The sequence below is a fragment of the Megalobrama amblycephala genome, linkage group LG4, assembly GCF_018812025.1.
Source record: "Megalobrama amblycephala isolate DHTTF-2021 linkage group LG4, ASM1881202v1, whole genome shotgun sequence".
Classification (NCBI taxonomy): Eukaryota; Metazoa; Chordata; class Actinopteri; order Cypriniformes; family Xenocyprididae; genus Megalobrama; species Megalobrama amblycephala.
The window spans coordinates 1,643,310-1,787,488 of record NC_063047.1 but is presented as its reverse complement, the minus strand read 5'-3'; the positions used below and the strand labels follow the sequence as shown (position 1 = coordinate 1,787,488).

The window sequence follows — 144,179 nt, the reverse complement described above, 5'->3', positions numbered from 1 at the left end:
GTGGCCGTCCTATGATGAAGTTTTTTCTGAAGGCCCGCCTTCTGGCTTGATAGTGAAAAGGTTCGGTAGGCTTACAGAACCAGGGATATCGTTCTTCCCCTTTGGTAAGTAATGAAGACGGAATCTTTGGTCTGCGAGCCATGGGAAGGTAAGACAGGGTCTGATTTAAAATTATTAAAATTTTGACCTTGTTTTTATTCCTGTATCATTTCCTGAATGTGTAACAATAAATGCAATAGGGGTTCTTTGGGCAGAACTGGAGTGTTGAGACTGACTGAGCGAGCCACAAAATGGCTGCTGTTCAGTTTTTCTCTGTATGTTCAGCCGTTCGGCTATCTTCAGTATAGTTTGAGCTGGCACTCATCACTTCAGTTTATTTGTCTGCGGCGGCCCTAACAGGCTGCCCGACATTTTAGCTTGATCTTTGCTATTTTTCTCTTCTGAAAATAGGAGGTAGAGATCAGGCTTGTTATAGCGCCTGTTGTTATGATAGGCCTGTAATCTGCTGGCCAGGCTAGGACTAAGTTTGCGTATGGTGTATGTGAAGTTAAAATGAAGCCATGTTTAACCACAGATGCCTCTCCGTGGCCACCATAGCCGCCGATCTGCTTGGTGGCCCGGAGAGCGAGATCTGTGGTCTGGCGCAACTCAGCCACCGCTTCAGGGGACAAACCTTGCCCCTGATCCAGGTCCTTCAGCAGGTCAGCCTGGTACGCTTGTAACACCGCCATAGTGTGTAAAGCAGCACCAGCCTGGCCTGCAGCAGCATATGCTCTGCCGTTCAGACGAGATGTCATCTTAAGGGGTCTGGACGCCAGAACTGGAGCTTTAAGTGTCGGTGCGCTACCCGTGGCGAGATAGTTCGCGAACGTCTCGTCAATGGGAGGCATCGACACATACCCATACTGGCCCAATCCCTCCACATAAGCAAAATTCCCCCGCTGATGCAGATGAATTCTGGCTGAGTATGGGTTCTTCCATTCCTTCTTAACCTCAGTATGCAGGTCTGGAAGGAATGGAAGGCTCACAGGAATTACGGGGTTGTGATCAGAAAGAAACCGTTCGTCCAGCTAGCTAGTCACGAACGGCCTCTTTCCTCACACGCTCCCACGATAGCTGCAGCTTGCCGGCGGCACGCTCCACAACCTCCAGTAATTCAGCATATGCTGGACAGGGAGGCTTGGAAGAAAAAGAAGCAACCTCGGCCCCTTCTTCCTCTTCCATAGCCACCTCCTGCTCTTGTGGGCTCTCAGCCAGAAGAGCACTCGCTCCCAGATCTGATGATGTCATCCAGGAGCTCATCCCCGCCAGCCGCAGCCTGAGGTTGAGAGACCGTAACCCCTCTCTCAAACTTAGCGGCAAGCTCCACCTGTGAGCCCCATGAATGCAGTCGCCGCTCGGCCTCAGCGCGAGCGGGACCAGACCCACCGGGCACAGGTGTTGACGTCTCTCCCCTCGAGAAGAGAGCCAGGTGGGAACGGAGCGTTTTCATAGGAAAACACTCACAACACTCACAGCCAGCGTCCTCAAACGCTGCCTGTGCATGCTCTTCTCCCAGACAGATTACACATAGGGTGTGAGGATCCTCCGGAGTCAAAAACCTTGGGCAAGGATCTGCACACTTCCTAAAACGTTTGACTTTGTCCTCAGACATAGCTTTTTCAGGGAATACTCACTTGGAGAAATACAGACAGTGCAGTGACACAAACAGTCCCGAAAGACGAAAAGATGGAGACTATCTCTCCAGGCGCCCCCTTTATACTTCCGGGTCGCACCATATGACGTCATAGGCTATCGCCGGCCAATAGGAATTGGAGTTGTTGGATAGTGCTTTCGACACCTGAGTCATGTGACGTTCCCCAATGCGTTCTGGCAAACGCAGAGTGGAGTTCCCTGTTCTCAGGGAACCGTGGTTACATACGTAACCTGGGACGTTCTCAACCAGGAGACTCAAGATGACTCAAAAATCAAGATGTAAACTGACATTGTATTTCTTATTTTAATTGGTTCTCTAAACAACTGTTATTTATTTAAGCTTGGAGCACCTGAATATATGAGAGAATAGAAAAAGTGTGATTTATAAAGCCGGAAAAGTCAATTTAATAAATTAATAAAAACAAATTAATAAAATTTAAAAAAGTAATGGAAATTTCTATAGTTAATATAATTTTTACTTGTGCTGAAAAAAGCATCTGTGAGTAACTTTGCCTCAGATTTTTGACACAATATGACAAATTTCAGTGCATTCAGGAATAAAACTGTATTTGACCAAACAGTATTTTTTTCTCAATATTATTTTTATTAGTTTTATAACAACAACAACAAACAAACAAACAGCAACAAATACCACTAACACTCCCCCCCCCCCCCCTCGAAATTAGAAATGTCTAATCTGACATAAATGTCTAGATAAAGTACAGAGAATAAATATAACTCATACAATTGGAGGGATAGAAATCAGCACAAAAAAAACATAGTATAACAGTTGTATTACTACAAACCCGATTCCAAAAAAGTTGGGACACTGTACAAATTGTGAATAAAAACAGAATGCAATGATGTGTAAGTTTCAAATTTCAATATTTTATTCAGAATACAACATAGATGACATATCAAATGTTTAAACTGAGAAAACGTCTCGGTTATGAAATATTTCAGAACTAGAAATACCGCCATCACCTCCAGGCATTTTAATGTACCACGAAAGATGATGGTCCTGCCACCGACCTCGAGTCGAACGACCACTTATGATCTAAGGCCGAAAAGGCCGAAAAGGCCGAAAAGAAGAACCCGATATTGGAATACTTCGTCCCAGAAAGCAAACCTTAGGGACTTCCTGTGTTGCGGAAGGATTGATACATGGGAGTATGCATCTTTTAGATCTATCATAACAAACCAGTCCTCGGACCTGATTTGTGACACAATATATATTATTGTCAGCATTGCTAACTTGTGTCTATAGCTGATGCAGATCTAAAATCGGACACAACTCCCACATCTTTCCTTGGCACAATGAGATAACGGCTGTAAAAACCCCTGACTCCCTGCCAGGAGGAGGATCCCTTCTATAGCCTCCTTTTGCAGAAGAGTCACTACCTCTTGTGCCATCACCAGAGCCTGCTCGGGACCACCAATGTGCAGGACCCATTGTAGATATAAATGAAATCTACTGAGGGTACCAGCCTCTCGAGGCTGGCCTCTGGTAACATATATGCAGCCAGCACAGTGCCCTGAAGCGGAACCCAGGCAGGGAACAACAGGCTTAGCTGCAGTAGAGGGCGTGCGCCACCCTCGGGTGACACGCAGGTATATAGAACCACTGCGTCCCGGCATTGCGGCGGGATTGGCAGAGCGCCCCCCTGAGGGCACCGAAGACAGACGGGCACCGTTAAGAGAGGTGAACGCCATTTGTCTCCAGAGGGGACCACCTTCAGGCATTTTTTTTTTTTTTTTTTTTAGGGAACCAGCCTCTCAAGACTGGGTCCTGATATGTTTTGGGCAGCCAGCGCAATGCCCTGAATCGGTGCACCGGCAGGGAACAACTGACTGGGCCTCCACGAAGAGCACGAGCCACCCTTGGGTGACTCGCGGGGAACTACTGCGCCCCGGCGTTGCGGCGGGGTTAGCAGAGCGCCCCTTGAGGGCACCAAAAAGGCAGATGGGCACCATATAATGAGGTGAGCGCCGTCTGACTGTTTGGAGAGAAAAAACTACTCAGGGAACCAGCCTCTCAAGGCTGGGCCCTAATGTGTTTTGTGCAGCCAGCACAATGCCCTGAATCGGCACACCGGCAGGGAACAACTGGCTTGGCTGCCACAGAGAGCGCGAGCCACCCTTGAGTGCCGGCGTTGCGGCGGGGTTGGCAGAGCACCCCCCTGAGGGCACCAAAGGCAGACGGGTACCATATAAAGAGGTAAGCGCTGTCTAGCTTTGGAGGGAAAAAAATACTCAGGGAACCAGCCTCTCGAGGTTGGGCCCTGGTGAGTTTTGTGCAACCAGCACAATGCCCTGTGGGGGCACCAAAAGGCAGACAGGCACCGTATGAAGAGGTGAACACTTTGGTTCCGGCGAAGCTCTTAGCAGCAATGACGGTCCTCAGATCCGTCTTGCCTTTCGAGGACTTTGCCTGCAAGCGTTGCACCGCCTCCCAACTCCTTGGAGGGGGAGTATGGGTAGGAATGCTCTGTCTGGTGTTGTCTGTGTGAGAAGTTCGTAACCGGCCTCGGCTGCCCGCCCAGCAGCCACCATAACCGTGCTTTCTCATACCCACACATCACCTGATGTAAAATATATGGTATGAGAAAAGGCTTATTCCACGACCCCGACACCTCAATGTGGAGGTCGGGAAAAACGGTAAGCCGCGGTTGAGCTTACATAGATGGAAAGCTTTCATCTAATTTGCTTTGACTTGCAGCTCTTGGTTCTCCGTTGATTTCGATATTAAAATCAAGCACGAGTGAACACCTCCACGAACTCCCCACTAACAAGAAAACTGAAGTGGCGAGTCTTCAGCTTAACTTGTTTCCACACTAATAACATCCAACTCCTCAGAACTGGATGTCATCAGTGCAGCTGTCTCAAATGGAGTGGAAGAAACCGCAGTGTGTGCTTCCTAACTCCGAAAGAGACATTAAATCCAACAGGTGAGGGCTGAGATAAGGCAGTGCCCGACTCAAAAACCCTATGTTAGATTAATTTTGCAAACCCCACGACATCAGGTGCTGGTCTGCCTCGGCAGAAGCGGAATCCAAGCCGTGAGCAATGCGAGCCGAGCCACCCTCCTCAAAGAGGGCTCAGCGGGAGTGCAGCCTCATGAAGAAAATCACAATGCTCACAAGTAGCTTCCTCAAAAGCTGCCTGGGCATGCTGCGCTTCCAAACAAACAACACATCTGGTGTGTATCTATTCCCAAAAAGCATGGAAAAACACACTTACTGAAATGCTGTTTGCTCGCCATAATATAATGCTGGTAGACAGACAACAATAAATAGGTCAAATGATTTCACATGTAAGGCACAGAAGCTGAATGAGAGTGTTTTCAGGTAGGCTTTATAGTTCCTGGTCAGTGACGTCACCTGCCTATGACGTTCCGTCACCCCATTGGTCTGATTTCATTAGTGCTTCATGACGCAATCACGCAGAGGCGTTCCCATAGCAACTACACAGCGCGAGTTCCCTTGAAAGGGAATGTATAATTTTAAGGGAAAAATAAGTTGATTTTAAATTTCATGGCATCAACACATTTCAAAAAAGTTGGGACAAAGCCATGTTTACCACTGTGTGGCATCCCCTCTTGTTTTTATAACAGTCTGCAGACATCTGGGGACTGAGGAGACAAGTTGCTCAAGTTTAGGAATAGGAATGTTGTCCTTGTCTAATACAAGCTTCTAGTTGCTCAACTGTCTTAGGTCTTCTTTGTTGCATCTTCCTCTTTATGATGCACCAAATGTTTTCTATGGGTGAAAGATCTGGACTCCAGGCATTTCTGTACCCGGATCCTTCTTCTACGCAGTTATGATGTTGTAATTGATGCAGTATGTGGTCTGGCATTGTCATGTTGGAAAATGCAAGGTCTTCCCTGAAAGAGACGATGTCTGGATGGGAGCATATGTTGTTCTAGAATTTGGATATACCTTTCAGCATTGATGGTGCCTTTCCAGATGTGTAAGCTGCCCATGCCACATGCACTCATGCAACCCCATACCATCAGAGATGCAGGCTTCTGAACTGAGCTCTGATAACAACTTGGGTTGTCCTTGTCCTCTTTAGTCCGGATGACATGGCATCCCATTTTTCCAAAAAGAACTTCAAATTTTGATTCGTCTGACCACAGAACAGTTAAATGAGCCTTGGCCCAGAGAAAACACCTGCACTTCTGGATCATGTTTAGATATGGCTTCTTTTTTGACCTATAGAGTTTTAGCCGGCAACGGCAAATGGCACGGTGGATTGTGTTCACCGACAATGTTTTATGGAAGTATTCCTGAGCCCATGTTGTGATTTCCATTTCTAAGGGCCCGAAGATCACAGGCATCCAGTATGGTTTTCCGGCCTTGACCCTTACGCACAGCGATTGTTCCAGATTCTATGAATCTTTGGATGATATTATGCACTATAGATGATGATAACTTCAAACTCTTTGCAATTTCTCTCTGAGAAACTCCTTTCTGATATTGCTCCACTATTTTTCACCGTAGCATTGGGGGAATTGGTGATCCTCTGCCCATCTTGACTTCTGAGAGACACTGCCACTCTTAGAGGCTCTTTTTATACGCAATCATGTTGCCAATTGATCTAATAAGTTGCAAATTGGTCCTCCAGCTGTTCCTTATATGTACATTTAACTTTTCCGGCCTCTTATTGCTACCTGTCCCAACTTTTTTGGAATGTGTAGCTCTCATGAAATCCAAAATGAGCCAATATTTGGCAGGACATTTCAAAATGTCTCACTTTCAACATTTGATATGTTATCTATATTCTATTGTAAATAAAATATAAGTTTATGAGATTTGTAAATTATTGCATTCCTTTTTTTATTCATAATTTGTACTTTTTTGGAATCAGGTTTGTACTTTTCTTATCATGCTGAAAAAAGCATCTGTGAGTAACTTTGCCTTTAAAAAATTATTAGGAAAATTACTACCAAGAGGAACAAAAATGCTTTTCTTCCAGTTAATTGAATACCCAGAAAAAGAAACAAAATGACTTATCAAATCCATTAAGGGGGGTAAAGAATCAACAGCATCATTTAAAAATAAAAGTAAATCATCTGCATATAAAGAGAGACTGGTCTCTACAGACCTGATTGTAATGCTAGTAATAGAAGAATGGTGCTGAATGCTTATAGCCAGTGGCTCTAGTGCCAGATTGAATAATAAGGGACTAAGGCAACACCCTTGCCTTGTTCCACGATAAAGAGGAACATTGTCCGATTTGTCCACATTGGTAAGTATTGCGGATTTTGGGTTTGCATAAAGTATCTCAATGTATGTACAATTTTTTTTTTACCAAACCCAAACTTATCTAGCACTGAATATAGACATCACCACTCGATCCGATGAAAGGCCTTCTCGGCATCAAGTGAAATAATGGCTGCCTTAGACCTCTGAGAGCCTACACTATACATAACATTTAACAGATGCCGAACATTTGAAAAAGAGAATCTACCCAAAATAAAACCAGTCCGATCAGAATTAATTAATGAGGCAATGTGTTCACTCAGACGGCTGGCCAACACTTTTGCAACAATCTTCTTAATAATAAACAAATGTTTGCCTCATAGAGAGAATTAGGGAACAGTTTATTTTTAAAAGAATGATTTATCATTCAAAGTAATAATGGGGCAATTATATCTGCATGAGCTTTACAGATTTCAATACAGAACCCGTCAGACCCAGAGGCCTTACCGTTTGGAAAGGACTTGATGGCCTTCAAAATTTCATTCAAAGTGAACTTTCTTTATCCTGCTGCCAGAGAGCTTCTGAACGTCCATAGTATCAAGAAAGTCAGTAATATCTGAATCAGGCATGTTACATTTTGAAGTAAAAAAGATGCTTATAAAATTCAAGAAAACAAGCATTTATTTCCTTTGGCTTAGTTAACAGCACACTAGAGCCTGACTTAATTTGAAAAATAGCTCTTTTGGCCTGCATGCCTCTTAGTTGCAGAGAGAGTAACATATCAGGTTTGTCACCCATCTCAAACTGTTTACGTTTTATTTTAAGAAGCATATTACTGACCTGCTCACTCAAAATATTATTATATTCATATTTCATTTTTAACATGTTATTAAGATCAGACTGGGATTTGGATAGTCTATATGCCTGCTCCATGGGTGGAAGCAGGGCTTCAATTTCAGCAAGACGTTTGTGTTTCTCTTTATTTCTTCTCGATTCATAGGCAATTACATTACCCTGCAATAAAGGTCTCCCACAGAATGGAATCAGACACATTGCCTTTATCGTTGAATTCAAGAAACTGCTTAATGTGAGAAGAAATGTATGTATGAGATTGCTCTCGTAGTAATAAACCAGGGTTTAAACACCAACAGTACTTAGACTGAGATAGAGAAAGCTTAAAACACCATGATAAGCGGGCTATGTTCAGAAATGATTATATTATTAAACTTGGTCTGTGTAACATGTGGAATAAGTTTAGAGTCAACATGAAAATAATCAATTCTATAGTATAGGAATTGTGTACAGGTGAAAAGAATGAGTAGTCTCTAACAGATGGGTGTTGCAATCTCCAAATGTCATCTAAGTTCAAAGATTTACATAGATGATTTAATGTGCTAACTGAGTGTAAAATATGAGGGACCTGTGTGGAGGAACGATCCAAATAGGCATCAAGATAACAATTAAAATCGCCACCAATTATTATGTTTGTTCAACTGGGGTCAGGAAGCAAATCAAAAACCTTTCTGAAAAAATTAGGATCATCAAAATTTGGACCATATATATTTAAACAAGTAACTGGAAAGGAATTTATATGACCAGATACTAAAATATCTACCGGCAGGATCAGCAATAACAGTTGACAAACAATATGGGATGGATTTGTGGAATAAAATGGCAACACCCCTAGCCTTTGAGGAAAAAGAGGACTGATATACTTGTGAGATCCAATTAGATCTAAGGCGTCTCTGTTCAGTCTGATTAATGGTAGTCTCTTGAAGGGAAATAATATCAGCAGAAAGGGACTTAAGCTGTGCAAATACTTTGCCTCTTTTAATCTGGTGTCCCAAACCTCTAACATTCCAAAACACAAATGTAACATTTGTCCCTCCAACAGAACTAAATGCATCAACCATTGTCAATGAAGTTGAGTAACATTGGTAATGGATAAAAGCAGGCAATAAACACTGAAATACAAATAGTCTGGCCAACCCCTTCACAACTTACCACCCACTGAAACGGCAAAACTTACAGATCATCTGGAAGGTAACGGAGCACAGGGAGAGAAAACAAGGAAACTAACTCCAAAAACAGTGGGAAAAAAACAAGTCTCGATCATGCTCCTACTGCTAACAAAATTCAAAACATAGTCTGTCAATAACTTAACTGTAGCCTTTGCAGTCTGCCCTGATCAGACCAATGCAGCAGCCTAGTAATATAGAGTTGCTAAAGAAAAGACATTAGGCAGAAATTTTCGTGCTTCATCTGGCGAGTCGAACATAGAGATGGAGTCCTTGTGCTTAACTCCCTGAGGTCTGAAAACGCGCTGGCGCGTTTTGCAGGATTTTTTTCACATTGCAGCAAAACAGACTTAAAATACTCCGTCATTTCTTGTCATAGAGACATAAGTAATATATCAATTGAAACTATAGAATATCTTCTTTTATTTGTGTACACTCAGAGTAAAAACACAATGTTGTGCTTTTTGTAAAATAAAGAAAACTAACATGATGCGTGATCTCTCCTCTCCCTCTGAACAAAGTCCAATCTGATAGTTCTCAGAAAATGAACTGTAACTTATGAATACTAATGACAAAAAAAAAATGACACTTACGTCTAAAGAAACGTTGAAATGTCAGGTTTTAAATCGTGCAAGTCAAATCGAAAACAAACATTCGGTGTTTATGTAATCTGTATGAAAAGAGAGCCATGTCAGAAGTCTGTGATTCAGCTCATTATCCGCTAATGCAGCCAATACAGTGAATACAGTGTAATGACACTTTTGTCATTTATATGTTTATGAACAACTGAAAAAAGCACAAATGTCAGGGCATGTCAAAACTTCTCCAAGCCCCAAATCAGCCTCAGACTCCAGAGGGTTAACTCGCAATCTTGCAGGAAAAAGAAGAGAGCAGGATACTCCCGCTTCCCTCAGAACTTTCAGCACTGATCTGAATGCACGTCATTTCGAGGCCACCTCCACTGTGTAATCCGGAAGGATATGCACTGGTTTCCCCATGTAATGTAACGGAGCGTTCTCACGGCTCAGACGGAGGATCAGTTCTTTATCGCAATCATGATGAAGCTTTGATCGGACGCGGCCTCTCATCATCTGAAGGATTCGGTCGCAAGGACCTGTGAGTGCGATCCACTTTGATCAGTTCAGGAAATTTGTCTTGGCCAAACAGCAATCAGCTCAGTAATAAACATAGTAGGATGACCCTGCTCCGCTCCTTCTTTTATCCCCACAAATTTCAAATTGAGCCTGCGAGAGCTGCCTTCCACGTCATTCACCTTAGCACAGAGAGATTTGTTGTTAGAATGCAATTCCTCACAGATTCTCTCTACATCTTCGAAGCACGAATCACAACCCGTCACGGCTAATTCCAGCTCCTCTACCCTTTTTTTTATCACAAATTGTTCAGGCTGTACATTCGCCAGCACGGCATCCAGTGCATCAAGGTGATTGTTGATGGACAACTTAGTATCCTCAATCAGCCTCTTCAGATCGCTGCCTTGTGTCTCAATAGCAGCAGTATAGTGCTGGCGGTTGCTGAGGGGAGGGAATCACCCGTGGCGTCGCCATCTTTAATCTGCTGCGCAGCCTTCGAGAGCTTCTTGGAAGTCATTTAAATGTCCAAAAATAAAAACTTTTCTGCTGCAATTTCCAACAAATTAATAATGAACAGTGTAATCACACTTATGAACTGATATATTGACGGGTAAATTAAACACAAACAAGAAACAGACTCAAAAAGTGTGTCTACTCCCTTCACCCCACCAAACAGTATTTTTTTTAAATATATGTTCACATCATACAGATCTTTTATGATATATTATATATCAGAAACATATTTCTTTACCTGTGAGAAGAGAGCAGAGAATGATCAGTCCCAGCAGACACAGATCACACTTATCAGACATTTTCTCTCTCTGTCAGTCTTCCTCTTCATTATACGTTCACAACTCTTTGGTTAAGGTCAAGGTCTGTGGTTAACAAAGCCTCTAAATATTTTCAAGTTTTGATCTATGACATAAAACACGCCAGTTATAACCCCCTTGTGATTTTTTTAAACCTTTATTGTGTCTAAAAAACGACGGTTGCTAACAAATTGCTAAAATGGACTACTTCCTTTGGCGGGGACTTTAGACGTCATCATGACAAACAGGACATTTAGACAGCATTTCTCATGGGAAAAAAGTGGATAAGTATTCATACACAGCGCAGATCAGAATCAGCCAGCATTTTTTTTAAATAAAGTTGTTTTTTAAATGAAGTGTGAGGAAGCGTGGTGGTGACGACACTGATCCGCGACCATGGTGTGCTGTAGTCCGTTTATAGCCTACTGTTAGCTTTTTATATCTGACGACTTTATTTAGTCTTCAAAATGTATAAATGTTGTGTTAACTTGTAAAGATTATCTTGATAGACAAAACGTGTAAGTGTCATAACCTTTTGTTAAACACAGAGCTTATTTTTTGCGATTTTCCAAAAGTCTATGGGAAAAAGTCATAGGCTTTCAAACGAGGGAACCCGTGCGCCGCTAACTTCCGGGTTGGCCTACAAAAACGCGTCATCCCTGAGGTACTCTATGGAGTGTGTTTGGTGGGGTGAAAGAAGGTCAGACATCACCTTTTCTTTGGGGAGTGAATTGAAGTGTTTTTTATTTCAATTGCTCAACTGAAATCCCAATGCACATTTGATGTATTCTTGACAAATGTTTATTTTATATTGTTTAGAAGCTCAAAGAAGACTGTTATTGTACTCTAAAGGACAGTTTGTGCAAATACCTACTGCAATATTACCTGGTTTGGATTACGCCAGTGGGATTTAGTTATGTTTTCAGGACTTTATAGTTTCATCGACTGCTGAGACATTTTCTGTTTGCACATCTACAGCATTCAGATAAGACCTTTTGCATTATGAACTATATTTCCATTACTGCTGTTGCTTTCTAAAACTCTTTGATATTCCTTTCATACTTTATTCATTTTTGTTTTGTCTATTTGTGATGTAGTGTTTTGGTGGTTATTTCATTACCTTGGGTATTTCATTCAATCAAACAAACTATAATTTATGTTGCAATACTTTAGTTTTTTGGATTTGAATTTGATTTATTGGTTTGTTCTAATCATTGAGTTTGGTGTTGATTACTGTTGTTTTTGGGTTCATCGATGTGTTAATTGTTACCATCCAGTGTTTCAATATTGTCACGGACACACAGACGAGATGTACAAATCCAAGTGCAGCATTTATTGTAGGGTAATCCAAAGTCGTATATCCACAAAACAGGCAAGGGTCAAACTCCACGTAAACAGTCCACAAAAAACAGAAAGCCAGAGGTACAAAAGTGAACGTAACATAAAATGTAACAAACCACAAACAAGGACAGAAACAACTGAGACTAAATAGACAGAACTAATGAGCAAACACAAAACAGCTGGGTGCAATGACATGGGATAACGAGTCCAGGAGGTGAGTATGGGAAATGAAGTCCAAAACAGACCCGAGGGTCTGGAGTCCTGACTGATTGCCAGGGCGGCGCTGGAGGAACGGACCAGGCGGGTTCCAGCGGTTCAGACGGCCGGGGCAGTGGCAGCAGGGCAGAAAACCTGGGCAACGACGGCAGGGCAGAAGGCTTGGATGGCGGCGGCAGGACAGACGACTTGGGTGACAGCGGCAGGGCTGGCAGCTTGGGCGGCGGCGGCAGGGCAGACGACCTGGGCGGTGGCAACAGGGTTGGCCAAGGGTGCTCCGTGGCCATATCAGGGAGAGCGGGCAGCTCGGTGACGGCCTCCGTGGCCGAATCAGGGAGAGCGGGCAGCTCGGTGATGGCAGCGGGCTCAGGCTGGGGTTGCTCTGGGACGACAGCGGGCTCAGGCTGGGGTTGCTCTGGGACGACAGCAGGCTGCTCGGGCTGCTCTGGGACGACAGCAGCCTGCTCTGCTCGGGCTGCTCTGGGACGACAGCAGCCTGCTCTGCTCGGGCTGCTCTGGGACGACAGCAGCCTGCTCTGCTCGGGCTGCTCTGGGACGACAGCAGCCTGCTCTGCTCGGGCTGCTCTGGGACGACAGCAGCCTGCTCTGCTCGGGCTGCTCTGGACGACAGCAGCCTGCTCTGCTCGGGCTGCTCTGGGACGACAGCAGCCTGCTCTGCTCGGGCTGCTCTGGGACGACAGCAGCCTGCTCTGCTCGGGCTGCTCTGGGACGACAGCAGCCTGCTCTGCTCGGGCTGCTCTGGGACGACAGCAGCCTGCTCTGCTCGGGCTGCTCTGGGACGACAGCAGCCTGCTCTGCTCGGGCTGCTCTGGGACGACAGCAGCCTGCTCTGCTCGGGCTGCTCTGGGACGACAGCAGCCTGCTCTGCTCGGGCTGCTCTGGGACGACAGCAGCCTGCTCTGCTCGGGCTGCTCTGGGACGACAGCAGCCTGCTCTGCTCGGGCTGCTCTGGGACGACAGCAGCCTGCTCTGCTCGGGCTGCTCTGGGACGACAGCAGCCTCGGGCTGGCAGACTGCTCCAAAGTCCATAGAGCTCGAGTTCATCCTCAGCGCACGCAGGACAGCCAAAACATAAAAAGTGAGCACAGCCCTCTGGGCCAAGACAGGACTGACCAGGAGAGCAGGCTGCGCTGGAGCGGACTCACTGGCTGGAGCGGACTCACTGGCTGGAGCGGACTCACTGGCTGGAGCGGACTCCAGGTCTTGAGGGATGGAAGCCTTCCTCCTCCTCTTCCTCTTCTTACGTGTGGGAAGCGGAGACTCAGTACCCACCTCCTCTGTGGCCTCTGGCGCGCTGGAGCGGGCTCTGGAATGGACTCACTGGCTGGAGCAGGCTCTGAAGTGGACTCACTGGCTGGAGAGGATCCACAGACTTGAGCGGACTGATGGACTGGAGCAGGCTCTGCAGTGGAATGATGGGCTGGAGCGGGTGTTGGAGGTAATCGAATCTGCCCATTCTTACGCAGATACAGGTAATTGGCAAAATTCCAAAAATTTAACCTCCCCACCAGCTCCATCTCCCACTGCGGCAGAGGGTCATCCAAACTATTATTGAACATATCCTTAAGGACCACATCAGGGAGATTTAGCCTCTCTGCCTGAGACCAAAATCTTTGGGTGAAGGCCCTCACCTCTATACCCCTCTGGCAAAGTGTAGTCAGACCCTGGGGACCACTCTGACTTCCCCTGTCTGGCCGGACTCTCCTGCTGCTGGATCTGATCATGGTGGTTTGTTCTGTCACGGACACACAGACGAGATGTACAAATCCAAGTGCAGCATTTATTGTAGGGTAATCCAAAGTCGTATATCCACAAAACAGGCAAGGGTCAAACTCCACGTAAACAGTCCACAAAAAACAGAAAGCCAGAGGTACAAAAGTGAACGTAACATAAATGTAACAAACCACAAACAAGGACAGAAACAACTGAGACTAAATAGACAGAACTAATGAGCAAACACAAAACAGCTGGGTGCAATGACATGGGATAACGAGTCCAGGAGGTGAGTATGGGAAATGAAGTCCAAAACAGTGAATTAAGAGTCCATGTTGGAGTGCCCTCTGGTGGCTAAATGGGGCACTCCAACTCATGATCATGACAAATATATACAGTTTTTTACTCTTATATTAAGACTCCTTCAGTTTCCGTAACTAAAATTGTGCATTAATTATAGCATTTGTAATGTTTTCAGAGCTGTGAGCTCACTGTTGATATATATATATATATATTCACACACACATACATATACATATACATATAAATACATGCATACATACATATACAAATATTTGGTTGAACCACCTGACAAAAAAAAAAGAAAAAAAGAATTTAAACACTGAAATGTAACAACTAAAACTTGTTTAAACACATTGTTCATGACTCATAAATATGAATTACATCTGTTTTTAAAAGCTTTTTTTTTTTTACTTTATCTGCTCAATGGCCCATATAACAACATCTGTTAGAAAAACATTAAATAAACGTGTATTTTTGTTAGTGTATTTGTACATCTACAGCTGAAAGTGTTCTAAAATCATTGGAGAATACACTTACAGTTTTGATGTTAGTATTTATTTTTAATAAATGCATTACTAGAAAAAAAAAATACAGTGCATTATTTTGCAGTAAAGTTGAACTGTTTGGCTAAGATAAGAGTGTGTTTAGATCACTGTGTTAACTGTTTTGAGAGCAGTTACATTACTTTGAAGAAATGTGACAAATCGATTGAGAAAACTGTAATAATGGCATAAGTTCAGCCATTTTCACTGCCAAAGGATGAGGCTGTGAAGAATCAGAGGTTAAAGATGGGACAGTACCTGCTTTATTTGGACCAACTTGCTCCTCAGAATCACAACCTGTGAGTGTGATTAATTATTGATGTTATTTTATACAGAGTATTCAAAATACATAGTTTTTTGTTTTAACTATATTGTGTATGTCTCTGGCTAACTCACGTTATTACTGTCTTTCTGAAATACTTCTGCTAATCAGCTGTGGGCCACTATTACCTAAAATTGTGTTCATTAATGCAGATTGTCGTTCTTACTACTTTGAGTAATAATAAAGGATGAAGCAAGATTTGTTTTACAAACTTTAATGTTTCATCAGTCATTGACGTCAGAGCTCGGCTAATGCATGTGCTGTTATTGATACTGTTAATAATACAGTTCCCACATGTGCACTGCAATACATTAGAAATATACACATCAGTTTGTTGATGGACATATATGTAACAAATATCTCAGGAAAGGAGACATTAGACACAATTGCAGAGGTTTTATTAAGATTCAAAATTTTAAAATAAAATGCTAAAAACAGCAATGAACAGACAAGATAAGAGAATCACCAAATCAGCTCCATCAGAGAGGATTATACAAACAGTCTGAGTTTGTCCATTACTGTAATTATTATAATTAAAGCAGTTTATATATGAAAAAAAACTAGAAAATTACATTGAACACTGCAGGCAAATATCCATAAAATCCATATAAATGAGAAAAAAGAAAAAAGAAAAGTAAACTTGATGATATGACTATTTCCTGAGAAGAATAACTTTGAAAAATCCTCTATAAGTTTTTGCTATTTTAGATATTATTGCAGATTCACTCAAAACTCAGCAGTATTTTATTGTAATCTTGTAGGCATCTCTATTTCCTCTAGGTGCTGCGAGTTCTTCCTCCCTGCAATATAAATGCATTCATTGATCTCTCATATGTGTTTTTATCATGACTGCAGATTGTTCCAGATCAGATGAGTGTGAATCATCAGATTGTGTGAAGCTCAAACTCACCAGCTCTTCTTGCACAGATGATCTGAAGAAGAATCACAGTAGGAGCAGCAAACACTGCGATCTCAACAATCATCACAATCACTGCAGGAAACACGTGTGGACAGATGAGAGAGAGGAAGAAGAGACTGAATCTCTGAAACTGTACATGACTGAAGTCAAGGGTATCAAACAATGAATGACTATTGACAAGCATTTACAGACTGACTGATAGTTTCAGTGTTATAAAGCTGTCGTCATAAATGAACTGCAAACAAAGACGTGTCGTACCTCTGAATAATAATCCAGCAGTCCTACTGACTTCAGTTGATGCTGTGACAGCTGGATCTGTGGATCACATCTGTTAGTTCAGTTCAAACACATAATGTAACATATAAACATCATCATCATCATCATCATCTTCATCACATTATACTTGAGCTTCACAGAAATGATGAATATGTGACCCTGTGTGAACTTCACTGTTCCTCAAGTCTATCCAAGACATTTCTTTTACAATCTGCTGTAGTCCAGAGCAGCTCTATATCAGTGTGACTCAGTTATGGTGCTGAAAGCTGCTCACACTAACATGGGCTGACTATGTTTAATAAATTCTCACTATGATTATAATCATTTAAGCTCAAAACATGTGAAGGCCAAGTGTGGTAACTCATAGTCAGAATTTGTCCTCTGCATTTAACCCATCCAAGTTAGTGTGTACACATTAGGAGTAGTGAGTAGTGAACACACACACACACACACACACACACACACCTGGAGCATTGGGCAGCCGCTGGTATCAAGAATCAATCCAGCAACCTTCAGATTACCAGTCTGACTCTCTAACCATTAGGCCACTGTATCATAGGATGTCATGAATTACACCAGTTGTCTTTAACATTATGGTCATGACTCATGTATATCAAAATGTCATAGACTCACTGACAAACCTATTTAAAGAGATAGTTTTTTAAAAATTTTTGTGATGATAAACCAGTCTGTGAGAGCCAGTGCAAACCACTGAAGAGAGAGACTGATGATGTGTGACAGTGATCATGTGATCATGAACCTTGTGTAGGAGCTGCTGCTGTAATTTGGCTCGATTTATTCTCGATTTTTGAGCTGCTGACTGAAATCAGTGTTGTTGAATGGACTGGAGCTGCAGAAGATGAATGTTTAGACACATCTTTAGGACATTAACATCATATTTTCATACTTGATCATAACATGCAGTTTGTGCTCCTTCATCACTGTTCACAGTGGCAGTAATTGAGAAGACCACAAAACCAGTTATAAGTCACATGGATATATTTGTACCAATAGCCAACAATACATTGTACGGGTGTAAATTATGAATTTTTCTTTTATGCCAAAAATCATTAGGATATTAAGTAAAGATCATGTTCCATGAAGATATTTTGTAAATTTCCTAAAGTAAATATGTAAAATATTTATTTTTGTAAGTAATATGCATTTCTAAGGACTTCATTTGGACATCTTTAAAAGAGATTTTCTTAATATTTTGATTTTTTGCACCCTTATTTTCAAATAGTTGTATCACTGCCAAATCATACATCAGTGGAAAGCTTATTTATTCATCTTTCCGTAAAAATGGTTTTGTGGTCCAGGGTCACATATTATTTATGCCTTCTTTATATGAGAGTGAAACACACTGAGCTGCTGTCCATAAACCTTCAGTTTGTCCTGAATTAATGACATTATTAAGCCTTGAAATTCCTAAAACTGACCTCCTCCACGGCTCATACAAGACTCAAATAGATTTGTGAAATATTTCTTGTATGATCCATATAGGAGGTCAAATTTATGAATTTTAATGCATTTTATGGCTCTAATGGCAATTTCACAATGCCAAAATGTAAACATACAGGATATGAATCATGTCTGCGGTGAATGAAAACAGACAAAAAATGGGATATGGTCAAAAGATCTGTCCATTAAGCCATGCAATATAAACACAGAGTCTTCTGAAACTGAGTTAAGAAAGTTAGTGTCTCACCTGAATACTTGACAGTGTATCTGACTGAGGTCTTGACTTGATTTCTGTGAGTAAGCCGACATCTCCACTCTCTGTTGTCATCTTCCTTCAGGAGTGTTGTAGTCAGATTGATGATACAGAGTCCTGAAGCTGATATCTGATATCTGGAGTCTGTCGTCAGATTAACACCAGCCTGATTCACCCACAACAGATGAATTTCCTCAGAATGAGCCCAAAGATCACAGGAGAATCCATCATATGAATACAACTGACAGGAGAGAGTCACAGAGCGACCTGGACTGATCTCAGTCTGTGAGGATGATGATGATGAAACTGAACACAAGACACAAATCACATTACAGACTTTAGTCTTTTAAAGAGTTTAAAGAGAGGATTGGGACCTTTTTAAATTAACCACATAATCATAAAATTACCATGAAGAACATGCAGATAAACATGTGCTTCAGTTCCTTGTTGTTTGTCATTCACATATTGTCGGCAGGTGTAAAATCCATGATCTTCTTTTGTGACGTTCTTGATGTTCAGAGAGCAGTCAGACCCCAGACTCAGTCTCTCATGTCTCTCTGTGTTTTTCCTCTTTTTCCCTCCAGTAATCAGTTCAACTGTCCCTGAATGTCTGAAACTGCTATAGATCCATGTAGTTGATGTGCAGTCAGAAAGAGCATTATTACAGGGCAGACGGACATCTTCACCAGAACTGATGAACACATGAGCATCATTCACTCCACTGGTACCTGAAACACAAGTACATTTGAGTGATCATTATGTTATATATTAATAAATGAAAATATAAACCATATCAGCATAAAAAGCAGAAGATTCATACAGTCTTTTCCTCACTTAATGCAAACACACTCTCCAGAATAAACTGTTTTTCTTCATCAGAGAGCTGTTCAGATCACTCACACACTCTTAATATGAAGATAATGTTGATCATCAGATGTTTGAGTGTGACTCTATGTCCAGTATCAGGAATAATACACTGTATGTATCAATACACAACTCTGAGATCACAACTTGAATAAACTGATCATGTTCAAATGAACTCTTTCCAGACTAACTCCACTAAATGTCTTTAGAGAAAGTACAGATTTCTTTACCTGTGAGAAGTGAGCAGAGAATGATCAGTCCCAGCAGACACAGATCACACTTATCAGACATTTTCTGTTTCTGTCAGTCTTCCTCTTCATTATACGCTCACAACTCTTTCTCTAAACATCATCAGCTCCTCCTGTGTTTGTTAACTTCCTCTGATCTGAGCGAATGAGTGTTTCAATCCGGCTACAGTTGATATATAGTGACGCTGTGCCAGTGCATGATGGAGAAGTGTTGCTTCACAGCTCTCTTATTAATATCCACTCTAATTCTTTTGTGTTGATTTACAGTACACTTTTACTGTAATAGGAACTGTCCCTCAAGAGCATCTTATGGTGACGTGTTCAATAAGAAGAGCTCAGGCAGTTTTAACCTACAATCATTCTGTAAACACCTCAACAGGTTAAATCTTCCCTCTAGAGAGCGAGTGCTGACTGTTACCACCATAACCACTAACCTAAGAGGAACAGATTTGACACGACACTGGTAGAGAAACATGTTCTTCAGCGTGAGAAGTGCTACTGTAAACCACACTGTCACCCACATTTGGTCTGAACACAACTTATAGGCTATACATTTGCACACAAGAGCATTACTTATAGACTCAATTATTTCTTTTAGCAGTTTCCTGTATGCCATTAAAATCTAGAAATAAATTCATTACATTATTAGTTTTTTACTGAAAAGGGTATCCACTATCCATGACTCATGAATTCTCAAACAGTTTTTAAAGTATTTCAAAGTAAAGTGCGTGTGTGTGTGTGTGTTTGTGCGTGCGTGTGTGTGTGTGTGTGTGTGTGTGTGTGTGTGTGTGTTTGAGTGGTCAAACCAGCTGACTAGTTACAAATCACTGGTTGAGCTGGTCTAGGTGGTTTTTCCAGCATAGTCATTGTCAAAGTCATTCATGTTTAAATAAAAACAAAAAGAGTGCAGACAGACACAAAAACACTTTCAGTTTGAATGGCCCTGTATTCACATGACACAACACTGGTGGAAGTTTCTGAAAGTAAACCCTCTCAAAAAGTAGCCTTTCGATTCATCTCGATTGATTGTAGGTAATGGCGTCTGGGAAGAGACGGGTTCAGTTCACTTCGTTTTGTGAAGTCGTGGCCTCGATGTTGAGGGATCGACATCCTGTACGTTGTGGCCACAAGTGTTTTTTTTTTGTTTGTTTGTTTTTTTGAGGGAAACAACTTCTCTTTACAGGAATTTAACAAGAGGGCACCAAAGTCCAAACATCTCAGCTTGGATGCCACTGAGATAAACTGTGCTTTTTACTCAATTGCTACACTATAAATGATTCATTCTCAAAATAAAGACACATTTCTCAAAACTATAAACACGTGTTTTCACACACATTCCAATTTACTTAATGATTTCTGCAAAACTCTGCACAAAAATGCCCTTATTTTACAGTGATTTAACCATGTTCTCACATACAGTAGTATAGTTAACTCAAGTGTCACTATGTAAACTCAAACAGCACACATTTAATATAAACAGGAGCACAAGTGATTGTGCTTTAGAAAATGCATCCTAGAATCATCGACAGGGTTTTATACTATACAGTATAATTACAGTACAAAGTAACAGTACTTTATATCAGAGAACTTTTACTATTCTGTGTCCAGTAAACTGTAGAACATGTACGCTCAAATTCAAAGCTGGATTTTTACATATATATTATTATTAAATTCATTTGGAGAAATGTGTCAAATTGATTGAGAAAAAGTGCAATAATCTAATCCCAATAATTAGTATGTGTTCAGTGACATAAAGGGATGGTTGATTATGATTTCACTTTTTTAACTTGAGTTAGTGTGTAATGTTGCTGTTTGATCATAAACAACATCTGCAAAGTTTCGATGCTCAAAGTTCAATGCAAAGGAAATATTTTCTTTTTCAGAATTGTCTTTTTAAGGACTACAACAAACGGCTAGTAGGGACTACAACGAGCTTGTTCCCATGTTTTGTGACATCACTAACCCTAAAATTTACATAAACCCCGCCCCCGAGAACACACAACAAAGGGGGTGTGGCCATGTTGGGCTGCTTTAGAGAAGAGGAAGAGTTGTTGTAGTCGAGTGTTGTTGACATGCCGTCATTTTACGCTGGACTGCTTCACAAACGAGGGTCAATTCAACACAAAAGATGAACATGACGGCACATGCTAGTGGATGAGTTGAATCAACTCCACAGCAACTACATCAATTTATCCACTAACCATTCAGAAACATCCTAAAAGTTGTAACTTCTTCCTGAGTCTCTCCATCAGTGTCGACTCCGGTTTGAACAATGTAAGGCTGAACACCGTTACTGACAATCCTCATTTTGGCTGCGTGAGATTCTCCAGCTTTGTTGTTGTTGAGCTGTTAAAGCTCCGCCCTCTTCTGAGCAGCAGCTCATTTGCATTTAAAAGGACACACACAGAAACGGCGTGTTTTTGCTCACACCCAAATAGGGGCAAATTTGACAAGCTATAATAAATGATCTGTGGGGGATTTTGAGCTGAAACTTCACAGACACATTCTGGAGACACCAGAGACTTATTTTACATCTTGTGAAAGGGGCATTATAGCTCCCTTATATTTTTGTGTCTTGGTGGAAAGAGCCACAAAGGCTCTTTCAGTAGCTGTGGTCTAAAAGCCTCAAAGATGTGGGTCTTTAGGAAGTTTTATTCGTCCACAGACATCTTCCCATTCTTTTCTTTTCTCCTCTTCTTATCGCTATTAAAGCAGTGAAGACTTACATCGCTTCTCTTGTTACAACCAAAAGCTGCACAATGTGGCATCGTATATTATATTCCAAGTTGTGTTGTGTAGCAATATTACAGTGTCATTAGCTCACCAAGTGCAACAATTTGACGTCATCGATGTACAATGCACTGTGCACCTAAATAAAATGGCGCCCCCAATGTCCAAATATGTAATGGATTTTTTAAATAACGTAAATCTTTCATGGGTTTTCATATTTCAGTAAGAGACGTCATTTACGTTATATTAAGCCATACAAGTCTTAATACCCAGGGTTCACTTTAATACTCAACTGCATGTTAATATCTGAACTTTAACCTTAAACATGTTGGGCTGCATTAAAACGTCATTGCGTTTAACAGCAATAGCCTTTGTGTTTATAGTAGCACATAAATAACAGTATTCATAAACCGGTCCCACTTTATATTAAGTGGCCTTTACTACTTTGTACTTACATTTAAATGAATCATTTGATACAATGCACTTATTGTGTACATACATGTTTTTACATTGTACTTATATTTTAAAAACACCTGTATGTAATTACATCTGTAATTAATTTCTGTAATTGACCCCATCCCTTACACCTTAACCCACCCTTCAACCTATCCATACCACCAAACCCACCTCAATAGCAGCAAAAGTGTTTTCCAATTCAACATGAACCCAATAAGTACATTGTACTTATTTTTTGATGTAAGTAGTTAAGGCCACCTAATATAAAGTGGGACCCATAAACCCTTACAAATCTTTAACTTATACTTCATTTAATTATTTACAAAAATCAAAAAGCCGAGGTAATAAATAGTCAATGAGTCTTGTGTGAGAGTTCAGAGGAAATTGATTTAATTGCTGATTTATATGATTTGAAAGTAGAAAGACTTTCACCACTGTAATCGAAATCAAAATAGGGATGTAAAATAAGCACTGCCTGTTTAAACTATTTACAGTTTTTTTTCAACTGCTTACACACATTTTTAAAACTTTGCCTCTTTTTTTTCAAAACTTTACACACAAATCCAAGAATTGCACACAAAAAATGCAAAATGCCTCACATCTCTTGCAAAATGAAACACTGCATTCAAAATATCACAAACACATCTCAAAAGCAAACATTTGCCTTACTTTGCAAACACCTTTGCCATAATATTCTATTTTTGGATATATCATATACACACAGTTATTCAAAACCTAAAGCTCTTCTTTCATGTGCTCCTATGTACATTTCTGTACAAGACTGAAAGTAATTGGCAGAGAGATGTTGAAAAATTCATGGTAAGCATGAAAGCAAGATTGAAACCAAACTTTTTTTTTTTTTTACTGTAAGCATTTGTGGTTGTGAATACAGTATTGCACAGTACAAAAAAATACATCAACTATGTGTAGTTAGACAAAAAAAAAAAAAAAAAACTAGCATAATTTTGTGTATGTGTGTCCTGGCAGGGGACCAAATGTCCCCACAAGTAATACCAGTGCATTTTGACTTTGTGTTTATGTTTATGTTCTTTGTGGTTAGTGTTATGGCATAGGGACAACGATCATCACCATGTGGATATGGAAGCAAGTAGACAACAGAAAATGTCACGGAATGGCACAGAGACAAAAGGTAAGATCCATGTGCAGCTTTAATGGGTAATCCAAAACGTAATCAGACAGGCAGGGGTCAAAAATCCATAGAGCAGTCAACAGAAAACAAACAGTGAAATCAGTGAGCGTAAATGAAACCAACCTAACAAAAGCAGAAACAAACCAGGTATAAATAGACAGACACTAATGAACAAACACAAAACAGCTGGGTGCGATGAATGGGATAATGAGTCCGGGAAGTGGGTTATGGGGAAAGCAGTCCAAAAGTGTGGTGAGGAACAGTCCGGGTTGGAGTGCCCTCTAGTGACCAACCAGGGCACTCCAACTGGTGATCATGACAGAAAAGTTGTTCAAAACCTATAACTTGACCTTTTGGCCTATTTATAGGCCTATTCTAAAGCCTTGATTGGTTGGTGTTAAGTAAAGCAATGCACGTTTGTACATGTGAGGAGTTAGGCACTGATGAATTAGTGTGGCATTTTGATTGTTTGTGTTTGAAAAATGAAATGAAGATACTTCCTGATAGATTTTTATGTGTTACATAGAGAATTGTGTGTTGTGTTTTGAAAAAAGTGTTTTATGAAATTGAAAAATGAGTCAAAGGCCAAGAATTAGTGTATGGTTTTGCAGATTTGGTGTGTGGTTCTGGTGTTTGAGTGTCAGGTTTCAGAAATTGTGTGACAAGTAAGGATTCTGTGTGTCAGCAGTTGAAAAAAACTGTAAGAGAACTAAAAGTGATCATGAACTGCATGATTACTTTAATTGTGTTATGTACTCCAGTTATTATCATCGCCATGTGTGGCACAATAATCATTAGATAGTTGAGAATAACAGGAAGCATCCGGTACCACTATCAATCACTATAACCATAGCTGAAATATAAAGAGTGACTTATCAATCCAATAAAAAATAAAAAAGCAAGTTGACATGTTGACAACTACCGGCCCTTCTGAGCAGATGCATTAGATATGACGTAATTCTAGACTACTACATTTTTCAAAACTGTTATGTCCTAGGACATGTATAGAAGTGGAAATGTTTTTTGTTGTTGTTGTTTGTGCTCTGCTTTCTCTGCTTTCTCTCAAACTCTAAAGACTATCAGGTGGGGTTCAGTCAAATGGTGATCTTGTTGATGACCGCTGTAGGGGAATTACAGTTAGACCCCATAATGAGATCAATATGCTCAGTGAAGACCAGGAGTCAAAGCTGAAGTTCAATCATTTGAAAGAAAGGTTACTAAAAACAAGTTCTCCACTCTTAAACTTAGGATCCAGAAACACTAGTACGGATAATCATTTGACATCTTTTCTACAGGTTCTGATAGACTAACAGCACAGATAACTTTAGCAACATCCAACCATGGTATTCTGTTTTTTACACAAATGAGGTCATTTAAAGAGATCTTTGACACTCTTTGTTCTCTATATGTTATAAAACTTTGGTAAGGGTTAGAGGTTACTCATAAACTCCAGAAGGACTCATCTCATCTGGGCCGTTGTTGAACTCTCCTGGAGATTATTCTTTTGGCATGGTCACGACAGTCTCATAATAATAAACAACCCATGCAAGCACAATTAGATAAAGCTTTTTTGTCAGGACTTCACTGGAACAGAACATTAAAACTATATCATGCACTGATACAAACTTCTACACTGTCATAGTTTAACATACAGTGACCAACGGTGCCATAAATACTAAAAAGAATTACACATACTAAGTATGCATATGCATGCACATGGCACTGGTCAAAGTTTTGTAGCACAGGCCACACAATTTTAGCATAAGTATAAAACATCTGTTACCATCTCTGAAAACAACTACAAGTAGTGCAGTTCATCACTTAAACGGGCATGTGACTGACAGAGGATTAATGTTCCATACAGGGCACCCAAAATACAAATCGTAACAATAAATATTTTCACACAAACATGTCTTTTTATTTGCCAAAAATGCCAGACTTCAGGAACATAACACCTCTTGCTTAATATTAGGTCAATTTTGCTCATACTGTATATACCAATATCACTAATCACAATCCACATGACATCCATCCGTTTTGGTTGAGCACTTGAAAATATTATGGTGCCATAAATACTAAAAAGAATTACACATAAGGTCTAAAGTTTTAATATCAAGCATTACATTATTATGAAAAAAAATCTGTGAGTCTAATTTCTTAACTTGTCTTATGCATCCACTGGAGAAAAACGTATGGGTTTGCATATGTTTACTTCAAATTTCTTTAGAGAGAAGTATTATTTTTCCTATTTTTACCCAAAAAATAGTTTCTGTTTCATTCATACTCGTAGCCGGAGGGCGCACTTGTGCAGAAAGTCCACAAGTGAGACTCAAAGAAGTCATAAACCTTATGACATTCCAGGAAATCCCTTATATGGACAAAAGCATCCATCTATCGCTGTAGCAGAATAAAACACAGATAGAGACATTTTGACTGATGAAACATGAAGACAGAAACATATAATTGTGACAATATATGGTTTATCTGTGTTCTTCTAGACATCTTGTCTTGTGTATTCTCATAAGAATAAATTATAGTTATAATGCAATGCTAATCAACAATGCCTTTATCACTGTATAGAATAGCCTACTGTAAAACAATATCATTTCTGCCTCATTCTATTATATGAAGCCACGTCAGATCACAAAACAAAGTTATTTTAAACATTATGAAGTGAGTTTGTAGTAAAAACATGTCATTAAATGTTCTCTTTTGTTGGGCAACAAGTTTGTAAACACTTCTTCTCATTAGAAGTTTGGAAAGATGTCTGGCACGAGTTAATTGTCAAATGCACATTATAACTGAATCAGATTCACAACGCTTCCATAGATGAAGCAGCATTTACTGCAAACCGATCGATCCACTCTGATCTCAGTGAATTTTGCGATTTTGGTTAATCGTGCCGCACTAGATTAATCTCGCACACAACAAACACACGACACACAAAAAACAGCTCTGTCTTACATACATTCAAACCTGTATCGCACGCGTGCTACTGTGGTAAATTAATTCAAAAGTTTGGAAACATTTCTATTTTTGATGTTTTTGAAAGAAGTCTCTTATGCTCATCAAGCCTGTGTTTATTTGATCAAAAATACAGTAAGACAGTAATATTGTGAAATATTATTACAATTGAAAATAATGTTATTCTATTTTAATATGATTTATAAAATATCATTTATTTCTGTGATGCAAAGCTGAATTTTCAAATCAGCATATTAGAATGATTTCTGAAGGATCATGTGACACTGAAGACTGGATTAATGATGCTGAAAATTCAGCTTTGATCAGAAATAAATTAGATTTTAAAGTATATTAACATAGAAAATTTTAAATTGTAATAATATTTCACTATATTACTGTTTTTTCTGTATTTTTTGATCAAATAAATTGAGCCTTCATGAGCATAAGAGTCTTCTTTCAAAAACTGATGTAAAATCTGAGATAGTTATTTTTAATTAGAACACAATAATCTGCCTTTGTGAGATTGCACAATCCCTTAATTTGTAAAAGTGAAAATGCAGTGCAGAAGTGTATAAAAGGCTAATTCTAACTCGTCTTCCTGTTTTGTAGGAGGAAAGAGCAAAGCTGGCAGTGGAGCAGAGAGAATAAGTGCAATCATGGCAGTAAGTCAATACTTGGTAACAGAAAAATTTACTAGAAAAATTCAGTTAAAATATAGCTGTGATTTCTTTTCTTCAAATGTGACGTGAATGTATTTTCTTGGTTTGAAATATATGAAGTTCAAAAATATATATTTTTAAATGCTTTTGAAAAATATATTTACATTTTGAAAATATATTTTTAAAAATACACAAAAAATGTTGGTAGAAAATATATTTATTTATTTTATTAATATATATATATTTTTTACCATATACATTTGTAGAGGTTTATTTCAGGTATAGCGGCGGTATATGATACGCTTAAAATCCATGAATGTTTATTGGCGATGTCAAATACTAAGTATTTCAAGTATTCACTAATATTTTCAGTTCCACTCGTTTGCCTGTTGTCTCAAGGACACGCCAATTTATTTATTACAGATAGACACATAAAAATCTATCTGTACCAGGAAATTACATGGAAAACTTTTACTGTTCTCTGGAGTTCAGGTTTATCACCTCCTACGTTGAAGTCTAGACTTTCAGAGTCCTATAAAAGAGCCTCTTCTGTCCGATCTGAGAGTCGACGGCTGCTGAGTTGCTATTGGTGAAGTCTCAAGATTTTACAAGACTACACAAGAACAGTGAGTATATGCTTTAAAGCTTTTACAACAGGGCAAATTAACAGGCTTAATGTCATTATAACAGTATGACAACAGTATATGAATGATTTTTTCAATAAAGAACTTTAATTCATAATCAAAACTTCACCAAAATCAATGGTGCAAACTAGTAAACACTATAACTTGCACTGTTAGCGGCTTACATTAAAAAACAAAAGCAGTGGCTTAATAATTGACATTCGAAGTATAATTATTTTTTTTATCAAAAGAACTATAAAGTTGATCAAAAGTTGTTCCCTATTAGTTTTTGAATTGTAGACTTTAACTTTAATGTCAACTCTATTGTTTTATAGATGAGTGCATCCAAACCCCAGGAAAGGTAATTCTGCTCAGATTTCTATGATGGAATCTGTGCAATCCATTATATCACCTATAAGTTCTGAACTGCATTACTTACACAATTAACATCTATTACAAACTGGATAATTCTGCAAACAACTGTTCAAAATGCACTTAAGATTTCTTTAAATCTAAAATAAAAATAGCAGTATGTGATGTTAAATTCAGTCTGTCTCTGCAGTGTTGAGGTGAGAATCGAACCCTCTCTGAATGAGAAGGAGAAGGAGTTTGTTGGCAAAAGAGGAAAAGCTGTTCTACAAAGCCTGCAGAAGCTTCAGATACACTGCAGTCAGGTAAAACCTTATTTATAGGCTACTTCATACCTGCCTGGCTATTCCTTTTCTCTTACAAATGGTGTTGTATCTGATGAACATCAAATGTTTTGCTAAATCAATCTGTGTTTCAGAATGAGGTGCCAAATATTGCATTACTGGGTTCTGGAGGAGGACAACGAGCCATGGTGGGATTGCTGGGATCCCTGGTTCAGCTCCAGAAAACAGGTCTTCTGGACTGTGTCCTTTATCTGAGCGGAGTCTCTGGATCCACCTGGTATGAACACTGAGAAACACACACACACACACACATACACACACACAGATGTGGTGAATAAAAATGAGAGTATGTTGTTCCTCTGAAGGTGTATGGCCTCCTTATATCAGGAACCAGACTGGTCCACCAAACTAGAGACTGTGAAAGACAAGATCATCCAGAGACTCAATGGTCCTGGAGTCAGCTGGACAGATGCATTAGACAAACTGAAGAAATATTACTATGAGAAAGACCACTTCAGTCTGACTGACGTCTGGGCAACGATATTCGTCACGGGTTTTGTGAAAGAGGTCTGTAACTATTTATAATAATACCCTCAATGATGTATGATCTTAATGAGGTGCTCACATTCAGTCTTTAAAATAGGGGTGTCATCGATATAGATCATATAGTCATCGGTCATATAGATCGACACATGTCTAATGATATGTATTGATGCAACACGTAAAAGATCGATACCTGTGGGTAGGCATGGGCCGGTTACCGGTTTCAAGGTAAACCGCAGTTTGAAAATGTCACTGTTTCAAAACCACCACATTTTTCCGTGATATCGTTCCTGCGGTATGAGCTGTTTTTTTATGTCGTGGAAAGTGCAGGAATCCTGTGTGTAGGATGGCAGAAGGATGAAAATCTGATGGCTCAGTGAGGCCTCCATTGACAGCAAAATAATTAACACTTTCAAAGCTACTAAAGACATACTTAAAACAGTTCATGTGACTACACTGGTTCAACCTTAATATTAGGGCTGCACAACGATTAATCATGATTAAAAGTCTGTGTTTACATAATATATGTGTGTGTTCTGTGTATAAAATATATGTATATATAAATACACACACATACATGTACAAATTTAAGAAATATATGCATGTATAAATAAATAAAGTTTTTCTTAAATATATATATATGTGTGTGTGTATTTATATATACATAATTATTATACACAGAACACAAACATATATTGTTAACACAGACTTTTATTTTGCAGTCGCGATTAATTATTGTGTAGCCCTACTTAATATATAATGAAGCGACGAGAATACTTTTTGTGCACCAAAAATTGTTTTTTTGTAAAAAATAACGACTTTATGACAATATCTATTGATGGGCGATTTCAAAACACTGCTTCATGAAGATTTACAAATCTTTTGTTTCGAATCAGGGATTCGGAGGGCCAAAGTCACATGATTTCAGTAAACGAGGCTTCGTTAAGTCATAAGTGTTTCGAAATTTCAATAATTCACCACTGGGGGGCGTGACTTTGGCAGTTTGATACACGCTCCGAACCACTGATTCGAAACAAAAGATTCGTAAAGCTCATCACTAGATATTGTTGAATAAAATTGTTATTTTGTTTTTTTGGCACACAAAAAGTATTCTCGTCTCTTCATAACATTAAGGTTGAACCACTGTTGTCACATGAACTGTTTTAAATATGTTTTTAGTAACTTTCTGGGTATTGAAAGTGTTAATTATCTTGCTGCCAATGCAGGCCTCACTGAGCCATCGGATTTCATCAAAAATATCTTAATTTGTGTTCTGAAGATGAATGAAGGTCATACGGGTGTAGAAGCGCATCATTCTGCACACAGGATGTGCATAAGTGCTTTGTGCTGCTCTGTTTTGGAGCCTTTATAATACTTTTGCACAATGAAAGAATATTAATAGCCTATTTTGCTCTCTCCTACCTATAATATGTTGTTGCTTCATTTAAAAGAAAAATAAATCCCTTGTTTATCAGTTTTTTGACATTACACATTTTAGCACAGAATCCTAAAATACTTTCTTGACTGTTATGTCATAAGCTGTGTGAATATTTTATTTGTGGATGTCCCAATTATGGTTCAGGATGTGAAATTTTTAAATAAATGTTTATGTTATATATTTTGGTTGTGAGTTAATAAAAATTTAACTGGTTGTGTAAAATAGGCACATAATATCATAATATCGAAAAATTGATCGATATATCCCTGAATTGAATCGTATCCTAATTGTATCGCAGAACTTTTTGAGGTATCGGAAAATATCGTATCGCTGGCTTTGAGAATCGATATTGAATCGAATCATGATGAATCATCCAATTTCCCTACTTAAAAGTGCTATATTTTTCGTAGGCTATTGATATGTACACCACATTTGATTAAAAATATGATTTTGTAAGTCATAATAATGAGAAACTTTCTTGTGTAAGACTTATTTTCTCATAATAATAAGGAACTTTCTCGTAATTATGGGAAACGTTCTCATAATAACGAGAAACTTTCTTGTAATTAATAGCAGCGCAAACCAAAATGGCATGCAATCATCATCCACTGGTCAAAGTGAGTAAATGCATGTAAATGCAAGAACACGTGATCTATGTATAAACAATTAAATGATTAATATAATTAAAGTAAACAATTGGACACAAAATATTGATTTGAAATATTTTATTAGCTTATTAAACGCAAAGTTTCCACAAATAAAAAAAGGTCTTAGCAGGAGGTTTTCACTTGAGCTTGTTTGTGACTGAAGAAATTGTCCCATGTCTCTCCTACACCAACTTGATTAACAGCTGTAAATATATTTTTTTTCTCTTCAGATAGACGAGCAAAAACTCACAGATCAGTGGAATCACCAGAGTAAAGACCCGTTTCCCATCTACACAGTGGTTGACAAGCACTGCAAACAGCACAAAGATGGAGGTTTGTGTTTGTGTGTGTGAGAAAGACAGACAGAGTTAATGTGTTAACATATATGTGTTATATGAACGTGTTTCTGTCTGCAGACCCCTGGTTTGAGATCACTCCACATGAAGCAGGTTATTCTCTCACTGGAGCGTTTGTGAAAACCTCCAGCTTTGGCAGTCAGTTTGACAATGGCTCTAAGATCAAGCACCAGCCTGAAATTGACATGCTGTACCTGCAAGGTAACAAACTCTGTTTTAAAAGAGATTTTATTAATAATTTTTAGGCTAAATTTCAAGCTCGGAGCCCGCGATCAATCCCCAAATACGCTAAATACCCTTCAAGTCACCTTTATTTATATAGCACTTTTTACAATGCAGATTGTGTCAAAGCAGCTTTACAAGTGATAATTGTGGCTGCACAGTGTCATTGTCCAGCTTAAGTAAGTTCAGTATTGATTCATTCCTTTGTAAAAATCAATATTTATTAATTTAGTTCATTCATCTATACATCGGCTCTGGAGAAAACAGTGGCGTCATCATCAGTTTGCATACAATGGTGTCAATGCAGGCAGATCAAAAAACATTGTGGAATATCAAGTGTCCCCAACTAAGCAAGCCAAAAGGCGAAAGCGACAAGGAACCCAAACTCCAACAGGTGACAAAATGGAGAAATGGAAGAAACCAGGCTCAGTCGGGGGGCCAACAGTTTGTGATTATGATTCAGGCAGCATAAAAGCTCATAAGTCCAATTGAGATTGCAACAGTCAAAGTATTTATTCAGTTCCATCTAGTTGAGGATCATATTCATCATGCCGGTATGGAAACGCTTTGTTGAGGATCAGTGCCACTGGCTGTCATGTCGGTGACGCCTTCAAAGGGGATGATCTAGTTGACACAATCTCTGCTGACACTTCAGGGATGCGTTGTGGTCGTGTCTAGACGCAGATCCTCCATCTGATCTGGATACGGCCCGGATCCGGCTCACTACAGTAGACCTCGGGAAAAACAGACTTATTATTTTTATTATTATTATTTGTCTTATTATTAACTTCTTTTTTTTTTACTCTATTTGATCAAATGTAAGTGTGAACTTGTGAAAACAACTGCCACAGGTAATTGGACAGTATTTATTTATTTAAGATTTATTTTTGGCATAGATTCAAATCAATAAATCAAAATATGTATTGCATTTATGAAGAAAGGTGGGGTGCAAGGGGGGGGCAGATCCCCCCCATATTTTCCCCAATGTGAGCCTCAGCTTCATTACAATTTGGAGCAGTTAAGGCCCGGGTAAACTTCATTTCCCACATTCCGCTCTGTCTCGTGCACAGTTGAATGTGCAAGCCTTTCAAAGATACTCCTTTGCCCATGAGTGCGGAAAGACGCGTTCGGCACCTGCACACCATCTAGTGGACTTTTCAAGTGCTCAAGTGTGCTGTTGTACGCGCAACAGTCTAGTAAACGTTGACAACCTCTTTAAATTATTCTTGGCTGTGCCAATGAACACTGCATGAAAAAAAAAAAAAAAAATTCTTGGTTGCGCCATAGTTTGGACTCTGTTGTCAGCAAGGAGCTGCAGAGTCCAGTGGACTAGCCCCAACAACGGCATGTCCAGTGGGGGTAACCTATGAAAAAATCTGTGTGACTAAGACTAATGAAGAGGTATTTTTCTGCGGCTGGTCCCCAGAGGAACTACAAGAGGCTCAAAAGACTGTCCCAGACATCGCGCCTATCAGGGCGTGGATGGAGGCTAGTGGAGAGCGGCCAACACGGGCTACTATTGCCCCTTACAGTCCAGCCACAAAAACATATTGGAGCCAGTGGAGACGGCTGTACATCAGAGAATGCGTTTTGGTCAGGCGGTTCTATTGCCTGGATGATGTCCAGTTTTACCCAAAATAGTGTTACCTCATGTTTACCAGCCTGCAGTCATGAAGCAGATGCATGACGGACCCATCGGTGGACATTTTGGAGTCGAGCACACAGTGGCACAGCTCCAGACTCAATACTACTGGTACTGGATGAGAGAGGATGTCGCCCTCTGGTGTCAGACCTGTTTAAGCTGTGCATCCAAGGCTAAGCCCCATAAGACCCCACAGGCCTTATGGGAAGCGTCAGAGTAGGAGCCCCTATGGAGTGTGTTGCATTGGACATTATGGGGCCACTGAATGAGACAGAGCGATGGAAGTCTTATGTACTGGTGATACAGGACTACTTCACGAAATGGGTGGAAGCCTTTCCCCTGACTAATGAAAAGGTGAAACTGTGGCTGAAGTGCTTACTTCAGAGTGGGTTTGTGTTTATAGGGCTGCACAATTATTGCACAGAGACCAAGGGCAAAATTTTGAGTCTTAAGTGTTTCAGAAAATGTGTTCGCTGTTTGGCATTGAAAAGACACACACCACACCGTTTTGGCCACAGTCTGATGGCCAGGTGGAATGATTCAATTCCACTCTAAAACAGATCTTGGCCACAACAGCTGGGATTGGGATTGGGATCTTATGATTCCTTATGCAGTCATGCCCTACAGAGCAACCAGACACAGTGCTACTCACCTCACCCCTAATTGTATGATGTTCGGACGGGAGGTGAGCGAACCAGTGGACCTGGTAGCCGGTTTACCTCCTGACTCTGATGCAGCTTCTACTGCCCCTTAGTATGTCCTACACCTCCAACAACGGCTTGAGCTGTCACATCAGGTTGCCAGAGATGTTCTCGGCAAGTCAGTGGAAAGTGCAAAGAGACAGTATGACAAGAGTTGCTGCCACACAGTGTTTGAAGTTGGAGATGCCGTGTGGTACCTCATTAAGGACACACGGAGAGCCAAGAACAAAATCAGGAAATTCCGTCCATCATATGAGGAGGCATTCTTTATCCTGGCACAGCTGGATGACCTTGTGTATTGCATACAAAAGGGGCCAAAGACCAAAGCAAAGGTGGTTCATCATGATCAATTGAAACCCTATCGTAGTCACGAACCACTGGACAACACTTGGGCCATGGAGCTGGCTGGGACCTGGGCACCAGCGGAGCTGCCACCCCTGGTCATTGACATAGATTATGCAAACCTGGAGCTGTCTGGCCCATTTTCCAGCGCAGGAGGGGAAAGACCATCCAGCAATGCTCTAGATCCAGCAGGGAGCACTACTGTCAACGAAACCTTGCTTCCCCTCAACGCTCTTGACATGGATTCTTCTTCCACCAAAGAAGCTCAGGACAGTGGGGCTGGTGCAACAGAACCTCTTCCCCAACGGCATCATAGGCCGAGACGCAGACCGAGACCTCCAGACAGGTTTGGTGAATGGGTAGCTTACTGAGTTGATTAGTTTTATGGACCGTTCCAGAGATAGGTAATCTAAAGCACTATGTTAGGCGGGAGATAAAGGTTGTCAGGCAATGCTTTATAGAACATTGTTTATTTTAGTAATTAAGGTTAAAGAGTTATTTTATATGACCAAAAAAAAAAGTTGTTTCATAACAATTTTGTATTTGGATAGGAAACTGCTTCCTGTAGACTGGGATATTTTGTTTTGAATTGTTCTTATATGCTCCGGTCACCTAGGTGTTGTAAATGTGAACTAATGACTTGGATTATATAAGTGGTTGGTGACACTCTAACTTATGTGCACATTACAAAAAATAATAACATGCTGGAGTGGCATTAAGTTAAGTAATTGCCAGAAAGAGAAAGGTTACTTAGAAAGCTACTTCGGCCCTGGAGCAGTGAAAAGTCTCCCCTGTCATCTCCGACCACGGTCAGGGACAGAGCAGGAACAGTTAACACAGGATTTCCCTGTCTGCCTGTGTGCTTCTGCTTTGTTTGTTTTGACTGCCTTCTTTCGGGTCATAAATCCACAGGAAGGCAGTGGGGTGGAGTACCCTTCGGTGGCTATTAAGGGCACTCCAGCGGGTCATCATGACACTCATTACACAGTGATTTAAAGGAAAGTTCATTTTTGCTTAACAATAAGAGCTTAAATGACAACTTTATGCATCAGACTGTATTACACATTTTATTTAAAAAATGTGTTTTAAAAACTTAAATGTGTTTTCTGCAGCTCTGTGTGGCAGCGCTATAGCTGATGGAGACGAGGATAAGAAAGAGTTCTTGGAAAAAATAAAAGGTGCAACTTCATTTTTCTCAAGTTTCAGTTCTGCCTAAAGCTGAAAGTCATTTCATTATCATGTTATCTTTAATTCCATTTAATCCATTTGATCCCCCCAGAGATCTTTAATAAAACAGAAACAGTGATGTTTGCCAAAATGAGGAAAGGTAAAGCATTTATTATTTTTATTTGGTGACAAGTTGATCTATCTTTTGTGTCTAATGATCTGTTTATGCTACCTGATGATAAATAAAAAGTCTAAATAAACTCTTTAATGATGAAAAATAAAAGTGAGCTATAATGATAATTATCACCTGAAAACACCTGGGGCCGTATTTACGAAACATCTCAAGGCTAGAAGTAGCTCCTAACTTGCCGATATTAAAAATAATGGGCGTGTCAGTCCTAAAGTATTTCACAAAGCATTTTAGCGCTAAAACTACCTCCTAAATCTGTGAAACGTTAGGAGTAATCAAGAGGACTCCTAAGTCACTAAGACCAAATCACAAACAGTCCTAATGGCTGTTGCTGCCAGTCCGCTTCAGCAATCCACCCAAAGACACTGAACAACATTGAGGCGAATAGCGATAGAGCTTTGGGTGCTGAACATTTTCTTCATAAATGCAATACACATTTTGATTTATAGACTTGAATCTACGACAAAACACCAAAAATAAATCTTTAAGAAAAAAAGATTTATGAACTGTTTGAACACGCTTCTCCCAAACTTTATTTATAAAACATAATTTTTCACCTGAATTCTGCAATCTCTCGAGGCGCAGACATGTAAGAAGCTGACAATTAGCTGAACATATACTGGTTTAATTAGTGACACTTAGCCTACATTTTAAAACCTTTATTTAAATATGGCAACATTTTTATTTTAAAACCTTTATGTGAATATGGTAACATGTTTGTTTTAAAATCTTTATTTGAATATGGCAATATTTGTATTTTAAAACATTTATTTGAATATGGAAACATGATACCTCATTCTACAATATTTCTATGATTAAATCGAGTCACCTCAGTCCTATAGGAGAACTCTTAGTGGTAAGATAAAATGTTTTGTGAATACGGCCTCTGATATCTGAATGTCAGTAAATTTGGGGATGGAAAGCACTTGCATTCAAGACATTTTGCACTGTGTTCATGTTTGTTCAATGTGTTTTTTCTTCAGAAGATCCAAAGTCTCCTCCTATACACAAATGTTACCAGGTGCTCATGGATCTGGTGGACATGAATCTCTCTGTTTTGAAAGGCGAAGATCCGTCTGATCTTGATGAATCCATCAGAACAAAGCTGAGCAGTAAGATGTTCCTAAAGTGTGCTAAAAATGTAAACAGTATAACATGAAAAAAAACTAAAATAACATGCAAAAACATGTTTAACAATATACCAGGGCTTAAAAATGAAATTAAAAAAAAAAAAAAAAAGTTCACTCTGAACTTGTTCATGTGTTCCTTCTTTAACATTATCATTCTGAAAACAGTTTGATTAGAAAAAAAAAAAAAAATACTGGTTAATAACGTTATTTTATTTATTTTGCTTGCCTAACAGAGCTTGAATTGAACTTTATACTAAGAGCTTGTGACTAAACCTTGTAACTTGAGTGGATCCTCAAACTGTCGGCAAACCTCATAGAGAAGCTCCACCCGCTTCAATCGTGAATAAAGTCCTGCACGCATTTTAGAGACCGTTTCTGCTTGTTTGCAGTGCAAGGGTAGATAAAACAAAACTGGTTCTTTGAATAAGTACAGCATTTTCTTGTGTTTGCAAAGGCTAATTATGTATTTGAGTGTCTTAGTCTGGTATTTACAGCCTGTGTGTAACACTTAGTATTTTATAACACAAAATTTTGGCCAAATATATTAAACGACAGTAAACACTGAGCACCCACATATAGCTTCGTAACCTGTAAGTTGATGAAAATGTAACGTGATGCACTTACTGCCTCAGATGCAACCATTAATGACTGACAAAACACAAATCGCCGACATTCACTGGTGACACACCTCGTGACTCAATTTGAGCTTGATTTTAGTAAAATGCTAATAATATAATGACCCATGCAAGTGTACGACCAAGTCATATTTGAATTGAATTGATTGGTTGACTGCCAAATTTAAAATCTTAAACAGAACACTAAAATAACGTTATTTACCGGTTAATGATAATTTCAAAGCGTTTCTGTTTAGAATGATTGAACTTGATTTTGTTTTCATTTTTCTTTATTTTCCAGTTAAAATGTCTTTTGTTTTCATTCCTTGAACCGGTTCAGAGCCCTGCAAGATACACAAACTAGAATTATACCTCGTCAGATGACAAGAACTCAATCATATACGTGTTCCCTTCTTTTTACAGAGCTCAATGGCAAACGTCAGCTGATTTTTCAAACGAAAAAACTGAATCTCACTGCGGATCAGTATATGAAACAATACACTGTGGATGTGTGTAATTATTTGCATCACTTTTTACGCCCCCTGCAAGATGAAAGTAGGTTGAACTGTCTTTACAATGCATTGATTTGTATAATATACTTAATTTTTGATTTTCAAGCCATATTAATGCATAAACCAAAATGTGCTTTAAGATTCCATAAAGTTTCCAACAAAAAAACGTTTTATCAGACTGATGCCACAGAAGAATCTTTAGACATCCAATAATGTACTTTAAAGCTGAAGAAACTATAATGAAACATTAATAACTTTTTCTCCAAAGAACCATAGAGTCAACTAAAAACATACAGAATATAAAACAATATCAAAGCCCTTTACTGAATTAGAACTACTGTGTATTTGTTTTACAGTTATTTTGATGAGAATATTAAAGTGCATTGCTAAGTGGAAATGGGGCAGGAAGTATGACTTTCTCCACAACATGAAAGGTGAGAACAGAAACTCAAGTGGACAGGTGCTGACTGGAAATTCATTGTGAATAATATAATAATGCTGTGATTCTCAGATAAATCAGTGCCCTCCACTCTACTGAAAACTGAGACAAGAGACTTTGAGGACGCTGGACTGTTGCTGAACTCACCCTACTTCTCAGTGCTGAGAAAAGAGAGAAACATCGACCTCATCATTTCACTGGACTTCAGTGAGGGTGATCCTTTCACGGTATTATACGCATGAAGAATACACTCATAAAAGTTCATTTAAAGGAATACATTTATTTAAATTTAAAATAAACTCCCCTAGAAATCATAATTTACTCCCTCTCATGTCATTCCAAACCCGTGACATGTTTCTTCTGAAGAACACAAAATTAGATTTTTTTTTTTTAAATAATCTTACTGTTTTTTTCCTCATGACATTCATAGTGACCACCAGAGTTCAAACTAATCTAAAATGTACAGGTTTTCTCTGCTCATTTTCTTGTCTTAGTTTTAATTTGGATGATGTTTATATTTTCCTGTATTCACCTGCATGCCCTGAGCTTTATTATTAAAGACTTATTATAGTATTTCCTGATCATGCAATTCCCTACAACAAAGACACCTAAAAATATAGCTGCAAGCAGCAATTACGGGGCCAAGCACAAAAACGGCACAAGAAGCCAGCCAACATGACTGGGAGCATCAGACTAACTGCAACAGTGAGCAATTAAAGACCTATTAAGATCATTTTAGGTAAAAGAGCTGAAAAATGATCAAAAATGAGGAGTTACTAGTTCATCACTTTCGACCAATAGGTGGCACTGTGTCCAAATTGTTGTGGTATGGTCAGAGTGAGATGACAATGACACTTGCAAAGTTTAGTGTCAATATGTCAAAGCATTGCAGAGATACAGCTTCAAGACTGGGTTTTGCATCATGCCTCAAATTCATTGCTCCGGTATACGAAAACGGTTTGACATATTGACTTGAAATCCATAAATTTTTGTCGGCATGGTTTGATGATGATACGGTTCGATATTGGTGAAAATCGGAGCAACGGTCTAGGAGGAGTTTGAAAAAGTAGGTTTTTAAAGAAAAACAATATGGCGGACAGGAAGTTCAGCTAACTATGGCAAATTTGATATCTGTGTTCTCGGCATGACCCAAGGAATCAACTGAGACAAGTTTCATTACAATGAGTTAAAAAAGTCAAAAGTTATTAGCATTTTTGTAAATTTTGTTATAACTTTTGACCACAAGGTGGTGCTGGTCTGAAACTTCTCAGGCTCCTTCAGGGCATTGTGCTGAAGACCCATACAGAGTTTCGTAAAGATATGCTAATGCCTTCGTAAAATACAGCATTTTAGCACAAAATTCAAAATGGCCGACGGCCAAAATGTCCAATATGGGTTATCATTCGACTCGGCATGATGCCCCGAATCCAGCGAGATCAAATTTATGATTTTTGGACAACCCCATCAGAAGTTCTAAGCAAAAACATCCATTTTTCATATTTCCGCACCAGTTGGTGGCCCTGCGCCGAAACACTGCATGATGCCTCAGGTCATGCTTGTGATGACATGTACCATGTTTGGTCTGAATACAATAAAGTGTTGCGGAGATACAGCCTTATGTCTATTTTTGCAAGCACTACGTTCATTTCGTTTGCGTGTTTTACGAAAACTGTTTGAGGAATCGACTTGAATTCCATAACTGTCGGCATGGTCTGAAGATTGTCTGGTTCAATTTTCGTGAAAATCGGAGTAACGGCCTAGGAGGAGTTCGAAAAAGTACGTTTTTCAGAAAATTCTAAATGGCGTAAAAATTTTCATGACGGAAAATGATGTCATAGGGTGCATTCGAATCGGCTTGACCCAAGGAATCAGATGAAAAAGAATTTTGTTTCTAGCCCTTACAGTTAAAACGTTATTAGCATTAACATAAGTGCAACATTGGACAGCTGGTGGCGCAAGAGGGATTGAGTTAGAGACTCCAAATTTGATATGGACAAAGGACAGACTGTCCTCTAACTGTGTGCCAAATTTCACAACTTTCCCGCAAGCGGTTCTATGGGCTGCCATAGACTTCAAGAGCAGAAGAAGAAGAAGAAGAAGAAGACTAAAAGTACGGAACGCCAACAGATACAATAGGTGCTAGAAAACCATTGAAAAACTAGAGCATGAATTTTCATGTAACCATATTATGATACCTAAAGAGTGCTTTACGTAAACATTCTCATTTATCTCATCCTGACGATTTCGGTGAATACCTACTTTTAAAACAGTCTAAGCCTTTTAATCAAACAATATTGTGATGCTTTTCCACTGCAGACAGTGAAGAAAGCTGCTGAGATGTCCAAGGAACTAAAGATCCCTTTCCCTGAGGTCAACATTCCCAGTGAGGACTCCGAGAAACCGAAGGACTTCTACGTGTTCAAAGGCAAAAACACTCCAACCGTGATCCACATCCCTCTCTTTAATGTGGTCAACTGTGGAGGCAAGTTAAAGTCTTACAATGTCCTGAATAAAACTGAAATATCAACTGTGTTCTGATTTAAGTGTGTTCATGTTTCTTCAGATGATATTGAGACCTGGAGGAACAAATATAAGACCTTTAAATTTCCTTACAGCGGTGAGAAGATCACTGATCTCATGGAGGTCGCTGGAAAAAACATCACAAACAACAAAGACAAGCTGCTGGAGCAGATCCGCCTCACCACAGGGCCAAAAATACACTAATGAATAATAAATATCAGTGGTGTGCAGCGTTCTGAAATGAGGTGGCACTGTTTGTTTTATTGTTTTTTCAAATGTATATTCATGTTTCATTTAGAGTTAATGCTGACACATTTTTGACCAAAGCAACAGGCCAATCAGATCTTATTCACAGCAGCTCCATCTTTGATTTTTAACAGGAATGAAATTGAGACTGTGAGGGAAAGACATACATTTCTTCAGTGGGTTGTATTGTTATTTAATGTGTTTTTGGATTGTTCTGCAGATGAAAAACTGCAACATCTTTCCAAGAAATGTCATTAGTCAAAAAACTTTATTGCTCATGTTTCATTGAAAACAAAAGTCTATCCCTCAAAGCCTCACTTTCATACCTGTCATGGCACTGCTCTGAATAAGATGTACAGGTCAGTCATTATATTACTTTTCTGTTTAATATGTTAAACATGTTTCTGCATGTTTCAGTCTGTTCATTATAAGCATAAATTGCAGACTGAATTACAATTATGATTGCGGATTAAAAAAATGTTTTACTTTGTTTCTGTTCCAATGAATGAATAAACTGTTCTGTTGCTGACTGTTACCAGTGTTGTGTTGAATGATTCACTGTCTAACCACCATAACCACTAACCTTAGAGGAACAGATTTGACTGTGGTTTCTAGAGCCGGAAAAGTCATTAAAATGAATAAAATCTTAAAAAGTAATAGAAATTTCTATAGTTAATATCAATTTTTACTCATCATGTTTAAAAAAAAAAAAAAAAAGCATCTGTGAGTAACTTTGCCTCAGATTTTTGACACATTATGACGAATCTCAGTGCAGTTAGGAATAAAACGGTATTAACCAAACAGTACGACATGAATTTCAGCAAGATAAAACTCAGTAGCCTGCGTTTAAACTCTTTACTAAACACTGTCAGGATAATATAAAGAATTGATCTGTTTTTTGAATATATGTTTACATCATGCAGATCATTGTGATATATTATAGATCATAAACCTATTTCTTTACCTGTGAGAAGTGAACATAGAATAAGCACTAATCGCACTATTATGTACTTAATAAGCACATAAGCACTAATTAAGTAGTTGTGTTCTTATTTTTAGATAATCTAGTGTGACAACTTACCTGCCGATGAGGCAAATTGTCACAAGTGCACATTCTCTATTCAACAGTCTACAACTCCGTAATGAGATAAAATATGAAAATGTAATGAATACAACATATGTGCCCAAGACTTCCTTCTTTCATTTGGTATGAAATTTATACCATTGTGATGTATGGTGCTCAGTAAATGTTAGACGGTGTGAAAAGTGTGACAACTGTGACAACTTACCCCACTCTCCCCTACTGGGTACAACATGATTTGCAATCGTGCAAACCTCTCTGGGTGCAAATAGAGGCTTTATGTTGTTCTAGAGCTTAAGTGTCTTTCTTCAGTTGCACCCATTGCCAGTAATATTTCCTTTCCACCCTCACTTTTTTATGGAGCTTTCAATATTTGGAAGTCACAAGGTCTTGTTACGATTGACCAACTATTTATTGTTAAGAATTTTGCTTTGTTTGACCAACTTAAAAAAACATTTTCCTTGCCTAATTCACAGTTATTCTGGTATTTTCAAGCTCAGAGCTTTGCCTGTAAACATTTTCCGGATTTCCCCTCCACTCCTCCTAGTGGTGTCTTGGAGACCAGCATAGATGTATAAGGGGGGCTATTTCAAAGATTTATAGTATAATAATAAATAACAAACAAACCCCATCTAGTAGGTCATTAAAATCTCTTTGGGAGAACAACCAAGACAATGACCCAATCAGAAAACAGAACAAAGAAACCACATGACTTAAACAAACAATGATAACATGACACATTCACAAGGGGAGAACATGACAAGATTACATGAGGAGCAAGGGAATCATAAGACAACAGGAAGCACTTGGAAACATAACAAACAAAGCAATAAAACATAGCTGTCATGGTGTGTGACCATAGGAGGAAGAAGGTAGGGGAAGCAGGTTTTCAAAATAACTCAAAGTTTTAATAATAACTCAAAAAAGGCAAGTGGAGTGAGTGCAGGTGAGGGCCAGGGAGGATGATGGGAGATAGAGTCCAAGACAGACAAAGGCTGTGACAGTACCACCCCCCCCCCCCCTCCCGGTAGGTGCGTCCTCGAGCCGTGGATGGAACAACTGGGGAGGGATGGTGGGCGCCCTGGAGACCTTACAGACAGGTGATGAGGGAGGTGCAGACAGATGAGAGGTCTCCAGGGCGGGTCGGGAGGCTCAGGAAGCCATGGCGGGTTGGGAGCCTCAGGACGCCATGGCGGCGAGGCCTCAATGGCTTAGGCCACTAACGACCACGGGTATATGCCCCCCCCTCCCAAATTTTTTTGGGAGGATCCGCGCATCTGTGGGCTGGAGCGGACTCTGGAGCGGGCTCGTGCAATAGAGTGGGCTTGTGGAATGGAGCGGGCCCTGGTGCTGAGTCTGGAGCTGACTCGGGGACTGGAGCGGAGTCTGGAGCTGACTCGGGGACTGAAGCGGAGTCTGGAGCTGACTCGGGGACTGAAGCGGAGTCTGGAGCTGACTCGGGGACTGGAGCGGAGTCTGGAGCTGGCTCGGGGACTGGAGCGGAGTCTGGAAATGATTCGGGGACAGGAGCGGAGTCTGGAGCTGACTTGGGGACTGGAGCGGAGTCTGGAGCTGACTCAGGGACTGGAGCGGAGTCTGGAGCTGACTCGGGAACTGGAGCGGAGTCTGGAGCTGACTCGGGAACTGGAGTGGAGTCTGGAGCTGACTCAGGGACTGGAGCGGAGTCTGGAGCTGACTCAGGGACTGGAGCGGAGTCTGGAGCTGATTCGGGGACAGGAGCGGAGTCTGGAGCTGACTTGGGACTGGAGCGGACACTGGTTGTGCCCAGAAATTAATTAGCCATTGGTCCTCTTCATATTCTGAGCTGTGTCCCAATTCAGGGGCTACACACTTCGAAGTGCATGAAAGGGGTGGGGTTTTGGAGAGGAGGGTTGCCAGGTCTGCGCAACAAAACCATCCCAAAAGTAGTGTAATCACAGCACAAGTGTAAAAGTATCCCAATCCCAGACGTGGCAACAATGAGCCGAGCGTCGTTACATGGCTAGCGGCTGTGTGACAGACAGCTGACAGTTGACGTTTGTGTGTACATTTTAAAGTTTTATGACTTTCTATTGGGTTTTGACACGCTTCATGACGGGACACTGGACCAAAATATGTATGGTTAAACTAATGTTAGTTTTATATCATCTGCAACTAGTTAACCTTTTTTGTTTTTTTATGTTAAATGAAACGTTAACTGTGAAAATACATTAATATTTATACATTTACTCTGTATTTAAGCTGTATTTAAGTCTAAATTTAAAGTATAGTTCTTTAGGATTTTATTCAACTGCACTCCATCTCAGAGACAAATATTGTATTTATGAAAAACTGACGTTTTGGACATCACGGATATTACAGTTTGATTTAGATACTGGTGAACACGGGGCATATCTTACATTTATGTGAATTCACACCTGAACTTCTGTCGTCACCAGCGCGCAATGAACTGTGGGATAGTGTAGACCGCGAAGTGTCTTGAGATGGGAGCTTCACTCCACTGGGAAACGGAGAGGGTGCACTTGAAGTCGCTCTCAAATTACGTCAGCCCTCCTCGCGCCACGGTGAATCGCACTTCAAAGTCTGCTTTCCCCCCACTTTTCTCAAGAACAGAATAGTGCGTAAAATTGGGTAGGCTGCATTAAAATGTGATATAAATATTATTTAAATGTCACTTTGCCAATGAAACAGCCTAATTTACAGCTTATTTTTGTGATGTAAGTTGAAAATGAAATGCACTGTACATTATATTTGTAATGTAATTTATTTGTAAATGAGCAGGAGTAATTTCTGTTACTATAATTTCTGTTCTACAATTTTTTTACGCATGTTCACGTGTGTAAATAAAAGAATTGTTCTGTTCATTTTATTTCTTTTATGCAACTTATAATTTTACATGAAACATTAAACATATACAATCATTTTTTCATCATGTAAATTAAATGTTTTTACATTAAAATACATTGTTCTATAGCTACTTAAAGTACCTTTTACAACTATTTACAACAGAACTAAGGTTTAACATAAAAAAAAAAAAAAAACAACATAACATTTTCAATTAACAGTACATAAAACAGAACAAAGCATATTTGTGTACATGTTCATTCAGCTGAGCAGGGAGACGCTGGTGGAGCTGCTGGACCTGGATGGGCTTCAGAGATTGCAGGGCTGATTCAAATCGACAGCTGCCATAATATTTGAACATACAAAACAGATCTATGGGCCCATTCAGATTTTGTCTTGATAGCTTTAAAATTCTTGTCTGTTACAAATAGTCATGCATAGCAGGTAAATTTTAAGATATGTCAGTGTAAGTTTCTTTTAGTTAAAACAACTGAAACATGAATTTTACTCTGGGACTTCTTTCATAAAGTGTTATATAGTGTATTTTCACCAATATGTAATATCTAAATAAAACTGTAATATCCATGATGTCCAAAGACCAAATCGTCAGTTTTTCATAAATACAATATTTGTCTCTGAGATGGAGTGCAGTTAAATAAAATCCTAAAGTACTGTACTTTAAATTTAGACTTAAATACAGAGTAAATGTATAAATATGAATCTATTTATTTTCACAGTTAACATTTCATTTAACATAAAAAGCAAACAAGGTTAACTTGCTAACGATATAAAACTAACATTACATAGTTTAACCATACATATTTTGGTCCAGTGTCCAAAAATAGCATGTCAAAACCCAATAGAAAGTCATAAAACTTTAAAATGCACACACAAACGTCAACTGTCAGCTGTCTGTCACACAGCCGCTAGCCATGTAACAACGCTCGGCTCATTGTTGCCAAGTCTGAGTTTGGGATACTTTTACACTTGTGCTGTGATTACGCTACTTTTGGGATGGTTTTGTTGCGCAGACCTGGCAACCCTCCACTCCAAAACCCCACCCCTTTCATGCACTTCGAAGTGCGTAGCCACTGAATTGGGACACAGCTCTGGTGAGGGCTCAGGCGTGGTGGCGGCCATCTTGACTGAGGGCTCATGCATGGTGACGGCCATCTTGACTGAGGTCTCATGCATGGCCTCATGCAAATTAATAGACTCGACTAGAGAGAAATAACACATATGTTCGCTATAACGAATAGTATCCTTATCCAGCCCCATCCAAAAACACACACAGAGAGAGGCATCATCCAACCTCACCTGATTATAGAGCTCAAGAAATTCCTCCACATACCTCTCCAATGGGCGGACATTCTGCCTAAAACCCCACAGGCGGTCCTCAGCCAGGATAGTGGTGTTTTGTTGAGGTCCAGTCATCTGTCACGATGTGTGACCATAGGAGGAAGGCGGGAGAAGCAGGTTTTCAAAATAACTCAAAGGTTTAATAATAACTCAAAAAAGGCAGGTAACACATCCAAAATATAATAGTAGGCAAACATCCAAAACAACAGTGACTGAACAACTGAGGGAGGTGAGTGGTGTGCTTAAAAGTCCTGTGTGATGAGGTGCTGACAGGGAACAGGTGTGTGTGATCAGCTGATGGTGGAGTGAGTGAGAGGGAGGATCCACGCATCCCTGGGCTGGAGCGGATTCTGGAGCAGGCTCGTGGAATGGAGCGGGCTCTGGTACCAAGTCTGGAGCTGACTCGGGGACTGGAGCCGAGTCTGGAGCTGACTCGGGGACTGGAGCCGAGTCTGGAGCTGACTCGGGGACTGGAGCCGAGTCTGGAGCTGACTCGGGGACTGGAGCCGAGTCTGGAGCTGACTCGGGGACTGGAGCCGAGTCTGGAGCTGACTCGGGGACTGGAGCCGAGTCTGGAGCTGACTCGGGGGCTGGAGCCGAGTCTGGAGCTGACTCGGGGGCTGGAGCCGAGTCTGGAGCTGACTCGGGGACTGGAGCCGAGTCTGGAGCTGACTCGGGGGCTGGAGCCGAGTCTGGAGCTGACTCGGGGGCTGGAGAGAAGTCTGGAGCTGACTCGGGGACAGGAGCGGAGTCTGGAGCTGACTCGGGAACTGGAGGGGAGTCTAGAGCTGACTCGGGGACAGGAGCAGAGTCTGGGGCTGATTCGGGGACAGGAGCGGTGTCTGGAGCTGACTCGGGGACAGGTACAGAGTCTGGAGTTGACTCGGGACTGGAGCGGACACTGGTTCTGCCCAGAAATTAATTAGCCATTGGTCCTCTTCATATTCTGGTGAGTCCAGGACAGACAGAGACTGTGACAATAGCATGAAACATGAACATAACACCAAACAAGACATTACAGAATCCCCCACTCTAAGGGCGGCTCCTGACACCCAACATAAACCAAAACAAGACATAGTCCTGGAGGGTGGTGGAGTGGAAGTGGTCTTGACGGAGGGATGGTGGGCCAGGGTCATGGAGCATAGGCGGACCTGGGCCATAGAGCATGGGTGGTCTAGGACAGTGGAGCATGGGCAGACCTGGGTCATGAAGCTTGGACGGACCCATCCTTGGAGCATGGGCAGACTTGGACCTTGGAGCATTGGTGGACCAGGGTCGTGGAACAGAAGGTCCTGGAGCACTGGCGGACCTGGGCCGTGGAGCAGAGGGCCCTGGTACAATGGTGGACCTGGCTGGGCCATGGAGAGGAGGGTTCTGGTGAACTGGGGGACCTAGGCCATGGAGCAGAGGGTCCTGGTGCACTGGAGGTACTTAAAAAAAAAAAAAAAAAAGATCTCCAAGGGGAAACTTGGGCAGACATGATGTGAGGGGGCTCTGGTGAGGCAACCATAATGGCTGGAGACTCTGGCGTGGCAGCCATAATGTGAAGAGGCTCTGGCATGGCAGCCATGACGTGGAGAGGCTCTGGCATGGAGGTCATGACGTGGAGAGGCTCTGGCGTGGCGGCCATGACGTGGAGAGGCTCAGGTGTGGTGGCCATGATGTGGAGAGGCTCAGGCGTGGCGGCCATCTTGGCTGAGGGCTCAGGCATGGTGGCCATCTTGGCTGAGAGCTGAGGCGTGGCAGCCATCTTGGCTGAGAGCTGAGGCATGGCAGCCATCTTGGCTGAGAGCTGAGGCATGGCAGCCATCTTGTAGAGAGACTCAGACGTGGCAGGCATGACGTGAACAGTCTCTGGCTGGGCAGGCATGACGTGAACAGGCCTTGGCGTGGCAGTGGATAACTCCAGACATGACAGTCAGGACGTGGAAACACTCTGGCGTGGCGGGTACTGTAAGATTGCGGCTCTCATCATCCACAATTCCTACAGTAAATGAGGATCCACTTAAGAGAAGGATGTGGTCTATGTACTGGGCCAGGGAAAAATGGATTTTTCCCCCTGGCATTTGTGATCTAACGGGTTCATTAAGTCTGTGGCGAAAAATGTCCTTCAAAGCCACATCATTAAAATCCACATGATAGCGCACTTCACAAAAATCCTGAACATATTCCTCTATGGATTGATTACCTTGACGGAAGTTAAGTAGAGTGACAGCTGGGTTCATGGTGATCGGTCAAGTATTCTGTAACAACAGTCCACTGAGGTGAGTTGTAGTTGAGAACCCATGTGCAGTTTATTTAAATAACATAATCCAAAGTAAACAAAACAATAACTTGACTAGACTTGACTTGAATTAACTTAACTAAATAAACAAAACATGAACATAACAAAGTCACAAACAGTAGGTTAGAAAGACAATACTTGACAAGGAACAATGAAACATGAGGGCTACTTATATACAAGGACTAATGACAAACAAGGGACACCTGTGAACAATCAAGACAATGACCCAATCAGAAAACAGAACAAAGAAAACACATGATTAAAACAAACAATCACAACATGGCACATTCACAAGGGGAGCAAATGGCAAGATCACATGAGGAGCAAGGGAATCACATGATAACAGGAAGCACTTGGCAAACATAACAAACAAAGTGACGAAACATAGCATGAAACATGAACATAACACCAAACAAGACATTACACAAATTAAAAATCTTTTATCTATTGCTCTGCCATTTCTTTTGAAAATCAGTCATCAAATACAAAAACTAGAGTCTGAAAGCTTTCAAATGCTATATAGTTTGTCAAGATTACTTTAAGTTTAGACTAAGATATTATAGTTATAAATGTGTAATCGCACAGTCCCACAGGAGGGGGAGGGGCAGTCTTAAAAATAGTGGTTAAAAACATTTTTATAAATCATAAATTCAGATATTTATTCTTTGTAATGTGTGAAAAGTGTTTATAGTGTTTAATTAGCCGTTAATATCTGATTGTATGATTTTTTGTCTGTTTTTTTGTTTGTTTGTTTAGGGTTTTTTTCATAGTGTGATTTTTGGGGAATTGTATTGAATCCAATTAGGATCAGTTTGACCCAGACTATACAGGCAGTAATCAGAAATTAATTTTATGTAGACCTTAATCTCTTTAAATATCACAAAACAGCCATGTCAGTCACTTCCTCAATAAACACAAGATGAGATGTTTTTTTTTTATTGCGATTGTGTTTCAGTGGAAACAGACTAAACTGAATGGAAATCAGTTACATTCCTCAAATTTAATAGTGATTCGGGAATATGAATGATTACCCGATTAAGTGATAATCAGGGAACGGGGGTAAGGCACAGGATAGCATCAAGTCCCAGGTCAGGTGATTATACTGTCGACAACAACTCAATGTATAATCAGTGTCAGCATTATCAATAGGGTGCTTTTTTTAATTGTCCATCTTCATCTGCCTTCACTCCTACTAAAGCATGGATGGATGCAAGACATGGACTCTGAGTGAAGTGTGACATTTTTGCTCACTATCATGTCTCTTGCATTTCAAGAAATCTGTTAAACGATGATAGAGCTTCATTCAGGAAATTCCTTATAAACATTACTAAAGCAAGATTCATTTTTAAGAATGTAGAAAAATGGATGCTTTATTAAAGCACTTTAAAAACATTTTAATGTATACAATTACAGACAGTAACACAAGTCTAATGCAAATAACAAGCATGCAAAAAAAGGAACCGAGAAATAATAAAGTAGATGCACCATTATTTGAAACTGTATTTGAAACAGTATTAAGAATCAAGGGTGTTAACTTTTGAACTGGGTCATCTTTATCAATTCAGCTATTTTTATGTGATTTTGTGATTTTGTTTTCATCCATTCTTTAACATTGTTTACATTATTATCTACAGCCACATTGATGTCTCAGTGTTATTTTGATTTAAACAAAACGGGGCCAAGGTAATGAGTTTAATTTCCAGGGAATGCCTGAACTGATCAAATGTATACCTTGAATGCAATATAAGATACTTTGGATAAATGCATATAATGTAAAAGTAAATGTAAAGTTGGTGTACTTGTTTACCAAGGAGACGTCAGTGCAGTGAAGAGCTTGAGATGTGAAGAAAACAGAAAAATATCGCTTGTGAACAAAATTTGTGTGCATCATTTCCAGTCATTTTGCAAAAAGTGGTTCAAAAAGGATGCAAAATGTGTGAAAGTGTATTTATAGGACATAAAATTCTTACAGAAGACCTAATATATGCTTGAACTATTGATAATGTGCAAAACACAAACCCATACAAATCAAATCAGAAACAGATGAAATAAAATGCAATCTTTTTGGCTCTTTTTGAGCTGGTTACAAAATTTAGTTTTTCTTTGACTTTGGCCATCACAAGCATCTTATTACATAAATGTATTAAATATCATTTCTACCACAGAATGCTGTTAAAAACAATTCATGATTCAAGATGCGACTTTCAGAAAAATGATGACAGAGTTCTCCTAAATGTTAACATACTGTTGAACAAATAAAATTAGTGAGTAAGAAATGTTTTAAGAGAGTTTATTAAGTTCACAGGGTTAACTGTGCCCATAGTTAAAGATACACTGGTATATACTAATTCACATATCCACATTTAATGTATAGCCTACTCTTGTGATTTTGCTTTGATTTTGTTTTATTCTATTGTACAACTGTGATGCTGTGCTGCAATCATTCACTTCTTTTTTCGTTTTGTTTCGTTTTGACAGCGTATTTCATAATATCTTACACAATTCAAAACAGGGAACTTCTGTGAGTATTAAAGTTCGGTATAAATGTTTACATGTTACATCAAACTACACTCAATTCAAGTTTTGGACTGGATTCTTGGTTCTCGGGACAAATTCTGTTACTGGAAGGTCAGTGTCTCAAATTTAACCAATGATTACACTATATAACTTGTATAAATGTGCAGAAGAGTTGGCTAGCAAATCCGAGGATGTTTTTGTGACAGTTTCATTTGTAGATGTTCTTTGCCTGCATCAATGCAGCTGTGTACATCTACAAAAACATACTGAAATATCTATTCTAATATAAGTGCTGCTATGATAATGCTCAAATGTCAAATTATTATCACTCAGTAAGAACAGCGTATCATAGATATCTGGTAGTAGCTGGAAAAAATATTGAAAAAATCCAAAGCTGCTTCAAAAGTAGAGGCTAAACATTTGGAGGAAGATCTGATGGCCAGGGCAGGGAAATTGGGTCAGTGTTTATGTCAAATAAAATTATGAATTTGTAAGTTATATAAGCTAAGTAGCATAATTGTATATATCACTGCTGCCAGTAAGTGATTTATATTTATATAAATTGTAGCTATGTTTTTAATTAAGAGCTTTATAAATGAATAAAAGAGTTTTGAACTTGATTCAGTAACTAACTGGCAACCAGTGCAAAGAGAATAAAATAGGTGTAATATGGTCACATTTGCGGGTTCCCGTGAGAAGACGAGAAGAGAAGGCGAGAAATTGAGGAAAGAGGTAATCCAATGTACATTGAATTACAAGAATCTAAGTGTGTAGAGATAAAAGTGTGAATGAAGGTTTCAAAGCTTCGCCTGCTTAAAAACAATTTAACTTTGGCTAACCGGCGAAGATGGTAAAAACTAGCACTAAATACAGCATTAATTTGTATAAACAATAGTCTTAAATTAAATAATTAATTTAAGACTACTGTCAAGGTAAAATCCTAGGTCTTTAATGTCCAAGGTGAGGTAAGGCATAAGGTGCCAAGGTCAATAAGATTGCCGTCCGAGTGCGCTTTTGGTCCAAATTGGATGATTTAGGATTATCATGGTTTGGAAGCATAAAGTTGCTCGTGAGCCACAATTTGAGTTTGTGGAGACAGGCTTCCAACCTCTTATATGCCAGCTTATCTTTACGTTTTATGGTTATATAGAGTTGTGTGTCGTCCACATAACAGTGATTAGACACTCCAGATTTACTCATAATAGAGCCCAAGGGTAGTATGTATAGTGTGAACAGCAGTGGTCCCAAAATAGATCCCAGGGGTACACCACACGTGATGGGAGTCACCGAGGATGAATGAACACCTAAGCTAACAAAAAAACTTCTGTCTGACAGGAAAGATTGGAACCATTGGAGTACCGTACCTGTGATATCAATGGAACGTTCCAGTTGAGATAGAAGGATCCTGTGGTCCACAATGTCAAAGTCTAGGAGCACTAAAGCCATCGTGTCGCCAGCGTCTGTGGTTATTAAAATATCATTAAATACTTTTAAAAAAGCAGAATCTGTGCTGTGAAGAGTTTTGAAGCCAGAAATACTTAGAGTTAGTGTGTAGATAATTCTGCAAATGAATAGAAACCACTTTTTCGAGAATTTTAGAATGAAACGGCAGGTTAGAGACAGGTCTGTAATTTGCATATACTGAAGGATCCAGAGAGGAATTTTTAAGGATGGGAGTCACCGTGGCTGATTTAAAACAGGCTGGGACAGTCCCAGTTATTAGACAATTATTAATGATATGCAGAATATCTGGGCCGGTGATGCCAAAGATTTGTTTTATAAAACCGAAGGGAAGAGGATCATAGGGAGAAAAAGTATGTTTTAGCTTTAAAGTAATTTCTGTACAAGTAAAGACTGAAGAGAAACTGATTCAAAAAAGTAGGATCAAATACAGGTTGAGTTGTGGTGAAAACTTGTGGCCGGGTGCTGATTTTATCAGAAAAGTATTTAGGGAAATTCTCACACTCAGAAGGAGAGATTGCAGAAGAGGTCGAAATAGGAGGATTTAAAATTGAAAAGAGTGTTCTAGAACAATTTGAATTATTTGCAATGATGTCAGATAATAATGTATTCTTAGCAACCCTGACAGCCTTTTGGAAATTCTGTAGGGAGACGTGCAGCATTTCAAAAGATACTTGGAGCTTATCTTTCTTCCATTTCGTTCATGTTGTCGGCAGTGCTGACGTAATAATCGGATATCACCATTCATCCAAGGCTGACACTTGTTTCTGGAAAAAACAAGCTTTCGAGGTGCTACAGAGTCTAAGATGTTAGAGCATTTGTTGTTAAATATTTGTCTCTACTTATCAACTTCTAAATAGGATGTGAAAGTGTGGAGAGAGATTGCCAGCCTCTAAGTACAATTCAACAAAGACTACATGAGAATTCTGAGTTAAAATGCGAGACCAACATGCTTGAGCTGGTAAAGTTTTAGATACAGCTGGAAGAGCAGATGAAAAAAACACTGGTCTATGATTAGAGAGTGTGGGATCACAAATATCAATATCAGCTACAGACAACATTAGGTCAAGTGTGTGACCGTGGCAATGGGTGGGGCCATTCACCTGCTGAGCGATATTCAAAGAACACAGTAAGTTTAAAAATTCCTAAGCTAACGTATATATATATATATATATATATATATATATATATATATATATATATATATATATATATATATATATATATATATATATATCAAATTAAAACAGTTTAAATATAGATTTATTATACATATAGATATATATAGATATAGATAATATAGATAAAAATATTATTTATAATAAATTTATTATCAGTATTTACATGTTCCAATCGAATGTTTAGTGATTATCTGTGCCATGAATTTTTAATTTAATAATCTAATATTTGTATTTAATAATCTAATGCCAATAATTTGTATTTGACCTAAATTTTTGGGTGATGATGAAAACAGCCACAAGAACATTAATGTTGACTTCATTGTTTTATAGATGAGTGCATCCAAACCCCAGGAAAGGTAATTCTGCTCAGATTTCTAAGATGTGCACTGCACTATTTACGCAATTACACTCTATTACAAACTGGATGATTCTCAGAATAAGACTTATTCTGTATTTATTAAGACTTAACAAAATAGCAGTATGTGATGCTAAATTCAGTCTGTCTCTGCAGTGTTGAGGTGAGAATCGAACACTCTCTGAATGAGAAGGAGAAGGAGTTTGTAGCAAAACGGAGAAAAGCTGTTCTAGAAAGCCTGCAGAAGCTTCAGATACACTGCAGTCAGGTAAAACCTTATTCATAGGCTACTTCATATATCTGCCTGGCTATTCCTTATTCTTACAAATTATTTCATAACTGATAAACATCAAATGTTTGCAAAGTCAAACTGTTTGTGTTTTAGACTGAAGTGCCAAACATTGCATTACTGGGTTCTGGAGGAGGACAAAGAGCCATGGTGGGATTGCTGGGATCCCTGGTTCAGCTCCAGAAAACAGGTCTTCTGGACTCCATCCTTTATCTGAGCGGAGTCTCTGGATCCACCTGGTATGAACAACAACACTCACACACACACACACACACACACACACACACACACACACACAGATGTGGTGAATGTCAAAACTGAGAGCATATGTTGTTCCTCTGAAGGTGTATGGCCTCCTTATATCAGGAACCAGACTGGTCCACCAAACTAGAGACTGTGAAAGACAAGATCATCCAGAGACTCAGCGGTCCTGGAGTCAGCTGGACAGATGCATTTGACAAATTGAAGAAATATTATGGGAAAGACATATTCAGTATGACTGACGTCTGGGCCGCGATGTTCGTCACGAATTTTGTGAAAGAGGTCTGTACCACATCCCACAACCCTCAATGATGTATACAATCTTAATGAAGTGCTATATATTTAGTAGGATATTGATATGTATGACACACATGATTAAAAATATGATTTTGTTAGTCATAAATGAGAAACTTTCTCATAATTATGACTTAATATCTGATTAATTGAGAAACTTGTAATAATGACATATGTCATAATAATGAGAAAAATTTTATAATAGACATTCTTATAATAATGGTAAACGTTCTTGTCATTATTAGCAGCGCAAACGTCTCGGGTTACGACTGTAAAGGTCATTGCACACTGAGTCCGAAATTCGCATTCGAAACTTTCGCACGTTAAAAAATTAATTCGACCTCATGTTATGTCAATCGCGTTTGCACACTGCCTCCAAAACTTTCGTCCGTCAAAAAAATATTTGGATCAGGTTCGATTTTCTGCGTTTTTCGTATCCGTGGCACAATGCCTACACCCTGGAGCAGCTGGACTGCTGTTCTGCCCACGAAGCCCCTGCATCCAACATCCACTATTAATATAATTAAAGTAAACAACTGGACACAAAATATTGATGTGAAATATTATATTAGCTCATTAAACACAAAGTTTCCACAACGAAAAAAGTTTCTAGCAGGAGGTTTTTACTTGAGCTTGTTTGTGACTAAAGAAATTGTCTCAGGTCTCCCCTAAACTGACTTGATAAATTACAGCTGCAAATTTTTTTCTCTTCAGATAGACGAACACACACTCACAGACCATTGGGACCAGCAGAGTAAAGACCCGTTTCCCATCTATGCAGTGATCGACAAACACTGCAAACAGCACAAAGATGGAGGTGTGTGTGTGTGTGTGTGTGTGTGAGAGAGAGAAAGACATTCAGAGAAAATGTGTTTGTTTCAGCTGTTATATGAACATGTTTCTGTCTGCAGACCCCTGGTTTGAGATCACTCCTCATGAAGCAGGTTATTCTCTCACTGGAGCGTTTGTGGACGCCTCCAGCTTTGGCAGCAAGTTTGAAAATGGCTGTAAGATCAAGGATCAGCCTGAAATTGACATGCTGTACCTGCAAGGTATATAACAATCTGTGTTTTAAAGGAGAGTTTATTAATATAATTTCAATTTACATTCTACAGATTCTCCATTGTAAACTGTACATTAGAGAATACAGTAAAATAGATCAGTATTCTCTGGGATGTATATTGATCTGGAGATCAGGTCTGTCAAAACTGAAATATAAATATTACAATTAGAAATGTTGAAAAATAATTTAAAAAGCAATTTCACCAATACATTGAAGTGCTGCTTTTCAACATAAATCTTCTCATTACACAGTGATTTACAGGAAAGATCATTTTGGCTTCAGAATAAGAGATTAAATGTTAACTGATGCAAAGAATGATGCATTTTTGTTTATTGTATACACTTTTAAAGTTGAATGTGTTTTCTGCAGCTCTGTGTGGCAGCGTTTTATCTGATGGAGTCGAGATCCTTAAATTCCTCTGGGAACGAATAAAAGGTGCAACTTCATTTGTTCTCAAGATTCATTTCTGTATAAAGCTGACAGTCATTTCATTATCATGTGAACTTCATTTGATCCTCCTTCCCTCCCCCACCTCACCCCTCCACTCCAGAGTTCCTTCATTTCCTGCTTAAAAGAGAAACAGGGATGTTTGGGGAAAAAAGTAAAGGTAAAGCTTTTCTTACTGCTTTTGTTTATTGACAAGTTGATCTACCTTTTGTGCTGTTCATGAATACCTGCCAAAAAGTAAAACTTTTTAAAGTCCCCATGAAATCACTTCAATGTGACTTTAATAATGAAAAATAAAAGTGATCTATAATGATGATTATCAACTGAAAACTCCTGATATCTGAATGTCATAAATTTGGGGATGGAAAGACATTTTGCATATGTTTGTTTAATGTGTGTTTTCTTCAGAAGATGAATGTTATCAGGTGCTCATGGATCTGGTGGACATGAATCTCTCTGTTTTGAATGACAAAGATCCGTCTGATCTCGATGTATCCATCAGAACAAAGCTGAACGGTAAGATTTTAGTAAGTTGTGCTACAAAATGTATCATTAATGGCTTTTCTGGATACATTAACATGCCAAAACATCTGTTTTGGCAAATAAATAAACAACACAAGATACACAAACTAGAATTATACAGATAACAAGAACTCAATCTGCACATTCTCCTCTTTTTACAGAGCTCACCGGAGGCAAACATCAGCTGATTTATCAAGACAAAAAACTGAATCTCACTGATAAAGAAGCTGCAAAACAGTATATGAAACAATACACTGAGGATGTGTGTAATGATTTGAGCCATTGCTTCTGTTTCCGGCCTTTTGGTAAATTGAACTGTCTTTACAATGTTAATTTGTTTACAATGTTAAAGCTGAAGAAAAACTTTTCTCCAAAGAACCATATAGTCAACTATAAACATATAAAGAATATAAAACAATATCAGAACCATTTACTGAATTAGAACCACTGTGTATTTGTTTTACAGATATTTTGATGAGAATATTAATATGCATGGCTCTGTGGATCTGGGGCAGGAATTATAACTTCCTCCACAACATGAAAGGTGAGAACAGAAACTCAAATGGACAGGTGCTGGCTGTAAATTCATTGTGAATAATACTGTATTATAATGCTGTGATTCTCAGATGAAGCAGTGCCCTCCACTCTTCTGGAAAGTGAGACGAGAGACTATGAAGACGCTGGACTGTTGCTGAACTCACCCTACTTCTCAGTGCTGAGAAAAGAGAGAGACATCAACCTCATCATTTCACTGGACTTCAGTGACGATCTTGATCCTTTCACGGTATTATACACACAGAGAATTCACTTATTTAAAAGAATAAATCCCCTAGAAATCATCATTTACTCCCTCTCATGACATTCCAAATCTGTGACTTGTTTATTCTGTAGAACAGAACATGAGACTTTTTTTAAAATAATCTTGCTGCTTTTTTCTTTATTGTAATGTTTGAGACTCGTAATGACAGAAATTATAAGGAGAGGATGACTGGTTTCACAACATTGCCAACACTAGTTTATTCTCCTTTTTTTTCATTCCTTCTCAACCAGAACATTGACTCTTGCAGCCTCTAGTGGGCTGGCCCAGTATTGCAGTCTGTGAACATTAACACTTATGACATTCATAACGACCACCAGAGTTCACACTAACCTAAAATGTACAAGATTTTAAACACATTAACTGATAATTACAAATGCTGTATTTCTGGAATTGTCTCGCTCTGTTTTAGTTCAGTTTTGCCTGAGTTTTCTGAGATTGTTAGTTTCCATGGTTATTCATTAGTTCCTCATCTGTTCATTGTTCCTTTGTTTATTCTGTCTGTGTATTTAAACCCTCAGTTTTCTCTGTTCATTTTCTTGTTGTCTTAGTTTTAACTTGTTTATATTTTCCTGTGCTCTCCTGCATGCTCTGAGCATTATTATTAAAGACTTCTTATAGTCTGTGTGATTCACAACAACTAAGACACCTGAAAATCTTTTAAAAAGATAAAAGGAAACCATTTTAAAATAAGTGCATGAGTTTTCATTTATGATACCTAGAGAGTGCTATCTGTTAGCATTCTCATTTATCTCAGAGGGTGGTTCTCATCCTGATGATTTCAGTGAATAACTACTTAAAGTTAAACGGTCTAACCCTTTTAATCAAACAATATTGTGATGCTTTTCCACTGCAGACAGTGAAGGAAGCTGCTAAGATGTGCAAGGAACTAAACATCCCTTTCCCTGAAGTCAACATTCCCAGTGAAGATGTAAAGAAACCGAAGGACTTCTATGTGTTCACAGGCCAAAACACTCCAACCGTGATCCACATCCCTCTCTTTAATGTGGTCAACTGTGGAGGCAAGTTAAAGTCTTACAATGTCCTGAATAAAACTGAAATATCAACTGTGTTCTGATTTAAGTGTTTAATGTTTCTTCAGATGATATTGAGGCCTGGAGGAACAAATATGCCACATTTCAACATCCTTACAGCACTGAGATGATCACTGATCTCATGGAGGTCGCTGGAAAAAACATCATAAACAACAAAGACAAGCTGCTAGAGCAGATCCGCCTCGCCATAGGGCCAAAAATACACTAATAATGAGTAATAAATATCAGTGGTGTGCAGCGTTCTGAAATGAGGCAGCAAAGTCCTCACTGTTTGTTTTGTTTTTTTGTTTTGAAATTCATGTTTCAGTTAGACTTAATGCTGACACATTTTTGACAAACGTGGAATGCAAATGAAAATGAAAGGCGGGATTTATTGTGTGACCAAAGCAGCAGGCCAATCAGATCTTATTCACAGCAGCTCCATCTTTAACAGGAATGAAATCGAGACTGTGAGGGAAAGACATACATTTCTTCAGTGGGTTGTATTGTTATTTAATGTGTTTTTGGATTGTTCTGCAGATGAAAAACTGCAACATATCTTTCCAAGAAATTTCATTAGTCAAAAACTCCAGACAACATAAGCTGCATAAAATTATAAGTGATCTAGGAGCTTTATTGCTCATGTTTCAGTCTGTTCATTATAAGCAATAAATTGCTAATCATTATTAATTAATTCAACAATAACACAGACTGAATTACAGTTATGATTTCTGATTAAAGAAATGTTTTACTTTGTTTCTGTTCCAATGAATGAGTAAACTGTTCTCTAAAAAGTACATTTGTTCGGTATCTCACTATGGGAACGTCTCAGGCGTGACCGATCGTGGAAGCACCAATAACACCATGCCTGCCAATCATGGCAGGCCAATTGCGGCAGTGATCAGGGAGTCCCGCCTCCCTGTATATAAACCACAGCTACCTGCCGTTTCATCATTCTCTCTCTCTTCCCTGTGGAAGATTTTTGGAAGCTGTCCTCAGCATATTTTTTTATGAAGTATTGCTTAACAGTTTTTAGATGGAGCCGTATGGTAATGTCCCAAATGCAATTTCCTTACATTTGTTGAGTGACTGTCACTTAGAGTGAGATAACTAACTAAGTGGAACTTTGCTGCCGTAGCATGGGTGCAGCAGGCGCAATGACATTATGCAGCGCCTGTGACCCCCTGCTTGCACAGGGAGCGTGCCTTGCAACCATGGAGATGTTTGTGAGAGGCGCTGCGTAATATCGTTGTGCCTGCTGCACCCATGGTATGGCAGCAAAGTTCCTTGATTATTACGCCGGAATGAGAGTATAGTTCCTAGCCATATCGGCCTAGAAAATTGTAGCTTTTCATTTTCCGTAGGTCTTAGTACATGATGTAACTACAGAAGTGTCAAGTTTTAAATAGGAAAAATATTGAAACTCTTTGGTCAAGTTTTTGAGCGAGATGCTAACGGTCTAATCAGATTCCATGAACTATGCTAAGCTATTCTAAAAGTGGTACCGCCAGACCCGGAGATCGGCTGAATGGATTCGAAAACAGTAAACCTCAACTGTTTAACTCTAGGGAAGTTGGAAAATGAGCCTATTTTCAAAAAAAGTGGAGTGTTCCTTTAAATCCGGCTACAGTTGACATATAGTGACGCTGTGCCAGTGCATGATGGAGAAGTGTTGCTTCACAGCTCTCTTATTAACGCTCTGAGGTCTGAGGTATCGCCGGCAATACCACCGTGTTTTTTTTCTTACCAGTGTGAAAGAGACTCAAAATACTCAGTCAATGTTGCACATACAATTAAGAGTTATACACCAGTGTTTCTCAACTCCAGTCCTCAGGACCCACTGCTCTGCACATTTTGTATGTATCCCTTATTTAACACACCTGATTTAGATCATCAGCTCATTAGGAGAGTCTGCATGAACTGAATTGAGTGTGTCAGATAAGAGAGACATACAAAATGTGCAGAGCAGTGGGTCCCGAGGACTGGAGTTGAGAACCACTGTTATACACCATTTTAATCTGTTGAATATTTTCTTTTATTTGTGTACACTCAGAGTAAAATCAAAATGTTGTGCTTTTTGCAAAATAAAGAAAACTAACATGATGCGTGATCTGTCATCTCCCTCTGAACGAACTCCAATCTGATAGTTCTCAGAAAATTAACTGTAACTTAGTGAATACTAATGACACAAAAATGAGACTTGTGTCTAAAAAAAATTTGAAATGTCAGGTTTTAAATCGTGTAAGTCAAATCGAAAACAAATATTCTCTGTTTATATAATCTGTATGAAAAGTGAGCCATGTCAGTCCGTGATTCAGCTCATTACCCGCTAATGCGGCCACGCCCACGGAATGAGCGATATTCAGACGCAAGTTGATTGAGGCAATACATGAATACGTTGTCTCAATCGTGCATTTATTGTCTTGAAAAGTGTTTTGAATAGCCATAGTTAGCGATCTCTGGAAGCCTCTGTTAGTTCAGTTCCTGGAGAGTCACATGGTTGTTCTTCTTTAGATTAATTTGTGGACTAAAGGTGCACAGAGCGCCCTCCGGCTGCAAGAATGAATTGAAAACAGTATCCAGCGCTCATAGTGATGACAATAAATGTTGAATAAATATTACTCCTCTGTATGGAAAATTGACATAAACATATGAGAGTCCATCAATATTTCTCCAAATGTGCATGCTTTTAAGCTAAAAGCCTATATGAAATGCCATAGAGGTCAAGTCAAGTCAAGTCACCTTTATTTATATAGCGCTTTTTACAATGCAGATTGTGTCAAAGCAGCTTTACATTGATAACTGGTACATAATTTTGGCTGCACAGCAGATCTTAAAGAATTGTGTCATTGCAGGCAGATCAGAAGCACTGTTGAATAAATGTCAAGAATACCTTTGAATATCAAATGTCAAGTCAAATGTCAAGTGTCCCCAACTAAGCAAGCCAAAGGCGACAGCGGCAAGGAACCCAAACTCCATCAGGTGACATCAGGTGACATCAGGTGGCAAATAGGTGTTAAAATGGAGAAAAAAACCTTGGGAGAAACCAGGCTTAGTCGGAGGGCCAGTTCTCCTCTGGCGAACAGTGCTTTGTTACGATTCAGGTTGCTATCATAAGTCTGATAGGATCGCAACATTCAGAGTATTTATTTCAGTTCCATCCAGTTGAGGATTGTATTCATCACGCCGGTATGGATGGTTTGTTGAGGAACTGTGCTACTGGCTGTCATGTCGATGAGGCCTTCACAATGGAAGATCTAGTTGACTCGATCTCTGCTGATACTTCAGGGCTGCGTTGTGGTCGTGTCCAGTTGAGGATTGTATTCATCATGCCGGTATGGACGGTTTGTTGAGGAACTGTGGCACTGGCTGTCGTGTTGATGATTTCTTCCCAATGGATGATCTAGTCGACTCGATCTCTGCTGATACTTCAGGGCTGCGTTGTGGTCGTGTCATGGCGCCGGTCCTTGGTCTCAGCTGGATACGGCCCGGATCTGGTTGACTGCGGTAAACCTTGGGATAAACAGAAAGACTAATATTAGCGTAGATGCCATTCTTTTTCTGATGTAACGAGTACATCTGGTGTTATAGGAAGTGTTCCTGGTTCCGGCTGGCCTATTTTATGCAGCCTAATAATCCTTTAACGGATTTGAAAATATAAATTGATAATGTGTTATGTGTATGCCAGGTTAAAGAGATGCGTTTTTAGTCTAGATTTAAACTGACAGAGTGTGTCTGCATCTCGAACAATGCTAGGAAGATTGTTCCAGAGTTTAGGTGCCAAACAGGAGAGGGATCTACCACCTGCCGTTGATTTTGATATTCTAGGTATTATCAGCTGGCCTGAATTCTGAGATCACAATAAACGTGAAGGACTATAATGCTTTAAGAGCTCGCTTAGGTACTGGGGAGCTAAACCATTTAGTGCTTTGTAAGTAATTAACAAGATTTTAAAATCTATACAATGTTTAACAGGAAGCCAATGCAGTGATGACAGAACTGGGCTAATATGGTCATACTTCCTAGTTCTAGTAAGAACTCTAGCTGCTGAATTTTGTACGAGCTGTAGTTTATTTATCAAGCGGTAGGAACAACCACCCAGTAGAGCATTACAGTAATCTAGCCTTGAGGTCATGAACGCATGAACAAACTGTTCTGCATTTTTCATTGAGAGCATATGTCATAGTTTAGATATATTTTTAAGATGGAAGAATGCGGTTTTACAGATGCTAGTAACATGGCCTTCAAATGAAAGATTGGTATCAAAGAGCACACCCAGGTTCCTAGCTGACGACGAAGACTTAACAGAGCAGCCATCAAGTGTCAGACAGTATTCTAGGTTATTGCGTGAGGAAGTTTTCGGTCCAAAAATTAGAATCTCTTTGTTTTCTGAATTTAGTAGTAGGAAATTACTGGTCATCCAGTTTTTTATATCAGCTATACATTCTGTTAATTTAGCGAATTGGTAAGTTTCGTTAGGGCGCGAAGAAACATAGAGCTGAGTATCATCAGCGTAACAATGAAAACTAACGCTATGCTTCCTAATGATATCTCCCAAGAGTAGCATGTACAGAGTGAAAAGCAACGGTCCTAGTACTGAGCCTTGCGGTACTCCATATTTAACTTGTGAGTGATATGACCTCTCTTCGTTTACTACTACAAACTGATAACGGTCAGATAAGTATGATTCGAACTATGCCAGTGCAATTCCACTAATGCCAAAAAAGTTTTCGAGTCTATTTAGAAGAATATTGTGATCAATAGTGTCAAATGCAGCACTAAGATCCAGTAACACTAATAGAGAGATACAACCACGATCTGATGATAAGAGCAAATCATTAGTAACTCTAATGAGAGCAGTCTCAGTACTATGGTACGGTCTAAATCCTGACTGGAAATCCTCACAGATACTATTTCTTTTTAAAAAGGAACATAGTTGTGATGAAACTGCCTTTTCTAGTATTTTTGACATAAAAGTGAGATTTGAAATCGGCTTGTAATTAACTAATTCTCTAGGATCAAGTTGTGTTTTTTTAATAAGAGGTTTAATAACAGCCAGCTTAAAAGTTTTTGGTACGTATCCTAGTGATAAAGATGAATTAACAATATTAAGAAGAGGATCTATGACCTCCGGAAGCATCTCTTTCAATAGCTTAGTCGGTATAGGGTCTAACATACATGTTGTTGATTTTGATGATTTAACAAGTTTAGACAATTCTTCCTCTCCTAAAGCAGTAAATGAATTGAATTTTTCTTTAGGGACACTACAATGCACTGTCTGACACGATACCGTAGTAGGTTGCATGGTTATAATTTTTTCTCTAATATTATCAATCTTGCAAAGTAAAGAAGTTCATAAAGTCATTACTGCTGTGCTCTTTGGAAACATCAGAAGTTGAAGCTTTATTTCTTGTTAATTTAGCCACTGTATCAAATAAATACCTAGGGTTGTGTTTATTTTTTTTCTAAAAGTTTTGAAAAATAGGCAGATCTAGCAGTTTTTAAGGCCTTTCTGTACTAAGTCATTCTCTCTCTCCACGAAATGCGAAAATACTTCTAGTTTTGTTTTCTTCCAGCTGCGCTCCATTTTTCTAGCTGCTGTTTTTAGGGCCCGAGTGTGCTCATTGTACCATGGTGTTGGATTAATTTCCTTAATCTTTTTTAAACGCAAAGGAGCAACTGAGTCTAATGTGCTGGAAAAGACAGAGGCAATAGTTTCTGTTGCAACATCGAGGTCTTCTAAGCTGTCTGGTATGCTAAGGTGATGAAACTGATCAGGAAGATTATTTATAAAGCAATCTTTAGTGGTAGAAGTGATGGTTCTACCATATTTATGGCAGGGAGGCAGTTTAGCCACTTTGACTAAATGTAGTATACATGAGACTAGATAATGATCTGAGATGTCATCACTCTGCTGCAGAATTTCAACTGCATCAATATTGATTCCATGTGACAATATTAGAAGTACTAAAGTATGATTACGAAAATGAGTGGGTCCTGACACCTGTTGTCTAACACCAATAGAGTTTAGAATGTCTGTAAATGCCAATCCCAATTAATCTTTTTTATTATCTACATGGATATTAAAATCACCAACAACAAGGACTTTATCTGCAGCTAGTACTAATTCTGATAGAAAATCAGCAAATTCTGTATGGTGTCCTGGTGGCCTGTATACAGTAGCCAGCACAAATGTCAACTTACATAATGTTACGTAAAGCACCATCACTTCGAAGGAATTATATTTGAAAGACTTCTGGCTGATACTGTAAATATTACTATAAATTACAGCAACACCTCCCCCTTTGCCTTTCTGTCGAGGATTGTGTCGATAATCATAACCTTTAGGGCTAGACTCATTTAAAGTAATGTAGTCGTACGGTTTTAGCCAGGTTTCTGTCAAACTGTAACGTAGCGGGACTCATGGTAAGATCCATTTGCAGCTTTATTCAAATGAGAGTGGTCTACAGGCAGGGTCAAACAGAGCAGACGAGAACAGCAAGGGACAGGCAGAATCGTAATCCAGGTACAGGCAGAGGTCAGGACAGGCGGATATCACTCACAGAACAGTTAACAGGCAAGGGTCAGGACAGGCAGCAACGGGTCAATACACAGGAACAGGCAGCAACGGGTCAATACACAGGAACAGACAGGAACGGTAACAGACAGGCAGACAGGGAAATAACGCTCTGAATTGTCACAGGGTGAATCAAGACTTCGCGGTGAGGTGGTGTGAGTGAAAGTCCTTTATAGTCCTGATAATGAGCTGCAGCTGGGTGTGGTGATTAGTGTGGATGATTGTGAAGTGAGTGCAGGTGATGAGCAATGGAGGATCGTGGGAAATGTAGTCCGGGATTGACAGGAACATGACAGGAACAGATGGTGATCGTGACACAAACACAGCACATTAGTTTATTGTCTGTGAATTCTCTATTTTTTATTTGTTGAACATCAATTCACAGACACAGTCTCTATGTGATAATATCTAGGTGTAAGAGTTTCTATGTGTTGGTAATTATCTGACTTCTGTAACAAGAGGCAGCTAGCAGACGGTCGGTTTAGCCAGTCTGTCTGCTTCCTGACCTGGGCCCCAGTTTGTCATGTTTTAGTTCTAAGACTATGTGCATCATATTACTAGAGAGAAGAGCAGCACCATCCCGGGATGGATGAATACCATCTCTTTTCAACAGGTCAGGTCTGCCCCAAAAACGTTTCCAATTGTCTATGAAACCTATATTATTCTGCGGACACCACTTAGACAGCCAGCCATTGAGTGATGATAATCTGCTAACTATCTCATCACTCCAACGAACAGGAAGGGGACCAGAGCAAATTACTTCTCCTGACATTGTACTTGCGAGTTCACACACCTCTTTAATGTTAATTTTAGTTATCTCCGACTGGCGAAGTCGAACATCATTTGTGCCGACGTGAATAATAATTTTAGAGTATTTACGATTAGCATTAGCCAGCACTTTTAAATTTGCTTTGATGTCAGGTGCTTTGACTTATGGCAAACATGTGACTATGGTGGCTGGTGTCTCTATTTTCACATTCCGTGTAATAGAATCGCCAATAACTAGGGCACTTTCAACAGGATTCTCAGTGGGTGTGTCACTGAGTGGGGAGAACCTGTTTGATGTTCTTACTGGAACGGAAGAGTGGTGTTTTCCGCAGGTAGGCCGCCTCACCGTTACCCAAGTGCCCTGCTGCGCGGGCTCTACAGCCGGAACCGAACAATGTACAGAGTTCACTAAACTAGTCGCATCCAAAACAGTATCTGATGCCCCTGCATTCTTACTATCTTCGATTAAAGTTTGGATGCGTGTCTCTAATTCTGAGAATCTCTCTGTCAGCCTGACTATTTCCCTACATTTATGACATGTAAATCCCTCGTCGCTGTCAGAGAGAGCTATGCTGAACATGTGACAAACTGAACACGAAATAACACTGGGAGAGGATGACATGACTCACCGTGTTTTTAGACTGATCCGAGTTACCACTGTTTGATGAACGTGTTGAAAAAGGAGCACGCGAGAGACTGATGACAAGTTAACAAGCTAGCGAGATGCAAATGCATTGTAACAGCGATTTAGATTCAAAGATTACAAGCTAGCGACGTCAGATTAATGTGGTAGGCAATAATAATAATATAGGCAACAATGAATAAAAGTAAGAGATTCAATAAAAGTAATAGAAAACAAAGCTATACTGAGACGCAAACCACCAGCAGCGAGGCAGCGAGGCAGACAGGAGCAATCAAGCGCAGACAGGATCAATAATTGTTCAGATTATAATTATTGAACATAATTGTTCAGACACTTTGCATCACAGAAATACATTATATTTTAAAGAATATAATATAATACCATTATTTTAAATTGTAATAATATTTCACAGTATTGCTGTTTTTTCTGTATGTTTGATATACACCATGATGAGCTTGAGACATGATCACAGAGGGGTTTTTTCACAGCCTACCTGTTTGAAAGGCCTTATTATTTATGCAGGTCATTACAACTCATTATGCGATTCTTTTGTATTCTCAGGTGTAAATGGCCCATTATTCATGATGATTCACGCCTCCACACATACTGTGTTTCTTGACAAAAAGTGTCTTACCAAAAATAAATCTCTCTATTGTTTTATATGAACAAGCAGGCAGCATAATCTTTACATCATTCTGAAGCAAAAACTTTAGTCTACAATCTCCAATACCCAAAAGTCTTGTGAACACGTATATAATATTATTTTTTTGGCCTTATTTCAGTGACATAAGTTTTTTGTTTTTTCGATAACCACGCATAAACGTTATTCCTTCAAAAAGACAAACATGTACATACATGTTCCTCACATATTATGGTAGCCTAGTTTGTGCTGAATACAGTTGTAATGACACTTTTTCCATTAATATGTTTATGAACAACTGAAAAAAAGCACAAATGTCAGGGCATGTCAAAACTTCTCCAGGCCCCAAATCAGCCTCAGACTACAGAGGGTTAATACCCACTCAAATTATTTTTTGTTGATTTACAGTACACTTTTACTGTAATAGGAACTGTCCCCCAAGAGCATCTTATGGTGATGTGTTCAATAATAAGAGCTCAGGCAGTTTTTGTATCAGTTACCCTGTTACAGGGGTGACATTTATCATCCTGGCCACAAGAGGGCGATAGAAAGAGGAAAATAAGGTTTCCTTTAAAAGAGAAGAAAGGAGGGCATGTTAATGTGTGTGTTTGGTGGGGTGAAAGAAAGCCGAACATCACCTTTTGTTTGAAGAGTTAAGTGAATTATATTTCAAATGCTCAACTGAAATCCCAATGCACATTTGATGTATTCTTGACAAATGTTTATTTTATATTGTTTAGAAGCTCACAGAAGACTCTGTTATGGGGCTCTGAAAGAGAAAAAGGACTGTTTGTGCAAATATTTACTGCAATATTACCTGGTTTGGATTACACCAGTGGGATTCAGTGTCTAAAGTGACTATATGGTTTCATTGACTGCTGAGACATTTTCTGTTTGCACATCTACAGCATTCAGATAAGACCTTTTGCATTATGAACTATATTTCCATTACTGCTGTTGCATTCTAAAACTTTTTGATATTCCTTTCATACTTTATTCATTTTTGTTCGGTCTATTTGTGCTGTAGTGTCTGTATGATGATGATCTGAATCTATTCCAGAGTCAAGACTTTCTCACGATACTGAGATGGCTGATCTCTGTTCTACACTTCCGTAACTAAAATGGTGAATTAATTATAGCAGTTGTAGTGTTTCAGAGCTGTGAGCTCACTGTGGAGGTTTGGAAACATGTTCCTCTGAACTCAGTTTAACCACATCGAGCCGTGATCATCTCTGAACCCAGTTTAGACTGTTGATTCTGAATCATTCTGATGTCACTTCCTTTTCTTTCTTTAAGTGCTGCATGACATTCAACTCCCATCTTTTCAGTTACAGTTTTTCTCAATCGATTTGACACATTTCTCCAAACTCAGATCACTGTTCTCAAAACAGTTAACTCAGTGATCTGAACACTTTGTAATTGTCCTAAACAGATTATAAGACTTAATTTGGACCATTTTCTCAAAACACTACATACAAAAATTCTCAGATGTTTTCATAGTAGTTCATACATCCAACCAAAACTTTAATATATCAGGAAAAAAAAAAATTATTGGCTTTACACAAATCACAAACATTTATGGGGATGTAATGAGAAGGAACAGGAAGAGTGGAACAGATAGAAGGAGATCATACATGAGAAGAGAGGAGGACGTGGAAAAGAAGGATAGAAGAAGAGCTGAGTATAATGGAGGAGACTGGTGTAGAGGAAAGAGGAAGAGGAGAAATTGTAGGAAGACATGGACATTTCTTTATCACTCTCTTTACTTTGAAAGTGGACAGCAGGGTGGAAGGGGTGGAGGTGAAGTGGATTTCAAATGACATCAGAATTATTCAATCCTCACAAAATGTTTTTTTTTTTTTTTAATAAGATGGTTTTATTTATAAGAAATTCAAGAAAATACTTTGGCATAATGTTGTGTTTGAATATACATATAAACAAATGTTATAAATATCTGTAGTTTTAAAGCGGTTGAGATAATTGAAAAACTTTTGCCCGGCAATTTGTATATTCTCAAATGTCAGGGTGGCACAACTGCAAATAATAATGTATGTGCTGTTATTGATACTGTTAATAATACAGTTCCCACATGTGCACTGCAATACATTAGAAAAATACACATCAGTTTGTTGATGGACATATATGTAACAAATATCTCAGGAAAGGAGACATTAGACACAATTGTAGACGTTTTATTAAGAAAATTAGTAGCGATCATTCAAAATTGTAAAATAAAATGCTAAAAACAGCAACGAACAGACAAGATAATAGAATCACCAAACCAGCTCCAACAGAAGATTATACAAACAGTCTGAGTCTGTCCATTACTGTAATTATTATAATTAAAGCAGTTTATAAATGAAAAAAACTAGAAAATTACATTGAACACTGTAGGCAAATATCCATAAAATCCATATAAATGAGAAATTAATCTAAACATGATGGTATCACTATTTCTTCAGGGTGCTTAGAGGTTTTTTTCTGAGAAGAAAATTAATGAACAATCCTTTTTAAGTTTTTGCTATTTTAGATATTATTGCAGATTCGCTCAAAACTCAGCAGTATTTTATTGTAATCTTGTAGGCATCTCTATTTCCTCTAGGTGCTGCGAGTTCTTCCTCCCTGCAATATAAATGCATTCATTGATCTCTCATATGTGTTTTTATCATGACTGCAGATTGTTCCAGATCAGATGAGTGTGAATCATCAGATTGTGTGAAGCTCAAACTCACCAGCTCTTCTTGCACAGATGATCTGAAGAAGAATCACAGTAGGAGCAGCAAACACTGCGATCTCAACAATCATCACAATCACTGCAGGAAACACGTGTGGACAGATGAGAGAGAGGAAGAAGAGACTGAATCTCTGAAACTGAAAATGACTGAAGTCAAGGGTATCAAACAATGAACGATTATTGACAAGCATTTACAGACTGACTGATAGTTTCAGTGTTATAAAGCTGTCGTCATAAATGAACTGCAAACAAAGACGTGTCGTACCTCTGAATAATGATCCAGCAGTCCTACTGACTCCAGTTTCTGATGTGATGACAGCTGGATCTGTGGATCACGTCTGTTAGTTCACTTCAATACATAATGTAACATTTGAACATCATCATCATCATCATCATCATCACGTAATACTTGAGATTACATAAATGATGAATATGTGACCCTGTGTGAACTTCCACTGTTCCACAAGTCTATCCAAGACATTTCTTTTACAATCTGCTGTAGTCCAGAGCAGCTCTATATCAGTGTGACTCAGTTATGGTGCTGAAAGCTGCTCACACTAACATGGGATGACTTGTATGTTTAATAAATGCTCACTATGATTTTAATCATTTAAGCTCAAAAGCACAATATATACTATGAAAGAGTATATTTACATTAGCTTTTATGTTGACTTCATGTTTGTGTGGGGAAAGTGAATGAATGAGCTCTACAAATTTAATATGGTTTGATAAGCTCTTTCTCAGTAATTGGCACTGTAAACACTGACATATCAGTGTCACCCTCAAACAGTCTTCAGATCAGTTACTGGAGATGATAAGAATCTCCTGTAAATGAAAGTGACATGTAAAGGTCAACTATGGTAACTCATACTCTGAATTTAACCCATCCAAATTAGTGTGTACACATTAGGAGTAGTGAAAACACACACACAGACAGAGTGCCCGGGGAGTGAATGGGGTAAGGTGCCTTGCTCAAGGGCACCTCAGTCATTCCTGCCGGTATTGAGAATCATATGAAAACAGACCAAAATATCATATCTGTCCATTGAGTCATGCAATATAAATAGAGAGTCTTCTGAAAGTGAGTTAGGGAAGTTAGTTTCTCACCTGATTACAGTGTGTACTTGATTTGATGACAGACAGTGATGATGTACCTTTAGTTTCTGGTGTCTTTATAGTTGAGGGATCCTGAGAGTTTGTGGTGTGGACTGGAATCACTGCTGTCACTGAATCATCTTGAGCTGTAAAGAATGAATGTTAGTTCAGATGATTCACACTGTAGAATAATACAATCATATTTTAATCAGCTAACAGAGACTCTAACATCCATTGGGGCAGTCGTGGCCTAATGGATAGAGAGTCGGACTTGTAACCCAAAGGTCATGGGTTCGAGTCTCAGGTCTGGCAGGGATTGTCGGTGAGGGGAGTGAATATCCAGTGCTCTCCCCACCCTCAATACCACGACTGAGGTGAGACATGGCCACATGTCACATGTCACTTCACTAACCTGAATACTTGACAGTGTATCTGACTGAGGTCTCGACTTGATTTCTGTGAGTAAGCCGACATCTCCACTCTCTGTTGTCATCTTCCTTCAGGAGTGTTGTAGTCAGATTGATGATACAGAGTCCTGAAGCTGATATCTGATATCTGGAGTCTGTCGTCAGATCAACACCAGCCTGATTCACCCACAACAGATGAATTCCCTCAGAACGGTCCCAAAGATCACAAGATTCTCCATCATATGGATACAACTGACAGGAGAGAGTCACAGAGCGACCTGGACTGATCTCAGTCTGTGAGGATGATGATGATGATGAAACTGAACACAAGACAAAAATCACATTACAGACTTTAGTCTTTTCTAAAAATGTGAGTTTAAAAGGAGAATGGTGTCCTTTTAAAATTGAACATATAATTCACGAAACACTAACCATGAAGAACATGCAATAAAACACGTGTATCATTTCCTTGTTGTTTGTCATTCATGTATTGTTGGCAGGTGTAAAATCCTAGATCTTCTTTTGTGACGTTCTTGATGTTCAGAGAGCAGTCAGACCCCAGACTCAGTCTCTCATGTCTCTCTGTGTCTTCCTTCTTTTTCCCTCCAGTAATCAGTTCATCTGTCTTTTCATGTCTGAAACTGTCAAAGATCCATGTAGTTGATGTGCAGTCAGAAAGAGCATTATTACAGGGCAGACGGACATTTTCACCAGAACTGATGAACACATCAGTCTCATCCACTCCACTGGTACCTGAAACACAAGTACATTTGAGTGATCATTATGTTATATGCAGTGGGTATGGAAAATATTCAGACCCCTTAAATTTTTCACTCTTTGTTATATTGCAGCCATTTTCTAAAATCATTTAAGTTCATTATTTTCCTCATTAATGTACACACAGCACCCCATATTGACAGAAAAACACAGAATTGTTGACATTTTTGCAGATTTAAAAAAAAAAAGAAAAATCTGAAATATCACATGGTCCTAAGTATTCAGACCCTTTGCTCAGTATTTAGTAGAAGCACCCTTTTGATCTAATACAGCCATGAGTCTTTTTGGGAAAGATGCAACATGTTTTTCACACCTGGATTTGGGGATCCTCTGCCATTCCTTCTTGCAGATCCTCTCCAGTTCTGTCAGGTTGGATGGTAAACGTTGGTGGACAGCCATTTTTAGGTCTCTCCAGAGATGTCAGGGCTCTGGCTGGGCCATTCAAGAACAGTCACAGAGTTGTTGTGAAGCCACTCCTTCGTTATTTTAGCTGTGTGCTTAGGGTCATTGTCTTGTTGGAAGGTAAACCTTCGGCCCAGTCTGAGGTCCTGAGCACTCTGGAGAAGGTTTTCGTCCAGGATATCCCTGTACTTGGCCGCATTCATCTTTCCCTCGATTGCAACCAGTCGTCCTGTCCCTGCAGCTGAAAAACACCCCCACAGCATGATGCTGCCACCACCATGCTTCACTGTTGGGACTGTATTGGACAGGTGATGAGCAGTGCCTGGTTTTCTCCACACATACCGCTTAGAATTAAGGCCAAAAAGTTCTGTCTTGGTCTCATCAGACCAGAGAATCTTATTTCTCACCATCTTGGAGTCCTTCAGGTGTTTTTTAGCAAACTCCCTGCGGGCTTTCATGTGTCTTGCACTGAGGAGAGGCTTCCGTCGGGCCACTCTGCCATAAAGCCCCGACTGGTGGAGGGCTGCAGTGAAGGTTGACTTTCTTCAACTTTCTCCCATCTCCCGACTGCATCTCTGGAGCTCAGCCACAGTGATCTTTGGGTTCTTCTTTACCTCTCTCACCAAGGCTCTTCTCCCTCGATAGCTCAGTTTGGTCAGATGGCCAGCTCTGGGAAGGGTTCTGGTCATCCCAAATGAGTCCATTTAAGGATTATGAAGGCCACTGTGCTCTTAGGAACCTTAAGTGCAGCAGAAATTTTTTTGTAACCTTGGCCAGATCTGTGCCTTGCCACAATTCTGTCTCTGAGCTCTTCAGGCAGTTCCTTTCCTAATTTTGTAGTAGGGCATTAGATTCTGGGCAACAGCCCGTATAGATGGAGGCCAGCCACGGCTAATCTGTTCACGAAGAGCCACCATTTCTAAGCATGAGGAACAAGCACTGTCAAAGTCAGAGACCGGAAGGGAACTCAGTGTGGAAGAAATCAGAGCCACAAGTTCAGGTTCCACATCTGTAGAAGGATCCGCTGGCACATGCAGAGGGAGATGTGAAAGGCAGTCTGCAGTATGGTTTTGTGAACCTGGTTTGTAAATGACATCATAGGCAAAACAAAGCAGACGAGCCGACCAGCGGGCAATGCGCAATCCAGCCCTGTTCATTCCTTTGGTAGTGAGTAAGGTTGTGAGTGCCTGGTGGTCCGTGCGCAAAGTAAAGCACCTGCCCCACAAATACGTGCGCCACTTTTCTGTAGCCCACACGCACACAAGTGCCTCTTTTTCCACGATTGACTATTTACGCTCTGCCATTGTAAGTGTACGTGAAGCAAAAGCTACTGGTTTCTCTGTACCACCAGGCTGAATTTGGGCGAACACAGCACCGAGTCCATAATCACAGGCATCGGTCGAAATCACTGAGCGTAGGGAGGGGTCGAACAGAGCTAGGGCAGAACTGGACACCAAGAGCTGCTTGACCTCATCAAAACTGGTCTGGGCAGCTGCAGACCATGTGAAAGTTTCTTTATCTTTGACACATTCACGCATGGGAGCCACCACCGTTGCAAAATTTGGAATAAACTTAGAGTACCATGAAGCAAGGCCCAAGAAGGATTGCAAGGCAGCGGCATCAGATGGTGCGTTAGCTTGAAGTATTGCATTAACGTGCTCTTGGTCAGGCAAAATACCATCTGCGGTAATGACATGGCCAAGGAAGCGGAGTGTGGTCTTTCTGAAATGGCATGCTGAAGCAGCATTTGTAGATGGTTCATGTTCTCATTGTGGGAACATGACTATCGTGGTGCTGAGATCGAGACTCTCATTCCTTGGTTCTCAGGGAGTGGGGGTCCCCTCCCCTATGCCCCGTGCGGCCGTTTTTTCTGGCTCCGGCCGGAATGACGGTTCGCCGGCGTGTAGGCAGGGTGATTTGAGGATTACGGTAAGGGCTTCCCCGCCGAGCGCTGCTCCGTGGGCCCCGACTGCCTCTTCAGCACCGCAGCCTGTGGTGTTACCACCGTGCTGTGCTGTCCTTTGGTGCACCTGCAGAAGATCAGATGTCGATCACGGCATTGGAAGATGAGCAGGAGTCCTCGGGAGAGGAAGACTCGGCCGTGCTGCCACCCCACGGGGCTGCAGCCTTTGTCGAGTCGGATCCTGAGTTGACGGCTGTGCTTTCCCGGGTGGCCGAGAAGGTCGGGCTTGCTTGGAATCTTCCTTCCCGTGTCCCGGTCCTTCACGGCTCGACGATTGGTACCTCGGGGCGGGTCGCGCTGGTCCTCAGTGTCCTGCCCCAATGCCTTTCTTTCCGGAAGTGCACGATGAGGTGACTAAGTCTTGGCGGACGCTGTATAGCGTTCGCTCTAGACCTGGTCCCTCATCCGCCTTCACCACCCTGGACGGCGGAGAGGCTAAAGGCTATACGGGGATCCCCCCAGTTGAGAGGTCTGTAGCGATGCAGTTGTGTCCTACGGCCTCCGGCTGGCGCGGTGAACCACGCCTTCCGTCCCGGGCCTGTAAATTCTCCTCAAACCTCACAGAGAAAGCTTATAGAGCCTTGGGCAGGCCGCCTCCACCCTGCATGCCATGGCCCTTTTGCAAGTGTATCAGGCAAAAGCGTTATTGGAAATGCCCCAGGGTGGCCTTGACCAACAGTTGCTGGGGGAGCTGCGCGCTGCCACCGATGTCCGCCCAACAGTTCTCCGCCGCCCAGAAGCAGGCTGAGGCCATTAAACATGTCTTGCCCCGCCAGCCAGCAGCTGCCTCCACCCAGCTGGCGGCGCAACCTCAGCCTGCTCGTCGCCGAGGGTTCCCGCCCACGTCGTCCTCTGCCCCTGCTAAAGTGGCAAAGCAGCAGCCTCCACCAGCCAAACAGCAGGGAGCCGGCAGCGAATGGAGCGCCCAGCCCGCTCAGGCCAAGCCAGGTGGCAAGAGATCGAGGAAGTCGCGATCCTGAGACGGGCGACCTGGAGGAGGAAGTTTCAGCACTTTGGGAGAGGATTCCACCATCTCTCCCACTCCCGGAGGAGGGCCGGGAGGAATTTGTTTCGTCTGTCCCGCCGCTGGCTCTCCGGAGTCCAGCGGTACCCACCTTCTCACAAAAAGAGCTGTTTCTAAATCCTCCAGGTCACAAGAGGGCGCGGCTGTCTGGTCCTGAGGCTCTGCCTCGTCGTCCGCAGCCCCCTCTCATCTCGCCAGTAGGTGGCAGTGTGGTGGTTGAGGCCGCACCAGTGCCGTCTCCCATTCACACTACCACTCGGCGGAGTCGGACTCCACTTCGGGCTGCTGTGCCGTCCGAGTCGAGTCTCTGCACTCTGCCTCGCTGCCCCACTCCCGGTGCGTCTGTGGTGCTGTTGGTCCCGCTGGCTCGGTGTCTGGAAGCCTGGTTAGCGCTCCCCAGCCCGTCCCGCTGGCTCATTCACACAATCAGACTCGGCTATGCGATTCAGTTCGCCCGGCGTCCCCCAGTGTTCAGAGGTGTCCATTTCACTGACTCTGGACAATGCACCTGTTCTCCGAGCGGAGATTGCTGTCCTCCTGGCGAAGGATGCAATCGAGCCGGTCCCTCCAGCCGATATGAAGTCAGGGTTCTACAGCCCCTACTTCATTGTACCGAAGAAAGGAGGTGGGTTACGGCCAATCCTGGATCTGTGAGTCCTGAATCGGTCCCTTCACAGGCTGCCATTCAAGATGCTCACGCAGAAACGCAATTTTCGAATGCATCCGTCCCCAGGATTGGTTCGCAGCGATAGACCTGAAGGACGCGTACTTTCATGTCTCGATTTTACCTCGCCACAGACCCTTTCTACGGTTTGCGTTCAAGGGTCGAGCGTATCGGTACAAAGTCCTGCCCTTCGGGCTGGCCCTGTCACCCCGTGTCTTTACGACGGTTGCGGAGGCGGCCATTGTTCCCCTCAAGGAACAAGGCGTTTGCGTTCTCAACTACCTCGATGACTGGCTTATTCTTGCCAGCTCGCGAGAGCAGTTGTGCGAACACAGGGATCTGGTGTTATCTCACCTCAGCCGGTTGGGTCTTCGGGTCAACTGGGACAAGAGCAAACTCGCCCCCGGGCAGAGGATCTCTTATCTCGGTATGGAACTGGACTCGGTCGCCCAGACTGCGTGCCTCACCGAGGAGCGCATCCAGTCAGTGTTGAACTGCCTGAGTTCACTCAAGCGCAGGACAGCGGCCCCACTGAAGGACTTTCAGAGGCTCCTGGGGCATATGGCATCCGCAGCCGCAGTTACGCCGCTCGGATTGCTTCATATGAGGCCGCTTCAACACTGGCTTCACAGCCGGGTCCCGAGATGGGCATGGCAGCGCGGCACGTTCCGTGTCCCCGTGACACCAAACTGCCGCCACACTCTCACCCAATGGTCAGACCCCTCATTCCTGCGGGCTGGTGTTCCCCTCGAACAGGTGTCCAGGCACGCTGTGGTTCACACAGATGCCTCTGCCGGGTGCCACGTACAACGGGCATGCAGCTTCGGGTCTGTGGACGGGACCACAGCTGCATTGGCATGTCAATTGCCTCGAGTTGCTGGCAGTTCGTCTTGCGCTGGGCTGCTTCAGGAAGCTGCTGGCAGGCAAGCACGTTCTAGTCCGCTCAGACAGCATTGCGACTGTTGCGTACATCAACCATCAGGGTGGTCTACGCTCCCGTCGCATGTCTGTTCGCCTCCCAGGACACTGCCCATTGCCAGTGGTTTTATTCCCTGACCGTAGGCACTCTCGGCACAGATGCTCTGGCACACAGCTGGCCCTGGGGCCTTCGCAAATATGCGTTTCCCACAGTGAGCCTTCTGGCACAGCTACTGTGCAAAGTCAGGGAGGACGAGGAGCAGGTCCTGTTGGTGGCCCCGTATTGGCCCACCCGGACCTGGTTCTCGGACCTTATGCTCCTCGCGACAGTCCCTCCTTGGCCCATTCCTCTGAGGAGGGATCTTCTGACTCAGAGAGGGGGCACCCTGTGGCACCCGCGTCCCGACCTGTGGAACCTCCACGTGTGGTCCCTGGACGGGATGCGGAGGTCCTAAGTGATCTCCCGCAAGCGGTCGCAGACATTGTCACTTCCACTAGAGCTCCTTCTACTAAGAACCTCTATGCGTTGAAGTGGAACCTGTTCGTTGAATGGTGTTCCTCTCAACGAGAGGACCCCCGATCTTGCTCAGTCAGATCTGTGCTCTCCTTCCTGCAAGAGGGCCTGGAGCGAAGGCTGTCTCCCTCCACCCTCAAGGTGTATGTTGCCGCTATCGCCGCACTTCACGATGCAGTTGATGGAAAGTCCCTGGGGAGGCACGATCTGATCGTCAGGTTCCTGAGGAGGGCAAGGAGACTGAATCCTCCTCGCCCTCCCTCCATACCCTCTTGGGATCTCACCTTAGTTCTTACATCTCTTCGGCTTCATCCCTTCGAGCCTTTGCAATCAGTTGAGTTAAAAGTACTGTCCCTGAAGACCGTCCTCCTGGTTGCATTGGCCTCGCTCAAGAGGGTAGGGGACCTGCACGCATTTTCAGTCGACGAATCATGCCTGGAATTTGGGCCTGGGGATTCTCACGTTATCCTGAGACCCCAACCCGGATATGTGCCCAAGGTTCCTACCACTCCCTTCAGAGACCAGGTAGTGAACCTGCAAGCGCTGCCCTCGGAGGAGGCAGACCCAGCCCTGGCTTCGCTCTGTCCAGTTTGCGCTCTGCGCGTTTACGTGGATAGAACTCGAAGCTTCAGGACCTCTTTGTCTGTTACGGAGGCCAGCAGAAGGGAAAGGCTGTCTCCAAGCAGAGGATGGCCCACTGGATAGTAGATGCCATTGCCCTGGCATACGATTCCCAGGGTATGCCGTGCCCATTCGGGTTGAGAGCTCACTCCACTAGAGCAGTGGCCTCTTCCTGGGCGCTGGCTCAAGGCGCCTCGCTGACAGATATCTGTAGAGCTGCGGGCTGGGCGACACCCAACACGTTTGCTAGATTTTATAGCTTACGTGTAGAGCCGGTATCTTCCCGTGTACTCGCTTCAACCAGCCGGGAGACGCGTTGTACCTGCTCTTTGTGTCGGCTTGCAATGACACTCCCACTCTCTGGGCCGGATACGTGCATCTATTGACACCAGTCGCGTTCCCCACTTGGCGAACCCTGTCGAGTTCCTCCGCCTCCCCCTTCAGTTCGGACATTGTGGAGTGTCTGATGCCAGGCCAACATCTGTCTCTGACATTGACGTTGGCTGGGTCCCATATGTTGTCACTCCTCTACGTGAGCGGTCCCATGTGTGTATTGTCCACGGTCTAACTCCCTTCGGTGAGCCCGTGTCTTTCCCTTAGCAGAGCCAGCTCTGCTGTCACCTGTCAGATGAGTCTCCCCCTACCAGGTGGAGCCATCCCAGGGACTTCGTATGTGTACTGCCCTGGCGTCAGTCCATACGTACTTTCCACATAATTCCTCCCCTAGGGTAGGTAGTGGCCTCCGCAGCGTCCCCTTGGGTTCGCTTCCCCAGTGTAGTCTAGTTTACTTGGTGGGTAGATCGGAACAGCAGTAGACTCTCTCGGCGTTAGCTCGCCCCCTTCACCGCCCCATGGGTGCGACAGGTGGCCGGGCTTGCGCTGGGCACTGGAAGGGGTTTCGTAACTGTGGCGTTTTAGTTGGGATTTCGTCGGTCACTACTGACGTACGTCGAACGTGACCGACTGAAAGGGAACGTCTCGGTTACGTATGTAACCCTCGTTCCCTGAAGGAGGGAACGGAGACGTACGTCCTGTCACCAAAATTTCTGTACCCTCGCTGCAGTGCAGACACCAGTTGTCTCCTCAGCGAAAAACAGAGTGTGATTGCATCTGCTTCCTATTTATATCCCCCGGATGTGGGCGGTGCGCATTATGCAAATATCGCACGCCAATGTTCATTGGCTTGTTTTAGTTCTCTCGAAGCTGATAGGGGCTCTCTAGCGATATCCCAATTCGTCGGTCACTACTGACGTACGTCTCCTTTCCCTCCTTCAGGGAACGAGGGTTACATACGTAACTGAGACGCTTTTCTTTTTTAATAAATCTGCAAAAATGTTAACAATTCTGTGTTTTTCTGTCAATATGGGGTGCTGTGTGTATATTACTGAGGAAAAAAAATGAACTTAAATTATTTTAGCAAATGGCTGCAATATAACAAAGAGTGAAAAATTTAAGGGGGTCTGAATACTTTCCGTACACACTGTATTAATAAATGAAAATATAAACCATGTCAGCATAAAAAGAAGAAGATTCAAGTCATACAGTCTTTTCCTCACTTAATGCAAACACACTCTCCAGAATAAACTGTTTTTCTTCATCAGAGAGCTGTTCAGATCACTCACACACTCTTAATATGAAGATAATGTTGATCATCAGATGTTTGAGTGTGACTCTATGTCCAGTATCAGGAATAATACACTGTATGTATCAATACACAACTCTGAGAACACAACTTGAATAAACTGAGCATGTTCATATGAACTCTTTCCCAGACTAACTCCACTAAATGTCTTTAGAGAAAGTACAGATTTCTTTACCTGTGAGAAGTGAGCAGAGAATGATCAGTCCCAGCAAACACAGATCACACTTATCAGACATTTTCTGTTTCTGTCAGTCTTCCGCTTCATTATATGCTCACAACTCTTTCTTTAAATATCATCAGTTTTTTCTGTATTTGTTAACTTCCTCTGATCTACTCTGTGCCGGTGCATGATGGAGAAGTATTGTTTCACAGCTCTCTTTTTAATATTGACTGTCTAAAAATAACCACTAGCCTAAGGGGAACAGATTTGACACGACACTGGTATGAAACGTTCTTCAGTGTGAACTTGTGAGTCATGAAATTAGCATCTTAAAAAGTAATGGAAATTTCTATATTTTTCTATAGTGTATGTTTGAAACCTCAGTATTCATAAAAGAGTTGAATGGCCTACTGCTCCTGCCCAAATTCTGAAGCACTCATCAGATACCTTTATATTCCAGCCTTACCTGGAGGCCATGGGAGAGGATACGTCATAATTGAACATAAGCGGAGAAGATCGATGTGTACATTTTTTCAAATGTATAGCTAACAGGGGAGCTCTAGTAAGCACATTTATGTCTCCAAAGTGGATTTGCATACATTCTAAACCATATCCCAGATATGTATGTCAATCATTGTAATCAATGTAATGTAATTATTGAAACAATGTTGAGTCAATGTTGATGTGTCAACGCTAATTGCATTGAATTAATGTTACAAAGTGATGTTGTTTGATGACAAAATCAATGACAAAAATATATAAAAGAGATCATTCTTTAAAAAAAAAAAATTATATTAATAATAATAATTTGATGGACAAAAGCATTACATCCTTTAAAAATAAAATTAGCTTCAGAAGTCTGATGTCATTATAACTATAGGTGGACCAACAGTTCAGGTTTTAAAAATTTGTCTTGCATCAGACCACTGCCTCTTTTCCTTTGGGTGCTCTGAAATCAGAAAAAGAAAGCATGATGTTACCTTGCCAATCAATTCAGTTGTCAAACATGCAGTTACATTCAAGAATGTTAGTTAATATACTAAACACAATGTGATTCACTATTGTTGGTAATGTTGGTAATCAGACAGTTGACGGTAGCCATTGATTTCCATAGTAGGGAAAAAATACTATGGAAGCCAATGGCTACCGTGAACTGTCTGGTTACCAACATTCTTTAAAATATCTTCTTTTGTGTTCAGCAGAAGAAAGAAACTCATACAGGTTTGGAACAACTTGAGGGTGAATAAATGATGACAGAATTTTCAACTATCCCTTTAACCCTCATGTAATGTTGCAGGTCAATTTGACCTATTTTGATTTTTGAGTTGTTGCAAATACCAGTTAACCTGTTTTTTTCCAGGACCTGGACAACGGCATTACAATGGCGGGCCTGGGTCATGGAGCATAGGCAGCCCTGGACCATGGAGTATGGGGGGACTTAGGCCGTGGAGCATGGGCAGTCCTGGTACACTGGCGGACCTGGGCCATGGAGCAGAGGGTCCTGGTACACTGGCGGACCTGAGCCATGGAGCAGAGGGTCCTGGTACACTGGCGGACCTGGGCCATGGAGCAGAGGGTCCTGGTACACTGGCGGACCTGAGCCATGGAGCAGAGGGTCCTGGTGTACTGGAGGACCTGGGCCATGGTGTAGTGGTCGACCAGTGGTCGATGTTTTTATTGTGATTGTGTTTCAGTGGAAACAGACTAAACTGAATGGAAATCTGTTACATTCCTCAAATTGAATAGGTCCTGGTGTACTGGAGGACCTGGGCCATGGTGCAGTGGTCAACCAAGCTCTGCAGCCACTGGAGCTTGGTACCTATAGCCTATATAGGTACCTATATAGGAAACTTGTTCAAACATAATGTGAGGGGGCTGTGGTGGCCATGACGTGGAGAATCTCAGGTGTGGCGGTCATCTTGGCTGAGGGCTCAGGCATGGCAGCCATCTTGTGGAGAGACTCAGGCATGGCAGGCATGATGTGAAGTGACTCAGACTTGGTAGGCATGACTTGAACAGTCTCTGGCTGGGCAGGCATGATATAAACAGGCATTGACCTAGCTGGCATGACGTGAACAGTCTCTGGCAAGGCAGACATGATGTGAACAGGCTTAGAAGGCATGCCGTGAAGAAACTCAGGCTTGGGAGGCATGACATGAACAGGCTCTGGCATAACAGGCATGACGTGGGCAGGTATGAAATGAACAGGCATGACATGAACAGGCCTTGGCATGGTAGTCGTGGTGTGGAAACACTCTGGCATGGCGAGTACTGTAGGATTGCGGCATTCATTATCCAAAGTAAATGAGGATCTACTTAGGAGAAGATGTGGTCTATGTACTGGGCCAGGGAAAATTTGATTTTTCCACTTTGCATCTGTGATCAAATGGGTTCATTAAGTCCATAGCGAAAAGTGTCCTTCAAAGCTAGGGGTGGGAGAAAAAAAAAAGAAAAAAAAAAAGAAAAAAACATTGATGCATCATGATTCTCTCTCCAATGATTCTGGATTAATTCTGAGAATTTCAGAACCGATTCTGAGCTTAGATGCACAATGACGCTGTGTGTGCTCTAGAAACACCCAGATTCTGCTTGCTTCCATTTCCTCACACACATACACCACTCAAACCTTCGGTAAAATAATCTTTCATAAAGTTCAAAAAGGTTGAAGCAAATTACAATGACATTCGCAGGCTTCACTGAACAGGATGTGTTTTGTTTGATGTTGCTGTGCGCTGTCTTGCCATGCCCTGTTCTGATGACGCAAGAGTTTGCAACTATGGCGGCTGAGAAGGCCATTCTTTGTGTTCTTTTTGAAGAATTTTCAGAGCCTGATGAAATCGATATAAATACGTGTTTATTACTGCAAAATATGCTTCATGTTACAGTCACTGCCCTTGCCATCCAGAATAAAAGACAACACATTTGTGTACGACTTTACTTGGACCTATTGTGCGAGCTGTCTCTTTAATCCCGTGTGGTTCATTTACATGCTGCTGCTGATTGGGCTGACATTTTTGACACACCCACCAAAAGTAGAAAACGTATCTCAAACCTGTTGTACACAATTGCACACCGTTTCCAGGAAACATGTCATTCAACCCGGAAACTGTAGCAAAACGTTGCACACTGGTTTGAGCTTGAATGTGCCCCATGACACATTCAGAAGGGGAGCATATGGCAAGATCACATGTGGAGCAAGGGAATCACATGACAACAGGAAGCATTTGACAAACATAACAAACAAAACAATGAAACATAGCATGAAACATGAACATAACACCAAACAAGACATTACACAAATTAAAAATCTGTCGCTATTTATCTATTGCTCTGCCATTTCTTTTGAAAATCAGTCACCAAATATGAAAACTAGAGTCTGAAAGCTTTCAAATGCTATATTGTGTATCAAGATTACTTTAAGATATTATAGTTATAAATGTGTAATAGCACATGTCCCACAAGAGGGGGAGGGGCAGTCTTAAAAAATAGTGGTTAAAAACATTTTTATAAATCATAAATTCAGATATTTATTCATTGTAATTTGTGAAAAGTATTGATATTAAAAGTTAATTATTTATATCTGATTGTGTGATTTTTGGGGAATTGTATTGAATCCAATCAGGATCAGTTTGATCCAGACTATACAGGCAGTAATCAGAAATCCACCTTATGTAGACCTTAATCTCTTTAAATGTCACAAAATAAACAATAAACACAATAAACACAAGATGAGATGTTTTTATTGTGATTGTGTTTCAGTAGAAACAGACTAAACTGAATGGAAATCAGTTACATTCCTAAAATTTCATAGTGATTCGGGAATATGAATGATTACCCGATAAAGTGATAATCAGGGAACAGGGGGTAAGGCACAGGATAGCATGAAGTCCCAGGTCAGGTGATTATACTGTCGACAACAACTCAATGTATAATCAATGTCAGCATTATCAAGAGGTTGCTTTTTTTAATTGTCCATCTTCATCTGCCGTCACTCCTACTAAAGCATGGATGGATGCGAGACTCTGTGTGAAGTGTGACATTTTTGCTCACGTTCATGTCTCTTGCATTTCAAGAAATCTGTTAAATGATGATAGAACTTCATTCAGGAAATTCCTCATGAACATCACTAAAGCAAGATTCATTTTTAAGAATGTAGAAAAATGGATGCTTTATTCAAGCACTTCTAAAACAAATGTAAAAGTTGGTGTACTTGTTTACCAAGGAGACGTCAGTGCAGTGAAGAGCTTGAGATGTGAAAAAAAATGAAAAATATCGCTTGTGAAGAAAATTTCTGTGCATCATTTCCAGTCATTTTGCAAAAAGTAGTTCAAAAAGGATGCAAAATGTGTGAAAGTGTATTTATAGGACATACAATTCTTACAGAAGACCTAATACAGTATATGCTTGAACTATTGAGAACAAAACACAAACCCATACAAATCAAATCAGAAACAGATGAAATAAAATGCAAAAAAAAAAAAAAAAAAAAAAAGTATCTTTTTGGCTCTTTTTGCTGTGCGCTGGATACAAAATTTAGTTTTTCTTTGACTTTGGCCACCACAAGCATTTTATTACATAAATGTTTCAAATATCATTTCTACCACAGAATGCTGTTAAAAACAAATCATGATTCAAGATGCGACTTTCAGAAAAATGATGACAGAATTCTCCTAAATATTAACATACTGCTGAACAATATTAGTTACTAATGAATAACATTAGTGAGTAAGAAATGTTTTAAGAAAGTTTATTAAGTTCACAGGGTTAATTGTGCCCATAGTTAAAGAAGATACACTGGTATATACTAATTCACATATCCACATTCAATGTATAGCCTACTCTTGTGATTTTGCTTTGATTTTGTTTTATTCACTTCTTCTTTCATTTGCTCTCAAAATTCTCTTTAAAGGGGAAGTTTTTGTGCACCATCACATTATGTTGGGAATTTTGACAGCATATTTCATAATATCTTACACAGTTCAAAACAGGGAACTTCTGGCTGTGAGTATAAATGTTCGGTATAAATGTTTACATGTTACATCAAACTACACTAAGTTTTGCACCGAATTCGTGGTTCTCGGGACAAATTTTGTTATTGGAAGGTCAGTATCTCAAATTTAACCAATAATTACACTATATTTGAATAGAAACCACTTTTTTGAGAATGAAACGGCAGGTTAGAGACAGGTCTGTAATTTGCATATACTGAAGGATCCAGAGAGGAATTTTTAAGGACAGGAGTCACCATGGCTGATTTAAAACAGGCCGGGACACTCCCAGTCATCAAACAAATTATTAATGATATACAGAATATCTGGGCCAGTGATGCTGAAGATTTGTTTTATAAAACGGGAGGGAAGAGGATCATAGGGATAAAAAGTAGGTTTTAGCTTTAAAGTAATTTCTGTACAAGTAAAGACTGAAGAGAAACTGATTCAAATTCACTCCACAATGAACATGAAAAAGTAGGATCAAATACAGGTTGAGTTGTGGTGAAAACTTGTGGCTGGGTGTTGATTTTATCAGAAAAGTATTTAGGGAAATTCTCACACTCAGAAGGAGAGATTGCAGAAGAGGTCGAAATAGGAGGATTTAAAATTGAAAAGAGCGTTCTAGAACAATTGGAATTATTTGCAATGATGTCAGATAATGTATTCTTAGCAACCCTGACAACCTTTTGAAAATTCTGTAGGGAGACGTGCAGTATTTCAAAAGATACTTGGAGCTTATCTTTCTTCCATTTTCGTTCATGTCTTCGGCAGTGCTGACGTAATAATCGGATATCACCATTCATCCAAGGCTGACACTTGTTTCTGGAAAAAAACAAGCTTTTGAGGTGCTACAAAGTCTAAGATGTTAGAGCATTTGTTGTTAAATATTTGTGTCTGCTCATCAACTTCTAAACAGGATGTGAAAGCGTTGACGGTAGAGAGATTGCCAGCCTCTAAAGACTACACGAGAATTCTGAGTTAAAATGCGAGACCAACGTGCTTGAGCTGGTAAAGTTTTAGATACAGCTGGAAGAGCAGATGAAAAAACACCGGTCTATGATTAGTGTAACGAGGCAGCAGACTCAATGGGATCCATATGCAGCTTTAATAAACAATCGTAGTCGTACAGGCAATGGTCAGATAACAGCAACAGGAACAACGTAGAATAAACAGAGACAGGGTCGGTACCAGGCAGAGGGTCAGGACAGGCGGCAGACAGGGCAGAGTAGTCCAGAGAACAGGCAGAGGTACAACAAGGCAGGCGGCAATAGGCAAACGGGGTAGTCAGGCAGTCCAAGGTCAAACACGAGATAACACACAGGGTAAACGCTCAGAAATGAATGCAGGGCAAATCAAGACTTCGCGAAGCATGATGGGTTATGGGAGTCTTAAATAGTCCAGGGAATGCACTGCAGGTGGGAGGTGTAATCAGTCCAGGTATGTGGGATGGGAGTTGTAGTTCTAGATACCGGTTAGTACTCCGGTGATGGTGCCCTCAGGTGGCGATCGGAGGAGACCACAGAGACCGTTTCTGTGACAGAGCCCCCTCCCTGCGAGCGGCTCCTGAAGCGAGATGGCTGACGACGCCGGGGTCTTCCACGAGGCCGGGGGGCCGGACGCTCCGGATGGGTCCTGTGAAACTCGGTGATGAGATTTGGGTCCAGGATATCGTCAGCATTGACCCAGGACCTCTCCTCCGGGCCGAACCCCTCCCAGTCGACTAGATACTGCAATGCACGACCCCGGCGTCTGGAGTCTAGAAGCTCGTTGACCTGATAGATCTCCTCGCCCTCTATGATGACAGGAGGGGGTCTCTGGTCACGGATCTCCTCTAGGTTCTCCCCTCCTCTCGGACCACCTGTGGGCTTGAGCAGAGAGACATGGAAAGTGGGTGAGATACGGTATTCAGGAGGTAAGTCTAGACGGTAAGAAACTGGATTTATTTGTCGTAGAATTTTGAATGGACCTACATACCTGGGACTAAGCTTCTTGCAAGGTAGACGGAGTCGGAGATCCCTGGTAGAGAGCCAGACCATCTGTCCGGGTTGATATGGAGGTTGGGGTCGGCGGTTCCGATCGGCTTGCTGCTTGGTTTGACGCACCGCCCTCTGTAGGTGAACGTGGGCCTCATTCCAGACCTCTTCACTACGTTGCAGCCAGTGATCCACAGCAGGTAAGTCCGTAGGCTCCCCGGTCCTGGGGAAAAGGGGAGGCTGGTATCCGAGGATGCATTTGAACGGGGAAAGGCCAGTTGCAGGTTTGTGTAAGGAGTTCTGTGCGTATTCGGCCCAGAAGAGGTATCTGCTCCAGTCTGACTGGTTCTGGTGGCAGTATGAACGTAGGTATCGGATGAGCTCTTGGTTAAGCCTTTCAGCCTGCCCGTTGGCCTGAGGATGGTACCCTGAGGTGAGGCTAATGTTGACATTGAGTCTTTGGAAGAAGGATGACCAGAGGCGGGAGGTAAACTGGGGTCCGCGATCTGAGACGATATCCTCGGGCAAGCCATAGAAACGGAAAACATAGTTGCACAGGTGTTCAGCAGTCTCTAATGCGGTGGGTAGTATGGGTAGTGGAATGAAACGACAGGCCTTGGAGAAGCGGTCAATTACGGTGAGTATAGTGGTATGACCTTGGGAGCTGGGTAAGTCGGTTATGAAGTCTATGGCGATGTGAGACCAGGGGCGTTGTGGAATGGGTAAGGGTTGGAGTAGGCCTGCGGGTGAGTGACGGAGGGATTTTGTGGTCTGGCAGACCGTACAGTTCTGGATGTAGGTGATGACGTCAGTTGACATGGTGGGCCACCAGAAGCGATTGGCTATCAGATGGGTGGTTGCGGCCATACCTGGGTGTCCTGTGCTGGGTGACGTGTGGACCTTTTGTATTACTCGATGATGTAGTGTGGATGGGACGTAGGTGAGAGAGGCTGGACAGTCGGGTGGAGAAGGTTCCTGTTGTTGAGCCTCGGTTATTTCTGACATGAGATCCCACTGTACGGGTGCGAGAAGAATCCTGGCAGGAAGGATGGGTTCATTGGAAGGTGGTGTTAGACTAGACTCGAACTGTCGTGAGAGTGCGTCCGCCTTGGTGTTCTTGGACCCGGGACGGTAAGTCACCTTGAACTGGAAGCGCGTGAAGAAAAGAGCCCATCTGGCCTGGTGATGGTTTAGGCGCTTAGCAGATCTCAGGTATTCGAGATTACGGTGATCAGTCAGGACGGTGAATGGGTGTTTGCTTCCCTCCAGCCAATGCCGCCAGTGCTCCATGGCCGCCTTCATGGCCAGCAGTTCACGGTTCCCGACATCATAATTCTGTTCAGGAGGGGTGAGTTTGCGGGAATAGAACGCACACGGGAACAACTTCGGAGGACTGCCCTGTCTCTGAGATAATACTGCCCCTATACCGGTGCTTGAGGCATCCACCTCCACTATGAGCTCCCTCTCGGGATCTGGATGACGCAGGATGGGCGCCGAGGTGAACAGTTCCTTGAGTTTGCGGAAAGCTTCAGTAGCGGACGGTGTCCATTCGAGTTTGTGGTTGGTCCGCTTGAACATTGACGTGAGGGGTGCTGTGATCAGGCTGAAATTCCAAATGAATCTCCTGTAGAAGTTAGCAAAGCCTAGGAAGCGCTGCAGCTCCTTTACTGTGTTGGGCACGGGCCAATTCAGTACTGCCTGAACCTTCTCCTCGTCCATGGCGACTCCCTCCGCACTGATGATATAACCCAGGAAGGACGTGGATGAGAACTCACATTTTTTCTCAATGGCACAGTCGCTATCACGATGTGGAGGGAGTTGAGCAGCCCGGGCTTTACTGCAAACCTCGATGAGGTCCTGGTACTTGGGTGGCAACTTGTCTTGGTGAGTTGAGGGTTCAGGGTTTGCAGGACGAGTGGGTGTCTGAATGCAAGTCTGAAGGCAGGTTGCGGACCATTGAGTAATCTGGTTGTCAGTCCAAGAAATTTGCGGGTTGTGTTCTGACTTACTGACATACTGACTTTATCAAAGAATTTGCTGATTTTCTATCAGAGTTAGTACTGGCTGCAGATAAAGTCCTTGTTGTTGGTGATTTTAATATCCATGTAGATAATAATAAAGACGCATTTGGATTGGCATTTGCAGACATTTTAAACTCTATTGGAGTTAGACAACACGTGTCAGGACCCACTCATTGTCGTAATCATACCTTAGATCTAATACGGTCGCATGGAATTGATATTGATGCTGTTGAAATTCTACAGCAGAGCGATGATATATCAGATCATTATTTAGTGTCGTGTATAATACAGTTAGCCAAGGCTACAAAACCACCACCCAGCCATAAATATGGTAGAACCATCACTTCTACCACTAAAGATTGCTTTATAAATAATCTCCCCGAGCAGTTTCATCGCCTTAGTATACCTGACAACTTAGAAGAACTCGATGCTGCAACAGAAACTATTGGCTCTCTCTTTTCCAGCACATTAGATGCAGTCGCTCCTTTACATCTAAAGAAGATTAAGGAAACTAATCCAACGCCGTGGTATGATGAGCACACTCGGGCTCTAAAACGAGCTGTGAGAAAAGCTGAACGTAGTTGGAAGAAAAAATGATTGAGTACAGAACGGCTATAAGAAATGCTAGATCTACTTATTTTTCAAATCTCTTAATAGAAAACAAACATAATCCTAGGTACTTATTTGACACAGTGGCTAAATTAACTAGAAACAGAGATTCAACTGCTGACGTTTCCAAAGAGCACAGCAGTAATGACTTTATGAACTTCTTTACTTGCAAGATTGACAATATTAGAGAGAAAATTATAAACATGCAACCGTCTACAGTTTCGCTTCAGACAGTGCACTGTAGTGTCCCTGAGATAAAACTAGAATCATTCGCCGCTATAGGAGAGGAAGAATTATCTAAACTTATCAAATCATCAAAATCAACAACATGTATGTTAGACCCAATGCCGACTAAACTACTGAAAGAAATGCTTCCAGAGGTCGTAGGTCCACTTCTTGATATAATTAATTCATCGTTAACACTAGGATACGTGCCAAAAACTTTTAAGCAGGCTATTATTAAACCTCTTATTAAAAAACCTCAACTAGATCCGAGAGATTTAGTAAATTACAGGCCAATCTCGAATCTACCTTTTCTGTCAAAGATACTAGAAAAGGCAGTTTCAACACAACTGTGCTCCTTTTTAGAAAGAAATGGAATCTGTGAGGATTTCCAGTCAGGATTTAGACCATACCATAGTACTGAGACTGCTCTCGTTAGAGTTACAAACGATCTACTCTTATCATCCGATCGTGGCTGTATTTCTCTATTAGTGTTATTAGATCTCAGTGCTGCTTTTGACACTATCGATCACAACATTCTTTTAAAAAGACTTGAAAACTATATTGGCATTAGTGGAATTGCTTTGGCATGGTTCAAATCTTACTTATCTGACCGTTATCAGTCTGTAGTAGTTAATGAAGAGATGTCGTATCGATCACAAGTTCAATATGGAGTACCACAAGGCTCAGTACTAGGACCGTTGCTTTTCACTCTGTACATGCTGCCCTTAGGAGAGATAATTAGGAAGCATGGTGTTAGTTTTCACTGCTACGCTGACGATACTCAGCTCTATATTTCCTCGCGCCCTGGCGAAACCTACAAATTCACAAAACTAACAGAATGCATAGCTGACATTAAAAACTGGATGACAAGAAATTTCTTATTATTAAATTCAGAAAAAACTGATATCCTAATCTTTGGACCAAAAACTTACTCACGAAAAAACCTTGAATACTCTCTAACACTTGACGGGTGCTCCATTAAATCTTCGTCCTCAGTTAGGAACCTGGGTGTGCTCTTTGATACCAATCTTTCATTTGAAAGTCATGTTTCTAGTATCTGTAAAACCGCCTTCTTCCATCTAAAAAATATATCTAAATTACGACATATGCTCTCAATGACAAATGCGGAACAGTTGGTTCATGCATTCATGACCTCAAGACTAGATTACTGTAACGCTCTACTGGGTGGTTGTTCTGCTCGGCTTTTAAACAGACTACAGTTGGTCCAAAATGCGGCAGCTAGAGTTCTTACTAGAACCAGAAAGTATGACCATATTAGCCCAGTTCTGTCAACATTACATTGGCTCCCTATTAAACATCGTATAGACTTTAAAATCTTGCTACTTACTTATAAAGCTCTAAATGGTTTAGCTCCCCAATATCTAAGCGAGCTCTTGGTGCATTATAGTCCTTCACGTCTATTGCGATCTCAGAATTCAGGCCAGTTGATAATACCCAGAATATCAAAATCAACTGAAGGCGGCAGATCCTTTTCCTATTTAGCACCTAAACTCTGGAACAATCTTCCTAGCATTGTTCGGGAAGCAGACACACTCTGTCAGTTTAAATCTAGACTAAAAACACATCTCTTTGCTCTTGCATACACATAACACATTATCAATACATTAACATTTTTCAAATCCGTTAAAGGATTGTTACGCTGCAATAATTAGGTCGGCCGGAACCGAGAACATTTCCTATAACACTAGATATACCTGTACATCAGAATAAGAATGGCATCTACACTAATATCAGTCTCTCTGCTTATCCTGAGGTTTGCCGGGTGCTGGATCCAGGCCGTATCCAGATCAGATGGAGAACCTGTGTCTGGACCTGACTACAACGTAGCCCAGGAGACAATGGGCCTACAGATCCAGTTCTGGCTGCATCTATAATTCAGATTTTTAAATCTCCGTATCCGCTTACATATATTTATATATAATCTATTTTTAATCTCTATAATAAAAATGTATAATTCAGATTTTGATCTCCATATCCATTTACATATATTATATATATCTTCCAAGGGGTTTTTTCCCTCCTAGGACTTTTTTCCCAGTGCTAGCACGCTGGGTTTTTCTCCTAGGGGGTTTTTTCCACCCCTGGGAGTCAGCCGACATTGGCTTAATGTAGCACCATCTTGTATATGTTACATATTACCACGCTTGCTTGTACAGCTTATTTTTAACCATTTCTCTTTTTTCTGTGCTCCTAATATGTAAAGCTGCTTTGAAACAATTACAAATTGTAAAAAGCGCTATATAAATAAATTTGACTTGACTTGACTTGACTTCTCTGAGCCAGGGGGAGCCAAGAATGAGCGGGTGTTGAGGGGATTCAGAAAAAACTGGAGTGATTCTTTGTGCAGAGACCCGATCAGGAGCGTGACGTCAGCAGAGGTGTACTGCACCTGACCAGTCCCTAGGGGGCGTCCGTCTAGCGCTGCCACTGATAACACAGAATTGCATGGAATTAACGGTATGCTGTGAGCTCGTGCAAAGTCAACATCCATGAAGTTACCGGCGGCCCCGGAATCGATCATGGCCTCTGTCTGAATTATTTGATCTAGGTGTTTCAATGTAGCAGCAATCTTGATGTTGGAGGAATTAGAGTGAGCACTCACCGCTGTGGCACCGCGACTGGTGGGTCTCGTGGGACAGGACGCTCGCATGTGACCGGGCTGGCCACAGTACAGACACAGACGTTGCTGCATTCGTCTCTCTCTCTCCTCCACTGACAGGTGAGTTGTACCGATCTGCATGGGTATGGGTTCAGATTCTGTAGCTGGGGAATTGGACGCTGCAGTAGGTGTGTAACTCCTGACAGGGCGTCTTGAACGAATGAGGTTATCAATGCGGATGGCAAGCTCGATAAATCCATTAAGAGATCTCCCCTCATCCCGACAAGCCAGTTCGGACTGCAAATCCATGTTAAGTCCTTTACGGAACAGAAGTTTAAGCGTGTCGTCCACCCACGACGTTTGGGCAGCTAGTGTGCGAAATGATAGAGCATATTCAGCGGCGGTTTGTTTACCCTGGCGGAGTGCCAGCAACAGCTCACCAGCCTCCTTTCCTCCCTCAGCGTGCTCAAACACTTGACGAAAGCTTTGCAGAAAGGAATCAAGGGGGGAATATGATGACTGACCATTAGCCCAGACAGTAGTCGCCCAGTCGAGAGCCTTTCCCGTGAGGAGTGAACAGATTAATGCAATGCGGCTCTCATCAGTGGGGTAGAGAGCCGGCTGTTGTGACAGGAACAGGGAACACTGAAGGAGAAAGCCCTTGCATCTTGCCGGAGAACCATTGTATTTATCTGGGAATGCTAAGTGCGGGCTGCTGGTGGTGGCAGGAACAGGGGCGGCTGGCGTGGGCGGCGTGGTTAATGGCGGACGGGGTTCGACTGGCATCATCCACATGCTCTGTAGCGTCTTAACCAGCTCCTCTGTGACAGAGGTTAGACGCGTGAGTTGTTGCTGGTGGATCGCCAGGACATTGGCACGAGGCAGCAGACTCAATGGGATCCATATGCAGCTTTAATAAACAATCGTAGTCGTACAGGCAATGGTCAGATAACAGCAACAGGAACAACGTAGAATAAACAGAGACAGGGTCGGTACCAGGCAGAGGGTCAGGACAGGCGGCAGACAGGGCAGAGTAGTCCAGAGAACAGGCAGAGGTACAACAAGGCAGGCGGCAATAGGCAAACGGGGTAGTCAGGCAGTCCAAGGTCAAACACGAGATAACAACACACAGGGTAAACGCTCAGAAATGAATGCAGGGCAAATCAAGACTTCGCAAAGCATGATGGGTTATGGGAGTCTTAAATAGTCCAGGGAATGCACTGCAGGTGGGAGGTGTAATCAGTCCAGGTATGTGGGATGGGAGTTGTAGTTCTAGATACCGGTTAGTACTCCGGTGATGGTGCCCTCAGGTGGCGATCGGAGGAGACCACAGAGACCGTTTCTGTGACAATTAGAGAGTGTGGTATCACAAATATTAATATCAGCTACAAACAAGCCATATGTTAACATTAGGTCAAGTGTGTGACCGTGGCAATGGGTGGGGCCATTCACCTGCTGAGCGATATTCAAAGAACACAGTAAGTTTAAAAATTCTAACGTATATATATATATATATATATATATATATATATATATATATATATATATATATATATAAACTGTTTAAATATAGATATATATAGATATAGATAATATAGATAAAATTATTATTTATAATATATTTATTATCAATATTTACATTTTACAATTTATGTTTCCAGTCGAATGTTTAGTGATTATCTGTGCCATGAATTTTTAATTTAATAATCTAATGCCAATAATTTGTATGTGACCTAAATTTTTGTGTGATGATGAAAACAGCCACAAGAATATTAATGTTGACTTCATTGTTTTATAGATGAGTGCATCCAAACCCCAGGAAAGGTAATTCTGCTCAGATTTCTAAAATGTGCACTGCACTATTTACGCAATTACAGTCTATTACAAACTGGATGATTCTCAGAATAAGACTTATTCTGTATTTATTAAGACTTAACAAAATAGCAGTATGTGATGTTAAATTCAGTCTGTCTCTGCAGTGTTGAGGTGAGAATCGAACACTCTCTGAATGAGAAGGAGAAGGAGTTTGTAGCAAAACGGAGAAAAGCTGTTCTAGAAAGCCTGCAGAAGCTTCAGATACACTGCAGTCAGGTAAAACCTTATTCATAGGCTACTTCATGTATCTTCCTGGCTTTTCCTTATTCTTACAAATTATTTCATAACTGATAAACATCAAATGTTTGCAAAGTCAAACTGTTTGTGTTTTAGACTGAAGTGCCAAACATTGCATTACTGGGTTCTGGAGGAGGACAAAGAGCCATGATGGGATTGCTGGGATCCCTGGTTCAGCTCCAGAAAGCAGGTCTTCTGGACTGTGTCCTTTATCTGAGCGGAGTCTCTGGATCCACCTGGTACGAACAACAACACTCACACACACACACACACACACACACACACACACACACACACAGATGTGGTGAATGTCAAAACTGAGAGCACATGTTGTTCCTCTGAAGGTGTATGGCCTCCTTATATCAGGAACCAGACTGGTCCACCGAACTAGAGACTGTGAAAGACAAGATCATCCAGAGACTCAACGGTCCTGGAGTCAGCTGGACAGATGCATTTGACAAACTGAAGAAATATTATGGGAAAGACATATTCAGTATGACTGACGTCTGGGCCGCGATGTTCGTCACAAATTTTGTGAAGGAGGTCTGTACCACATCCCACAACCCTCAATGATGTATACAATCTTAATGAAGAGCTATATTTTTAGTAGGATATTGATATGTATGACACACATGATTTTGTTAGTCATAAATGAGAAACTTTCTCATAATTGTGACTTAATATCTGATTAATTGAGAAACTTGTAATAATAATAATAATATGTCATAATAATGAGAAAAATTTTCATAATAAACGTTCTTATAATAATGATAAACGTTCTTGTCATTATTAGCAGCGCAAACGTCTCGGGTTACGACTGTAAGCCTGGTTCCCTGAGAACAGGGAATGAGACACTGTGTCCTGAGATGCTATTGGGGGAACGCCTCAGCGTGACTGATATCTGAAGCATTTGTTAAATCACAGCAATCCTATTGGCCAGCGACAGCCTATGACACAATACTAGTGCAACCTGGAAATATATAAAGGGCACCTAGAGATCATGACATCCACTTTAGGGACTTTATGAACTGTGCAGGCAGCCTAGAGGCATGGCAAGGAGACACAGTGTCTCGTTCCCTGTTCTCAGAAAACCAGAGTTCCCTTTCAGAAGGGAACTCACCAGAAGTAGTAAGTCATCCAGGTACTTTTCGCCTACTATACTATAAATTCGGACACTACTCTGTTGGCATACTGTTTTTCATGTACTATATATTATAGAAGTATTCAATTTCAGAGGCAGCGATGTTCTCTATTTGCCCCTTATATACCTCCTTGTCGCACTAGTGTGATGTCATTGCTGTGATTTAAAGGATTAGTTCACTTTCAAATAAAAATTGCCCCAAGATTTACTCACCCTCAAGCCATCCTAGGTGTACATGACTTTCTTTTTTCTGATGAACGCAATCGGAGTTATATTAATAAATATCTTGACGCATCCAAGCTTTATAATGGCATTGAGTGGGATCAGCAAGTATGAGCTGAAGAAAGTGTCTCCATCCACATCCATCCATCATAAACGTACTCCACATGGCTGTGGGGGGTTAATAAAGGCCTTCTAAAGCAAAGCGATACATTTGCGTAAAAAAATCCATATTAAACAAGTTATGAAGTAAAATATCTAGCTTCCGCCAGACCTTATGTATGCAACTTACGAAGAAAGTGTAAAACTCTTGCAGTTCAAAAAGCTTACGCTACATCCTACACCTTCCCTATTCAACTTACATAAAAAGCTTAACTGACGTGATGCCAGTTCCGTTTTTTTCATAAGTTCAGTATGTAAGGGCGGTTTGGTGGATGGATGCACTTTCTTCAGCTCATACTTGTGAATGCTGTTCACTGCTATTATAAAGCTCGGATGCATCAGGATATTTATTAATATATATCTGATTGTGTTCATTAGAAAGAATAAAGTCACATACACCTAGGATGGCTTGAGGGTGAGTACAGCTTGGGGTAATTTTCATTTGAAAGTGAACTAATCCTTTAACAAATGCTTCAGATATCATTATGCTGAGGCGTTCCCCCAATACAGTGCGAGTTCTCTTTCAGAAGGGAACCATAATTATAAATAACACAAGATACACAAACTAGAATTATACAGATAACAAGAACTCAATCTGCACATTCTCCTCTTTTTACAGAGCTCACCGGAGGCAAACATCAGCTGATTTATCAAGACAAAAAACTGAATCTCACTGATAAAGAAGCTGCAAAACAGTACATGAAACAATACACTGAGGATGTGTGTAATGATTTGAGCCATTGCTTCTGTTTCCGGCCTTTTGGTAAATTGAACTGTCTTTACAATGTTAAAGCTGAAGAAAATCTTTTCTCCAAAGAACCATATAGTCAACTAAAAACATATAAAGAATATAAAACAATATCAGAACCATTTACTGAATTAGAACCACTGTGTATTTGTTTTACAGATATTTGGATAAGAATTTTCATATGCATGGATCTGTGGATCTGGGGCAGGAATTATAACTTCCTCCACAACATGAAAGGTGAGAACAGAAACTCAAATGGACAGGTGCTGACTGGAAATTCATTGTGAATAATACTGTATTATAATGCTGTGATTCTCAGATGAAGCAGTGCCCTCCACTCTTCTGGAAAGTGAGACGAGAGACTATGAAGACGCTGGACTGTTGCTGAACTCACCCTACTTCTCAGTGCTGAGAAAAGAGAGAGACATCGACCTCATCATTTCACTGGACTTCAGTGACGATCTTGATCCGTTTATGGTATTATACACACAGAGAATTCACTCATTTAAAAGAATAAATCCTCTAGAAATCATCATTTACTCCCTCATGACATTTCAAACCCGTGACTTGTTTATTCTGTAGAACACAACACCAGACTTTTTTTAAATAAAATCTTGCTGCTTTTTTATTTATTGTAATGTTTGGGACTCGGAATGACAGAAATTATAAGGAGAGGATGACTGGTTTCACAACATTGCCAACACTATTTTATTCTCTTTTTTTTCATTCCTTCTCAACCAGAACATTGACTCTTGCAGCCTCTAGTGGGCTGGCCCAGTATTGCAGTCTGTGAACATTAAAGGTCCCGTTTTTCGTGTTTTTTTGAAGCTTTGATTGTGTTTATAGTGTGCAATATAACATGTGTTCATGTTTCGCGTGTAAAAAAACACAGTATTTTTCACATAATTTACTTATCTGTATACCGCTGTTTCCACTGTCATAAAAACGGGCTGATGACTTCCTTGTTCTATGAAGTCCCTCCTTCAGAAATACGTAACGAGTTCTGATTGTGCCAGCAGTTCCTGTGTTGTGATTCGACAGCAGCTCTTAGCGAACCTTGCCCGGAAAGGTCACGCCTCTTACCATAACGTGGAGATGCACGCGCTCAGTGTTATTGTAAACATGTCTTTAATTTTACCCTATCAATTTGAGCCGGAATCAGACCCGGTGATTGGACTGCGGGATGAAAATAACAGCGTTTCGACGACATGGCGACAAACACACTCTACAAACTCTTGTGTATTCCTGTGGGCGGAGGTTAGTCAAAAAACTGTTTTAGTGACGTCATTAAAGAAGGAAGTAGAGGGATGTAGTCCAAACTGGCCGTTCGATGTAGGCGACTTCTGTTAAATAAAATATCTCGCTTGGCATTGAACTTTGAGCTTTAAAATTTTACAGATTTTATTTATACTCTAACAACAACATTACACACTAACTAAAGTTTAAAACGTGGGATCACGAAGAACGGGACCTTTAACATTTATGACATTCATAACGACCACCAGAGTTCACACTAACCTAAAATGTACAAGATTTTAAACACATTAACAGATAATTACAAATGCTGTATTTCTGGAATTGTCTCGCTCTGTTTTAGTTCAGTTTTTTCTGAGATTGTTATTTTCCATGGTTATTCATTAGTTCCTCATCTGTTCATTGTTCCTTTGTTTATTCTGTCTGTGTATTTAAACCCTCAGTTTTCTCTGTTCATTTTCTTGTTGTCTTAGTTTTAACTTGTTTATATTTTCCTGTGCTCTCCTGCATGCTCTGAGCATTATTATTAAAGACTTCTTATAGTCTGTGTGATTCACAACAACTAAGACACCTGAAAATCTTTTAAACAGATAAAAGGAAACCATTTTAAAATAAGTGCATGAGTTTTCATTTATGATACCTAGAGAGTGCTATCTGTTAGCATTCTCATTTATCTCAGAGGGTGGTTCTCATCCTGATGATTTCAGTGAATAACTACTTAAAGTTAAACGGTCTAACCCTTTTAATCAAACAATATTGTGATGCTTTTCCACTGTAGACAGTGAAGGAAGCTGCTGAGATGTGCAAGGAACTAAACATCCCTTTCCCTGAAGTCAACATTCACAGTGAAGATGTAAAGAAACCGAAGGACTTCTATGTGTTCAAAGGCAAAAACACTCCAACCGTGATCCACATCCCTCTCTTTAATGTGGTCAACTGTGGAGGCAAGTTAAAGTCTTACAATGTCCTGAATGAAACTGAAATATCAACTGTGTTCTGATTTAAGTGTTTAATGTTTCTTCAGATGATATTGAGGCCTGGAGGAACAAATATGCCACATTTCAACATCCTTACAGCACTGAGATGATCACTGATCTCATGGAGGTCGCTGGAAAAAACATCATAAACAACAAAGACAAGCTGCTAGAGCAGATCCGCCTCGCCATAGGGCCAAAAATACACTAATAATGAGTAATAAATATCAGTGGTGTGCAGCGTTCTGAAATGAGGCAGCAAAGTCCTCACTGTTTGTTTTGTTTTTTTGTTTTGAAATTCATGTTTCAGTTAGACTTAATGCTGACACATTTTTGACAAACGTGGAATGCAAATGAAAATGAAAGGCGGGATTTATTGTGTGACCAAAGCAACAGGCCAATCAGATCTTATTCACAGCAGCTCCATCTTTAACAGGAATGAAATCGAGACTGTGAGGGAAAGACATACATTTCTTCAGTGGGTTGTATTGTTATTTAATGTGCTTTTGGATTGTTCTGCAGATGAAATCTTTCCAAGAAATTTCATTAGTCAAAAAACTCCAGACAACATGAGCTGCGGAAAATTATAAGTGATCTAGGAGCTTTATACAGCTTTTTACAGCGGATGCCATTGAAAACATAAGTCTCTCAAAGCCTCACTTTCATACCTGTCATGGCACTGTTCTGAATAAGGTCATTATGTTACTTTTATGTTTAATATATTAAACATGTTTCTGCATGTTTCAGTCTGTTCATTATAAGTAATAAATTGCTAATCATTAATAATCAAATCAATAAAAAGACTGAATTACAATTATGACTCTCAATTATGGTTCTCTTTATAACATGCATCTCACTATGGGAACGCCTCAGCTAAGTGGAACTAAATGGATTTAACTAAGACAAGTTTTCTGCTCTAAGTAAGGTTGAATCTGAATGCAGCTGGGTTACCTCTGAAAGTGATTGAGATGATTCAGAATCTCCCATCAACAACTTTCCCACAGGGTGGGACATGTTATGTTACAATAACACAATTTTTTTTTTATTTAAATACTGCCATTCCAAGCAGATACTTGGACTTTGTCGCCATCTTGTGGTCATCAAATGCATTGTCCATTATTTTTTCATCTTCACGTTTTGTCCTTTATATGTATTAAATGAAATATGCTATCATCACAGCATCATTTAAGTACAGCAAATGTTGTCATGTTGTACTTCTGAGACATCAAATTCAAGTTATGATCCCCTCCTTCCAGATTTATTGTTTAAAAAATTTTTATTCATTCTGAAATTTTCCTATGGCCAAATTATTTAGTAATTTTATTCTTTTTTGTTTAAAAAATATGTTTTCCAGGCACTTTTCTTGATCGAGTTTTTTTTTTTTTTTTTTTTTTTTTTTTTTTTCTGTGAGGTAATACAAAATTGAAAAATTAAAAAACTGAAATAAAACTAAGAAAAGAAAAAATCAGCAAAAAAAAAAAAAAAAGAAAAGTACATTTTCAAGATAATATTTTAAAAATAATTTTGTACAATCCAAATAAGCTTTACAGATCTTTATTAGAAAGGTTTTTAACAATGTTTGTCATGTTTTTCTATTATTGCACATGCACCAAGGGGTATATTGAAAAATATTGATTTTGCTTTGCAACAAAAATATGTGACAAATAACAGCAAGTGTGCATTTACCTGTTTGACTTTAATGATAATTTGTCATGATATCCAGTAAAATATGAGAAAACAGGAAACATTTGTAGTTTGGGGTTGATAAAAGGGGTTGATAAAGTCTGGAAAACACTGAATATACCAAAATAATCAAGAAATTAAGGATGACACAGAATATTCAAACCAGGCTATAGCTTATATACTTTTTATTAGGCCACAGATACATTTGTAGAGGTTTATTTCAAGTTGTCAACACTATGCAGTAGGCTACTGTAAGTCACAGAATGACAACAAAGGAAGCAGACTAATCAAACTATTCAAATACATTTTAAAGCCTCACAAATAAAAAAAGCTAAACAGAAAACACATTATAAAACAAGGTTATTTGCTCATGTTAGCTCGTATCCTTACATTAACTGTTTATCTGAATGCCTGTACTCCATCAGGCAAAATAGCTAGATGATTTATCATATTACACAAACTATTGAATTTTTTTTTTTTTTTTTTTAACAATAAAACAAACAGTGAGGACTTTGCTGCCTTATTTCAGAATGCGGCACACCACTGATGTTTATTATTCATTATTTGTGTATTTTTATGGCCAGATGAATCTGCTCCAGCAGATTGTCTTTGTTGTTTGAGATGTTTTTTCCAGCGACCTCCATAAGATCAGTGATCGTCTGTACGTCGCTGTGAGGCCATTTAGAGGTGCTATATTTTTTCCGCCATTCCTCTATTTTATCTGATAAAACAGTGACAGACTTAAATCAGAACACAGTTAATAATTCAGTTCCCTTTCGAATGAGAACTCACACTACATCCTCTAGAGGACACTTTAGGGAATGCCTCCAGCGTGACTGGTGTCTGAAGCATGTGTTTAAATGTGACAATGTCATTGGCCGATGACAGTCCATGACGTCACTACTGGTGCGACCGTGAGTATGAGGCAGCTGCATTAGACTTCATCAATTTCTTTTGTTTTCAGGATCCGTTTGTTTGCATATGTGGGAACATGAATATCATGAAGAATGTGTGTCTGTACTCTCTGTGAATCAGTGAGGAGCACACGTGTTTAGTTTTCAAGGGAACTGAATGCACGCATTGTGAGGATCATCTCTATTCTCAGCTGCCTATCCCAGAAGCTGGGGTTTAAGCAGGCGGCTTCTTCATGAGCCTTAAATTAGAGCTATTTGCTGAGGCTTCCACTTTCCTGACCTCAACCTAGACAGAGACATCAAGAGTGTCAGCTCTCTGTGGGCCGCTGTGATAAGCTGTCTTTAAGGTTGAGCATGGTTTGGCCTCATTGTTCTAATGTGGCCTCCGATCTTCTGAGCTCCTCTTAGCAGCGACATCGATCTCCAAGGTCAGGTGAGCTTCCTTTCACCTCTGTGTGGGGTCCTTTAAGAAAAAGGTAGCTCCCTTATGATAGGCTTGGGGCAGCCGCATCCTTTTAAGGGGCTTTAGTAGGTGGCTCCCTTTTAGATGTGCTGAAGTTTCAGGGTTCTTCGGGTCCTTTTAATAGGCATATTCCCTAGAATGCAAACTTTAGCATATTCGCAGGGTCATAGCAGCCTCCCCTTATAGTGGGTTCTTAAGCAGGTGGCTCGCTTGTGTTAGCAGTGAAGTAAAAACTGCCTTCCTCACTCGGGGCCCTCAAGCAGGCAGTTTCCTTGTGTGCTCCAGAGATCAATAGCTTGGTTTTTTTACACTTGACATTTGACTTGACATTTGATATTCAACAGTATTCTTGACATTTATTCAACAGTGCTTTGATCTGCCTGCATTGATACTATTCTTTAAGAGCTGCTGTGCAGCAAAATTATATACCAGATATCACTGTAAAGCTGCTTTGACACAATCTGCATTGTAAAAAGCGCTATATAAATAATGGTGACTTGACTTGACTTGACTTGACTTAAGCTGGGCCTTTCCTTCAGGGTTCTGTAAGCAGGGATTCTGCTTCCACAAAAGATCTCAAGATGATCCCTAGACTGCAGGGGCTATCATGGAGTGTGCCCTCCACGTTACAGGGATGCTTTTTCTGTAACAAAGTTCATTTTTTGTAACAAAGTTCATATATATACAGTAAGAAGGAGGTGGGAACTGGCAAACATTCAAACCTCATGGCATACTGCCACTCAGTCCTCAGCCAGCCGCGAGGCTCTTCCTCACAGAGCCATGCAATGGTACTGGATGCTCGGTGGATAGCTCGATCCTCCTCCGCCCCCTGGCAGCCGGCGATGGCTCCTTCGGCTGAGGGCAGCTGGCAGCAAGTCCCCCGTTCCCTGCTCCTTTCCTTTATGGTGGATAGCAGCAGGCCCCGGCCCACAGCGAACAGCGGCGACTCCTCCGCTCCTCAGCAGCCACCCCACCTTGACCCAGGAGCACAGCAGCGAGCTCTCTGTCCCACCCGTTGTATGGTCGCTCCATCACCACTGCCTCGGGCAGCCATTCGCGGTCTTCATTCTTCCTCAGCACCGCGATCCCCCTCAGCAGCAAGGGCTCTCCGACAGCATGTCCCTCCTTCCTCCTGGGTTTCGGCACCAATGTAACAAAGTTTGTATATATACGGAAAGAAGGAAGTAGGAACCGGCGAACGTTCAAACAAACTTTAATATATAAAATAAACAAAGAATAAAATGAAAGTAATGCCGGCAGTCCCTCACGGACAACTGCCGGCCACACAAAAATAATAAAACATAACTTAAAGTCCAGACCTGGTCCTCTCTTGTCCTTCACTGTCACCGCTCCCCCTTTTATGCTTCCAGAGCTCCTCTGTGAGAGATACGAGACCGGTGCAACGCGCAGCTGACGCTCGTTATCACTCATGTCACCGACCTCGTGCAGTTCCCTCACGGCCCTCGTCCCACCCTGCTCGTCACAATGCCTTTACTTGGGTGCTGGACCTTATGTTTAATTAGGACACGGCTACCTCCCCACAGGTTGGGCTTCCAAGCAGGTGGCCCCTTCATGAGTCAAGTTTAAGGTTAAAGCTGTCTTCCCCTGATAGCGGGTCCCTTAAGTAGACGGCTCCCTTAGGTCGCAAGTGACAGGCGAGGGAACCATTGATTTCCTTGCCAATATTCCCTTAAGGATAATGTCTGGCATAGAGGCTGACATTACCAGACCTTTGAGCGCCACCCATGTTAGAGCTCGATGTTGGGTGGTGGCCGTAGGGAATAGTTTCACTTAGAGTTCTGTGGACCTGAGTGAGGGAATCTGACTTTGAGATCTAAATCAAGTCTTTGTTTTTGCTTGTCACAGCCAAGTATGCAGTCATTCCCTCAGCATGGTGGAGTGGGTATTGGTTCCCTAAAGTGTCCTCTAAAGGACGCAGTGTGAGTTCCCATTTGAAAGGAAATGTCTCAGGTTATGCATGTAACCATGGTTTCCTGAGAATGGGAACGAGACACTGGGTGCCTCTCATTTCTTATTTGTGCATCCTCTTTTCCTTTCTTCTCTTCCTTTCCTCGCGTCTTAACTCCACCCCCTTAGGATGCGAGGGAAGAGTAAACCTGTGTATCCTAACTCATGACTCTTTAGGAAGCTTCCTCGCTTTTCATTCCTTGCCTCCTACAGGTGCATTTAGAGAATTGAGATGTCATTCAAGATGGCTGAGTTCGAGCAGTTTCCGGGTCACAGGCTGGATGTAGCAGCGAGGAAACGATTTGAGTATTCAATTTGAGGACTGAGAAGCACCCACTGTGTCTCTCTGCCATGCATTGGGCCTGCCTGTCTACGTCTCCTTCACACAAAGAAGCTGATGATGTCTAATACAGGTGCCCTTTCATACTTCCGCACCAGTAGTGACGTCATGAACTGTCGTCAGCCAATGACACTGTTGCGTATAAACACGTGCTTCAGACACCAGTCACGTTTGAGGCGTTCCCCAAAGTGTCCTCCAGAGGATGTTTTATTCAGGACATTGTAAGACTTTAACTTGCCTCCACAGTTGACAACATTAAAAAGAGGGATGTGGATCACAGTTGGAGTGTTTTGGCCTTTGAACACGTAGAAGTCCTTCGGTTTCTTTACATCTTCACAGGGAATGTTGACCTCAGGGAAAGGGATGTTTAGTTCCTTGCACAACTCAGCAGCTTTCTTCACTGTCTGCAGTGGAAAAGCATCACAATATTGTTTGAAAGATTGAAAGAGCTAGACCATTTAAAATTAAGTAGTTATTCACTGAAATTGTCAGAATGAGAAACCCCCACCCCCCTTATCTGTTATTATCTGTTAATGTGTTTAAAATCTAATGTGTTTAAAATCCTGCATATTTTAGGTTAGTGCAAACTCTGGTGATAACTATGAATGTCATGAGGAAAAAAGCAGCTAGATATTTTTTTTTACATCTTGTGGTCTACAGAAGGAACTAGTCATGGGTTAGGAACGAAATGAGAAGGAGTAAATGATGATTTATATGGATTTTTTTTAAACTAACTTCTCTAAGTGAATTCTCTGTGTGCATAATACCTTGAAAGGATCGGCCTCACTGAAGTCCAGAGCAATGATGAGGTCGATGTCTCTCTCTTTTCTCAGCACTGAGAAGTAGGGTGAGTTCACCAACAGTCCAGCGTCTTGATAGTCTCTCGTCTCACTTTCCAGAAGAGTGGAGGGCACTGCTTTATCTGAGGGATCACAGCATTATTATATTATTCACTATGAATTTCCAGTTCACAGCATTGAGTGCTTGCTAAGGCAGCACATTTACTAAAATTGGATCGATACAGAGAAGATTTGCATGGCCCCTGCAAACGGATGACATGCAAATCTGTGAAGAGCTCTATGTTTTGGGGCAGTTGTGGCCTAATGGTTAGAGAGTCAGACTTGTAACCCGTAGGTTGTGAATTCGAGTCTCAGTCAGTACCGGTAGGAAATGTAGGTGGGGGAGTGAATGAAAAGTGCTCTCTTCCACTCTCATTACCTACAACTGAACCCCCAATGGCTGCTCACTGCTCCGGGTGTGCGTTCACAGTATGTGTGTGTTCACTTGGATGGGTGAAATGCAGAGCACAAATTACGAGTATTGTACATCATACTTGGCTACACTACAAGTCACTTTCACTTTCAGTCAGTACCAGTCCATTTGACTTTCTGTCCTCACCTTTCATGTTGTGAAGAAAGTTGTAATTCCTACCCCAGATCCAGTCAGCCAAGCATTTAAAAATGCTCATCCAAATATCTGTAGAACAGATACACAGAGGTTTTTAAATTCAATATAATGGTTCTGATATTGTTTTATATTTTGTATATATTTTTAGTTGGCTATATGGTTCTTTGGAGAAAAAAAGTACATCATTGGATGTCTAAACATTCTTCTGTGGCATCAAACCTGTTTTGTTGGAAGCTTTATGGAATCTTGGAGTAAAGCACATTTTGCATTTATGCATTAATCTTGCTTGAAAACCAAAAATGAAGTACATCATACAAATCGTCACATTGAAAGGACAGTTCAACTTACTTTTAGGCCAGAAACTGAAGCAACGATTCAAATCATTATACACATCTTCAGTGTATTGTTCCATATACTGTTTTGCTGTTTTTTTATCAGTGAGATTAAGGTTTTTTGCTTGAACCATCTGACGTCTGCCTCCATTGAGCTCTGTAAAAAGAGAGGAACATGAATATGATTAAGTTCTTGTTATCTGACGAGGTATAATTCTAGTTTTTGTATCTTGTGTTACTTTTTGTTGGCCAAAACAGATGTTTTTCATGTTAATGTATCCGTATTTGTTGTTTCATCAATTAGCTTGTAGTTTGTTTTACTGTCTAAATGTAGCTACATTTTCTAGCACACTCTCTGAAAATCTTACTGTTCAGCTTTGTTCTGATGGATTCATCCAGAGCAGATGGATCATTGCCATTCAAAACTGAGAGATTCATATCCACGAGATCCATGAGCACCTTGTAACATTCGTCCTCAGAAAGAGACGTTGGATCTTCTGAAGAAAACACACATTGAACAATCATGAACACAGTGCAAAATGTCTTGAATGCAAGTGCTTTCCATCCCCAAATTTATGACATTCACATATCAGGTGGTGATAATCATCATTATAGCTCATTTTATTTTTCATCTTTAAATAGTTTAACTGTTTATTTATCAACAAGTAGCATGAACAGATCACTAGACACAAAAGATGGATCAATAAAAAGTAATAAGAAATCCTTTACCTTCCCTCATTTTCTTACACCTCTTCATTTGTGTTTTACTTTCAGGTCTTACAAAACTTGAGGAATCTTGGGGGAAAGGATCAAATTAAGTTAAAGTTGACATGACAATCAAATGACGCTTTAGAGAGAACTGAGACTTGAGAAGAAATACAGTTGCACCTTTTATTTTTTCCAAGAGGAATTTCTTGTTCTCGTCTCCATCAGCTAAAACGCTGCCACACAGAGCTGCAGAAAACACATTTAGGTTTAAAAGTGTTTACATTAAACAAAAAAGTATCATTTTAAAAATAAAATGTGCAATACAAACATGCATTTCAGCTGTTATTGTGAAGCAAAAATTATCTTTCCTTTAAATCAGTGTGTAATGAGAAGATATATGTTGAAAAGCAGCACTTCAATGTATTGGTGAAATTGCTTTTTAAATTATTTTTCAGCATTACTAATTGTAATATTTATATTTCAGTTTTGACAGACCTGATCTCCAAATCAATATACATCCCAGAGAATACTGATCTATTTTACTGTATTCTCTAATGTACAGTTTACAATGGAGAATCTGTAGAATGTAAGTTGAAATTATAAATATTAATAAACTCTCCTTTAAAACAGAGTTTGTTACCTTGCAGGTACAGCATGTCAATTTCAGGCTGGTTCTTGATCTTACAGCCATTTTCAAACTTGCTGCCAAAGCTGGAGGTTTCCACAAATGCTCCAGTGAGGGAATAACCTGCTTCATATGGAGTGAACTCAAACCAGGGGTCTGCAGACAGAAACATGTTCATATAACAGCCGAAATAAACACATAAACTCTGTCGTTTTTTCTCACACACACAAACCTGCATCATTGTTCTGTTTGCAGTGTTTGTCGATCGCCATGTAGATGGGAAACGGGTCTTTACTCTGGTGGTCCCACTGATCTGTGAGTGTGCGTTCATCTATCTGAAGAGAAAAAAAATGCTGGTATTTTTCATGTTGGTGTAGGAGAGACCTGGGACAATTTCTTCAGTTACAAACAAGTGGAAAACACCTTCTATAAGAAATGTTTATAAATCTCAGATTTTCAATATGGTCTTTTGAACAGCACTGCATGTAGATTAGCAGCTTGTAATCAGAAGAATGTTACAGTATTGTTTCCCCTGTGCTTCAGGTTCCTTGCTGTGCCATTATCAACTCTCATATCAGTACTAAAAACATAGCATTTTTCAAGTCTGAACGAGCACCTCATTACGATCATTGAGGGTTGTGGTATGTGGCACAGACCTCTTTCACATATGTTGTGATGACCATCGCTGCAAAGACGTCAGTCAAACTGAATATCTTTTCATCTTTCTCGTCGTAATATTTCTTCAGTTTGGCAAATGCTTCTTTCCAGCTGACTTCAGAACTGCTGAGTCTCTGGATGATCTTGTCTTTCACAGTCTCTAGTTCGGTGGACCAGTTTGATTCCTGATATAAGGAGGCCATACACCTTCAGAGGAACAACATACTCTCATTTCAAATTTGTGTGTGCATGTGTGTGGGAGTGAGTGAGTGTTATTTCTCAGTGTTCATACCAGGTGGATCCAGAGACTCCGCTCAGATAAAGGATGGAGTCCAGAAGACCTGTTTTCTGGAGCTGAACCAGGGATCCCAGCAATCCCACCATGGCTCTTTGTCCTCCTCCAGAACCCAGTAATGCAATGTTTGGGACTTCATCCTGAAACAAAGATTGATTTAGCAAACATTTGATGTTCACCATAAACAACATCTTTTGTAAATAGCCAGACAGATATATTAAGATGTTTTACCTGACTGCAGCGTATCTTAAGTTTATTCAAACTTTGTAGAACAGCAATTCTCCTTCTGGCTACAAACTCCTCCTCGTTCTCATTCAGAGAGTGTTCGATTCTCACCTCAACACTGCAGAGACAGACCCGTGCTGACTTTAACATCACATACTGCTATAACTCAGTTTGTATTTGAATTGTGATGCAGTACAGTATATAATGGAGTGCACAGCTTCTGTCATAAGAATCTGAGCAGAATTACCTTTTCTCGGGTTTGGATGCACTCATCTATAAAACAATGAAGTCAGCATTAAAGTTAAAATCTATAATTCCAAAACTAAAAATGAAAATCTTTTTGATCAACTTTACAGTTCTTCTGATAAAAATACATCATACCTCAAATGTCACTTATTAAGCCACAGTTTTGTTTTTTTAAACACAAGTTGTTGACTTTAAAACTCACTGTTCTTGTGTAGTCTTGTAAAATCCAGAGACTTCACCAAAAGCAGCTGTTGATTCTCAGATCTGACTGAAGAGCCTCTTTTATCTTTTATAGGACTCTGAAAGGCTAGATATCATCATGAGAGGTGGAGTCGATGAAGTTCCAGAGAACAGAAAACATTTTCCATGTAATTTCTTTACATTTGGGGGTAGGTGTATACTATGTCTAAATGCATAGAGAAAAGTGGTAACACTTTACTTGAAGGGGTGTGCATAAGACTGACATGACACCTTCATAATCTTGACATGACACATGTCATGAATATGAAGGAGGTTTTATGAATGTTTATGACAACTGTCATTAAGTGTCATTCGCTCAATTATGTCATTTTTAATGCAAAGATGACATTGTTTGAGATGTCTTTGTCATGACAACTTGACATTAGCAAAACATCATAACCTGTCATAAACATGACATAGCAGATTAATTATCAAACTTAAAAAACTACTTAGCTTTATGGGTTAACATTACATTACATTATTTTGGTAACACTTCAGTATAGGGAACACATATATAAACGATTAACTATGACTTTTCCCTCAATAAACTCTTAATTTACTGCTTATTATAGTTAATTGTTAGGTTTAGGTATTGGGTAGGATTAAGAATGTAGAATAAGATCATGCAGAATAAGGCATTAATATGTGCTTTATAAGTACTAATAAATAGCCAATATTTTAGCCATATGAATGCTAATAGTAATAAGCAACTAGTTAAAAGACCCTAAAATAAAGTGTTACCATTATTTTATAACAGTGTCATCTTTTTTACGAAATTTGAAATTGTCTATTATCTGACCTTCTGTTGGAGGAAACTTAAAAAAAAAAAAAAAAAAAAAAAAAAAACACGAAATGAAAATAGTCATGACGCTGTTATAAAATTATTTGTCAGAGTATTGTCACTTAATGACATTTTAATGACAAGTTCAATTTGTACCACTGTACTTGAGCTCAAGCTACATATTTATGACACTGATATAATGGCCTCATAACAGCCAATGTCAAAACCAACCACATGACAGTTTAATGTAATGTTAACCCATAAAGCTAAATAATGTCAAGTTGTCATGACAAAGACACTGACAGGTTATGATGTGTTGGTTTATGTCAAGTTGTCATAACTCGGACATCTCAAACAATGTCATCTTTGCATTAAAAATGACATAATTGAGCGAATGACACTTAATGACAGTTGTCATAAGCATTCATAAAACCTCCTTCATATTCATGACACGTGTCATGTCATGATTATGAAGGTGTCATGTCAGTCTTATGCACACCCCTTCAAGTAAAGTGTTACCAGAAAAGCTAATATGTGTATGAACTATATGGAGGGTGTTCAGGGGTGAGCAGATAGTTTTCAAATCACAGACCCATACAAATTGTTACGTACAGAGACACGGAGACAGAGGTAAAAGCAAACCAGGTGAGTTTTATTTCACAATGAGCAGAGCACTGGGTGATAGCAAGTAGATATGTGGTTCTTGAGAGATGAATGGAATGTAATACTGTCCTTTTCAAACTTGCAGATGCTGGAGGAGAGATGCACTGGAGGGAGACGGCGGAGACACTCACACACACAGGCAGGTAGGCACACGAGGAGAACAGGAGACGAAGGAGATGAAGGAGATCGCTGGAGCAGGTAAGTATGTCGTTGGGAGTCCTTAAGGTAAGCATACATGTGCTGTAGTGCAAACGAGACCGGACAGTGAGTGTGTGTGAGTGTGGTGGCTTTATAGTGGTGGTAATGATGGTGCTGATGATCTTCAGGTGGCGGTGATTAGTATGCTGGTGATTGAGTGCGTGGGTAAGGAAGTGAGGTGGAACCTGACGTGTCTGTGACAGTACCCCCCCTCCCACGGCCCGCTCCTGAGGGCCGCGGACCCCGACGTCGTGGTGGTCTTCCTCTGGGGCGTGGAGCAGGTCTGTCTGGGTGGTTGGTGTGGAAGGTCTGTAACAGAATAGGATCAAGGATATCATTCTTGGGGACCCATGAGCGTTCTTCGGGGCCATAGCCTTCCCAGTCGACGAGATAGTCGAGTCGACCACCACGGCGCCGGGAGTCCAGGATCTCTCGAACCACGTAAGCAGTGCCGTCCTCCAGGATGAGTGGAAGGGGGGGCTCGGCGGCTGTCACGTCAGGTTCTGTGGAGGGAACAACAGAAGGGAGGTGAGGTTTTAGCAGAGATACATGAAATGTGGGGTAAATCCTACTGTATTGTGGAGGGAGTTGGAGTCGGTAGGTGACGGGGTTGATCTGCCAGAGGATGGTGAACGGGCCAATGAAGCGGGGACTCAGCTTCTTGCAGGGCAGACGCATCCTGATGTCCCTGGTGGACAGCCAGACCTTCTGCCCCGGTTGGTATACGGGAGCGTCGGAGCGTCGAAGGTCGGCTGCCATCTTGCGTCTGCGCAGGGCTCTCTGCAGTTGGTGGTGAGCTGAGTCCCAAACCCTCTCGCTCTCCCGGAACCAGTAGTCGACTGCAGGGACGTTGGAGGGTTCCCCATCCCAGGGGAACAGTGGGGGTTGGTAGCCGAGTACGCACTGGAAGGGTGTTAGTCCAGTTGTGGCTTGGCGGAGGGAGTTCTGTGCGTACTCGGCCCAACCCAGGTACTGGTTCCAGGAGTTCTGGTGGCCGTGACAGAAGGTACGCAGGAAGCGGCCTATCTCCTGAATCTTCCGTTCCGTCTGCCCGTTCGACTGAGGGTGGTACCCAGATGACAGGCTGACGGTCACACCCAGGAGGGAGAAGAAGGCTTTCCAAACGTGAGAGACAAACTGGGGTCCTCTGTCGGAGACTATGTCTTCAGGAATTCCGTAATAGCGAAACACATGGTTAAACATCAACTCAGCAGTGGCCATGGCGGTAGGTAGACCCTCCAGGGGTATCAGACGGCAGGACTTTGAGAAGCGGTCTACCACCACCAGGATGCATGTGTGACCGTCAGACTCAGGGAGGTCGGTGACGAAGTCCACTCCCAGGTGTGACCAGGGTCTCTCAGGAACGGGCAGAGGAAGAAGCTTGCCGGTGGGAAGATGGCGTGGACTTTTTGAGATGGCGCACTCCCTGCAGCCCCGCACGTACCTCCTGACATCGTTGGCCATGTTGGGCCACCAGAAGCGTTGTTTGAGCAACGAGAGGGTCTCATTGGCCCCCGGGTGGCCAGTGCCAAGTGAAGAGTGGGTATTGTTTAGGAGTGGAGTGCGACGTGCCCGTGTGACGTATTGCAAGCTTTGGGGGCAACCCGGCGGAGTGCGTGTGGAGGCATTGGAGGAGGGCATGGTTTCCTCGGACCACTGGATCGGGTTTACGAAGATGGACTCCGGTAGAATTGTTTCAGGAACTTCAGGGAGTAGAGACGAGACAAGGCGTCAGCTTTGGTATTCTTAGAACCAGGGCGATAAGAGATTGAGAAGTTGAACCTTGAGAAGAACATGGCCCAGCGAGCTTGACGAGGGTTGAGCCTTTTGGCAGCCTTCAGATATTCTAGGTTCTTATGATCAGTGAGAACTTGAAAGGGATGAGTAGCCCCCTCCAACCAATGCCTCCACTCCTCAAGGGCAAGCTTGATGGCCAGGAGTTCGCGGTCACCGATGTCATAGTTGACCTCCGCCGGGTTGAGCTTGCGGGAGAAGAAGGCGCATGGATGGAGTCTACTTGGTGTCCCCTGCTGCTGTGAAAGAACCGCTCCCACTCCGGTGGTGGAGGCGTCCACTTCCACGACGAATGGGAGATCTGGGTTAGGGTGGACGAGGAGGGGAGCGGTTGTGAAGGCTCTTTTAAGGGTCTCGAAGGCGTTGGTGGCTTGTTGGGACCAGGACAGAGACTTGGGCTGATGACGGAGTAGGTTGGTGAGTGGACTGACGATGGTACTGTAATTCTTGATAAATCGGTGGTAGAAGTTGGAGAAACCTAGGAAGCGTTGGAGTTCTTTGATTGTTGATGGAATGGGCCAGGACTGGATAGCGGAGACCTTCCCCTCGTCCATTCGGATGCCACTGTGATCAATTATATATCCCAGGAAATGGACAGAGGGCTGGTGGAAGGAGCACTTTTCAGCTTTAAGGAAGAGATGGAATTGCCGTAAGCGTTGGAGGACCTCCGCAATGTGGTGGCGATGTTCGGCCAAGCTCCGGGAGTAGATGAGGATGTCATCAATATATACCAGTACAAACTTGTGGAGAAACTCCCGGAGCACCTCGTGTATGAAATCCTGGAATACGGAGGGGGCGTTGACCAGGCCATACGGCATGACGAGATACTCGTAGTGTCCGGTGGGCGTGACAAAGGCGGTCTTCCACTCGTCCCCCTCACGTATCCGGATGAGGTTGTACGCGCTGTGGAGGTCCAACTTAGTGAACACAGTGGCACCGCGGAGATGTTCCAGGGCCGCTGGGACGAGGGGAAGTGGGTAGCGGAACTTGATGGTAATCTTGTTGAGGGCACGGTAATCAATGCAGGGCCTCAAGCCTCCGTCCTTCTTAGCCACAAAAAGGAAGCTTGAAGCAGCAGGGGAAGTAGACGGGCGGATGTAACCTTGTTCGAGTGCCTCTTTGATGTATTCCTCCATGGCCTTCTCCTCAGGTAGTGATAGGGGGTAGATGCGTCCCCTGGGCACTGGCTCACCCGGTAGCAGATCGATGGCACAGTCCCATGGCCGGTGTGGAGGAAGCTTGGAGGCGCGTTGCGGGCAGAAGACGTCACTGAAGGGGGCGTAGTCCGGGGGAACATCCACAGAGTGCTTCTCTACAGGGCTTTCGATGGACGTGGCATTGATGGCGAGAGACTTGGAGAGTGGAGATTTCGGAACAGGAAGCGCTGGGAAACAGTCTGGGAAGCAGTGGTCGCCCCACTTCAGGACTTCGCCCGTGCGCCAAGAGATGGTGGGATGGTGTTGTTCCAGCCACGGGCGCCCTAGAACCACGTCAGTGGTGGATTCCTCCAGAACCAGCAGATGTATTTTCTCCGTATGCAAGATGCCGACACAGAGTTGAAGAGGTCCCACACAATGACGGATGTTCCTACGGCTCAGGGGTTTGCCCGTGATGGAGTGGATTTGATAGCTAGTCGGAGACGGGGAGATCTTGAGCTTGAGTTGACGACAGAGGGTTCCTGAGATGAAATTTCCTGCTGACCCTGAGTCGAGGAGCGCCACCACTGGAATAGAGGCATTTGCAGCAGTAAGAATTACAATAGTAGTGAGTGGTTTCATTTTCTGAATGGAGGGGAAAATTGCACTCACCACGGGCCGAGGAGGACGAGATGGGCATGTGGAGATAGCATGCCCCAGAGATCCACAATATAAACACAAGTTCAGGGTCAGCCTTCTTTGTCTTTCCTTAGGTGTGAGACGTGAATGATCTAATTGCATGGGTTCGATGGCTGGTTCTGGAGGGCTGACGGGCTCGGACCGACGGAGGAGGTTGGTGGTGGATGACTGGCTCTGGTGCTCTAAGAGACACGACTGCATACGAGAACCCACGCGGATGGCGAGTTGGATGAAGCGTTCTAGTCCCATCGAGTCCTCGTATGCAGCGAGATGCAGCCGCACATTGGGTTCCAACCCCTGACGGAAAGTAGTGATGAGGGCTTGTTCATTCCATCCGCTGGTGGCAGCTAGCATTCGGAACTGCAAGGCATAATCGTTAACAGATAGATTTCTTTGCTTCAGATTATAGAGTTTCTCACCAGTCGAAGAGTCCGCCAGAGGTTTCCCGAAGACCTCACGGAAGTGAGAGACGAACGCCGAGTAAGACTTGACAACAGGGCCCTTCTGTGTCCACAGGGAGTCTGCCCATTGCAGGGCCTTACCTTGCAGTTGCGAAATGATAAACGCTATTTTCGCTGTGTCGGTAGTGTAGAGGTGCGGCTGCATCTCCAGGACCAGTTCGCATTGGAGAAGGAATCCGCTGCATTCCTCCGCCGATCCACTGTAGGGCGCCGGTTTGGCCATGGGACTGGCGGTGAATGCTGGGGAAGAAGCGGTGATGGTGGGTGCGGAAGCAGCCGCGTTGATGGGTGACGGTGAGGATGGCTGTGGTGTGAGTGCTCGGCGCAGCGCGTCCACGAGCTCCTGAAATGGATCGTTGGTGCTCATGCTGTGAAGTTGTTAAGGTCCGGTCTTCTGTTACGTACAGAGACACGGAGACAGAGGTAAAAGCAAACCAGGTGAGTTTATTGCACAATAAGCAGAGCACTGAGTGATAGTAAGTAGATATGTGGTTCTTGAGAGATGAATGGAATGTAATACTGTCCTTTTCAAACTTGCAGATGCTGAAGTAGAGATGCACTGGAGGGAGACGGTGGAGACACTCACACACACAGGCAGGTAGGCACACGAGGAGAACAGGAGACGAAGGAGATGAAGGAGATCGCTGGAGCAGGTAAGTATGTCGTTGGGAGTCCTTAAGGTAAGCATACATGTGCTGTAGTGCAAACGAGACCGGACAGTGAGTGTGTGTGAGTGTGGTGGCTTTATAGTGGTGGTAATGATGGTGCTGATGATCTTCAGGTGGCGGTGATTAGTATGCTGGTGATTGAGTGCGTGGGTAAGGAAGTGAGGTGGAACCTGACGTGTCTGTGACACAAATGAAATCAGAAACAGATACAATTATATCATAAATTCCCAAGCAAAAAAATACTTTTTTGGCTGGTTTAGCTGTGATGTGTGTGAGTGTGAAAGGTGTGTTTTACAATTGTTCTCAATTGATTTGACACTTCTCCACGCTCAAATCACTGCTCTCGAAACAATTAACACTTTGTAATTGTCCTAAACAGATTGTAAGTTTTCATTAATTTCATAGAAATTACAAATCATATGCATAATTTTCTCAAAACATTATGTACAAAATTCTCAAATGTGTCTCAAATTCTCAAAATTTTTAATATGTCATGGGCAGGGGCGGACTGGCCATCTGTGTGATCTGGAGAATCACAGAACGGCCGGTACTCCATCCGCCACCACACACGCAGTCATCATCTGTTTTTTCCCCCCACTAATCTGTTTCACACTCCAGTACTGTAGGTGGCAGCAATGCACCTTTAAGTTGTATGCCAGCTTCACTGGCCGTGGCCGCCAAGTAAGCAGCAAAGACGTTAGATCAGTGGTCTCAAACTGCCGGCCCGCCCACCGCCTCTACCCGGCCCGCAACTGATCTCAAAAATAAAACATAATCCGGCCCGCTAAATTATTATTATTATTATTATTATTCTCTAGTTGCTACCTGTCTGATATGCAAAGAAAAAGTCGCCGTTCTAAGGGGCATTCACATATCGCGTCACATAAGCGGCCGCGCCGTATTCTTCTTTCCAATGCGCTTTCGCTCCAGTGACGTCTGTCGTTGCTATGCAACCATGAGCCGCGCTCTCAATCGCTTCTATTATGAGTGCGCTTGCCTAAATTGCAGTAAAAGCACTCGACTTTAAGTCACGAGCGCCGATTTAAACCACCGAAACGCGTCCGATGCAGCCATTAAACGTTACCGATGCTCAAACGGCATCTTGGACAAATGTGGCCCAGCTGTGTGAGCACAAGCGCTGCAGGTGTCTGTCAAGAAAAAGAAGAGTGTACAAATGTATTCAGGGATTGTATTTGTTCAGTACAGTGTTGTTCAGTGCAAGATTTTAATGTTATTTAAGCTAACATAAAGTAAGGGAAAATACTTCCACTAGATGTTAAAAACTAATAATGTATGTAACAATGAGAGATTTTTATTTTTTTGGCAAAATAAAGTTGATATATAGCTCCAGTTTTTTTGTTTATTTCTGAGCCCTCCACGCCACAAGTGTTGCTGGTTTTGTTCCTAAATTACTGATTTTTTATTCCATATATCTTGTTGGATGTGAGAAGTCGCACCAGACTATTTCAATTAATAGTATTATATTAGTAATAGTATTATATAATTATACTACACTCTGTAACAATGAGAGAGACACTGCTGTTTACATTTAGTATGGTAAATAAGATATTTATAGTATAGGTATAAAAAATATTTTAGTAGGCCTAATGAAATTTGAAGTAGGCTAAATGAGAAATAATGCAAAGGAAAGTAAATTTTCTGAAATGTTGCGCTTTCTTGTGCTTGAAGGATAATATGGCCCTCCTATGAGGTGTCAATCACAGAAACGGCCCCCCGACAATTTGAGTTTGAGACCCCTGACTATATGAGTATTCAAGTTAATCTAATATGCTTTTAACACAACATCTAGTCAACATCAGTGCTATTGCTATAATTTGGATGGTATAGTATCATGAGCCACAATTAAAGTCTTGTGACAGTCATGGCAGGCGTAATTGTTGTTGTCGTCGAGTTTCCGCACACTGATTGCTTTGGGCCGGGCCTAGTCAAAGTCCAGGGCCATTTTTTAGTCCCAGTCCGTCCCTGGTCATGGGGGACATATCATTTGCAGCTCTTTTTATTGATTTTACAAAACTCCATCCCATCTGAGGTCTTGGAGTCTTTAGGTGTGTTTGACTTGAAGAACGCAGTGTATGACATCAGAGTATCGCTCACTAATCGCTCTTGCTGTACTTTGATGTCATACACCGCAGCTCTGCTTCTACCCAGCCAGAAATCTTTTATGTTCTTGGAATGTTTTCACTGGCAAGTTTTATTTTTGTTCCCAGAATGTTCTGCTAAGCGGTAGGATAACATTCTCTAAAAACATTCTAAAAATGTTTAGTGATAACATTGTTAGAACATTATCCCCTAACATTCTTCCCATTGGGCCCTGGATGTGGACTCAAACTGGGTGAAATCAGATAATCAGACCGCTACATGAGGATCTTTATCATCAACAAATACCTAACATGATCTGATCACATTTTCTTTTGCTGTTCTTGCCATAACAAACAGTTACAGCAGCCAAAGAAAAACTAACATTAAAAAGTTAAGAGTCAAACTAAAGCGAACACTGATCACAATAATGGTGACGTCAAACCAAACAGACATCAACATCTAAAAGTCTTTTTTATCTTAATAAGAACTTTTATGCACATATGACAGAAATCAGTCTGGTTTGTAATAAGTGAAGCTGGCAATGCTGTTTTTGGAGTTGCTTGATGACGTTGGAGCTTGACGTCAAATAAATGTTGGGTTTAGACGTCAACCTGATTTTCATTTTCGACCAAAATTTGATATCTGAGCGACATTGGAGTCCACATCCAGTGCAGCTGGGAATCTTTATAAGAATGTTAGGGGATAATATTCTAACAATGTTATCACTAAACATGTTTAGAATGTTTTTAAAGAATGTTATTGTCACATGTCTGTTTGTTTTGAACTCTGTTTAGTTCAAAACTCTTTGTTCAGTTTCCCTCCACTTGTTTGTATCTATAGTTACCTTCATTATTAGTTAATTTGTACCAGCTGTGTCTTGTTAATTAGTCTCTGTTTCCTTTGTATATAAGTCCTTAGTATCTGTCTAGTCCTTGTCTTGCGTTGATGTTGTTTTGAGGTAACAGATTTCGCTTGCGGCCATACCACTCTGAGCACGCCCGATCTCGTCTGATCTCGGAAGCTAAGCAGGGTTGGGCCTGGTTAGTACTTGGATGGGAGCCCGCCTGGGAATACCAGGTGCTGCAAGCTTTAAGTTTTAAGAGTGTCTGAATGTCTTTAATAGCCAACTCTTGGCTGCAGATTTCGCTTACGGCCATGGTTTTGTGTTCAGTTTTCTCCAAGATATCTCCTATGTGTTTCCTAGTTTGAGTCTTCAATTAAAAGACTCATTTTGTGTATCTCTTGAGTCATGCGCTTCACTACAGCCACAACATTTTGTGACAGTTATCCTACATTTTAGGAGAATATTCTGGGAACAAAAATAAAATTTGCCACTGAAAACATTCCCAGAATACATGTTCTCAGAACATTCTTAGAACAATAACATTTCTAGCTGGGTAGTCAAACACACCTTTAAATAATGAGCTGATGAGTTGAATCAGGCGAGTTTGATCTAAGCTGGGGTTATGTTGCGTCCACGCCACCTCGTATTTACCGGAATCTTGAGATTACAACACGTGATATTATATTCGGAGCTGTTCATGTCCTTGGACTGGGAATTATGCGTTTCCATGGCACCACTATCAACGCCTATGAATATACATGGTACATCTGGGAGCTTTTTAGAAAACTCCCAGCTTACAAGCTTTAATTACGAGCTCTACGAGGACGTGAACACTTTTACAAGCTAGAATCTCTAACTACAGGAAAGGTGAATGCACCTTTACTCCATGACCCAGAGTTCTAGCATACAAATGATTGGTTATGGATCAGCAGTGTATTTGATTTCTTAGCCAATTAAAAACAAGAGATAATAAAAAATAAAACCTGTTAACTAGACAAAAGTCAGAAAAAACTGCTATTACACTTGACATTTCTGTCTTCCTCACTTCTGAAATGATGTGTTAATTGTTTTGACAGCAGTGACCTGAGTTTGGAGAAATGTGTCATACTGATTGAGAAAAATAGTTTATTTTCTCAACGTCCACATATTCAAACCTGCTAGTTGAAAAAACACTTGTAAACTCATTCACATGGCCACAAATAATAATGCATATTAATAATAATAATAACAATAATACATATAATATTCATTTCTATAGTGATTTTACTTGCTTGTACATTCTTTTTGACATATATTTTAGATGTATTTTGATTTTGGTGTGATTTTGTTTGGTTCTGCTGTATGACTGTGATCCCACCCACTTCCTCAGTTATGGTTAGAATTCACTTTTGATGTGAGTGTTTTGGGGATTGTAAAATAAAACATTACATTCTGAGAAATCTGATAACAGGATTCAAAACATCTTAACAGGGATTTTATAGTTCACTAAAAAATCATGAAATAAATAAAATAAGCATAAACTGGGGGGGGGAATCAAATAAAATATAAAAAACTTAAACTTTTTTAATTTCAGCTAGTTACCAAGGCAACATTTATCATTTTCATTTAGCTTAACTTGATAAAATAACAAACTAAAACTGATTTAAAAATGAATAAAAGACATACTATAACTAATACAAATGATAAATACTGATACATCCACCAGCTGAAGTGCCCTTGATTTCCAATAGAGGAAGATTTGTGATTGTTTTTAGACCACAAAATCAACAAAGTCGCCAAAGAAGTGTGTGTTTGGTTGTGAGGGAAAGATAACCTTGCTTTCCAAAGAACCCAGTGTTAAGTGGAGCTGAGAGATTTGTGTTCATGATTGGGTGACCCAACTTGGGTTGTTTTTACTCCCAGCATTTTTAGAGTGTAACACATTTTGTTTCAACATCTGTAACATCCAGCCATTGATATTCCTGTATTTATCTGCTGAAAATACATGCTTCCGTTTGTTTAAAATGAGTTTAAACTTCTGAATCCCAATTCAAACCTTGCCCTCAGACAATACACACAAACTGTCAAAAACACAGACTGCGATTACGGTTTTTCCAATGGCTACCATACTTTTGTCCAATCTGTAGTCAATCAATCAATCAACATTTATTTATATAGCCCTTTACAACACTCAAGGTGAACCAAAGTGAATAAAAGAAAATAAATAGTAGCCCCTAGCCTAGGCTAAATCGATTTACAAACAATTTACGAATTTATAAATCATGCACATCATTTATAAATCGAGGGAATGAATTAGTAAATCGTGCGCACAATTTTTTTTTTTTTTCTTGCATGTCATGTGCGGGCTCCGTATCTATTTGCACGTATTGCATGTCAAATAATTAACTGCACTTGAAGCATTCGTAAGATTAAAAATTAAACACCCAAAACTGTAAACCGAAAGGAATATTCTAAAAGCAACTCATGTAAACATCTTAATCATAATATTGTCTTATTCAGAATAAGGCCAATAATTAGATTACTGGTGTCCATGTAAACGTAGTCATTGTGTGCTGGATTGTGTATTTCTATGATTTCACCCCTTACACATGTGGAACCTATAAAGCGTATTTCTCAACAGAAAAAAAAAAAAAAAACATAATTGTGACTTTTGTATCTCATGATTCTGACTTTTTTCTCTCAATTTCTATAGTTTATATCTCACAATTTTGAATTAAAAAGTCAGAATTATGAGATGCAAACTCACAATTGCCAGAAAAAAATAGAATTGTGAGATAAAACTCACAATTACCTGTTATACTCTTTTATTCTGTGGTGGAGAAAGCTTCCATAATAACCAAAGGCCATGTTTTTTGGATTTGGTGTTGAGCAATTTCATGTTTTCATTTCAGTAAAAGCTTCATGTAAAGCTTCATACTACAATGATTCCACTATTACTGTTCCATATATGCAGAATATGTGGTCTGCGTAGGGCACTAACTACCAAGAGTACACCATTCTTGACAACATGCTTTCTAAAAGTGAATGAGTGATTACTTTATAGCAGTGGTTCCCAACCAACATTCCTGGAGGCCCACCAAGCATGTCTCCTTTGTCTGATACACCCATTTCTTTGAATCACTACTAATGAGCTGTTAACTTTAATCTGGTGTGTTTGATTGAGGAGACATGCAAAATGTGCAGTGTTGGTGGGCCTACAGGAATGTGTTTGGGAGCCACTGCTTTATAGAATGTGCAGTAGAAAAAAAGAAGAAGAAAGTAGCCACTGGTCAAATGAGTCCCCTATGAATTCACTTGCCCCATTGGTTGAAATTTCTTTCTGGGGGTGGCTGTGTGGTGTTGATGGTGCTCCCGTAGAGGGTGGGATGGTGTCCCCTTGGTAGCTAGTGCCCTATGCAGACCACATATTTTGCAAATATGTGTCTGTGTGTTTGAGCTAACATGTTCCATGCTGGTATAGCCGTTTTTTCCAGCACAAGAGAAATGGAGTGTTCTCTTCCAAACAGTTAGATAAAGATTTAAATTATAAGAAAATATAGAACAAAAAGCAGAAAATTGTTGATCTTGGAAAGTCTCTAGGGGGCATGAAGTTTACATATGGTGACATAAAACACACAAATGCTGTACGCTCGAGTGTAGTGTATACCACATCCTGTAAAGATGACGTATGTTGCATTATGTTTGATGGGTTCTGGGGGACAGAAGCATTGTTGTGTTTAACTACAAAAAAAATGAAGACAAGTTAGGAAATAAATGTCTAGCGAGGTAGAAATCCAATAAAATGTGTGTATTGCTAAAGCCATTGATGCAAACAGGAAATGCACTGACACAACTAAAAGACGCAAGTAACTGACCCACGCAGGTAATATGTTACCGCAAATAGAAGCAACATGTCCATAAATGAGGAGATAATGTGCATCAAAAGTGAATATAAAAACAGTGGCCCTTAGAGCTCTCTAGAAGATCTGTTGAAGAGAGAAAAGGCTTACAAGCAAGCGGAAACCATCGCCAGACCACAACCCTCAGAAGATCAAAGAAGACACCTGATGTTCTTAGAGAGAACATATTCTGAGTAGAGAAGAGGGTAAGCTTTAAAATGTAATTGTTTATTCTGGTCCATGAAACCTCCAGCTTAGCTGGCATAGAGTGGTGTATTTAGCTTTCGCCTTTGCAAGAAATAATAAAATGAGAATGAGGACTGCCCTCAAACTCTGAGTATTGTCTCAGTCTGTTTATTGTTGAAGAGTGAGAATCCATTTGGGAAGTTGACTGTCTGAAAAAGATTTATTTTTATAAAGATATTCTGATGGACTTTATAAAGTCAGAAGCATAGCTGTCATCTGAGGGTGAAGAGCCAGCTGTGGTGCACTGAACGGAAGACTAACTCATCCCACCCAGGTCGGCATAGTTGATATATGAACGGTAAGCCTAGAGGGTACGGTAGTGATCAGAGTAGACTCTGAGATAATATAATCTAAGAAGAAAATATTATACGCCTGCCTGATGACTCCTGAATCTATAAAGGAAATCCTTTTACATGAGCTGAGTAATATGAATAGAGGAAGTGGCTTGTGACCAAGAAAGGGTTTCGTGGTCACGGTAGAAACCACCCAGTGGGTGACGGGGCACAGCAGTCCTCATCAAAGACATTCATGTTTAAATATAAGTTGATGACGTTCTCTAGGAGCCCATATATACCTCCTCGTCACACTAGTATGATTTCATAGGCTTTCATTTTAAAGTGAACTAATCCTTTAACAAATGCTTCAGATATCATTATGCTGAGGCGTTCCCCCAATGCAGTGCGAGTTCTCTTTCGAAAGGGAATTATAATAGCATGCAGTGACATCAGCTGGTCAAAGCTGTGTAAATGCAAGAACACAGCAGGTCAATATAATTAAAGTAAACAACTGGACACAAAATATTGATTTGAAATATTATATTAGCTCATTAAACACAAAGTTTCCACAAACACAAAAGTTTCTAGCAGGAGGTTTTTACTTGAGCTTGTTTGTGATTGAAGAAATTGTCTCAGGTCTCCCCTAAACTGACATGATAAATTACAGCTGCAAAATTTTTTCTCTTCAGATAGATGAACACACACTCACAGACCATTGGGACCAACAGAGTACAGACCCGTTTCCCATCTACACAGTGATCGACAAGCAAGTTTGAAGATGGACGTAAGATCAAGAACCAGCCTGAAATTGACATGCTGTACCTGCAAGGTATATAACAATCTGTGTTTTAAAGGAGAGTTTATTAATATAATTTCAATTTACATTCTACAGATTCTCCATTATAAAATGTGCATTGAACTGAATTAGAGAATACAGTAAAATAGATCAGTATTCTCTGGGATGTATATTGATCTGGAGATCAGGTCTGTCAAAACTGAAATATAAATATTACAATAAGAAAAGTTGAAAAATAATTTAAAAAGCAATTTCACCAATACATTGAAGTGCTGCTTTCCAACATAAATCTTCTCATTACACAGTGATTTAAAGGAAAGATAATTTTTGCTTCACAATAAGAGCTTTATTGATAACTTTATGCATCAGACTGTTCATTTTATACATTTTATTTTTTAAACAATTTATGTTTTTGTTTATTGTATACACTTTTAAACTTAAATGTGTTTTCTGCAGCTCTGTGTGGCAGCGCTTTAGCTGATGGAGTCGAGGATAGGAAATTCCTCTGGGAACGAATAGAAGGTGCAACTTCATTTGTTCTCAAGATTCATTTCTGCCTAAAGCTGACAGTCATTTCATTATTATATGAATTTTAACTCAATTTGAACCCCGTCCACCAGAATTCTTTCTTCATTTCCTGCATAAAAGTAAAGGTAAAGCTTTTCTTACTGCTTTTATTAATTGACAAGTCGATCTACCTTTTGTGCTGTTCATGAATACCTGCTAAAAAGTCAAACTTTTTATTAAAGTCCCCATGAAATCACTTCAGTGTGACTTTAATAATGAAAAATAAAAGTGATCTATAATGATGATTATCAACTGAAAACTCCTGATATCTGAATGTCATAAATTTGGGGATGGAAAGACATTTTGCAAATATTCAGAAGACAAATGTTATCATTTGCTCATGGATCTGGTGGATATGAATCTCTCTGTTTTGAATGACAAAGATCCGTCTGATCTCGATGAATCCATCAGAACAAAGCTGAACAGTAAGATTTTCCTAAGGTGTACTAGAAAATATATCATTAATGGCTTTTCAGCAACATTTAAACAAGCTAATTGATGAAACCATATATATGGATACATTAACATGCAAAAACATCCAAAACAAAACAACCACTAATTAACACCAGATACACAAACTAGAATTATACAGATAACAAGAACTCAATCTGCACATTCCCCTCTTTTTACAGAGCTCACTGGAGGCAAACATCAGCTGATTTATCAAGACAAAAAACTGAATCTCACTGCCACAAAAAAACATTTGGACATCCAATGATGTTCTTTAAGGCTGAAGAAACTATAATGAAACATCAAAAACTTTTCTCCAAAGAACCATATAGTGAACTAAAAACATATACAGAATATAAAACAATATTGAAACCATTTACTGAATATAAGAACCTGTGTATTTGTTTTACAGATATTTTGATGAGAATATTAATATGCATGGCTCTGTGGATCTGGGGCAGGAATTATAACTTCCTCCACAACATGAAAGGTGAGAACAGAAACTCAAATGGACAGGTGCTGGCTGTAAATTCATTGTGAATAATACTGTATTATAATGCTGTGATCCCTCAGGTGAAGCAGTGCCCTCCACTCTTCTGGAAACTGAGACGAGAGACTATGAAGACGCTGGACTGTTGCTGAACTCACCCTACTTCTCAGTGCTGAGAAAAGAGAGAAACATCGACCTCATCATTTCACTGGACTTCAGTGACGATCTTGATCCGTTTACGGTATTATACACACAGAGAGTTCACTCATTTAAAAGAATAAATCCCCTAGAAATCATCATTTACTCCCTCATGACATTCCATACCCGTGACTTGTTTATTCTGTAGAACACAACAAAATAAAATAAAATCTTGCTGCTTTTTTATTTATTGTAATGTTTGGGACTCTGAATGACAGAAATTATAAGAAGAGGATGACTGGTTTCACAACATTGCCAACACTATTTTATTCTCCTTTTTTCTCAACCAGAACATTGACTCTTGCAGCCTCTAGTGGACTGGCCCAGTATTGCAGTCTGTGAACATTAACACTTATGACATTCATAACGACCACCAGAGTTCACACTAACCTAAAATGTACAAGATTTTAAACACATTAACAGATAATTACAAATGCTGTATTTCTGGAATGTAATTTAATATGTTAAACATGCTTCTGCATGTTTCAGTTCATTAAGCAATAAATTGCTGATCATTAATAATCAAATCAACCATAACACAGAATGAATTACAATTATAATTGCTGATTAAAATATTGTCTTACTTTGCTTCTGTTCCAATGAATTAATAAACCGTTCTCTAAAAATAAGGTTTTGCCCTGGTCATTTGATATCAAGCAGCACAAACACTCATTATTATAAAACTGATAGTTGTGGTCCTGGATGCTGATAGGACAATCCAGAGCTACAGTGTATGTCATAATAACCCTTTTTTTTCTAGTATTTTGGACATACAGTATTTAAGTATTAATCAGTATTACAGTATTAATCTCTATTCATATGAGAAGAACAAGAAGATGACAGAAGAATACTACAGTAAGAATGACAGAACAATATGACACAAACAGGGAACATACATCAACAAGTATGAATTCATCTGAACAAGTAGCCAATGACTGTAGATAAGGATAAATGTAAAGCAGTCAACTCATTTTTGGCACAAATGGAACCTCATAGTCGTGATGTAATTACTAATTCAAAATAAGTACCAACTCAAGACAGTATGCTATTTTGGATGCAGCTGATGAAGCTTTTCAAAACTTTGAATCAATTGAACCTGCTTCTACTGTGGTGAATCAGGTCATCGCTGTTCCAACTGTCCTGTTAAACCTGCTGCCAACTCCTCTCCAAATTTGAGAGTGAGTTACATTTAATACTTTACAAATCAGTTTATGCTTGTCACTTCCCATCATTTTGTCAGTTGCTAATCAAGACCACCATTACTCAGCGCTAATAGATTCTGGAGCTGCTTCAAATGTGATTCATCAAGATTTAGTGAAGCAGTTGAATATTCCTACGACTACTGTAAATGTGACCCACCTATTGCTGTTACTGGTGTTGATGATGGTCCCATTGTTAAAGGTCATATTACTCATTAAACACTCCCCATAAAAGAGTTGGCCTGCTTCACACTGAAAAAATCACTCTCTATGCAATATCATCACCACAAACCCAGTTATCCTATGTTATCCTTTGTTATCTACTCACGATCACAGATTTCATGGAGCGAAAAGGAATTGGCCCGTTGGTCACCTCACTGTTACACTCACTGTCTGGAACTGCCCACCAAACTTACAGTTTACACTACCCATCTACCCAAGAATCCCTTTTCATAACCAAATAACATACCTAATGAGTATGCTGACTTAGCCAAAGAGTTTAGTAAAGACAAGGCCACCAAGTTGTTACCTTATCACCCCTGGGACTATGCCATCGACCTCCTTCCTAACACCTCTCCACATAAGAGCTGTGTTTAACCACTGTCCATTCCTGAAACAAAAGCCATGGAAGAATACATTGAAGAAGCCTTATCTTATGGATTTATTACACCATCCACCTCTCCTGCAGCATCTGAGTTCTTCTTTGTTGACAAGAAAGACGGCGGCTTAAGACCTTGTATTGACTATCGAGCACTCATCACAATCACTGTTAAGAATCGCCATCCCTTGCCTCTTATTTCTTCCTTTCTGGAGCCTGGTATTTCACTAATTTGGACCTCAGATCTGCCTACAATCTCATCAGAATCTGTAAGGGTTATGAATGGAAGACGGTTTTTCTCACCACCAGGGGGCACTACTACAAGTAATTGGTTATGCCATATGCGCTGGCCAATGCACCTTCAGTTTTCCAGTCCTTTGATAATGAAGATTTCAAAGATCTCCTAAATCAGTATGTGATTGTCTACATAGACGATATCCTAATTTGGGGGCTCGTCCGGGATTGTTCCTCAGTATTGGGGAAGTTCTGGTAGTTAGCATAACTTGTTGTTTTTCTCTGAGGACGTGTGTGTTAAAACTAAGACTGACCATCAGTTCTTGCTCACGATAATGTGTGTTGCAACTCGATTCCCAGAAAGATTGCGAAAAAATACTCCCAGAGTGGTCATTAAGGCATTGGTCAAATTTTTTTATACTTTTGGTCTGCCCAAGATAGTACAAACCAATCAGGGCACGAATTTTATGTCTAAGTTGTTCACTCAAACCTTGTGTTCACTGATTATCAGTCATCGTACGTCCATCCATATCATCCTGAGAGTCAGGGTGTGCTTGAGAGATTTCACCAGACACTTAAGGCTATGATAAAGAAGTACTGCTGGGAGACAGGTAACGAATGGGACGAGGGTGTGCCATTTATTCTTTTTGCTATTCATGAAACCACTCAGAAGTCTCTGCAGTTTAGTCCAACTGAACTGGTGTTAGGACATAGTGTCCAAGGACCACTGAAAGATCTTAAGGAACAAAGGCTGGGTCTTGACAACAGTTTAAGTCCTACAAAGAACATTCTTGATTATGTGGCCCGTTTTCGTGAATGAGTACAAGAAGCCTGTGCATGTGCTATAGAAGCTCTTGCTGAAGCTCAGTCTAGCATGAAACATCATTTTGATAAAGCAGCAGTGTCTCGTTCATTTTCAGTTGCTCCGAATGATCTTTTTGTCAAGGCCGAGAAATGTTACGTCAACCAAATTCCTGGGATACAATATTAGCCATTCAGGAGTTGAGAAGTATGATACCAAGGTAAAAGCTGTCACAGACTGGACCATACCCAGCACTATCAAGGAGTTACAATGATTTCTAGGCTTTGCTAACTTCTACTGTAGATTCATCGTGACTTCAGTACCATAGCTGCAACTATCATCTCACTTCTTAAAGGAAAACCCAAGAAGTTATTATAGATGGAGGCCACTACATCACCATTCAACAGGCTCAAGTCCAGTTTCACCACAACTCCAATTCTTAAGAATCCAGACCACAGATACCTAGAATATAATAAGGACTACAAGCGTTTGAATCCTGACCAGGCTTTTTGCCCAAGGTTTTCACTCATTTGAATTTCAGTCACAAACCGTCCACGGAGCAAAAATAGTAAAGCAGATGCATTGTCATGTATCCACGACTCTATCTAAACTATCTTGCCAACCTTTATCATCATCGCACCCATCCAGTGTAGCGCCATCCCCTCTAGAGTGCCCAGCTGGAAAAATCTACATTCCATCCAGTCTTCACAACAGAATCATTAAGTGGGTCCACACATCCCTTGCTTTTAGACAACCTGGAATTAATCGCACCACTGCTTTGTTCAGAAATTTATTTTGGTGGCCCACATTATCTACAGATGTCAATAATTATGTAACTGCTTGTCAGATCTGTGCTCAGTCACAAACACCTTAACAACTGCCTGCGGGACTTTTAGAACCACTACTTATTCCCCAACAACTCTGGTCACACCTGTCCATTGACTTTGTCAATGATCCGCCTAACTCTTAAGGATTCACCACCATCATGACTGCTATTCTAAGTCTTGTCATCTCGTTGAATTGGAAGGTATACCCACTGCTATGGAAACTGCCCAAGTTCTGTTTAATCAGGTATTTAGAATTTATGGACTACACGATGATATTGTTACTGATCGAATGCAGATGATTGGATTAGAAGAAGTGAACAGGCCTGGGACAATGCTCATGTCCATCTCCAGCGAGCTTTTCGATCTCAAAAGATTCAAGCTGATCAACACAGACGTCCTCATCCTGAGTATCAGCCAAGTCAAACGGTGTGACCTACACCTGAAACTCCCTTGAAAGAAATTAAATCCATGGTACATTGGCCTTTTTAAGATTATATATCAAGTTAATTCTGTCATGTATCATTTAGAGTTGCCTGGTAATTACTGCATCTCTCATTCCTTTCATGCGTCCCTAAAACCAGCCCACTGCTCATTGAGCCCCGAAACGACTGATGAAGAACCTGCTCCACCACTTGGGATCAATGGAGCTCCTGTCTACCTACCTACTAGATTTTCGCAGTAGGAAGGGTCAGATGCAATACCTTGTAGATTGGGAGGGATAGGGAGAGATCATGGGTAGCAAATAAGGACATCAGTTCCTGTCTTGTAATTTCCTGTCACCCTGTATTTAAGCCATTTGTTGCCACATTGTGAAGTATTGCTAGTTCACTGCCTTACCAGTGTTTTTTCATCTGGTGTTGATTACTGTCAAGACCATTGTTTTTGCTCTTTTGACTCACATTTCTTTGGATTTTTGTTTTGGATTTGTCTGCCATTGTATTGATGGTTTAGCTCCAACCCTATTAAAACACACCTGAATCAGCTAATTAAAGGAACAAATAGATTTACACGGTTGCTTGGACTTAACACATGGCTGCAAAAAACCTGCAACTTAAAAGGACTGAATTTCATCGACAACTTCAATCTGTTCTGGAATCAGAGTCTACTGTTCACTCATGATGGCCTGCACCCAAACAAACTGGGCTCAAGAGTGCTAAAGGACAATATCTACTTCTGCCTCCATCATCCTTCAGCAGTGTGTGCAAATCCACTCAAACTGAATGGCACAAACACACCTGGACAGAGTACAACTGACCACAGGACTTCATTTCAGCAGCTGAATGGACATGCGGTTGACACTTCCCACAAGGTCAATGATAACACCATGCAGCCACAACAACCACTGCTCACGGACACAATCCTGACTGAGCCCTGCCCACTGAGCTCACCGAGAGACAGTGACGTATTAGAACTGCTCCAAGATTCAGCACCCAAGGACGACTTTCGGGAAAACAGCCAGGGAAGCCAGGACAACATATTACAGCCTCCGGTAACACCAGAGCAACAGCCTCTCTCACCGGACACGTTATCCCTCTCTCCAGCATCCCCTCTTCTGTGCTTCTCAGAGAAAATGGAGGAACTGGTGTACGCTGGAACCAAACTCTCCCACTCTTTTGCTGCGAGCCCCCAGATATCAACAAAAAAGCGTCAAGCCCCGAAACCACCAAAGCCTGTGGGCCCAGCTCGACCTCCCCTCCTCCTGCGAGAGCTCTTCGGCCCCTGCCACAACGCCAGGGCCCTCACCCTCCTTCATCTGTTCTAGGTGAATCAAAAACAACCGATAATAGCTCTCAGTGATGTGTGTCGGGTCCCCGCTATGATAACAGTGACTTTATCAAATGTTTACAGAACAAGTGGGAACCCAGTGTGCCTGTAGCTTTCTCTATTTCTGTTTTATTATGTTATAGAAAGCCTAAGGCCTTTTCAAACCGTTTGGCAAACCCATTTAATCTGCTACCTATTACACGTCAAACTAAGACTACTGTAGAGACAGAAAGTAAGACTGTTAAGTTAGCACTTCTAAACATACGCTCACTTAAAAATAAATCACTTCTAGTCAATGACTTAATAACCACAAACAACCTAGATTTTATGCTTCTAAATGAAACATGGCTTGAAGACAGCTGCAGTGCAACAATCCTGAATGAAACAGCCCCTCCTAACTTTACTTTTATGAGTGTCTGCAGAGCTGTTAGGAGAGGTGGAGGTGTTGCTGCTCTATTTAAAGATGTCTATCAATGCAAGCAAGTATCATTTGGTGATTACTTGTCTTTCGAATACTTGGGTATTGTATTAAAAGGTGCTCCTCGCATTTTACTTATAGTTATCTACAGGCCTCCAAAATACTCTCCAGCCTTTGTGGAGGACTTTACAGAACTGTTATCAGCAATTTCCTCAGAGTTTGACTGTTTTGCTATTACTGGGGACTTTAACATCCACATAGAAAATGCAGAATCCAATATGGCAAAAGAAATCATAACTGTTTTGAATACTTTTGATCTGACTCAGCATGTACATGGACCTACACACAATCGTGGACACACTCTAGATTTAATTATCAGTAAGGGTCTAAACATTTCATCCATTGTCATTAAGGATGTAGCGCTATCTGATCATTTCTGTATTTTCTTTGAAATATTGATCTGTCCGACTGTTGAAGCTAGATCTGTCTCGGTCAAAAAGCGATGCTTAAATGAGAACACTAGTGCACTGTTTATGAAGGCTATATCTTTAACACCAAGCATATCTGCAGACTCTGTTGATTTTCTCCTTGATTCTTTTAACTCAAAAGTACAGAATGTTATTGATAACATTGCTCCTGTGAAAGTCAGGAAGAAAAGTGGCAGACAAAAAGCACCGTGGAGAAACTCAACAGCAGTGCAAAATATGAAAAGACAATGTAGAAAAGCTGAGCGCATGTGGCGAAAGACAAAACTTGAAATCCATTATAACATCTATAAAGATATTCTTCATGCTTTCAATGTGGAATTAGGCAAAGCTAGACAGACCTTCTTCTCAAATATTATAAACAGACACTTAAACAACACCCGCACTCTTTTTGCTACAGTAGAGAGACTAACAAACCCCCCAAGTCAGATTCCCAGTGAAATGCTCTCAGACAGCAAATGTTGTGAGTTTGCTTCCTTCTTCTCTGAGAAAATTAATAATATCAGAAAGGCGATCAGCACATCCTTGAGCTGCACTGGGGTAAAACAGATCAGATCACAACCTCAGAAAGTAGCTATTATGTCTGATTTCGAAGCAATTGATGGTAAAATTTTGGAAGAAACAGTACAGCACCTTAAAACATCAACCTGCACCCTTGACACACTTCCCACATCTTTTTTCAAAAGAGTGTTTAACTGTTTAGAAGCAGATCTCCTAGAAGTGGTAAATGCCTCACTTCTCTCTGGGACTTTTCCAAAATCCCTGAAAACTGCAGTTGTTAAGCCCCTCCTGAAAAAGAGCAATCTGGATAACACCATATTGAGCAACTACAGGCCAATCTCAAATCTTCCTTTCATAGGCAAGATCATTGAAAAAGTTGTTTTCAATCAGCTGAACAAGTTCTTAAGCTTGAATGGATACTGCGATAACTTTCAATCTGGTTTCCGACAGCATCACAGCACAGAGACAGCACTCATAAAGATAATAAATGATATTCGCCTAAACACAGATTCAGGTAAATTATCAGTGCTGGTTCTACTCGACCTCAGTGCTGCGTTTGACACTGTCGATCACAACATTCTTCTTGACAGGCTCGAAAACTGGGTTGGGCTTTCTGGGATGGTCCTTAAATGGTTCAGGTCATACTTAGAAGGGAGAGGTTATTATGTGAGTATCGGTGACCATAAGTCTGAGTGGACATCCATGACATGCGGAGTCCCTCAAGGTTCAATACTTGCACCCCTCCTGTTCAACCTATATATGCTGCCACTGAGCCAAATAATGAGAAAGAACCAAAAATTGCATATCACAGCTATGCAGATGACACCCAGATTTACCTAGCCCTCTCACCTAACAACTACAGCCCCATTGACTCCCTGTGCCAATGCATTGATGAAATTAAAAATTGGATGTGCCTAAACTTCCTTCAGTTAAACAAAGACAAAACTGAAGTCATTGCGTTTGGAAACAAAGATGAAGTTCTCAAAGTGAACATGTACCTTCACTCTAGGGGTCAAACAACTAAAAATCAAGTCAGGAATCTTGGTGTAATTTTGGAGTCAGACCTGAGTTTCAGTAGCCATGTAAAGACAATAACTAAATCAGCATATTATCATCTCAAAAATATTGCAAGAATTAGATGCTTTGTCTCCAGTCAAGACTTAGAGAAACTTGTTCATGCTTTCATCACCAGCAGGGTGGATTATTGTAATGGGCTCCTCACTGGCCTTCCCAAAAAAGACAATAAGACAGCTGCAGCTCATACAGAATGCTGCTGCCAGGATTCTGAGCAGAACCCGAAAACATGAACACATCACACCAGTCCTCAGGTCCTTGCACTGGCTTCCAGTTGCATTTAGAATTGATTTTAAAGTTCTGTTACTTGTTTATAAATCACTCAATGGCCTAGGACCTCAATACATTGCAGATATGCTCATAGAATATAAACCTAACAGATCACTCAGATCATCAGGATCAACTCACTTAGAAATACCAAGGGTTCACTCAAAGCAGGGAGAGTCTGCTTTTAGCTGTTATGCCAGCCGCAGCTGGAACCAGCTTCCAGAAGAGATCAGGTGTGCTCCTACAGTAGCCACATTCAAATCCAGACTCAAAACACATCTTTTTACCTATGCATTTGTTGATTGAGCACTGTGCTACGTCCGAACTGTTTGCATCCTATTTTATACATATTATCTTTTTATTCTTTTTTTTTTTTTCCTGTTTTTATTTCATTTTTAATGTATTTTATATCTTTTATGTATCATCACTGTTATTTCTATTCATGTTCTATTTTTATTCTTCTTCTTTATGTAAAGCACTTTGAATTACCATTGTGTATGAAATGTGCTATACAAATAAAATTGCCTTGCCTTGCCTAAAGGGGTCATGAACTGCATTGTTTTATTGTTTTATAATGATTCCTGTGGTGCACTTATAATGTTAGTATGCTTTTTAAACAGGCAGTGATGAAGTAGGCGTTGATCTTCTTCTGCAGAGGCGGTGCTTGCCATCATAGATCCCCACTTTTGCTGGGTCTGGTGTCAAGAAAAGCTTTTATTGGACTAACAAGGAAGTTTTCAGCTCTAAAACTTACAGGATATTCTTATAGTATGATTAACCCCTCTTATATGTCAAAAGCTCAAGAAAATTTTGATTTCTCAGTTCATCACCCCTTTTAAAATCTTCAGGAGAAATTGTTGAGCAGGGCTGGAGGAAGAGGAAGGAGGAAGATAGATCTCCATGAACAGGACTGGGCACTCCAACTGTAATCAATCAGCCAAAAACAGCTCAGATTACTATTACACAAACTATGCATTGTTTAGATGCAATGATAACTACATGTTTAAACCTGTGGACTTTTCGAAAATAAACTCTCTTAAAACACTTTTCACACTCTCTCTAGTTTATTTAGATGCAGAGGAGGTAATGTCTCCACAACACAAAACCATCCAAAAAGGTATTTTTGCTTGTGTATGTAAGTTTTAATTTTATTTTAACTGTTTTTTTAATCTATTACAGAAAGAAAGAAAGAAAGAAAGAAAGAAAGAAAGAAAGAAAGAAATCTGTACCAGCAAATTACATGGAACTCTTTCCGTTCCCTGGATTTCAGGTTTATCACCTCCACCTCCCACGCTAGACTTTCATAGTCCTATAAAAGATGCTCTTTTGTCTGATCTGAGAGTCGACGGCTGCTGAGTTCCTACTGATGAAGTCTCTAGATTTTATAAGCCTATTCAAAAACAGTGAGTATATGTTTTAAAGCTTTTACAACAGGGCAATTAATAGACTTAATATTATTATAAGTGACAACAGTATATGAATGAATCTAGTTTTTTTTTTTTTTTTTAGTAAAGAGCTTTAATTCATAATTAAAACTTCACCAAAATCTATGGCATAATGCAAACTAGTAAATACTATAACTTCCACTGTTAGCAACTAACATTAAAAAAAACAAAACAAAAAAAAAAAACAGTGGCTTAACAACTGACGTGTGGTATAACTAATGGTAACAATTTATAATAACTGCACACTATGAAGCATCAGTTAAGCATTAGTAAATAGTCAATGAATCATTTATAAAACATTAATAAGCAGTTTATAAATACAGCTATAAATGCTTTGTTCTTGATTTATAAGCATATCTATAATGTGTTTAACTTTATTAATGTGTTAATATGTGTTAATAAAGCATTTACTAACACACTGAGTAACTATTACTATATGTCTAAATGATAAGATGTATAAATGTATGTTTAAATAGTTTATTAATCATTTACTTCCATTTCACACTTCCTAAATGATTTTATGAACCGCTGACAACTCCTAAATAACTGGTTTGTAAATAGAAATGATAAATTGATCATTAGAAAACACAATTATTAAACACATTATAGATATGCTTATAAATCAAGAACAAAGCATTTATAGCTGTATTTATAAACTGCTTATTAATGTCTTTTAAAGCTTTATAAATGATTAATTGATTATTTACTAATGCTTAACTGATGCTTCATAGTGTGCAGTTATTATAAAGTGTTATCATAGATGTTAACATTAATGTTGACTTCATTGTTTTATAGATGAGTGCATCCAAACCCCAGGAAAGGTAATTCTGCTCAGATTTCTATGATTGAAGCTGTGCACTTCATTATATCACCTATAAGTACTGAACTGCATTACTTACACAATTAACATTTAAACTGAATAATTCTGTGAATACCTGTTCAAAATATACTTAAGAGTTATTTAAATCTAAAAATGTATGAAATAGCAGTATGTGATGTTAAATTCAGTCTGTCTAAGCAGTGGTGATGAGGTGAGAATCGAACACTCTTTGAATGAGAAAGAGAAGGAGTTTGTTGCCAAACGGAGAAAATCTGTTCTAGAAAGCCTGCAGAAGCTTCATATATACTTCAGTCAGGTAAAACCTTATTTATAGGCTACTTCATACAGTGCACAGCATAAATGAGTACACCCCCTCTGAACAAATACAAAAGATGTATTTTCTTTATGATCACTAATACAATTAATGTCATTAATAGCCATAAAATAAGTAAATTAGCCAATTTTGTTTAAATTAAGGATTGCAGAAATGAGTACACCCTAGATTTAATTCAACAAATGTATAATATTCCAGTAATTTTGAATATACTGCTGTGACCCTTCTTGGCACGGAGTGTACAAGTTCATGACAAATTGTCACATCTGTCCTGTTTAACCTGCACCTTGACACGACCACAACGCATCCCTGAAGTGTCAGCAGAGATTGTGTCAACTAGATCATCCACTGTGAAGGCCTCATCGACACGACAGCCAGTGGCACTGATCCTCAACAACCGTCCATACCGGCGTGATGAATACGATCCTCAACTGGATGGAACTGGAATAAATACTTTGACTGTTGCAATCCCATCGGACTTATGATAGCTGCCAGAATCATTATAAAGCAGAGGAGAACTGCACCCACCCCCAACTGAGCCTGGTTTCTCCAAAGGTTTTTTTCTCCATTTTAACACCTTTTTGCCACCTGATGTCACCTGTTGGATTTTGGGTTCCTTGTCGCTGTTGCCTTTGGCTTGCTTAGTTGGGGACACTTGACATTTTCAACAGTGTTTTGATCTGCCTGCATTGACATCATTGTATGCGAACTGAACTGAGCTGGATGATGACATCACTGTTTACTCTAGTGCTGATGTAGATAAATTAACTAAATTAATAACTATTGATTCTTACAACTGAATGAATCAATACTGAATTTTTCTTAAAGATGGATAATGACACCATTTTCTTTAAGAGCTGCTGTGCAGCCAAAATTATATACCAGTTATCACTGTAAAGCTGCTTTGACACAATCTGTGACACAAAAGTGCTATATAAATAAAGGTGACTTGTCTTGTCTTTACTTGTTTAACTCCTGGATGATAAGCTCCTTAAATGGGGAATGTTGCTCAACTTGTCTCTACAGAATCCCCCACAGGTGCTCAAGAGTGTTAAGATTGAGTGCAATATCCACAAGTTTTTTCATCTTGGGAGAATGCATATCCTCATTTTGAAAAAATGCCCAACAATGCAGGGAATGAGGAAAGGGTAACATCTTCTGTTTCAAGTTTGTGTATTAAATTGCACTATGGAGTGGGAATTCATGACAGCATTGATAAAGCACAATTCCCTCACACCTTCAGCTCTCATACATCCCTATATAAGAGCGTTACTACCACTGAACTTTACTGTGGGAACCAGGCACTTCTCACTGTACTCCTCCTCTAGCAACACCAGAACATTCTGGATGCTGTTAGATCCAAAATGATTGATTTGGTCTCATATTGATTCCCAGAATCTATATTTTGTAAATATGGGCTTTGGAAATTGCTAACTGACTTTATTGTGCTTTGGCTACAGAAGGTAGTTCTTGTGAGAACAACAACCATGCATGTCATTTCTGTAGGCTGCATCTTACTCTGTGAGATAAACAGTCATTCTTTCATAGCTTTTGCTGGCTCTGAGACACTCGGTTGGTATTTCTCCTGCTCTTTGTCTAGCAAAAAAATCCCTCATCACTAAACGAAAGCTTAAAAAGTCCATTGTTTTTGAATTTCTGTTACTTTTGCTATATTTTATATTTTTAGGAGGGTGTACTCATTTTTGCTACACCACATTTTATCACCTTGATAATAAAATTATTTTCCTGAATAATTCTGATATACTTCTGTGGTAATTGATTTAGCAGACTTGCTGGAACATTATATCTCTAAAGAACCCTAACATGTCTTTTAAGTAATTGCTGACTGTCAGAAGTTTCAGAGGGGGTGTACTCATTTATGCTGTGCACTGTATATATGCCTGGCTATTCCTTTTTCAAACAATGTCATAACTGATAAACATCAAATGTCAAACTGTGTGTGTTTCAGGATGAAGTCCCAAACATTGCATTACTGGGTTCTGGAGGAGGAGAAAGAGCCATGGTGGCTTTGCTGGGATCCCTGGTTCAGCTCCAGAAAACAGGTCTTCTGGACTTCATCCTTTATCTGAGCGGAGTGTCTGGATCCACCTGGTACAAACCCTGAGAAATAACACTCACTCACTCTCACACACACATATTAATATCCCTAATGTCTACCCAGTAACCCTAAACCTACCCATCACAGAAAAGGTACATTTTCAAAAATGTCAAAATTGACAGCAAATGTTCTTCCTCTGAAGGTGTATGGCCTCCTTATATCAGGAATCAGACTGGTCCACCAAACCAGAGACTGTGAAAGACAAGATCATCAAGAGACTCAGCAGTTCTAAAGTCAGCTGGAAAGAAGCATTTGCAAAACTGAAGAAATATTACAATGAGAAAGATGAAAACATATTCAGCATGACTGACATCTGGGCAGTGATAGTCGTCACGATATATGTGAAAGAGGTCTGTGCCACATACCACAACCCTCAATGATCGTAATGAGGTGCTCTCGTTCAGACTTAAAAAGTGCTATATTTTTAGTAGGCTATTGATGTGTATGCCACATTTGATTAAAAATATGATTTTGTAAGTCATAATGATGAGAAACTCTCATAATCTCATTATATTGAGAAACTTTCTCATAATAATGACTTAGTAGTATGTCATAATGAGAACATTTCTCAAAATAATGGAAGATTGTAATTATTAGCCATAATGGCACTTAGCGACATCTGCTGGTCAAAGCAGTGTAAATGGAAGAACACAGCAGTTTATATATTTAATTAAATAAATAATATAATTTTATATTTTAATTTAAATAATAAACATTTTGAAACAAAATATTGTTTTGAAATACAGTATTTTATTATCTCATTAAATTCGAAGCTTCTGGAAAGAAATCAGTTTCTAGCAAGAGGTTTTCACTTGAGCTTGTTTGTGACTGAAGAAACTGTCTCAGGTCTCCCCTAAACTGACATGATAAATTACAGCTGTAAATATATTTTTTTCTCTTCAGATAGACGAACACACACTCACAGACCATTGGGACCAGCAGAGTACAGACCCGTTTCCCATCTACACAGTGATCGACAAGGAATGCAAACAGAAAAAAGATGGAGGTTTGTGTGTGAGAGAGAGAGAAAAACACAGAGTTAATGTGTTTGTTTCAGCTGTTATATGAATGTGTTTCTGTCTGCAGATCCCTGGTTCGAGTTCACTCCATATGAAGCAGGTTATTCCCTCACTGGAGCGTTTGTGAAAACCTCCAGCTTTGCCAGTCAGTTTGAAGATGGCTGTAAGATCGAGGACCAGCCTGAAATTGACATGCTGTACCTGCAATGTAACAAACTCTGTTTTAATAGAGAACTTATTAATATTTATCATGTCCACTTACATTCTACAGATTCTCCATTGTAAACTGTACATTAGAGAATACAGTAAAATAGATCAGTATTCTCTGGGATGTAATTTGATCTGGAGATCAGGTCTTTCAAAACTGAAATATAAAATTAGAAATGTTGAAAAATAATTTAAAAAGCAATTTCACCAATATATTGAAGTGCTGCTTTCCAACATAAACCTTCTCATCATTACACAGCTCATTTTGGCTTAAAAATAAGAGCTTAAATAACAACTATGCATCAGACTGTATGTATTACATATTTTATTTTTGTTTACTGTAAACACTTTTAAACTTAAATGTGTTTTCTGCAGCTCTGTGTGGCAGCGCTTTAGCTGATGGAGATGAGAACAAGAAATTCCTCTGGGAACGAATAAAAGGTGCAACTTCATTTGTTCTGAAGATTTATTTCTGCCTAAAGCTGACAGTCATCATGTAAACTTGAATTCCATTTGATCTCCCCCAGAGTTCTTTCATCATTTCCTGCAAGAAAGAGAAAAAGGGATGTTTGAGGAAATAAAGAAAGGTAAAACTTTTCTTACTGCTTTTATTTATTGACAAGTTGATCTACCTTTTGTGATCTGTTAATTCTACCTTCTGATAAATAATAACTTAAACTCTTTAATGATGAAAAATAAAAGTGAGCTATAATGATGATTATCACCTGAAAACACCTGATGTCATAAATTTGGGGATGGAAAGACATTTTTTTCATGTTTGTTTTCTTCAGGAGATCCAAACTCCCCACCTGTAGATGAATGTTATCAGGTGCTCAAGGATCTGGTGGACATGAATCTCTCGGTTTTGAATGGCATTGATCCGTCTGATCTTGATGTATCCATCAGAACAAAGCTGAACAGTAAGATTTTCCTAAGATGTGCTAGAAAATGGCTTTTCAGCAACATTTAAAAAGTAAAACAAACTACAAACTAATTGATGAAGCAACAATATGGATACAACAAGAATATCTGTTTTGGCATACAAAAACTCTAAATAACATAAGATACACAAACTAGAATTATACAGATAACAAGAATCTCAATCTGCACATTCTCCTCTTTTTACAGAGCTCACTGGAGGCAAAAATCAGCTGATTTTTCAAGAGGAAAAACTGAATCTCACTGATAAAGAAGCTGCAAAGCGGTATATGAAACAATACACTGAGGATGTGTGTAATGATTTGAATCATTGCTTTCGTTTCTGGCCTGAAAGTAGGTTGAACTGTCCTTACAATGTGTTGATTTGTATAATGTACTTAATTTTTGATTTTCAAGCCAGATTAATTTTAACTAATTCAATCAACTGAAAACATACAAAATATAAAACAATATCAGAACCATTTCCTGAGTTTAAGAACCACTGTGTATTTGTTTTACAGATATTTGGATAAGAACTGGCATATGCATGGCTCAGTGGAAATGGGGCAGGAATTATAACTTCCTCCACAACATGAAAGGTGAGAACAGAAACTCAAATGGACAGGTGCTGACTGGAAATTCATTGTAAATAATACTGTATTATAATGCTGTGATCCTTCAGATGAAGAAGTGCCCTCCACTCTTCAGGAAACTGAGATGAAAGACTATGAAGATGGTGGACTGTTGCTGAACTCACCCTACTTCTCAGTGCTGAGAAAAGAGAGAGACATCAACCTCATCATTTCACAGGATTTCAGTGATGGTGATCCTTTCATGGTATTATACACACAAAGAATTCCCTCATATAAAGGAATAAATCCTATAGAAATCATCATTTACTCCCTCTCATGACATTCCAAACCTGTGACTTGTTTATTGTGTAGAACACAACAGGAGACTTTTTTTTAAATAATCGTGCTGCTTTTTTTTCTTCATGACATCCGTGACCTAGAGTTCACACTAACCTAAAATGATCTGTATGAATTCTGTATTGAATGTCTAGGGGAAAGACGTTTTATTGTGCCTCAGGGACACAGAGTGTGAGCACTGTGAAACATTTCCTATTAAAGTGCTCTGCTCCAGGCTTGCATATGTCAAGAGATCAAGAGCGTGCCTGAGCATCCTCGACATTACATTCTTGGGGCTTGCGTGTCGATCTAGTGAAGGTCAAGAGACGGGTCCTCCTCATTCTCTTGCTCTTTCACCAGATCACGTGTTCCTTGAGCCCGCTTCTGAAGTGTGCCCCGGCGCTTCTTCAGACCAGGCTGAAGACACAAGCTCTCTTGGGGAAATGGTCTTCGAATGCTCTGCCTCTGAGCGTTCATCACATGACGACAGATTATATAATGAGCTTCTCGAGGTTATCACTCATGTGTGGACAATCTTCAGTTAGACTGGCCACAGGAACAAGAGTTAAATTAGAAGACAAGATTTCTGTCGGGTGGCTAAGGGGAAACCCCAGAGAGATGGTCCCTCCCCTTTTTTCCAGATCTTCATGGAATAACCCATACTCCTTTTGTGTCTTTGTGCCCTCAACTTCGATTTAATTCATCTATCGTCAGTGCAAAGGCACAGGGGTACTGTCAGGACACAGATGGAGGCAGACAGGTAAGTGTAAAACAGGATGTTTATTAGAACAGAGGCACAGAAACTGGCAGACAGAGAATGCAGGTGAGTATAGGCACAAGCACTTTAGAACAGTCACTTAGCTGAAATGGTAATAGTAGAATGTCTCTTTGCAGGAATGAAATCAACAATGGAATGGAGAACAGACCAAAGAAGATCCGGATGGCTCAGATAAGTAGCAGGTAAGTAGTCCAGGTACGTATGATGAGACCAGACACAGAAGTGCAGGGAATGTGAGTCTTTATAGTGTGTCTGATGATGTGCAGGTGCAGGTGATTAGAACTCGGGAGACTGCGAATGAGTGGGTGGAGCATGAAGATCTGGTGACGATGTGTTTGTGTTGGTGGGTGCTGGCTGTGACTCCGTGACAGTACCCCCTACTCCAAGGGCGGCTCCTTAGGACCAGAAGGGGCGACGATGACGACGGGGTCTACCTCGACCCTGGGGAGCAGGGCAGTCCGGATGTGGAATTGTGTGAGGAGCATGGGGTCGAGGATGTCCTGTCGGTTGACCCAGGAGCGTTCCTCCGGGCCATAGTCCTCCCAGTCGACAAGGTACTCCAGTCGGGGACTCTGTCGTCGCGAGTCGAGGATGGCCCACACTCGGTAGATGGAGAAGATGGTAGCTGCTTCTGTATGGTGAATGGACCTGTGTACCGGGGACTCAGCTTGCGGCAGGGCAGTCGGAGATGGATGTCCCGCGTAGAGAGCCATACCTTCTGGCCAGGATAGTAGCGAGGAGTAGGAGCTCTTCTGGAGTCTGCATGTCTCTTGTGTCTCTGTATTGCCCGCTGGAGATGGACATGAGCTGAGTCCCAAACTCTCTCGCTCTGCTGGAACCAGTGGTTGACAGCTGGAACCTCGGAGGGCTCACCCGACCAGGGGAACAGAGGTGGTTGATAGCCCAGGATGCATTGGAACGGGGTGAGCCCTGTGGTGGTCTGTCAAAGGGAGTTTTGGGCATATTCCACCCAGGGGAGGAATTGGCTCCAGTTGTCCTGGTTCCGGTGGCAATACAATTTCTCAATACAATCTCCCAATTTTCTGGATCTTGCACTCTGTCTGGCCATTGGTCTGTAGATGGTATCCGGATGATAGGCTCACTGACACTCCTAAGAGCTTGAAGAAGGCTTGCCAAACTCTGGATATGAACTGAGGTCCGTGGTCAGAGACGATGTCTTCAGGGATGCCAAAATGATGGAAGACGTTGGTGAACAATGCTTCGAGCTCACAGGCCTTGGAGAATTGATCCACTATTACCAACACACAGGTGTAATTATTCGATGATGGGAGATCTGTCATGAAGTCTATTCCCAGGTGAGACCAGGGTCTGCGAGGAATCGGTAATGGGACCAGCTTGCCCTCGGAAAGTCTCCTAGGGGTGTTGGCAATAGCACAGACTGAGCACCCTCTGAAGTCATGGAAGGCCACTAGTAGTGTTGACGCAGGAGCGAGAGAGTAAGTGAACT

The 144,179-nt window shown here is 40.7% G+C and overlaps 7 protein-coding genes and 2 non-coding genes across 16 annotated transcripts in view; 6 read left to right on the top strand and 3 right to left on the bottom strand.

Annotated features, from left to right (window-relative positions):
• Positions 1–15,912: 15,912 nt before the first annotated feature.
• Positions 15,913–19,642, bottom strand: LOC125266269. The gene is made up of 7 exons (XM_048186785.1): positions 19,279–19,642; positions 18,592–18,912; positions 18,179–18,490; positions 17,231–17,320; positions 16,453–16,509; positions 16,186–16,266; positions 15,913–16,075 (listed from the first exon to the last, which is right to left on the bottom strand). Exons 1-7 carry the CDS (start codon positions 19,337–19,339, stop codon positions 16,020–16,022), a joined length of 978 nt encoding a protein of 325 aa, XP_048042742.1. The 5' UTR covers positions 19,340–19,642; the 3' UTR covers positions 15,913–16,019.
• Positions 19,643–28,213: 8,571 nt separating this feature from the next.
• Positions 28,214–41,471, top strand: LOC125266030 (cytosolic phospholipase A2 gamma-like). The gene is made up of 14 exons (XM_048186517.1): positions 28,214–28,239; positions 28,441–28,552; positions 28,666–28,808; positions 28,897–29,098; positions 31,390–31,492; positions 31,576–31,716; positions 35,535–35,600; positions 35,702–35,749; positions 36,763–36,891; positions 37,947–38,243; positions 38,332–38,469; positions 38,547–38,701; positions 40,791–40,956; positions 41,038–41,471. Exons 1-14 carry the CDS (start codon positions 28,214–28,216, stop codon positions 41,196–41,198), a joined length of 1,887 nt encoding a protein of 628 aa, XP_048042474.1. The 3' UTR covers positions 41,199–41,471.
• Positions 41,472–51,305: 9,834 nt separating this feature from the next.
• On the top strand, positions 51,306–60,278 carry LOC125266257 (cytosolic phospholipase A2 gamma-like). 4 transcript variants are annotated; one of them, XM_048186755.1, is made up of 16 exons: positions 51,320–51,436; positions 52,661–53,915; positions 54,298–54,323; positions 54,479–54,590; positions 54,708–54,850; positions 54,956–55,154; positions 55,881–55,983; positions 56,078–56,218; positions 56,599–56,664; positions 56,780–56,836; positions 57,085–57,192; positions 57,360–57,503; positions 57,665–57,742; positions 57,825–57,982; positions 58,872–59,037; positions 59,118–60,277. In XM_048186755.1, exons 3-16 carry the CDS (start codon positions 54,298–54,300, stop codon positions 59,276–59,278), a joined length of 1,662 nt encoding a protein of 553 aa, XP_048042712.1. In that variant the 5' UTR covers positions 51,320–51,436; positions 52,661–53,915; the 3' UTR covers positions 59,279–60,277. The 4 variants fall into 4 exon arrangements, with proteins under 4 accessions (XP_048042711.1, XP_048042710.1, XP_048042712.1 ...); XM_048186756.1 differs by having other exon boundaries at positions 51,328–51,436; positions 53,647–53,915; XM_048186754.1 differs by lacking the exon at positions 52,661–53,915 and having other exon boundaries at positions 51,306–51,436; positions 57,088–57,192; positions 59,118–60,278.
• Positions 60,279–69,853: 9,575 nt separating this feature from the next.
• On the bottom strand, positions 69,854–80,807 carry LOC125266266. Its single transcript, XM_048186779.1, has 7 exons — positions 80,614–80,807; positions 72,346–72,666; positions 71,919–72,233; positions 71,566–71,652; positions 70,677–70,736; positions 70,410–70,490; positions 69,854–70,299 (listed from the first exon to the last, which is right to left on the bottom strand). Exons 1-7 carry the CDS (start codon positions 80,672–80,674, stop codon positions 70,244–70,246), a joined length of 981 nt encoding a protein of 326 aa, XP_048042736.1. The 5' UTR covers positions 80,675–80,807; the 3' UTR covers positions 69,854–70,243.
• Positions 80,808–85,615: 4,808 nt separating this feature from the next.
• LOC125266267 (cytosolic phospholipase A2 gamma-like) lies at positions 85,616–125,943 on the top strand. 3 transcript variants are annotated; one of them, XM_048186782.1, is made up of 9 exons: positions 85,616–85,700; positions 94,451–94,515; positions 94,836–94,861; positions 95,017–95,128; positions 95,246–95,388; positions 95,494–95,692; positions 97,291–97,434; positions 97,579–97,656; positions 125,880–125,943. In XM_048186782.1, the coding sequence occupies exons 1-7, from the start codon at positions 85,631–85,633 to the stop codon at positions 97,315–97,317; spliced, it is 642 nt and encodes a 213-aa protein (XP_048042739.1). In that variant the 5' UTR covers positions 85,616–85,630; the 3' UTR covers positions 97,318–97,434; positions 97,579–97,656; positions 125,880–125,943. The 3 variants fall into 3 exon arrangements, with proteins under 3 accessions (XP_048042739.1, XP_048042738.1, XP_048042737.1); XM_048186781.1 differs by lacking the exon at positions 125,880–125,943 and adding an exon at positions 97,739–97,802; XM_048186780.1 differs by lacking the exons at positions 97,291–97,434; positions 97,579–97,656; positions 125,880–125,943 and adding an exon at positions 124,183–124,292.
• Positions 101,169–109,784, bottom strand: LOC125266259 (cytosolic phospholipase A2 gamma-like). Of its 2 annotated transcripts, none has more exons than XM_048186759.1 (15): positions 109,713–109,784; positions 109,512–109,537; positions 109,271–109,382; positions 109,037–109,179; positions 108,744–108,951; positions 108,320–108,422; positions 108,103–108,243; positions 107,643–107,708; positions 107,484–107,549; positions 107,123–107,251; positions 106,771–106,911; positions 106,414–106,491; positions 105,783–105,937; positions 105,254–105,419; positions 101,169–102,051 (listed from the first exon to the last, which is right to left on the bottom strand). In XM_048186759.1, exons 2-15 carry the CDS (start codon positions 109,535–109,537, stop codon positions 101,891–101,893), a joined length of 1,695 nt encoding a protein of 564 aa, XP_048042716.1. In that variant the 5' UTR covers positions 109,713–109,784; the 3' UTR covers positions 101,169–101,890. The 2 variants fall into 2 exon arrangements, with proteins under 2 accessions (XP_048042716.1, XP_048042717.1); XM_048186760.1 differs by having other exon boundaries at positions 109,646–109,763.
• On the top strand, positions 105,996–106,102 carry LOC125268022. Its single transcript, XR_007184789.1, has one exon. It is a non-coding gene; the product is annotated as a U6 spliceosomal RNA (small nuclear RNA).
• On the top strand, positions 119,221–119,339 carry LOC125268018. Its single transcript, XR_007184787.1, has one exon. It is a non-coding gene; the product is annotated as a 5S ribosomal RNA (ribosomal RNA).
• A 9,198-nt stretch (positions 125,944–135,141) lies between the features above and the next one.
• Positions 135,142–144,179, top strand: part of LOC125266258 (cytosolic phospholipase A2 gamma-like) — a 10,814-nt gene continuing 1,776 nt past the window's right edge. The window contains exons 1-14 of one of the 2 annotated variants that reach the window (XM_048186757.1): positions 135,142–135,246; positions 135,359–135,566; positions 136,404–136,429; positions 136,630–136,744; positions 138,732–138,874; positions 139,024–139,231; positions 139,785–139,887; positions 139,968–140,108; positions 140,483–140,548; positions 140,635–140,694; positions 140,899–141,027; positions 141,236–141,379; positions 141,547–141,624; positions 141,708–141,862. In XM_048186757.1, coding sequence (XP_048042714.1) covers positions 136,404–136,429; positions 136,630–136,744; positions 138,732–138,874; positions 139,024–139,231; positions 139,785–139,887; positions 139,968–140,108; positions 140,483–140,548; positions 140,635–140,694; positions 140,899–141,027; positions 141,236–141,379; positions 141,547–141,624; positions 141,708–141,862 — 1,368 coding nt within the window. In that variant the 5' untranslated portion in view covers positions 135,142–135,246; positions 135,359–135,566. Of the gene's footprint in view, positions 135,247–135,358; positions 135,567–136,403; positions 136,430–136,616; positions 136,745–138,731; positions 138,875–139,023; positions 139,232–139,784; positions 139,888–139,967; positions 140,109–140,482; positions 140,549–140,634; positions 140,695–140,898; positions 141,028–141,235; positions 141,380–141,546; positions 141,625–141,707; positions 141,863–144,179 lie in introns of both variants that reach the window. The other variant, XM_048186758.1, reaches the window with a different exon arrangement.

Coding starts and splice junctions, on each gene's coding strand:
- LOC125266269 (XM_048186785.1), bottom strand. CDS start 19,339: ATGTCTGATAAGTGTGATCTGTGTCTGCTGGGACTGATCATTCTCTGC. Junction 18,913..19,278: donor TCTCTGCTCACTTCTCACAG/GTAAAGAAATCT, acceptor CTTGTGTTTCAG/GTACCAGTGGAGTGAATGAT. Junction 16,267..16,452: donor TGCTGGATTATTATTCAGAG/GTACGACACGTC, acceptor TGTTTCCTGCAG/TGATTGTGATGATTGTTGAG.
- LOC125266030 (XM_048186517.1), top strand. CDS start 28,214: ATGAGTGCATCCAAACCCCAGGAAAG. Junction 28,553..28,665: donor TTCAGATACACTGCAGTCAG/GTAAAACCTTAT, acceptor TCTGTGTTTCAG/AATGAGGTGCCAAATATTGC. Junction 31,493..31,575: donor CAAACAGCACAAAGATGGAG/GTTTGTGTTTGT, acceptor TTCTGTCTGCAG/ACCCCTGGTTTGAGATCACT.
- LOC125266257 (XM_048186753.1), top strand. CDS start 51,353: ATGTTTACATGTTACATCAAACTACACTCAATTCAAGTTTTGGACTGG. Junction 57,504..57,664: donor CTTCTGTTTCCGGCCTTTTG/GTAAATTGAACT, acceptor TTTGTTTTACAG/ATATTTTGATGAGAATATTA. Junction 57,983..58,871: donor ACGATCTTGATCCTTTCACG/GTATTATACACA, acceptor TTTCCACTGCAG/ACAGTGAAGGAAGCTGCTAA.
- LOC125266266 (XM_048186779.1), bottom strand. CDS start 80,674: ATGTCTGATAAGTGTGATCTGTGTTTGCTGGGACTGATCATTCTCTGC. Junction 72,234..72,345: donor TTTATTGCATGTTCTTCATG/GTTAGTGTTTCG, acceptor TCTTGTGTTCAG/TTTCATCATCATCATCATCC. Junction 71,653..71,918: donor ATACACTGTCAAGTATTCAG/GTTAGTGAAGTG, acceptor CATTCTTTACAG/CTCAAGATGATTCAGTGACA.
- LOC125266267 (XM_048186780.1), top strand. CDS start 85,631: ATGTTACATCAAACTACACTAAGTTTTGCACCGAATTCGTGGTTCTCG. Junction 85,701..94,450: donor ACAAATTTTGTTATTGGAAG/GTCAGTATCTCA, acceptor TGTTAACATTAG/GTCAAGTGTGTGACCGTGGC. Junction 94,516..94,835: donor AGCGATATTCAAAGAACACA/GTAAGTTTAAAA, acceptor ATTGTTTTATAG/ATGAGTGCATCCAAACCCCA.
- LOC125266259 (XM_048186759.1), bottom strand. CDS start 109,537: ATGAGTGCATCCAAACCCGAGAAAAG. Junction 107,709..108,102: donor TGACATGCTGTACCTGCAAG/GTAACAAACTCT, acceptor TGTTTTCTGCAG/CTCTGTGTGGCAGCGTTTTA. Junction 105,420..105,782: donor GTGAGGCCGATCCTTTCAAG/GTATTATGCACA, acceptor TTTCCACTGCAG/ACAGTGAAGAAAGCTGCTGA.